The following is a 122,812-nucleotide window of genomic DNA, read 5'->3' as shown; positions in this document are numbered from 1 at the left end:
GGGGGGACCTAGTGAAAGACCTGCAGAGAGCTTGGACCAAAGTAACAAAGCCTACCATCAGTAACACACTACGCCGCCAGGGACTCAAATCCTGCAGTGCCAGACGTGTCCCCCTGCTTAAGCCAGTACATGTCCAGGCCCGTCTGAAGTTTGCTAGAGAGCATTTGGATGATCCAGAAGAAGATTGGGAGAATGTCATATGGTCAGATGAAACCAAATATAACTTTTTGGTAAAAACTCAACTCGTCGTGTTTGGAGGACAAAGAATGCTGAGTTGCATCCGAAGAACACCATAACTACTGTGAAGCATGGGGGTGGAAACATCATGCTTTGGGGCTGTTTTTCTGCAAAGGGACCAGGACGACTGATCCGTGTAAAGGAAAGAATGAATGGGGCCATGTATCGTGAGATTTTGAGTGAAAACCTCCTTCCATCAGTAAGGGCATTGAAGTTGAAACGTGGCTGGGTCTTTCAGCATGACAAATATCCCAAACACACCGCCCGGACAATGAAGGAGTGGCTTCGTAAAAAGAAGCATTTCAAGGTCCTGGAGTGGCCTAGCCAGTCTCCAGATCTCAACCCCATAGAAAATCTTTGGAGGGAGTTGAACGTCCGTGTTGCCCAGCAACAGCCCCAAAACATCACTGCTCTAGAGGAAATCTGCATGGAGGAATGGGCCAAAATACCAGCAACAATGTGTGAAAACCTTGTGAAGACTTACAGAAAACGTTTGACCTCTGTCATTGTCAACAAAGGGTATGTAACAAAGTATTGAGATAAACTTTTGTTATTGACCAAATACTTATTTTCCACCATAATTTGCAAATAAATTCATAAAAAATCCTACAATGTGATTTTCTCTGGAAAAAAAATCTAATTTTGTCTGTCATAGTTGAAGTGTACCTATGATGAAAATTACAGGCTTCTCTCATATTTTTAAGTGGGAGAACTTGCACAATTGGTGGCTGACTAAACACTTTTTTGCCCCACTGTATATGACTAAGCTATATAAATTATTAGTTTTTATTTCTTGCCCACCAGCACCCTGCCTTGTTCAGGGGACTAAACTATTATCCATTAAAAGTATTGCTTGTTTTTTGTCTCTTTTTCCATTTAGTCTTTTTTCTTATTTCTCCTCCAATCGTAGTAAGACATACAAGTGTTTAATACAATGGACAGACTTTATAAATGAAAATCCACAAGGTCAAGTGGGAGCTAAAAGTTCTGGTTCTGGTCCCCCAGATTATCCTCTACTCCTGACCCAGATCTCCCCACCCCCTTCAGCCCACAGCCCCAGTCTGATTACCACACATAAAACAAACAGGAAAAACATGAACAGCAACCCTCACAAAGTATAAAAACATATTAACAATAAGTTACATAAAGAAACAAAACTACAAGCATACATAAACTTAAAGTAGAAATTTATATGTGACTAATCAGCAACAAGTTTAATGTGCATCCCCTATGATGGTTAGATGAGATGTTATAAATCCACACTCATTGTTTTCAGACAAGAATTACATTTGGAAAATTTGTACAAAATACGTTTTTATTCACGTTTGCAATATTATTTTTTCACTGTTTTTTCAAGTAGACAGGCAATGCAGTTCAGTTCAACACATGTACAAAAGGGAAATACAAAATGTAAATTATAAAAATAAAAAACAATAATTTATTATTTAAATATAATAAATAGACTGACAGGGTCCCACATGATTGTATTCATGTTTTATAAACTGGTAAGGGCGTAGCTTCTGAAATGAGTCTGGATGATCAGTACATCTGTGCTGCAAGGATATCCAATCTTTGCAGATGACGTTTCATCTCTTTCCTGATGAGCTCCCACGCCTGTGCACTGTAGTTCTGAAAAACACAGACATTTCTAATATTAGAGGGGTGACCTATCTTGGCAAAATAATGAACATATTGTCTTGAACAACAGAGTAGGACTGGTGCCAAATGTAAAGCTTCTCAGAGTAGGAGTGCTGATTTAGGATCAGTTTTGTCTTTTGGATCACTATAAACAAGGACAGAGGAGACCTGATACTAGATCAGCACTTCCCTGAGATTCTTGATACATATGGCCCCAGAACCCACTTTTGTTTTTAAATGAACACTGCTCAAGTTTAACCTAGCCTATTTTATATTCATTTGACTACATGCATTAAACATGTTGCCATATGAAACCAAACTCACCATTTTTCTCAGAACCTTAGTATTCAACTTCTTGAAGTACCGTTTCAGTCTCCTCTCAGGTTTCATGGCAGGTGATACCTGTTGGACAAAATTAAACAAAACATTAGCGTCATACAGATGTAGGATCTTCATTTGATCAATATTTTTTTTTCTTGCACGGCAGGAAATGGAACCTTAACATGTATTCAATGTTTGAAAAGGATTCTAAAGATTGTAATTTCCACTTTAAAATATCAAACTTGATTTGCCATAATGAAATATGAATCAAAGCTTACAATTTTTTTTCATAAATAATAATCCACAATAATGTACATTTCTCATTGCTGCAGTATTATTTATGTGACGTCGCAAAATGACTCAAAATCTGTAATTACCCATACACAGTAAGTTCGGAAAGTATTCAGACCCCTTCCCTTTTTCCAAATTTTGTTAAGTTACAGCCTTATTCTAAAATGGATTAAAGAAAAAGAATCCTCATCAATCTACACACAATATCCAATAATGACAATGCAAAAACATAAATACCTTATTTACATATGAATTCAGACCCTTTGCTTTGAGATTCAAAATTCAGCTCAGGTGCATCCTGTTTTCATTGATCATCCCGGAGATGTTTCTACACTTTGATTGGAGTCCACCCGAAGTAAAATCAACTGATTGAACATGATTTGGAAAGGCACAAACCTGTATATTTAAGGTCCTACAGTTGACAGTGCATGTCAGAGCAAAAACCAGGCCATGAAGTTGAGAAAATCGTCCGCAGAGCTCCGAGACAAGATTGTGTCGAGATACAGATCTGGGAAAGGGTACTTTGTAACCACCAAGACTTACTAGAGCTGGCCGCCAGGTCAAACTGAGCAATCAGGGGTAGAAGGGCCATTGTCAGGGAGGTGACCAAGAACCCGATGGTCACACTGACAGAGCTCCAGATTTCCTCTGTGGGTATGGGAAAACCATTGAGAAAGACAACCATCTCTGCAGTACTCCACCGATCAGGCCTTTATGGTAAAGTGGCCAGACGGAAGCCACTCCTCAGTAAAAGGCACATTGCAGCCCGCTTGGAGTTTGCCAAAAGGCACCTAAAGGACTTTCAGACCATGAGAAACAAGTGTCTCTATTTGGCCTGAATGCCAATCATCACATCTGGAGGAAACCTTGCACCATCCCTACAGTTAAGTATGGTGGTGGCAGCATCATGCTGTGGGGATGTTTTTCATTGGCAGGGACTGGGAGACTAGTCAGGATCGAGGGAAAGATGAACGGAGCAAAGTACAGAGACATCCTTGACGAAAAGCTGCTCCAGAGCGCTCAGGACCTCAGACTGGGGCAAAGGATCACCTTCCAACAGGACAACGACCCTAAGCATACAGCCAAGACAACACAGGAGTGGCTTCGGGACAAGTCTCTGAATGTCCTTGAGTGGCCCAGCCAGAGCGCGGACTTGACCTGATCGAACATCACTGGAGAGACCTGAAATAGCTGTGCAGCAACGCACCCTATCCAACCTGACAGATCTTGAGAGGATCTGCAGAGAAGAATGACAGAAATTCCCCAAATACAGACGTGCCAAGCTTGTAGCATGATACCCAATAAGACTCAAGGCTGTAATCACTGCCAAAGGTTCTTCAACAAAGTACTGAGTAAAGGGTCTGAATACTTATGTAAATGTGATATTTCAGTTTTTTATTGTTAATACATTTGCAAAAATGGCTAAAACACGGTTTTGCTTTGTCATTATTGGGTATTGTGTGTGGATTGATGAGGGAGGAAATCTATTTAAGCAATTTTAGAAAAAGCTGTAACGTAACAAAAATGTGGAACAAGTCAAGGGGTTGAATACTTTATATGCACTTTATACGTAGATTTTTCCAATTGTAGAGTTAGTAGGCTACACCTAAACCAGGGCACTCCAAACCTGTTCCTGGAGAACTACCTTCCTGTAGGTTTTCACTCCAACCCTAATCTACAACACCTGATTAATTAGGTGGTTGATAAACTGAATCAGGTTAGTTACAACTGGGGTTGGCGCGAAAACCTACAGGAAGGTAACTCTCCAAGAATGGGGTTGGAGAGCCCTGACCAAAACAGGGATTATACTTTAAATAGACCCGTTACTTACACAAGAATTAAGGTTCTCCAATTGGCGTTCTAGAATGTTGAGGAAATCGTCCAGGTTTTTCTTGTCCCAGGTGACAGATTTCATATTCCCATCAAACAGTTTTGTGATTTGATAGATGGTCTCTTTCAGGAATATGACTTTGTCCTCAAACTACACAGGAAGATATAAAAAGAAGATTAGAAACAGTATAGGCTTCCGTTATGGCATCAATATAACATTGGGTCAAGATCGCCATACCAAAGCATATCAGAACATGATAAGTCAAAATTCTAGTCTTTACCTCAGCATCATCTATGTGTCTGTAAAGTGATGTTGGGAAAAGGACTGGGGCATTCTGTTTTGTGATATCTCCTCCCTGGAAAACAATCAATATAGTATGTTAAGTCACGTGTCAAATACTTCAAGAGCAATCAAGACAGACATAAAGTATAGCTTATACTGCAAGTACAGTAGGCCTAATGTAGATAGCGTCTCTTGATCTAGCTGCCATTATAGCCTTAGAGCCCTTTTACTATGTACATTCAAATATAGGCTAACAGTTTTTCAACACAGATGCTAAACATGAAACACATTACGATTTTGCTTGGTTGGTTGTTTTGCTGTCCTTAATACATGCATTCAGTCTCCTCTTACAATGTGCTAATAACTCACCATCTGGTCCAGCAGGGAAAGGTATTCTGCGCTCAAGTGGCCGTAGTGGTGTCGGATCCAGTCACAGCAATGACACACGCTCTGCATACTGCAAATAATAAGAAAAATACAACTCCAGCTCTGCATTGTATACATTGTAAATAGCAGTTTGTTTCGCTGTTAGTTATCCAGATGAGTTTGAACATCTTGGCTGTGTTAAGTAGTTTTATGTGGAATTGGGAAAGGGAAAGCTGTATAGAGAAATTCCCCTGATCAACCTACCGGAGGCGGGAACTTTCATTTTCCAGACTAGCACATGTAGCACTTGGAATTCCATGCCTGCCCGGTCTCCTGGACGAACAAATCCATGTAAATCTATTCACATTCTCCTTGAAATCAGCTTTAAATTATAGTTGAACCACAAAATAAGATTATTCAATTTAGATATCGGCTAGACTATTACTATAGCGAGAATAGGCTATTCGCGAGCTTTGCTTTCAACTGCCAATAACTTCGCTTGAACCGATAGAAAAAAGTCTGATAACAAAATCGTCGAAGTCGAAATAAAACCCACACTTTTAAAGAAATTTAGTGGGTTTCGTTCAAAGTTAGTCCGAAATGTTGTTCCGTAGTCTTCTGCTGTTGCGCTTCAAATGAAAAGTGAATGGGAGACGTCAGCGTCAATACCCACATCTCTCAACTTTCATTTTCATGTAGACGTAACCAACTTTCACCCTACTTTTGTCTGCTGGTGATGCAACGTTGAAAAGCAACGATAACATGATTTGTTGGAACTTTCTATTTGTCGTTTTTATTACAAGGGGAAATGAAAAATAATATGTGACAATATTTCCTTGGTATAGGCTTCGATGTCAGGGATATTTTCCCTACAGAGTCAATCGTTTTTACAGGGCTATTCTACTGTGTGTGTGTGTGTGTGTGTGTGTGTGTGTGTGTGTGTGTGTGTGTGTGTGTGTGTGTGCGTGCGTGCGTGCGTGTGTGTTTGAGTCATAGTGTTCGGGACGTTTTTGAATGACTATGCAAGGTACAATCTTGGCATTGGTTTATTGCTCCTTTTTCTATGAAATATTTTGATTAATTCATAAAATACAAAGCCTGTTCAAATGTACAGATCATATATTGTAGGGAAGTGGTCACCAAAACTGTTTGCACAGTCCTGGAGACAAGCAGGAGGAGGTGCAGGCTTTTGTTTCAACCCAGTACGAACACACCTGTTCCATCAGGGTCTTGATAAGATGTAATAGGTGGTTTCATATTGAAATGTCATGTTATAGGCTAAAATTTCAGATGCAGCCTAATTATTCTGCTGCATTCATTCATAAAGGGTCTCAGAGTTGGAGTGCTGATCTAGCATCAGGACCCCCTCTGTCCATTCATTATAATCTATAAGGCAAAACTGATCCTAGATCAGCAATGCTACTCTCTGAGATGCTTTATAAATACGGGACTTGGTGTTATTTGATATAGCCTTAGTTTTAGGTCTTATGTATAAAATCTTTTTTTTCTATTGGGGACCATCCATGAATCATAAGAGGGACACTTGAAACGTGATACCAAAGAGTCCGAGAGAGATATTTCCCGTCACATATATCATCAATTTATTGCCTATAGTTTTACAAACATGGCAATAACAGTAGCAGAAGGGCTGCAGCCACAACACAGAACCACTGATAGAATCTTTGCTGTGTGGCGACGTCCAATGTGCTGAAGTGGCTGACATCTTCATGCGTTTTAGTGCTAGTAGTGATACCTGTTAATGGTGCTGAAACTTCTTCTTATGTCCCATGACACGTCTGCGGTGGACTCATTTTGGGGTTTTCCCAGCTGTTTTACACAAGTTGTGTGATGTCATCAGTTTCCCCTGAGTTTTCTCCCCAGTAATATTAGACACCTTTGGCTGACATATCGAATTGGGTAGGGAATATGTAGTTTGAAGAGTATTTGTACATTAGGAAGATGTTGCCAAGATATCATAATAGAATGTTGATGTCTAGCCGACATATAAACGATGTAGAACTGTAGAATTTAGAATGTGTAAGACGTCAATGAGCAAACAATGTCTAAACGGTATCTTCCCTATGTACAGTTGAAGTCGGAAGACTACATACACCTTAGCCAAAAACAATTCATTTAAGTTTTTCACAATTCCTAACATTTAATCCAAGTAAAAATTCCCTATCTTTAGTCTTTATTTTAAGAATGTGAAATATCAGAATAATAGTAGAGAGAATGATTTAGTTCAGCTTTTATTTCGTTCATCACATTTCCCGTGGGTAAGAAGTTTACATACACTCAATTAGTATTTGGTTGCATTGCCTTGCAATTGTTTAACTTGGGCAAATGTTTCGGGTAGCCTTCCACAAGCTTCCCACAATAAGTTGGGTGATTTCTGGCACATTCCTCCTGACAGAGCTGGTGTAACTGAGTCAGGTTTGAAGGCCTCCTTGCTCACACACGCTTTTACAGTTCTGCCCACAAATTTTCAATATGATTGAAGTCAGGGCTTTGTGAAGGCCACTTCAATACCTTGAATTTGTTGTCCTTAAAAGCCCTTTTCCCACAACCTTGGAAGTATTCTTGGTGTCATTGTAAATTTGGAAGACCCATTTGCGACCAAGCTTTAACTGATGTCTTGAAATGTTGCTTCAATATATTCACATCATTTTCCTGCCTCACGATGCCATCTATTGTGTGAAGTGCACCAGTCTCCTGCAGCAAAGCACCCCCACAATATGATGCTGCCACCCCTGTGCTTCACGGTTGGGATGGTGTTCTTCGGCTTGCAAACCTCCCCCTTTTTCCTCTAAACATAACGATGGTCATGATGGACAAACAGTTCTATTTTTGATTCATCAGACCAGAGGACATTTCTCCAAAAAGTATGATCTTTGTCCCCATGTGCAGTTACAAACAAGGTCCTTTGCTGTTGTTCTGGGATTGATTTGCACTTTTTGCATCAAAGTACGTTCATCTCTAGGAGACAGAACGCGTCTCCTTCCTGAGCGGTATGACTGCTGCATGTTCCCATGGTGTTTATACTTGCGTACTATTGTTTGCACAGATGAACGAGGTTACCTTCAGGCGTTTGGAAATTGCTCCCAAGGATGAACCAGACTTGTGGAGGTCTACATTTTTTTTTTTAGGTCTTGGCTGATTTCTTTTGATTTTCCCTTGATGTCAGGCAAAGAGACACTGAGATTGAAGGTAGGCCTTGAAGTACATCCACAGGTACACCTCCAATTGACTCAAATTATGTCAATTAGCCTATCAGAAGCTTCTAAAGCCATGACATCATTTTTTGGAAGTTTCTAAGCTGTTTAAAGTCAGTCAACTTTGTAAGTAAACTTCTGACCCACTGGAATTGTGATATAGTGAATTATATGTGAAATAATCTGTCTGTAAACAATTGTTGGAAAAATGACTTGTGTCATGCACAAAGTCGATGTTCTAACCGACTTGCCAAAACTGTAGTTTGTTAACAAGAAATGTGTGGAGTGGTTGAAAAACAAATCTTAGTGACTCCAACCTCAGTGAATGTAAACTTCTGACTTCAACTGAATACAGGATACATAGTGCATACCCACCAAGCACGGTGCTGTCTGGACCGACCTTCTTTCTTTGGTCAGAATTTTGGTTTGTTTGTTAATTTCAATGTCCATGGATAAATTTGGAGAGCACAGTTCAATAGAGAACAGCAGAGTACAATTCATTACAGTGGAGTGTAGTACAGTCCAGTTAATTTCAGTAGAGTGTACAGTACAGTACAGAAGAGTACAGTAGAGTACAGTTCATTACAGTACAGTGTACAGTACAGTAAAGTAAAGGAAAGTAACGTACAGTAGAGTACAGCACAGTAGAGTGTAGCCTACTTTACACGAATTTACTAAACTGTACTGTATTCTACTGAATTAAACTACACTGTACTGTACTGAATGAATATCTACTGTACTGTACTATCCTATACGTTATTGAACTCTACTGTGCTCTATTGTATTGAACTGTGCCATTCCATACTGTGCTGTTCAAACTTATAAAACATAGCCTAAATGTCTATGATTTCTTTAAGAATCTTCTTCAATAATGACACAATACCCCATAATGACAAAGCAAGGTTTCCAGAAAAGTTAGCAAATTTATAAAAAATAATTATTCTATCCACATACTGTCCATAATGTAAATATATCCCATCACACACACACACACACACACACACACATATATATAAGTAGTGTTTTCTTTGCATCAATTCGACCATGAAGGACTGATTCTGGCAGTCTCCCCTGAACACTTGATGTTGAGATGTGTCTGTTACTTGAACTCTGTGAAGCATTTATTTGGGCTGCAATTTCTGAAGCTGGTAATTCTAATGAACGTTTCCTCTTTAGCAGATATTACTCTATGTCTTCCTTTCCTGTGGCTGTCCTCACGAGAGCCAGTTTCATCATAGCGCTTTATGGTTTTTGCAGCTGCACTTGAAGAAACAATAAAAGTTCTAGAAATGTCCTGCATTGACTGACATTTATGTCTTAAAGTAATGATGGGCTGTCATTTCTCTTTGCTTATTTGAGCTGTTCCTGACAGAAATATGGACTTGGTATTTTAGCTAATTGTGCCATGTTCAGTATACCACCCCTACCTGGTCACAACACAACTGATTGGCTAAAACACATTTATAAGAAGGAAGGAAATTCCACAAATTCATTACAGTGGAGTGTACAGTAGAGTACAATTCATTACAGTGGAGTGTACAGTAGAGTACAGTTCATTACAGTACAGTGTACAGGACAGTACAATACAGTAGAGCACAGTAGAGGATAGTTCGCTACAGTACAGTGTACAGTACAGTAAAGTAAAGAATAATTCAGTACAGTAGAGTACTGCACAGTAGAGTGTAGCCTACTTTACTCTAATGTACTAAACTGTACTGTACTCTACTGAATTAACCTCTACTGTGCTGTACTGAATTAAACTCTACTGTAATATACTCTACTGAATTAACATATACTGTACTCTACTCTACTTAAATGTACTCTGCTGTGCTCTATTCACAGCGACAAACAGTGCATTCAACTAAGGTACAGTGCATTCGGAAAGTATTCATCCCCATTGACGTTTTCCAAACTTTGTTAAGTTACAGCCTATTTCTAAAATAGCTAAAAAATATATTTGTCAATCGAGACACAAAACCCAATAATGACAAAGCAAACACAGGTTTTTAGAAATGTTTGCAAATTCATAAAAAATAATAATTCTATCCACATACTGTCCATAATGTCAATACATCCCATCACACGCACACGCACGCGCACGCACATGCATAAACACACACACACACACACACACACACACACACACACACACACACACACACACACACACACACACACACACACACACACACACACACACATAAGTAGTGTTTTCGTTGCATCAATTCGACCATGAAGGACAGATTCAGGCAGTCTCCCCTGAACATGATGTTAAGATGTGTCTGTTACAAGAACTCTGAAGCATTTTTTTGGGCTGCAATTTCTGAAGCCTGTAAAACAAATTAACTTCTCCTCTGGAGCAGATGTAACCATTGGTCTTCGTGTGGCTGTCCTCATGAGAGCCAGTTTCCTCATAGCGCTTGATGGTTTTTGCAACTGCACTTGAAGAAATGTTCAAAGTTCTAGAAATTTCCCGCATTGACTGACATTCAATTCCCTCTTAGTGCAGTGATCCCCTTACTGGGATCAAAATCGACAACATCCGGTAAAGCTGGAGTGAAAAAATTGTAATATTAAACATTCTTGAAAATCAAGAAAATCAGAAATGGCAGGATTTGTTTTTTTTACCTTTGAAGATCTTCCTCTGTTTGCAATCCCAGATACACAACAAATGTTTTTTTTTGTTCGATAAAGTCCTTCTTTAAATCCCAAAAAAGTCAGTTTAGTTGGCGCGTTTGATTCAGTAATCCACCCATTCCACTCGTTCAACATGCAGACAAAGCAATCCCAAAAGTTACCAATAAACTTCGTCCAAACAAGTCAAACAACGTTTCTAATCAATCCTCAGGTACCCTAATATGTAAATAAACAATACAATTTAAGACGGAATGTAGTATGTTCAATACCGGATATAAATAACGAAGTGAGCGCTCTCATCCACACAAGACTACAGTCAAAATGAGAGCCACCTTGAAGCATAAAACATAAAAGCATAAAGCATAAAACCCATTCTAAAGGCTGTTGACATCTAGTGGAAGCCATAGGAACTGCAATCTGGAAGGAATTCCTTTGAATATCCCATAGACAAGCATTTGAATGGACTGTGACCTCAAAAAGAGAACTCTGGAAGGATTTTCCTCTGGTTTTTGCCTGCCATATCAGTTCTGTTACACTCACAGACATACTTTTAACAGTTTTAGAAACTTCAGAGTGTTTTCTATTCAATGCAATTATATGCATATCCTAGCTTCTGGGCCTGAGTAACAGGCAGTTTACTTTGGGCACGTCATTTATTCAAACTTCCGAACACTGCCCCCTAGCTCTAAGAGAAATGATGGACTGTCATTTCTCATTGTTTATTTGAGCTGTTCCTGCCGTAATATGGACTTGGTCTTTTCGCAAATAGTGCTTCTGTATACCACCCCTACCTTGTCACAAGACAAATGATTGGCTCAAACGCATAAAGAAGGAAAGAAATTCCACAAATTAACTTTTAACAGGGTACACCTGTTAATTGAAATGCATTCCAGGTGACTACCTCCTGAAGCTGGTTCAGAGAATTCCAAAAGTGTCATCAAGGCAAAGGGTGGATACTTTGAAGAATCTCAAATATAACATATATTTTGATTTCTTTAACACTTATTTGGTTACTACATGATTCCATATGTGTTATTTCATAGTGTTGATGTCTTCACTATTATTCTACAATGTAGAAAATAGTAAAAATAAAGAAAAACCCTGAGGTGTGTTCAAACTTTTGACTGGTACATTATATATATATACTCCGGACTCAGACATTGCTCTTCCTAATATTTCTATGTTTCTTATGTTCAATCTTTTACTTTTAGATTTGTGTGTATCGTTGTGTATTGTTAGATATTACTGCAGCGGTAGAGCTAGGACAACAAGCATTTCGCTACACCCATTAAAACATCTCCTAAATATGTGTATGGGATCAATTACAATTTATTTGATTAAAAAAGATTACAGCTGTAAAAAAAAAAATGAAGTTAAGTCTGAAAAAAATGTGTAAAATAATTTATTTAATCAAAATATATGTCATTATTACAATAACAAACATTTCCATAAAGAGTTGCAGTAATAAATACAATGGCCTTCTTAAATACAAAAATAAATATGCAAAAACATTGTTACATTAGGCTATGTATAGCCTAAATCAATCACATAATTATTCAGTATAAAAAATGATTTACTCCACAGAGTTGTGAACATTACTACACAATAAATAAATATGTTTAAAAAAACAAATAAGTAAACATGTAAATAAATATATATAAATAAATAATATCTACACAACACACACAACGCTCATTGCTACTTAATATTGTGTCTAGTCTTTGTAGGTGTGCCAGCACCACTGTCCTTATGTCTTCCCAGCCGCTTGCGCTGTATTCCTGCATAAATGAAATACTCTTGTCAAGATTTGAGAATAGACACATGTTGTATCATCACATAAATACATCCAGACTTGGTGAATGTACTCTCTTTGTAAGACAAATGGATCAACCTACCTCGCGTTTCAAGTAATGCTTCAGGATCTTGAAGTGAAGGCTCATCTTTTTGTTCACTCTGTTGACAGATTTTGATAGTCTAGTTTTCATAGCCTTTACCTGTTAGAACAAAATACAAATAATTAATTGAATATTATGATTTGTTTAACATGAACTACTTATATTCTAATAGGATAGGATAATGGTTTCCTTTTTGCATTAATATTAAAAACTTATTATGGCTGGGGGCAGTATTGAGTAGCTTGGATGAAAAACGTTCCCAGAGTTAACTGTCTGCTACTCAGGCCCAGTTGCTAATATATGCATATTATTTGTAGATTTGGATAGAAAACACTCTGAAGTTTCTAAAACTATTTGAATGATGTCTGTGAATATAACATAACTCATATGGCAGGCAAAAACCTGGGAAGAAATCCAACCAGGAAGTGGGAAATCTGAGGTTTGTAGTTTTTCGAATCATTGCCTATCGAATACACAGTGTCTATGGGGTCATATTGTACTTCCTAAGGCTTCCACTAGATGTCAACAGTCTTTAGAACCTTGATTGATGCTTCTATTGTGAAATGGGGGCGAATGAAAGAGGATTAAGTCAGGTTTGCCAGAGAGGCATGAGCTGACCACGCGCGTTCATGTGAGAGTTAGCTGGCGTTCCATTGCAATTCTACAGACAAAGGAATTCTCCGGTTGGAACATTATTGAAGATTTATGTTAAAAACATCCTAAAGATTGATTCTATACATCGTTTGACATGTTTCTACGGACTGCAACGGAACTTTTTGACTTTTCGTCTGTCTTGCGCATCATGAATTTGGATTACTGGGCTAAACGCGTGAACAAAAAGGAGGTATTTGGACATAAATGATGGACTTTATCGAACAAATCAAACATTTATTGTGGAACTGGAATTCATGGGAGTGCATTCTGATGAATATCATTAAAAATAAGTAAATATTTATAATACTATTTCTGACTTCTGTTGACTCCACGACATGGCGGATATCTGTATGGCTTGAATTTTTTGTCTGAGCGCTGTACTCAGATTATTGCATGGTGTGCATTTTCGGTAAAGCTTTTTTGAAATCTGACACAGCGGTTGCATTAAGGAGAAGTTTATCTAAAGTTCCATGTATTACACTTGTATAATTTTTATCAATGTTTATTATGAGTATTTCTGTAAATTGATGTGGCTCTCTGCAATATCCCCGGATGTTTTCGAACTACTAAACATAATGCGCCAATGTAATCCCTGATTTTTTATATATATATATGAACTTTATCGAACAAAACATGTATTGTGTAACATGAACATGGACTTCATTCCTATGAGTGTCATCTGATGAAGATCATCAAAGGTTAGTGATTCATTTGATCTCTATTTCTGCTTTTTGTGAATCCTCTCTGTGGCTGGAAAAATGGCTGAATTTTTCTGTGAGTTGGTGGTGACCTAACATAATCGTTTGTGGTGCTATCGTTGTAAAGCCTTTTTGAAAACAGACAATGTTGTGGGATTAACAAGAAGATTACCTTTAAAACGGAACAAGATACATGTATGTTTGAGGAATTTTAATTATGAGATTTCTGTTGATTTGAATTTGGCGCCCTGCGTTTTCACTGGCTGTTGTCATATCAATCCCTTTAACGGAATTGCAGCCCTAAGAAGTTTTTTTTTAACATTAATCCACTTGTCCATCAGACAAGGAGGTTACTGAAAATGCTGTGTTGTTACATAAAAAATAAAATGCATTATTATTCCCATACCATTATGAGAGAGAAACAGACATATTATGCTACCATCCGCCTATTGGCTACTTAGCTTATTCAAGACAGTCTCAAAATACAACACTGCCCCTTTAAGGAATACAGAAATCTCTGTACCCTGACTGGCTTTTCAAAGATGGCTAGAAATGCACACATTTTGTGGTCTTGTAGGAAGCAACCACTCCCCCATTTTTGACTAGACATTGTCTATAACTGGACTATTCACTCAATAACTAGCAAAGAATATGAACAATTGTACACAGGTGGTTACATGCAGCTCTTACGTCGGATATCAAAGCAAGTGCATTTTCCCCAGTTCAAAGTGAACGGCTCAGATCCATGTATGGCAATGGCTATTTGCAAATAGGTCTACTGCAGCTCTGATTGATTATGGTGCACTGGTCTGCATAGAGTATGGTCCTGAGTCGTGCCTGTCAATGCAATAGATTCCTACTCCAATGCTCTCTGCCTACAAGACAATCTCTTGCACAGTTGGTTTTCCCTACTAAGTCTTTCATAGTTTATTTTGTTTCGGTATGTTACAATGAAGTGGCTAATACTCCGTTTATTCGAGCATTCCCACATTAGAGCCAAACTTTGATAGTGGTAACTAAAGGGGGAAATTCTAGAAAGTTGAGTGATGTTCAATCTACTGCTTCTCTGCACAGGCTGATATTTATTCTGCTCAGAAGCCCGAGGGGAGTAGTTTAGCAAATTAACACTGGAGTGATAGATGAGCAGATGATGATGTGCAAGTAGAAATACTGGTGTGCAAAAGAGCAGAAAAGTACATACAAACAATATGGGGATGAGGTAGGTAGATCGGGTGGGCTATGTACAGATGGGCTATGTACAGCTGCAGCGATCGGTTAGCTGCTCAGATAGCTGATGTTTAAAGTTAGTGAGGGAAATGTAAGTCTCCAGCTTCAGCGATTTTTGCAATGCGTTACAGTCATTAGCAGCAGAGAACTGGAAGGAAAGGCTGCTAAAAGAGGTGTTGGCTTTGGGGACGACCAGTGAGATATACCTGCTGGAGCACGTGCTGCTGGAGGATGTTTTTACCGTGACCAGTAAGCTGAGATAAGGCGGAGCTTTACCTAGACTTATAGACTTAGACTTAGCATAGACTTATAGATGACCTGGAGCCAGTGGGTCTGGCGATGAATATGTAGCGAGGGCCAGCCAACTAGAGCATACAGGTCGCAGTGGTGGGTGGTGTAAGAGGCTTTGGTGACAAAACGGATGGCACTGTGATAGACTGTATCCAGTTTGAAAGAGAAAAAGAGTCAGCCTGAGAATTGATCCCTGTGGTACCACCATAGACACTGCTAAAGGTCCGGAAAACAGGCCCTCCGATTAGACACACTGAACTCTGTCTGAGAAGTAGTTGGTGAACCAGGCGAGGCAGTCATTTGAGAAACCAAGGCTGTTGAGTCTGCCGATAAGGATACAGTGATTGACAGAGTCGAAAGCTTTGGCCTTGTCGATGAAGACGGCTGCACAGTACTGTCTTTTATCGATGGTGGTTGTGATATTGTTTAGTACCTTGAGCGTGGCTGAAATGCACACATGACCAGCTCCGAAACCGGATTGCACTGTGGAGAAGGTACGGTTGGATTCGAAATGGTCAGTGATCTGTTCATTAACTTGCCTTTTGAAAACTTTAGAAAGGCTTTAGAAAGGCAGGGCAGGATGGATTTAGGTCTATAACAGCTTGGGTCTAGAGTGTCACCCCCTTTGAAGAGGGGGATGACCATGGCAGCTTTCCAATCTTCATGGATCTTGGACAATACGAAAGAGAGGTTGAACAGACTGGTAATGTGGGTTGCAACAATGGCAGCGGATAATTTTAGAAAGAGAGGGTACAGATTGTCTAGCCCAGCTGATTTGTACGGGTCCAGGTTTTGCAGCTCTTTCAGAACATCTGCTATCTGGATGTGGGTGAAGGAGATGCTGGGGAAGCTTGCGAAGTAGCTGCGGGGGGTGTGGAGCTGTTGTTCGGGGTTGGGGTAGCCAGGAGGAAAGCATGGCCAACCGTAGGGAAATGTTTATTGAAATTCACGATTATTGTGGATTTATCGGTGGTGACAGTGTTACAGTGGGGTGAGCAAGTATTTGATACACTGCTGATTTTGCAGGTTTTCCTACTTACAAAGCATGTAGATGTCTGTAATTTTTATCATAGGTACACTTCAACTGTGAGAGACGGAATCTAAAACAAAAATCCAGAAAATCACATTGTATAATTTTTAAGTAATTAATTTGCATTTTATTGCATGACATAAGTATTTGATCACCTACCAACCAGTAAGAATTCCGTCTCTCACAGACCTGTTAGTTTTCATTTAAGAAGCCCACCTGTTCTCCACTCATTACCTGTATTAACTGCACCTGTTTGTACTTGTTACCTGTATAAAAGACACCTGTCCACACACTCAATCAAACAGACTCCAACCTCTTCACAATGGCCAAGACCAAAGAGCTGTGTAAGGACATCAGGGTTAAATTGTAGACCTGCACAAGGCTGGGATGGGCTACAGGACAATATGCAATCAGCTTGGTGAGAAGGCAAGAACTGTTGGCGCAATTATTCGAAAATGGAAGAAGTTCAAGATGACGGTCAATCGCCCTCGGTCTGGGGCTCTATGCAAGATCTCACCTCGTGGGGCATCAATGACCATGAGGAAGGTGAGGGATCAGACCAGAACTACACTGCAGGACCTGGTCAATGACCTGAAGAGAGCTGGGACCACAGTCTCAAAGAAAACCATTAGTAACACACCACGCCGTCATGGATTAAAATCCTGCAGCGCATGCAAGGTCCCCCTGCTCAAGCCAGTGCATGTCCAGGCCCATCTGAAGTTTGCCAATGACCATCTGGAAGATCCAGAGGAGGAATGGGAGAAGGTCATGTGGTCTGATGAGACAAAAATAGATCTTTTTGGTCTAAACTCCACTCGCCGTGTTTGGAGGAAGAAGAAGGATGAGTACAACCCCAAGAACACCATCCCAACTGTGAAGCATGGAAGTGGAAACATCATTCTTTGGGGATGCTTTTCTGCAAAGGGGACAGGATGACTGCACCGTATTGAGGGGAGGATGGATGGGGCCATGTATCGCGAGATCTTGGACAACAATCTCCTTCCCTCAGTAAGAGCATTGAAGATGGGTCGTGCCTGGGTCTTCCAGCATGACAACGACCCGAAACACACAGCCAGGGCAACTAATGAGTGGCTCCGTAAGAAGCATCTCAAGGTCCTGGAGTGGCCTAGCCAGTCTCCAGACCTGAACCCAATAGAAAATCTTTGGAGGGAGCTGAAAGTCCGTATTGCCCAGCGACAGCCCCGAAACCTGAAGGATCTGGAGAAGGTCTGTATAGAGGAGTGGGCCAAAATCCCTGCTGCAGTGTGTGCAAACCTGGTCAAGAACTACAGGAAACATATGATCTCTGTAATTGCAAACAAAGGTTTCTGTACCAAATATTAAGTTCTGCTTTTCTTTGTAAGTAGGGAAACCTGCAAAATCGGCAGTGTATCAAATACTTCTTCTCCCCACTGTACCCTATCCTCAGTGCAGTGGGCAGCTGGGATGAGGTGCTCTTATTCTCCATGGACTTTACAGTGTCCCAAAACGTTTTGAAGTTAGAGCTACAGGATGCAAATTTCTGTTTGAAAAAGCTAGCCTTTGCTTTCCTGACTGACTGCATGTATTGGTACCTGATTTCTCTGAAAAGTTGCATATCGCGGGGACTATTCAATGCTAGTGCAGTCCGCCACAGGATGTTTTTGTGCTGGTCAAGGGCAGTCAGGTCTGGAGTGAACCAAGGGCTATATCTGTTCTTAGTTCTACATTTTTTTAAAGGGGCACAATTATTTAAGATGGTGAGGAAATTGCTTTTAAAGAATGACCAGGCATCCTCGACTGACAGGATAAGGTCTATATCCTACCTGGATATCCGGGCCAAGTCGATTAGAAAGGCCTGCTCGCAGAAGGGTTTTAGGGAGCATTTGACAGTGATGAGGGGTGGTCGTTTCACCGCGGATCCATAGCGAATGCTGGCAATGAGGCAGCGATCGCTGAGATCCTGATTGAGAACAGCAGAGGTATTTGTATTTGTATTTGGAGGGCAAGTTGGTCAGGATAATATCAACGAGGGTGCCCATGTTTGCGGATTTAGGGTTGTACCTGGTGGATTCCTTGATAATTTGTGTGAGATTGAGGGCATCTAGTTTAGATTGTAGGGCTGCCGAGGTGTTAATCATATCCCAGTTTTGGTCACCTAGCAGATCAAACTCTGAAGCTAGATGTGGTGCAATCATTTCACATATGGTGTCCAGGGCACAACTGGGAGCCGAGGGGAGTCTATAACAGGTGGCAACAGTGAGAGACTTATTTCTGGAGAGAATCATTTTAAAAATTAGAAGCTCAAACTGTTTGGGCATAGACCTGGAAAGTGTGACAGAACTTTTCAGGCAATCTCTGCAGTAGATTGCAATGCCTCCCCCTTTGGCAGTTCTATCTTGATGGAAAATGTTGTAGTTGGGGATGGAAATCTCATAATTTTTGGTGGACTTCCTTAGCCAGGATTCAGACACAGAAAGGACATCAGGGTTGGTGGAGTGTGCTAAAGCAGTGAGTAAAACAAACTTAGGAAGGAGGCTTCTGATGTTAACATGTACGAAACCAAGGTTACAGAAGTCAACTAATGAGAGTGTCTGGGGATACGCAGGTCCTGGGTTAACCTCCACATCACCCGATGAACAGAGGAGGAGTAGGATGAGGGTACAGCTAAAGGCTATCAAAACTGGTCGTCTAGTGCGTTGGGGACAGAGAATAAAAGGAGCAGATTTTGGGGCGTGACAGAATAGATTCAGGGCATAATTTACCGACAGGGGTATTCATGAGTATTCATGAGTGTGATTAAAAAAGATCCTCCTTTCTTCTCTTACAACATTGTTTAAACATGTACAGTCCTCACCATATGGATTTGGGTCAACTGGGTGAAAGGTGGGTCCTCCAGAGGTGCCTGTCCTACATTGTAGATACAATCTCCTCCTCCTCCAGTCCGGTGTTGCTCCTTAGCTAGTCCAAGTATGTGTTCTCTGGCCTTCCCCTTCTGCTGACACCGTTGTTTTTTTTGTCTCTTTTTCCATTTTGTCTTTCCATGTCTTTGGTCACTCTGACAGAGCTCCAGACATACAGGTGTTTAATACAATGGACAGACTGAATAAATTAACATCCACAATGTCAAGTTGGAGCTAAAAGTTCCTGGTCCCCCAAATTATCCTCTACTCCTCACTCATATCAAATCAAATGTAGACCGCATTATCTGCCAAGAGAATTCTCTTCGATTATAATCACAGCCGTATATATCCCCCCCCAAGCAGACACATCGATGGCTCTGAACGAACTTTATTTAACTCTCTGCAAACTGGAAACAATTTATCCGGAGGCTGCATTCATTGTAGCTGGGGATTTTAACAAGGCTAATCTGAAAACAAGACTCCCTCAATTTTATCAGCATATCGATTGCACAACCAGGGGTGGAAAGACCTTGGATCATTGTTACTCTAACTTCCGCGACGCATATAAGGCCCTGCCCCGCCCCCCTTTCGGAAAAGCTGACCACGACTCCATTTTGTTGATCCCTGCCTACAGACAGAAACTAAAACAAGAGGCTCCCACGCTGAGGTCTGTCCAACGCTGGTCCGACCAAGCTGACTCCACACTCCAAGACTGCTTCCATCACGTGGACTGGGAGATGTTTCGTATTGCGTCAGATAACAACATTGACGAATACGCTGATTCGGTGTGCGAGTTCATTGGAACGTGCGTTGAAGATGTCGTTCCCATAGCAACGATTATAAAAATTCCCTACTCAGAAACCGTGGATTGATGGCAGCATTCGTGTGAAACTGAAAGCGCGAACCACTGCTTTTAATCAGGGCAAGGTGTCTGGTAACATGACCGAATACAAACAGTGCAGCTATTCCCTCCGCAAGGCTATCAAACAAGCTAAGCGCCAGTACAGAGACAAAGTAGAATCTCAATTCAACGGCTCAGACACAAGAGGCATGTGGCAGGGTCTACAGTCAATCACGGACTACAGGAAGAAATCCAGCCCAGTCACGGACCAGGATGTCTTGCTCCCAGGCAGACTAAATAACTTTTTTGCCCGCTTTGAGGACAATACTGTGCCACTGACACGGCCTGCAACGAAAACATGCGGTCTCTCCTTCACTGCAGCCGAGGTGAGTAAGACATTTAAACGTGTTAACCCTCGCAAGGCTGCAGGCCCAGACGGCATCCCCAGCCGCGCCCTCAGAGCATGCGCAGACCAGCTGGCCGGTGTGTTCACGGACATATTCAATCAATCCCTATACCAGTCTGCTGTTCCCACATGCTTCAAGAGGGCCACCATTGTTCCTGTTCCCAAGAAAGCTAAGGTAACTGAGCTAAACGACTACCGCCCCGTAGCACTCACATCCGTCATCATGAAGTGCTTTGAGAGACTAGTCAAGGACCATATCACCTCCACACTACCTGACACCCTAGACCCACTCCAATTTGCTTACCGCCCAAATAGGTCCACAGACGATGCAATCTCAACCACACTGCACACTGCCCTAACCCATCTGGACAAGAGGAATACCTATGTGAGAATGCTGTTCATCGACTACAGCTCGGCATTCAACACCATAGTACCCTCCAAGCTCGTCATCAAGCTCGAGACCCTGGGTCTCGACCCCGCCCTGTGCAACTGGGTACTGGACTTCCTGACGGGCCGCCCCCAGGTGGTGAGGGTAGGCAACAACATCTCCACCCCTCTGATCCTCAACACTGGGGCCCCACAAGGGTGCGTTCTGAGCCCTCTCCTGTACTCCCTGTTTACCCACGACTGCGTGGCCACGCACGCCTCCAACTCAATCATCAAGTTTGCGGACGACACAACAGTGGTAGGCTTGATTACCAACAACGACGAGACGGCCTACAGGGAGGAGGTGAGGGCCCTCGGAGTGTGGTGTCAGGAAAATAACCTCACACTCAACGTCAACAAAACTAAGGAGATGATTGTGGACTTCAGGAAACAGCAGAGGGAACACCCCCCTATCCACATCGATGGAACAGTAGTGGAGAGGGTAGCAAGTTTTAAGTTCCTTGGCATACACATCACAGACAAACTGAATTGGTCCACTCACACAGACAGCATCGTGAAGAAGGCGCAGCAGCGCCTCTTCAACCTCAGGAGGCTGAAGAAATTCGGCTTGTCACCAAAAGCACTCACAAACTTCTACAGATGCACAATCGAGAGCATCCTGGCGGGGTGTATCACCGCCTGGTATGGCAACTGCACCGCCCTCAACCGTAAGGCTATCCAGAGGGTAGTGAGGTCTGCACAACGCATCACCGGGGGCGAACTACCTGCCCTCCAGGACACCTACACCACCCGATGCTACAGGAAGGCCATAAAGATCATCAAGGACATCAACCACCCGAGCCACTGCCTGTTCACCCCGCTGTCATCCAGAAGGCGAGGTCAGTACAGGTGCATCAAAGCTGGGACCGAGAGACTGAAAAACAGCTTCTATCTCAAGGCCATCAGACTGTTAAACAGCCACCACTAACATTGAGTGGCTGCTGCCAACACACTGTCAATGACACTGACTCAACTCCAGCCACTTTAATAATGGGAATTGATGGGAAATTATGTAAATATATCACTAGCCACTTTAAACAATGCTACCTTATATAATGTTACTTACCCTACATTATTCATCTCATATGCATATGTATATACTGTACTCTATATCATCGACTGCATCCTTATGTAATATATGTATCACTAGCCACTTTAACTATGCCACTTTGTTTACATACTCATCTCATATGTTATACTGTACTCGATATCATCTACTGTATCTTGCCTATGCTGCTTTGTACCATCACTCATTCATATATCCTTATGTACATATTCCTTATCCCCTTACACTGTGTATAAGACAGTAGTTTTTTGGGAATTGTTAGTTAGATTACTTGTTCGTTATTACTGCATTGTCGGAACTAGAAGCACAAGCATTTCGCTACACTCGCATTAACATCTGCTAACCATGTGTATGTGACAAATAAAATTTGATTTGATTTGATATCTCCCCATACCCTTCAGCCCACTACGACAGTGTAATTACCACACAAAAACAAACAGGGAAAGTAAAAAGAACAGCAACCCTCACAAAGTACAAAAACACATTAAAAATAAATCACGAAAAGACACAGAACTGCAATCATACATGAACTTAAAGTAGAAATTATAATGTGACTGATCAGCAACAAGTTTAATGTGAATCCCCTCTGATGGTTAGATAAGATATTATAAATTCACTCATTGGTTTCAGACAAGAACGAAATTTGGACAATTTATACAAAATACGTTTTTATTCACATTTTCAATATTATTTTTAAACAGTTTTTTTAAGTAGACAGGCAATACAGTTCAGTTCAACACATGTACAAAAGGGAAATACGAAATATAAATTATAAATTATAAAAATAAAAAAACAATAATTTATTGACTTAAATATGATAAATAGACTGACAGGGTCCCACATGATTGTATTCATGTTTTATAAACTGGTAAGGGCGTAGCTTCTGAAATGAGTCTGGATGATCAGTACATCTGTCCTGCAAGGATATCCAATCTTTGCAGATGACGTTTCGTCTCTTTCCTGATGAGCTCCCACGCCTGTGCACTGTAGTTCTGAAAAACACAGAACATTTGAAATATTAGTGGGGTGAACTTTCTTGGCAAAATAATGACCATATTGTCTTGAACAACAAAGAATAGACTGGTGCCGTATGTGTTAATCTTCTCAGAGTAGGAGTGCTGATTTAGGATCAGTTTTGTCTTTTAGATCACTATAGATAAGGACTGAGGAGACCTGATACAAGATCAGCATTTCTGAGATGTTTGATACATATGTCCCCAGAACACTGCCCTTGTTTAGCCAAGCCTAGTTTATATTCATGATTACATGTATTAAACACGTTTCCATACGAAACCAAACTCACCATTTTTCTCAGAACCTTCCTATTCAACTTCTTGAAGTAGTGTTTCAGTCTCCTCTCAGGTTTCATGGCAGGTGATACCTGTTGGACAAAATTAAACAAAACATTAGCGTAATAGGATCTTCATTTTAGCTTTTTTTTCAGAGTATTGGAAACTTAATGTGTATTCAATGTTTGAAAAGGATTCTAAAGATTGTAATTTACACTTTAAAATATCAAACTTGCTTTGCCATAATGAAAAATGCATCAAAGCATACAAAAAATGTCTACTAATTATAATCCACAATAATTTACATTTCTCATTGCTGCAATATTATTTATGTGATGTCGCAAACTGGCTCAAAATCTGTAATAACCCATATCCAGTGCGTTTGGAAAGTATTCAGACCAATTCCCTTTTTCCAAATGTTGTTAAGTTACAGCCTTATTCTAAAATGGATTTAAGAAAAAAATCCTCATCAATCTACACACAATATCCAATAATGATGATTCAAAAACAGAAACACCTTATTTACAAATTAATTTAGACCCTTTGCTATGAGACTCAAAAGTCAGCTCAGGTGCATCCTGTTTTCATTGATCATCCTTGAGATGTTTCTACACTTATATTGGACTCCACCTGAAGTAAAATCAACTGATTGGACATAATTTGGAAAGGCACAAACATGTATATTTAAGGTCCTACAGTTGACAGTGCATGTCAGAGCAAAAACCAGGTCATGAAGTTGAGGAAATTGTCCGTAGAGCTCCGAGACAAGATTGTGTCGAGGCAGAGATCTGGGAAAGGGTACAAAAATATTTCTGCAGCATTGAAGGTCCTCAAGAAAACAGTGGCCTCCATCATTCTTAAATGGAAAAACTTTGTAACCTCCAAGACTCTTCCTAGAGCTAGCCACCCGGTCAAACTGAGCAATTGGGGGAGAAAGGCCTTGGTCAGGGAGGTGATGGTCACTCTGACAGAGCTCCAGATTTCCTCTGTGGGGATGGGAGAGCCTTCCAGAAAGACAACCATCTCTGCAGTACTCCATCAATCAGGCCTTTAAGATAAAGTGCCCAGACGGAAACTACTCCTCAGTAAAAGGCACATTGCAGCCCACTTGGAGTTTGCCAAAAGGCACCTAAAGGACTCTCAGACCATGAGAAACAAGTGTCTCTGGTCTTATGAAACCTATTTGGCCTGAATGCCAAGCATCACATCTGGAGGAAACCTTGCACCATCACTACGGTTAAGCATAGTGGTGGCAGCATCATGCTGTGGATGTTTTTCATTGGCAGGGACTGTGAGACTCGTCAAGATCGAGGGAAAGATGAACAGAGCAAAGTACAGAGTCAACCGAGATGAAAAACTGCAAGAGCGCTCAGGACCTCAGACTGGGGCGAAGGTTCACCTTCCAACAGGACAAAGCCTAGGAGTGGCTTCGGGCCAAGTCTCTGAATGTCCTTGAGTGGCCCAGCCAGAGCCCGGACTTGACCTGATCGAACACCACTGGAGAGACCTGAAAATTGCTGTGCAGCGACGCTCCTTATCCAACCTGACAGATCTTGAGAGGATCTGCAAAGAAGAATTGCAGAAACTCCCCAAATACAGATGTGCCAAGCTTGTAGCATGATATCCAATAAGACTCAAGGCTGTAATCACTGCCAACGGTGCTTCAACAAAGTACTGAGTAAATGGTCTGAATACTTATGTAAATATGATACTTCAGTTTTTTATTGTTAATACAGTTGCAAAAATTTCTAAAACACGGTTTTTGCTTTATCATTATGGAATATTGTGTGTAGATTGATGAGGGGGAACATCTATTTAATCAATTTTAGAAAAAGGCTGTAACGTAACAAAATGTGGGAAAAGTCAAGGGGTTGAATACTTTATACGTAGACTTTTCCACTTGTAGAGTTAGTAGGCTACACCTAAACCAGGGCACTCCAAACCTGTTCCTGGAGAACTACCTTCCTGTAGGTTTTCACTCCAACCCTAATCTATCACACCTATTTAATTAGGTGGTCATAAACTGAATCAGGTTAGTTACAACTCGGGTTGGAGCGAAAACATACAGGAAGGTAACTCTCCGTGAAATGGTTTGGAGAGCCCTGACCAAAACAGGGATTATACTTTAAATAGACCCGTTACTTACACAGGAATTAAGGTTCTCCAATTGGCGTTCTAGAATGTTGAGGAAATCGTCCAGGTTTTTCTTGTCCCAGGTGACAGATTTCATATTCCCATCAAACAGTTTTGTGATTTGATAGATGGTCTCTTTCAGGAATCTGACTTTGTCCTCAAACTACCCAGGAAGATATAAAAAGAAGATTAGAAACAGTATAGGCTTCTGTTATGCCATCAATATAACATTGGGGCAAGACCACCATTCCAAAGCATATCAGAACATGATAAGTCAAAATTCTAGCCTTTACCTCGGCATCATCTATGTGTCTGTAAAGTGATGTTGGGAAAAGGACAGGGGCATTCTGCTTTGTGATATCTCCTCCCTGGAAAACAATCAATATAGTATGTTAAGTCATGAGTCAAATACTTCAAGAGCAATCAAGACAGACATCAAGTATAGCTTATACTGCAAGTACAGTAGGCCTAATGTAGCTGTCATTATAGCATTAGAGACCTTTTACTATGTATATTCAAATATAAGCTAACAGTTTTCTAACATAGATGCTAAACATGAAACGTATGACTATTTTACTTGGTTGGTTGTTTTTGCTGTCCTTAATACATGCATTCATTCTCCTCTTACAATGTGCTGATAACTCACCATCTGGTCCAGCAGGGAAAGGTATTCTGCGCTCAAGTGACCGTAGTGGTGTCGGATCCAGTCACAGCAATGACACACGCTCTGCATACTGCAAATAATAAGAAAAATGCACGTCCAACTCTGTATTGTATACATTGTAAATAGCAGTTTGTTTCGCTGTTAGTTATCCAGATGAGTTTGAACATCTTGGCTGTGTTAAGTAGTTTTATGTGGAATTGGGAAAGGGAAAGCTGTATAGAGAATTTCCCCTGATCAACCTACCGGAGGCGGGAACTTTCATTTTCCAGACTAGCACATGTAGCACTTGGAATTCCATGCCTGCTCCGTCTCCTGGACGAACAAATCCAAGTAAATCTATACACATTCTCCTTGAAAGCAGCTTTAAATTATAGTTGAACCACAAGAAAATATTATTCCATTTAGATACCGGCTAGGCTATTACTATAGCGAGTAAAGGCTATTCGCGAGCTTTGCTTTCAACTGCTAATAACTTCGCGTGAACCGAGGAAAAAAGTCTGATAACAAATCGTCGGAGTCGAAATAAAACCCACACTTCTTAAGAAATGTAGCATTATAATACATTCATTTTGTGGGTTTCGTTAAAAGTTAGTCCGACATATTGTTCCGTTGTCTTCTGCTGTTGCGCTACAAATGAAAAGTGAATGGGGACGTCAGCGTCAATACCCCCATCTCTCAACTTTCATTTTCACAACGACGTCACCAACTTTCACCCTACTGTTGACTGCTGGTGATGCAACGTTGACAAGCAACGACAACATGATTTGTTGGAACTTTCTATTTGTCGTTTTTTTTACAAGGGTAAAATGAAAAAAAAAAAATGTGCCAATAGTTCCCTGGTATAGGCTACGATAACAAGGATATTTTCCCTGCAGAGTCACTCGTTTTGACAGGGCTGTGTGTGTGTGTGTGTGTGTGTGTGTGTGTGTGTGTGTGTGTGTGTGTGTGTGTGTGTGTGTGTGTGTGTGTGTGTGTGTGTGTGTGTGTGTGTGTGTGTGTGTGTGTGTGTGTCATTGTGTGTGTCATTGTGTTGTGTACGTTTTTGAATGACTATACAAGGTCAGATCTTGGCAATGGTTTATTGGTCATTTTTATATATAATATTGGGATTAATTCATAAAATACAAAGCCTGTTCAACTGGAAAGATCATATATTGTAGGGAAGTGGTCACCAAAACTGTTTGCACAGTCCTGGAGACAAGCAGGAGGAGGTGCAGGCTTTTTGTTCCAACCCAGTACAAACACACCTGTTCCTTCAGGGTCTTGATACAATTTCATAGGTGGTTTCACATTTAAATGTCATGTTATAGGCTAAAATGTCAGATGTAGAGTAATTATTCTGCTGAATTTATTCATAAAGCGTCTCAGAGTAGGACTGCTGATCTAGGATCTGGACCCCTTCTGTCCATTCATTATAATCTATAAGGCGAAACTGATCCTAGATCAGCAATGCTACTCTCTGAGACGTTTTATAAATACGGGCCTTGGTGTTATTTGATATAGCCTTAGTGTGGACCTTATGTATAAAATATTTTTTTTCTATTGGGGACCAGCCATGAGGATGAATCATAAGAGTGACACTTGAAATGTAATACCAAAGAGTCAGAGAGCTATATTTCCCATCATATATATAATCAATTTATTGCCTATAGTTTTACAAGCATGGCAATAACAGTAGCAAAAGGGCTGCAGCCACAACACAGAACCACTGATAGAATCTTTGCTGTGTGGCGACGTCCAATGTGCTGAAGTGGCTGATGTCTTCATGCGTTTTAGTGCTAGTAGTGATACCTGTTAATGGTGCTGAAACTTCTTCTTATGTCCCATGACACATCTGCGGTGGACGCATTTTGGGGTTTTCCCAGCTGTTTTACACTAGTTGTGTGATGTAATCAGTTTCCCCTGAGTTTTCTCCCCAGTAATAATAGACACCTGTGGCTGACATATCGAATTGGGTAGGCAATATGTAGTTTGAAGAGTGTTTGCACATTGGGAAGATGTTGCCAAGATAACATAATAGAATGTTGATGTCTAGCCCACATATAAACGATGTAGAACTGTGGAATTTAGAATGTGTAAGACGTCAATGAGCAAAAAATGTCTAAACTGCATCATCCCAATGTACAGTTGAAGTCGGAAGATTACATACACTTTAACCAACAACATTTAAATTCAGTATTCAAAGTTCCTAACATTTAATCCACGTAAGAATTCCCTGTCTTAGGTCAGTTAGGATCACCACTTTATTTTAAGAAAGTGAAATGTCAGAATAATAGTAGAGAGAATGATTTATTTCACTTTTATTTCTTTCATCACATTCCCAGTTGGCCAGAAGTTTACATACACTCAATTAGTATGTGGTAGAATTGCCATTAAATTGCTTAACTTGGGTCAAATGTTTCGGGTACCTTCCACAAGCTTTCCACAATAAGTTTGGTGAATTCTGGCCCATTCCTCCTGACAGAGCTGGTGTAACTGAGTCAGGTTTATAGGCCTCCTGGCTCGCACATACTTTTACAGTACTGCCCACAAATTTTCTAAAGGATTGAGGTCAGGGCTGTTGTCCTTAAAAGCCATTTTGCCACAACTTTGGAAGTATGCTTGGGGTCATTGTCCATTTGGAAGACCCATTTGCGACCAAGCTTTAACTTCCTGACTGATGTCTGGAGATGTTGCTTCAATATGTCCACATAATTTTCCTTTCCTCATGGTTCAATCTATTTTGTGAAGTGCACCAGTCCCTCCTGCTGCAAAGCACCCTCACAACATTATTTTTTTTATTTTTTATTTAACTTTATTTAACCAGGTAAGCTGGTTGAGAACAAGTTCTCATTTGCAACTGCGACCTGGCCAAGATAAAGCATAGCAGTTTGCCACATACAACAACAGAGTACCACTTGGAATGAACAAAACACACAGTCAATAATACAGTAGAAAAAAAGAAAACAAAGTCTATATACAGTGAGTGCAAATATGGTCAAATAAGGGAGTTAAGGCAATAAATAGGCCATGGTGGCGAAGTAATTACAATATGGCAATTAAACACAGGAATGGTAGATGTGCAAAAGATGGATGTGGAAGTAGAGATACTGTGGTGCAAAAGGAGCAAAATAAAAAAATACAGCATGGGGATGAGGTAGATAGATGGGCTGTATACAGATGGGCTATGAACAGGTGCAGTGAACTGTGAGCTGCTCTGACAGCTGGTTCTTAACAACACTGTCATCTCAGATTTTCAAAATATGCTTCTCAACCATAGCAAAACAAGCATTTGTGTAACAGCTAGCGTAGCTAGCGTAGCATTTAGCGTTAGCATCAGCAGGCAACATTTTCACAAAAACCAGAAAAGCATTCAAATAAATCATTTACCTTTGAAGAACTTCGGATGTTTTCAATGAGGAGACTCTCAGTTAGATAGCAAATGCTCAGTTTTTCCTGAAAGATTATTTGTTTAGGAGAAATCGCTCCGTTTGGTGCGTCACGTTTGGCTACCAAAAAAAACAAAAATTCAGTCATCAAAACGCAGAACTTTTTTCCAAATTAACTCCATAATATCGACTGAAATATGGTAAACGTTGTTTAGAATCAATCCTCAAGGTGTTTTTCACATATCTCTTCATGATATATTGTTCGTGGAAGCCTCCTCTCTCCTCTCAATCACTGGATGACTGCGTGCAGCTTGTAGATTACGCACCAATTTAGACAAAGGACACCGGGCGGACCCCTGGTAAATGTAGTCTCTTATGGCCAATCTTCCAATGATATGCCTACAAATACGTCACAATACTGCAGACACCTTGGAGAAACTACAGAAAGGGCAAGCTCAGTCCTGGCGCATTCACAGCCATATAAGGAGACAATGGAAAACAGAGCCTCAAAAATTCTGCTCATTTCCTGTTTGAAATTTCATTTTGGTTTCGCCTGTAGCATGACTTCTGTGGCACTCACAGATAATATCTTTGCAGTTTTGGAAACGTCAGTGTGTTTTCTTTCCAAAGCTGTCAATTATATGCATAGTCGAGCATCTTTTCGTGACAAAATATTGTGCTTAAAACGGGCACGTTTTTTAATCCATAAATTAAAAGAGTGCCCCCTATATCCAAGAAGTTAAAGCTAGTGAGGGAGATGGGACTCTCCAGCTTCAGTGATTTTTGCAGTTCATTCCAATCAGTGGCAGCAGAGAACTGGAAGGAAAGGCGACCAAAGGAGGAATTGGCTTTGGGGGTGACCAGTGAGATATACCTGCTGAAGCGTGTGCTACGAGTGGGTTCTGCTATGGTGACCAGCGAGCGGAGATAGGGCGGGGCTTTACCTAGAAGAGACTTGTAGATAACCTGTAGCCAGTGGGTTTGGCGACAAGAATGAAGCGAGGGCCAGCCAACGAGAGCGTACAGGTCACAGTGGTGGGTAGTATATTGGGCTTTGGTGACAAAACGGATGGCGCTGTGATAGACTACATCCAGTTTGCTGAGTAGAGTGTTGAAGGCTATTTTATAGATGACATCGCCGAAGTCGAGGATCGGTAGGATGGCCAGTTTTACGAGGGTATGTTTGGCAGCATGAGTGAAGAAAGCTTTGTTGCGAAATAGGAAGCCGATTCTAGATTTAATTTTTGATTGGAGATGCTTAATGTGAGTCTGGAAGGAGAGTTTACAGTCTAGCCAGACACCTAGGTATTTGTAGTTATCCATGTATTCTAAGTCAGCGCTGTCCAGAGTAGTGATGCTGGATGGGCGGGTAGGTGCGGGCAATGATCGGTTGAATAGCATGCATTTAGTTTTATTTGCGTTTAAGAGCAGTTAGAGGCCACGGAAGGAGTTGTATGGCATTGAAGCTCGTCTGGAGGTTAGTTAACACATTGTCCAAAGAAGGGCCAGAAGTATACAAAATGGTGTCGTCTGCGTAGAGGTGGATTAGAGAATCACCAGCAGCAAGAGCGACATCATTGATGTATACAGAGAAGAGAGTCGGCCCGAGAATTTAACCCTGTAGCACCCTCATAGAGACTGCCAGAGGTCCGGACAACAGGCCCTCCGATTTGACACACTGCGCTCTATCAGAGAAGTAGTTGGTGAACCAGGCGAGGCAATCATTTGAGAAACCAAGGCTGTTGAGTCTGCCAATAAGAATGTGGTGATTGACAGAGTCGAAAGCCTTGGCCAGGTCGATGGCGGTTATGAAGGTCTCTTATCGATGGCGGTTATGATATCGTTAAGGAACTTGAGCGTGGCTTAGGTGCACCCATGACCAGCTCCGAAACCAGATTGCATAGCGAAGAAGGTACGATGTGATTCAAAATGGTCAGTAATCTGTTTGTTAACTTGGCTTTCAAAGACCTTAGAGATGCAGGGTAGGATAGATATAGGTCTGTAGCAGTTTGGGTCTAGAGTGTCTCCCCCTTTGAAGAGGGGGAAGACCGCGGCAGCTTTCCAATCTTTCCAATCAGCTTTCCAAACATGATGCTGCCACCCCCGTGTTTCACTGTTGGGGTGGTGTTCTTTGTCTCGCAAGCATCCCCCTTTTTTCCTTCAAACATAACGATGGTCATTATGGCCAAACAGTTCTATTTTTGTTTCATCAGACCAGAGGACATTTCTCAAAAAAGTACGATCTTTATCCCCATGTGCAGTTGCAAACTGTAGTCTGACTTTTTTATGGTGGTTTTGGAGCAGTGGTTTCTTACTTGCTGAGTGGCCTTTCATGTTATGTCGATATAGGCCTTGTTTTACTGTGGATATAGATACTTTTGTACCTTTTCCCTCCATCATCTTCACAAGGTCCTTTGCTGTTGTTCTGGGATTGATTTGCACTTTTCCCACCAAAGTACGTTGATCTCTAGGAGCCAGAACGCGTCTCCTTCCTGAGCGGTATGACGGCTGTGTGGTCCCATGGTGTTTATACTTGCGTACTATTCTTTGTACAGATGAACGGGGTACCTTCAGGCATTTGGAATGTGCTCCCAAGGATGAACCAGACTTGTGGAGGTCTACGATGTTTTTTCTGAGGTCTTGGCTGATTTCTTTTGATTTTCCCATGATGTCAAGCAAAGAGGCATTGAGTTTGAAGGTAGGCCTTGAAATACACCTCCAATTGACTCAAATTATGTCAATTAGCCGATCAGAAGCTTTTAAAGCAATGACATAATTTTCTGGAATTTTCCAAGCTGTTTAAAGGCACTGTCAACTTAGTGTATGTAAATTCTGACCCACTGGAATTGTGATACAGTGAATTATATGTGAAATAATCTGTCTGTAAACAATTGTTGGAAATATTACTTGTGTCATGCAAAACAATAGTTTATTAAACTTCTTACGGATCATTGGGATGCTAGCGTCCCACCTCAAAAACATCCAGTGAAATTGCAGTGCTAAATTCAAATTGCATAAATCTTAATATTAAACATTCATGAAAATTCAAGTGTCATACATCATTTAAAAGCTGATTTGCAGAGCACCAAATTCTAATTAAATTACTATAAATATTTAACTTTCATGAAATCACAATTGTAATACATCGTAATAAAGCTTAACTTGTTGTTAATCCAGCCGCTTTGTCAGATTTAAAAAAGGCATTACCGCAAAAGCACACCATGCGATTATCTGAGGACAGCGCCCCGCATACAAAAGCGTTGCATATATTTTCCAACCAAGCAGAAGCATCACGAAAGTCAGAAATAGCGATAAAATAAATATCTTACCTTTGAAGATCTTCATCTGGTTGCATCTGGTTGCAATCACAAGGGTCCCAGCTACATAACAAATAGTAATTTTGTTTGATAAAGTACTTCTTTATATCCCCAAAAAGTTAGTTTCATTGGCGAGCTTGACTCAGTAATCCACCGGTTTCCCTCGTTAAAAATGCATACAAATGAATCCCGTAAATTACCAATAAACTTCTTCCAAACATATCAAACAACATTCCTAATCAATCCTCAGGTACCCAAATATGTAAATAAACTATACAATTTAAGACGGAGAATACCGGAGACCATTACCGGAGATAAATAACTAAGTGTACGCCCTCACCGGAATGCGCAACAAGCACTACAGCCAAAATGGGAGCCACTTAGGAAAACTACAAATTCTAGCTCATTTTTTATAAACAAGCCTGAAACTCTTTCTAAAGACTGTTGACATCTAGTGGAAGCCCTGGGAACTGCAATCTGGGAGGTCTCCCTTTTATATTCCCATTCCCAGCCATTGTAATCAGTGGTGAGCTGGAAAAAAAAGAATTCTGGATGGATTGTCCTCGGGTTTTCTCCTGCCATAACCGTTCTGTTATACTCACAGACATTAATTTAACAGTTTTGGAAACTTTAGAGTGTTTTCTATCCAATACTACCAATTATATGCATATCCTAGCTTCTGCGCCTGAGTAACAAGCAGTTTACTTTGAGCACCTCATTCATCCAAACTTCCGAATACTGCCCCATAGCCCGAAGAAGTTATCAAGAAATTTGTGGAGTGGTTGAAAAAATGGGATTTAATGACTCCAACATAAGTCTATGTAAACTTCCGACTTCAACTGTAGATTAACAAGATGTTAACTTCTCTGGGACTGTGAGCGTCCCACCTCTCAACAGGCAGTGAAACTGCAGGGCGACAAATTAAAAACAACAGAAATCTCATTATTACAATTTTATAGATAAACTTCTCGTTAATCCAACCACAGTGTCCAATTTCAAAAATGCTTTTTGGCGAAAGCACAACATATTAACAACATGTTAGGTCAGCATTTAGTCACAGAAAGCATTCAGCCATTTTCCAAACATAGAGAGGAGTCACAAAAAGCAGAAATATAGATACAATTAATCACTAACCTTTGATGATCTTCATCAGATGACACTCATAGGACTTCATGTTACACAATACATGTATGTTTTGTTCGGTAAAGTTCACATTCATATCCAAAAATCGGAGTTTACATTGGCGCGTTACGTTCAGTAGTTCCAAAACATCCGGTGATTATGCAGAGAGCCACCAATTTTACAGAAATACCCATAATAAACATGCGCATCCTGTTCAATAGGTAAGATATAAATTACGAAGAGTGCGCACCTCATTCACGCGCCAACATGACCACTTTTCTAATGAGAGACACCTTGTAGTTCTTCCAACTACTTGTTCATAAAAAAAACAAGCCTGAAACCCATTCTAAAGACTGTTGACATCTAGTGGAAGCCATAGGTACTGCAATCTGGGTCCTATCTATTTGTATTTCCTATAGGCAAGCACTGAAATGGCCTGAGACTTCAACAACATAAAATTCTGGATGGATTTTCCTTTGGTTTTCACCTACCATATCAAATCAAATCAAATCAAATTTATTTATATAGCCCTTCGTACATCAGCTGATATCTCAAAGTGCTGTACAGAAACCCAGCCTAAAACCCCAAACAGCAAGCAATGCAGGTGTAGAAGCACGGTGGCTAGGAAAAACTCCCTAGAAAGGCCAATACCTAGGAAGAAACCTAGAGAGGAACCAGGCTATGTGGGGTGGCCAGTCCTCTTCTGGCTGTGCCGGGTGGAGATTATAACAGAACATGGCCAAGATGTTCAAATGTTCATAAATGACCAGCATGGTCGAATAATAATAAGGCAGAACAGTTGAAACTGGAGCAGCAGCACAGTCAGGTGGAAGTTGAAACTGGAGCAGCAGCATGGCCAGGTGGACTGGGGACAGCAAGGAGTCATCATGTCAGGTAGTCCTGGGGCATGGTCCTAGGGCTCAGGTCAGTTGAAACTGGAACAGCAGCATGGCCAGGTGGACTGGGGACAGCAAGGAGTCATCATGTCAGGTAGTCCTGGGGCATGGTCCTAGGGCTCAGGTCCTCCGAGAGAGAGAAAGAAAGAGAGAGAAGGAGAGAATTAGAGAACGCACACTTAGATTCACACAGGACACCGAATAGGACAGGAGAAGTACTCCAGATATAACAAACTGACCCCAGCCCCCCGACACATAAACTACTGCAGCATAAAAACTGGAGGCTGAGACAGTATTGTTGTTCAGAACTATTGACAGTTCTGTTATACTCACAGACATTATTTTAACAGTTTCAGAAACTTCAGAGTGTTTTCTATCCAATCGAAGTATATGCATATCCTAGCTTCTGGGACTAAGTAACAGGCAGTTTACTTTGGGCATGTCAGTCATCCAAAATTCCGAACAAAAAACAATCTCCCAAACAGGTTAATAACTTCAGCGCTGCACTGTCGGTATGGATGGAACATTTCAGATTGTCAGTGATGTGTACTCCGGTGAAGCTTTTTACCTTCTCCACTGAGGGCCTGTCGATGTGGATGTGGGCGTGCTCCCTCTGCTGTCTCCTGAAGTCCAAGATCAGCTCCTTTGTTTTGTTGACCATGAGGGAGACGTTATTTTCCTGGGACCACTCCGCCAGTGAAATTGGAGCAGATAGCCAGGGCAAATTTACGAAGCACCCATTTTTACACTGTCCGATGAGAATGCAAAATGACTATACCATTTAGCTAAGCTAAGAATGATGTGAATAATCAAGTCACTAACTGAAGGGTAGTTAGATAGCATATAGTTAATATACTAGCTAGATTGATATGTTAGTAGCCAACTAACCTTAGGTAGCTAGCTAACATATTTTAACAGTACATACTGCTGTAATGATATGCTTTATGGTTCATAAGGATAGTGTAACTAACAAATTGTCAGCCAAAATAATGTATAACGTAATTTATTTACTTTACAACTATCATCAACATTTTCTGAACATTTGTCATAATTAATTAAATCAATGAATCTGTATCTTAAAACCAATAAGCATATTAAATACTCAATTTACTTCACATATAGTATGGTTAGTGCTGAGTACATCTAATAATCTTGGTTTTATCGGTTTTTCGCTAACATCAAAACTGTAATGTATTGAGCTTTAGATTAGTCTTTTATGTCATTGTGCCAACTCACAATAGCATCTCTGAATTCTTGATTAGATTGGAATTTTACGTTATCCATGATTAGATTTTTTCCCATGTTCGAGCGGAATTGGTAGAATGCACTGCGCTTCATTTAGTGCCTCTATGGCTTTGCTATAGTTTACTTCTTCTATGATGGTTATTTCTGCGCCTCTCTCAACGGTGTCCAGAGTTTAGATGTCCTCACTCACGGTTTAAATATATGGCTTTTTTTATCCAAGGTAATGATACACAGTTCCCTTGAGAGTAGTTATGGTATTTGTGCCTTTTAATTGGTCACGGCACCTGATACCTTAGAAGAAACATTGAAGCGTCTGCCAATTAACTACTGGAGAATATGGGAGATCCAATGTCTTATACCAGTGGCATGCTTGAAATCTTACTGTTGTTGATAACACATATTACCAAATTACGGTCATTCGTCTGTCCATAATATAAATCTAGTATCAATACACACACGCATGAAATAAAAACAAACACACAAAACAAACAGTATTTGGTCAGGAACATCTTCCTTTCTTAGAATTTTAAGAGTAATTTCTTCTCAATTAAAATATATGTAGGTATTTTAATGCAAATTTCCCATTATTTTTTAATATATATTTTCTATTTTTATACATTTTTTTAGAGCCTGCAGAAATATTTTATTTTTCTATCTCAGGATTGTGCCCTGGGATCACATAACTCATAACTGTGTTATATCATCCGATGGCCACTTCTCTGCTTCAACAGAGGCACAACACCTGTCTCTAACCAGGATACTTCTGCTTCAACAAAAATATCCTAATTGGAGATGTCCCTGCTCCTACAGGGTTACCCTGCTTCAACAGGGTGTTTGCCCTGGAATTACTCCTTTAATAAATAAAGATATCTCTGTTTTATCAGAGTTCCTAATAAAAAAGTAAAGTGCTTTCACTATTCAGAAATAACTCTGCTACAACAAAGTTGCTGTCTTTGCTACAACAAAGACAAAATGTGCACAACCTGTCCCAGAACAGGATTTTCTATGATGTTCAAAAGAAAATCAGTCTCACCCTTAATTTATTTTGTCTGTTCGGAATGGCATATTCACTCACTGACGCTCCCTGCTGGTCTGAGCGGGTCACTTTTCTGCTCTGCTTAGTCGAAGTGTGGGGCTCCCTGAGCCACATCTAATGCAGCCAATGTGCACAGTTTAACCTCGGTTTCCCCAGGAGCAATCAGCAAGCGGAGTTAGCCATCCCATCCTTGTCGCAAAATCTTTAGAGAAATTCTACAGGAAGAGAGACTGCAGATTCTTTCAAAAAACTATTTTATAAGATTTGCAAAAATGAAGCAATCAATAACAACCACTCAATCAGTGCATCATTAGGAAAGCCCAACGAACAGAGTTGTCTCTTATTTTAAAAAAGCACAACCTAATTTGTCTAAGTTGCAGTTTAGCAGATTGGTGGAAAGAGGGACCGAACATGGTGTGTAAAAGCTGATTTAGCTTTTCTGTTCAGATTAACCTCTCTTGGTTAGGGGTGTGTGCCAAAGTAAACTACCTGTTACTCAGGTCCAGAAGATAGGATATGCATATAGAATAGAATACACTCTAAAGTTTCTAAAACTGTTAACATTATGTCTGTGAGTATAACAGAACTGATATGGCAGGCGAGACCCCGAGTACAAACTATCCCCCCAAAAAAGAAATTCAGCCTCCCACTGTGTTCAATGGCTGTCACTTTTATTATAAGGCTAAATTCACCCTGATTGCAGTTCCTAGGGCTTCCACTAGACGTCAACATTCTTCAGAAAGAGTTTCATGCTTGTTTTTTGAAAAATGAGCCAGAAATTGTAGTTTTTCTATGTGGCTCCCATTTTGGCTGTAGTGTTTCCAAGCGTGTGGAAGAGAGCGCATTCTTTGGTATTTTTCTCCGGTGAAGACAATAATGATTCCCCATCTTAAATGTTATCGTTTATTTACGTATTAGGGTACCTAAGGTTTGATTATAAATGTTGTTTAACTTGTTTGGAAAAGTTTATTAGTAACGTTTGGGATTAGTTTTGTATGCTTTTTGATGGAGGGAAACTGGGTGGATTATTGACTGAAGCGTGCCAGCTAAACTGAGTTTTTATGGATATAAAGAAGGACATTATCGAAAAGAAAGAACCATTTGTGATGTATCTGGCACCTTTTGGAGTGCCAACAGAAGATCATCAAAGGTAAGGCATTTATTATATCGCTATTTCTGACATTCGTGGCGCACCTGCCTGGTTGAAATATGTTTTTCATGCTTTTGTATGTGGGGTGCTGTCCTCAGATAATCGCATGGTGTGCTTTCGCCGTAAAGCCTTTTTGAAATCTAACACAGCAGATGGATTAACAAGAAGTTAAGGTTTCTTTTGATGTATTACACTGGTGATTTTATGAAAGTTAAATATTTATAAATCTGTAGTTTGAATTTCGCACTCTGCAATTTCACCGGATGTTGGCCAGGTGGGACGCTACCATCCCACCTGCCCATAAGAAGTTTAACCCTTTCATGCGTGAGTTCCAAATATCTCTAACGGTCACCCCAGCGTGAGTTTTTTTATGCACGTGATGTTAGAACGTTCTCTCCATTCCAGAATGTGATTGTTCGGTAACAGTACATTTAATCGGCGCTGCCCTCAAACCAAAGCACACAGCCTGTTTTTATTTGTCAATTTTTTATTATTTTCTAATAAGTTTTTTATTTCTAATAACAGTTTGAAATGAGGTGTGTTCCGCCTCATTCATTCACATACAAGTAGTCATTTTTACTTTTGCGGACCAATTAATTTTTTTGACATTTCTGACCCGGACAAAATTCCCCAAACACTTCTCAATTGTTTGTGCAGTTCAAGTCTGCAGACATTTGCTGATCTGCCGTCCTGCACACACGTGTTCATGTTTTCCACCTGTCGCCTGCATCGCAATCAAAGTTGTTTTCGTTACCAAAAATAACTTTGGAAATGTGTGCGTTTCTATCAAAGTGCCTTATTACGTTATAATAGTTTCTGCATGTCGTTTCTACTGTAGCATAATATTTTGGGTATATTCCTTATAACCGTGGACACGCAATGTAACGTTACTCATTTCATAACATTTATGGTGTTATACTCAATGATTAGGTAGCTAGCTACATTCTTCTATTAGCTCTGGAAAACAATGCTAATTGCGTCAGGGAAGTATTAGCATGTGTTGTATTTTGAAGCTACCCTGGCTTTATGACTCCCAAGTGGCACAGCCGTGCTAGAGGCGTCACTACAGACACCCATCTTCAAATCCAAACTGCATTTCTATCAAAGTAAGTGCCTTATTACGTTATAGTTTCTGTGTGTCGTGTTATACTGTGTCTACTGTAGCTCACTGTGTGTATGGAGCGTAATATATTTGTGTATATTCCTTATAACCGCGGACACGCTAGGTAACGTTACTCACCTTTTATGGTGTTATATTAAATTGTTCTTATGTAGCTAGTTACATTCTTCTATTAGCTCTGTAAAACAATGGTAAATGCATCAGAAGAAGATGTTGTATTTTGACGCTAACCTGGAAAATTTGAGAAATATCTTATACCACTTGGTCGTTTTCTGAGTGCATTCCACAAAGCTGTTTATCATGTCAGCCTTATCCACTGCCCCCATTTTGAGGTTATAGTCAAGCACGCAGTCTGGTTTGATGTTTCTCTGTCTGGTTTGTTTCTCTCTCCCGTCAGGTGGTCCAACTTCCCTGTGGCTGACATGGTTGCTGTATGGACAGAGGAGAGGACATGGACGTCTCGTTTGTCATGGAACTTTACTGCCAGCTGTTAACATTTTTTATTTTGTATAATGGGTCATTTAGGATGGCAGTAGCGTTGTTGATGAAATGCAGTCATAGCAGCAGAACTAGAAAGCAGTCTTGGGAAAAGAGGGTGGCAAAGAAGGGAGTTGCAAACATAGGATCTCTGCCCCAGTATTCTCTTATGGAGTTCCTCTTTACGGTCACCAGAAATGTATACATTTCACTAATTGTGGCTGCCCTCCCCACTCCAGACTGGGACTCATCAACACAAACAGCAGGGCCAGGAGGGGTGAAATGGCTGGCAGCCTTCCAGCTACCACAGAACTCCTGTACTATCGGTCTGCCTCCGTCACTACCAACTATTAGCAAAGGAACTGGGACTTTGTCAGTCGACAAGGGGTCCTCTGTCACTGTCAGAACCTGATTCCTGACATTCAGACTCATTGTCAGAATTTTTAAAAAATCTCAATTTCTGCATTTCCTTTTGAAAGACATTGCTAATGCTACAGCTTAGCTCATTAGCTACGCACATAACAACACTGAATGGCTCAGAGCGGGAGTGAGAGGTTACGTGATTGACTGCCTGCACGCGTCCTATGTATCAATAAATCACTATCAAATGTTTTGTGTAGTGTTCCTATATTTACTATTTTATTCACGTTTTTCAATTACCGGTGATAAATCATGCATTCCGATTTTTGCATAGATTGTAAAGGGCACATAGTATGTGTGTAAAATAATGTTTTGAAGGTTGTACTGATTATGAGCTAAGCTAATTCCAGCTATGTGTGTGGAGCCATGTTGTTGACATACAATGCATTCTGGGTTTCACTTGATCGTCTGTCGGACCAAAGATGCTATAGCAAAATGAGGTAAGAGTTCACAAATTTTTTGAGGACTTCCGGAAATTAATGGTGGGATGTGAACGACGGTAGATGACACACCCCTTCAACATGCATACTATAAACAGACCAAACACATCTCCTCTTCTCTTACTATCTTCGGTTTCTGTGAGGTCGGATTACTTTCGATTTCTATAAAGTGTTTTACATAGTTATTTCGATCAATGGTGAGCTCACCCGTGATGTGATTAATTATACATAGTAATTGCTATTAGCAAATTCATAATGTAGTTTATGTCAGCCTAGAGCTAGAAAATATGACAGCTTGTGTGGGGTCAATCTTTCCTCAGTTAGCGCTAGGACAACTGTAGCCTACATTTTTCCGGTTAGGATGATTGTGTTATGCTATATATACTGTACTTCTGTGAATATCTGAACATTGCATCCCAAAATAAACTGCTCACATTCTGGACATAACTTTGTAAGGACTGTGTTTGTGTAAATAGTTTCTGAAAAAAGTGTGGCTAGCTCAATCGCTGATTGTTGCGTCATTCGAAACTGGCCGTTCTAAACGAGCATTCTAAATGAGTGTTCTAATCACACAGGTGTGATCCGTACGCTTCAGGGACCACTGTAGAACGATCACACCCGTGTGATGGTACGTGTGAAAGGGTTAAGATAGCTGATGTTGCCACCGATGTCTGTTACTTTCTGCATCTTTCCAAACATCTAAGTTCCTGTAGATTGTGAAAACAGGATGTCACAAACTGCGGTCACACCCAAACGACTCTTATCTGTACACTCTGACTTATCACTAAGTCAGATATGACAAGCCTGTATGAGCAAAATCCGAACATATAACAATGGACAATTCTCTAAGTAAAAACAGCATAGTAAGTCTAATTAAACAGTATAGGGGCCTAGTGGTTAGAGCATTGGACTAGTAACCGAAAGGTTGCAAGTTCAAATCCCCGAGCTGACAAGGTACAAATCTGTCGTTCTGCCCCTGAACAGGCAGTTAACCAACTGTTCCTAGGCCGTCATTGAAAATAAGAATTTGTTCTTAACTGACTTGCCTAGTAAAATAAAGGTAAAATAGTATGTAATGAATTTTACATTTCCACCACATAATGATAATTTCCACCAGTGTAACAGTGGCGTGCAGAACGGCATATCAGAAATAACCATTTGTGGCTCCTTGTCATGGATGGTCTATTGCAACAGACGACCAAAATGAGTTCTACTCCTACCAGCTGTAAACAAGAAGAAGCGGCTCCACTAGGAAAGCAAGCACCAAAACTGGACAATTGAGAAGTGGAAAAAGGTTGCTTGGTCCGATGAATCCCGGTTTCTTTTGCATCATGCTGGTGGCAGTCAGAATTGGTGTACCTAATAAACTGAGCGCTTAGTGTATATTACATGTTGATTACTGTGAGGGTGGGGGCATCTCTAAATATAATGAATGATGTAGGACATTGCAACAAATGAGTCACGCACCCATCTTTTAACTCCCCTGTGACAACGATTATGAGGCATATGACTAACAAACCAATGGTTTAGCAGTGGAGAGATGCAGAAATAGGTAATATTACATAAAAATGTATAGATGGAATCTACTGTAAGTCAGACAAGGCACAGCGGTGGGCTGAATTCCATTAGGGGGAAAAGGGCAGGTAGAAATGGCGGTCCTGTCCAGAAACAACCCGTACCCACTACACACATACAGATCTGAAAGGCTTGGATAGGTAATTAACGTCAGGATTGGATAGGTACAAGCAATGTTCCCTCAAAGCTGAGCACAGCTCCCCTCGGGCTGCCGAGCAGAAGAAATATCAGCCTGCGCAGAGAAGCACTAGATTGAACATCACTCAACTTTCTAGAATTTCCCCCTTTAGTTACCACTATCAAAGTTTCACTCTACTGTGGGAATGCTCGAATCAACGGAGTATTAGCCACTTCAATGTAACATACCGAAACAAAATGAACTGTGCAAGAGATTTTCTTGTAAGCAGAGCGCATTGGAGTAGGAATCTATTGCATTGACAGGCACGACTCAGGACTACCCTCAACGCAGACCAGTGCGCCATAAACAATCAGAGGTGCAGTAGACCTATATGCAAATAGCCATTGCCATACATGGATCTGAGCCGTTCACTTTGAACTGGGGTAAATGCGCTTGCTTTGATATCAAACGTGAGAGATGCATTTAGCCACCTGTGTACATTTTTTCATAATCTTTGCTAGTTATTGATTGATTAGCCCAGTTATAGACAATGTCTAGTCAACAATAGGGGAGTGGTTGCTTCCCACAAGACCACAAAATGTGTGCATATCTAGCCATCTTTGATAAGCCAGTCAGGTACAGAGATTTTTGTATTCCTTAAAGGGGCAGTGTTGTATTTTGAGACTGTCTTGAATAAGCTAAGTAGCCAATAGGCGGGGGTAGCAAAATGTGTCTGTTTCTCTCTAATAATGGTATGGGAATAATAATGCACTTTATTTTTTATGTAAAAACACAGAATTTTCAGTCACCTCGTTGTCTGATGGACAAGTGGATTAATGTTAAAGTCAAGCCTTGTATGCTTTTTTCAAAAGTCTCATGGAATGTAGGCCTACATTGAACACCACCCATTGGCTGCTACTAACAGAACATGTTAATACATGCAATAAACATGGACTCTTTTCCTAAATTTACCCTAATAATCCTAACCTGCTACGTTAGTTATCCTAACCTGCTACGAAAAGTCAAATCTGACGTTAATTTGGCCAAAGATGGATCCCTTCTAGCCATGACCCTGTCCAAAGTGCAGTCATACAAAATAACAAAAGGCCTTTAATCTGCATAGTATCTCGTTGACAGTGAGTACTGAACAGTCATTGTTCATGTTATTTTATTTGGCCATTAGAAACTGTAATGAAACACCTTCATGACATTGTATCTAGCCCTTAATAATACATCAGGTCCACAAGAAATAGTTTGAATGACCTTTTTAAATTCCAATGTCAATTTGTTTACCAACAAATAATGAAATGGCATAGGCTACATGTAGTACATTAGGATAACTGTAGTGGAGCAGCTGTGTGGAGTCACACTATTATCATCATGTTCTTCTTTCTGTAACAGAGTAGCTGTGCAATTAGTTACACGTTCCATCCCTTGGGAGAGGGGATATAAAATGTATGCCTTTAAACGCTTATACTGTAGGCTATCAAGCCTACTCAATAAATATAAAATTGAACTTCAAAAAAAGACAGGCTACTGTGTTGAAAATACATTGCGTGAAGGGCACTGTGTATCTGCACACAGAAGACAAGAACGCAAAATGTCAACAGCTCTGAAAGGTGAAGGAATGGAATTTCCCATTCTCTTTCACTTTCCCCACTTGAACTTTCCTTTGTTTTACATATTACCTCATCCATGGCATATCAATGAGGGAGACTATAAAGGTAGGGCAGGTAGCCCAACGTTTAGAAGTAGTGTTCAGGGATTTATCAACTCACCGGACACATGGCCACTCTTAATGTCTCCTTTGTGGTACATCTTCTGTGTGTAATTGTTCTTTACCCGGTTGTGTATGCTAAATGCAGTAACCAAAAGGAGCAAATGTATAATCTTTCTCAAACTCGCCAGACACTCAATGATCTTGCCATGGTTGGTCAATTTCTTTAACCTGTTACAATATAGGCAGAGACATATTTAGAAATATGGCTCTGAATATAGGCTGTAGCATGCATGTGATATCACAAGTTATTTATTCTAGTTGAAAATTGATTATTTGAGCTTAAGTTATTCAAATATTTAGTTGTTTATTTGAGATGTTGTGTATTTTGTGTGTGGCATAGGAGAGGAGACCAAGAGGCTGTATCCCAGAGGCGGAAATGATAATGGTCCAACGTCCAACGCTTTCAAAAGAGGTGATGCTCAGGAGATTATGAGTGTCTACAATTTCTGTGTTAGTCTAGTTCAGCCGAATGGTTACACGAAGTGTTATTCTGATTACAGGAGGGGGAAAAGGTTTGGACACTGAAACTTGCGTTTCAACTAGCCAGCGAGCTCTTCCAACAAAACCTAACTCTTGTGAAATGGAATTCCATCAAACTCAGGGACCTTCAAGAACTTCTTGCTCGACAATATATGACCTATTCGGAATGTGTACGTTCTTGTTTATGTTTAATTTGTTAACTGTAACTTGTTACACAATTATGATGATGTATATTATTATTATTATTAATGTAATCACATGTATATTTATATTAATGTTGTTGTTTACTATTTCAGGTCAGAGACATGCGTCTGCGTCGAAACCTTCCAATTGGTGATATGGTTAAGAACTACTTCAAACAGCTGGACGACTTTCTTTCACGTGAGGTAAAGCATCTCATAGGCTGCATTTTATTGAGAGGGGTGGAGTGGGCCTAGCCTATACCTATGGTGTATAATGTATTATTTTCACCTAATACATATTTGTTTGTCGTTTTTGTATTTTAGAGTTTCAGCTTGTGCTCATGGGAGGTCGTGAGAGCTGAAATGGGGAGCATCCTGAGGGATTTTTACAAGAAATCAAAAATGCCAAGAAAACACGTGTGAGAGTAGCATTACTTTTAGTTCATTTCTGCAAAACGTGTAATTTTCTTGTATGTTATTTCTCCGTGTTGCAAATAATTTCAATGTAGGTTATAGTATTTAAATGAAGATACAAACAGACTTACATTGGTTGAAATTGCGCTCGCAATTTTGTAAAATTCTGTGGTGTGATGCAACCTTGAAATACGAGTTTTTCGTTGAAATGTTATACTAAATGAGATGTTATTCCTACTAACAATTGCATATCAACATCATCTTCAATGAAAAACAGTAAACTCCTTTACAATACTCTGAATTCCAGCCAAACTTTCCCGCCCTTTCAGACATCATCATATCACTGTAGAACATTGTTGATTCGGATAGTTGTTAATTCTATCAAGTACACATTTACTGGATATCATGCAACATAATTATAACTCCACATTCTGAATGTTAGTTCAATGGAGTATAGCATTCGCTAACCGTGCTGTTACTCTTCAGTCTCTACAATGGAAAGATAATAGATGCAGAGGTAACATCAACTCACATATCTGGATAAAAGTCCAATAAAAACACACGAATGTGGAATACTTGACAAATGATCTACGTGATAGACCTATATTTTACTCACAAGTGCGTGTAGGCCCAGATTCAAAAGCACCCGAAATATAGACTAAAATTTAAGCACTAATGCCAAGGTAAGGGGTATGGCCAAGGTCTATACTGCCTGTGCACTGCATAGGCTACCAGTGTTTTATTCTGAAAACAGGGTGCATAATGGTGCGGGTCTACCAAAATGATTCAGACCACTTAAACCCGTTTTTAAAACGAAATACATTAATGTTGAGTGTGTAATTGATAGAACCCATACAAGGTTGATCTGTATCTTTACATAGACAGTTGGGGTCCACAAACCACAATTACCCTTTAAGCAGGTTGTTACAACGTAGTTGCATAGTTTCTGTGCGCAAATGAAAAGGTGTTGCGTTTTCAAACATTAAATGCTGTTGTTTTCTAAGTGAAAGGCCAAACTAAATTTTGTTCCATATGGTGATATTTATTTCGGCCATAGTCTGACTAAAATGGATTCACATGTTTATTTCTTCTATTAAAAGCAATCCTGGATGAAAGGACAATATTTCATGATAAAATAGCAAAATAATCAAGATGTAACAATTATTCGAGAGATGCAGCTGTCCTTTCCCTGCATTTTCTCCAAACGAAGAACAACACTCAGGTATGAAAGTGTAAGGGAACTTCCACCTTTCACTTTTGGAACACCTTGCAGACTCGTTGTATGAAGAATCGACACAGGTTGGAGCATGGCAGAACTCTGTTTTGTCGGAAATATACGAAGTCGGGTATATTTCGGTTTGGAATGGAATCAACGTTGATTGCGAACAGACCAAGAACGACAGTAGACCTAAGCTAAAATGGGTTCAATCAGCTTTTGGATGTTTTGCACCTGGAATAAAACCATCGGATGCAGTTGGATGAGGACACTGCCTCGGTCTCCGAGCATGTTCCAAGTGTTCAGCAACAACACCATAACGATGCTTCAGAAAATGGTAGGATATAGGGTAATGTTTATTCACTTGTTCCTGGTTATTGAGCTCTTGTCGTGTTTTCAACATTTCATGAGGTGCTACGTTTAATTTAAATTACCTGACTCCTTTTTGTACAGTAATAATAATGCAATATTTAGTTTATATTTTTTGGGCATCTCAGGGTCATGATGTCTCTCGAAAACCTCAGATCACTTTCCTGATAAACAATACAGACAAGTCAATAATTTGAAGGTGAGAAATACGCATTAAAAATGTTTTGTTCTATCCATAAACCTTTTTTCTAAGAGTGGATTAAACACTGAATTCGGAAAATATTCAGACCCCTTCACCTTTCCCACATATTGTTACGTTACAGATCATTTCTAAAATTGATTACAAATAAATAAATCATCAATCTACACACAATATCTAATAATGAGAAAGCAAGAACAGTTTTTCGTTTTGAATAAAATTAGCAAAAATGTCTAAAAACATGTTTTGGCTTGGTCATTATGGGTTATTGTGTTTAGATTGATAAAACAAATATTGAATCAATTTTACAATAGTTCTGTAACATAACAAAATGTGCAGATGGTGAAGGGTTCTCAACACTTTCCGAAAGCACTGTATATAAATATGTTATAAGGAATATGAAGTTTGCTATAATTTTCTGATATTTGCCATCAATTCATAAGGCATATACTAATACAAATCAGTCTTCTTCTAGGCTGACGAACAGATGGCCTTCATTTCGCATACTCTGAAATTGTACAGCAGGGGTAAATATGAGTCCACCGCCTGGGACCAGAAAGGAGTTGACAAGTTTATGAATTACCTCTATCGCCAGACCTCGAATTGTTCACGGGAGCCTCGGTCTGACTCTGATGCCAAGGAGCTAGACCCGGCTGATACCCTAATATACATTGAAAGGGAGAAAGGTTAGTGGAGGAGTGGCGTAGCGAGTTCTGGGCACGAACTTCGCCCACTCCTCCGGCCGGTCCTGGCAATAAGACCGCAGAAACCTACCCACATCCTGGTTAAATCTCTCCACCGGCCTCCGCAGTCTGTAGGGCCGTAGGGAGATGACAGGACTTAGAAAAACGATCCACAACGACCAGGATCGTGGTGTTACCCTGTGAAGGTGGAAGATCAGTTAAAACAAATCCACCGACAGGTGCGACCACGGCCGTTGTGGAACGGGTAAGGGTTGTAACTTAGTTCATTTTTGTTTAAAAAAAAAGTGTATATGCTCTAAATTTGCCTTGACGATGATGTGTGAATTTGACCGAATGTGGATGCTAATGATGGTTATAGCTATATTTTTCTTAACGTTTATTTAACCATGAAAATTCCATTCAGATATAGAAAAATTGGATGATGATGACGTTCTTTGGAGGTGTAGGTTTCTGATTATGCAGTTTTTATATTAGATTACCTTGTAACAATTAACTGATCATGGCGTTGATTGTTTTAAATTAATGATTGTTTTCAAACTTGAGATGAATTACACTGTACTTGTGCAGTCAGTTAATTACAAATGTTGTTAAATGGGTCAACAGGTTTATTTCGGCAGCCTACAGTCGTGGTATGAAATAAATATATTACATCTGCTCATTTGTAGCGCATAGACTGTCAGGCATATGTGTATAGGTGGCAGGGAAGTCAGGCACAGGAGAGTCAAACGGAGTGTAAAATGGAGTCTTTTAATAATGTCATAGTAACATGCTCCATAACACTAAACAGGAAAAAAGAACAAACAAATATGGGTACGAAGACCCGTCGCGCACCTATACAACAAAAACACTACACTGACAATAAACAATCTCTGACAAAGACAGGAGGGGAAACAGAGGGTTAAATACACAACAGGTAATGAATGGGATTGAAAACAGGTGTGTGGGAAGACAAGACAAAACCAATGGAAGATGAAAAATGGATCAATGATGGCTAGAAGACCGGTGACGTCGAATGCCGAGCACCGCCCGAACAAGGAGAGGCAACGACTTCGGCAGGCAATTATAAAAAAGAATATTTTACCTTTATTTAACTAGACAGGTCAGTTAAAGAACAAACCCTTTTTTACAATGACGGCCTAGGAACAGTGGGTTAACTGCCTTGTTCAGGGGCAGAACGACAGATTTGTAACCTTGGCAGCTCGGGGTTTCGATCTGGCAAGCTTTCGGTTACTGGCCCAACATTCTAACCACTAGGCTACCTGCCAATTCTAACCACTAGGCTACCTGCCGATTTCGAGAGTATAGTGCGGTGACATTGGCTTAACTTTTCCTTTTCTCTCATGGTGTTCATTCTTACTACCTTGATTCGGTAAATTCCAAGGGGATCTTTTTACAGTTTGTTCATTTCTGGTTAATATAAGAGTATTTGCCCCAGATTAACCTTTTATTAGGCGCTTACCAAGACGACGAAAAATGATGAGGAAGATGCGTGAGTTTGGCCTAATGTGAATGAGCAGAAAAGTCACATTGATGTATAGTCTCATATAATGACGGTGATGTGATGATGACGACGTTAACCCTCCTGTTGTGTTCGTTTCATGTTAATTAATTTGTGTTCCCGGTCCAAAATGACTTCCCCATTATAGCTGATTATAAATCCATAATAATACATATATTATCACCTAATGTTGTGTTAGATCTTTTTTATCAACTTAAGTTATTTTGAACATTACACGTTTTGAACTTCTCTTTGCTATTTATGGTCTGTACTCCTTCCTCATTGACCTGAGCTCATACAACTCGTTTTTTAGTTTAAAAAAGAAGAAGCATAATGTATGGATTATTTTGACTATAACAAATACTCCGATTAAACCTATTGTGCTATTTATCACATCCTTGTCAAAGTTTAACAAGGACTCTCTCCTCATTACCAGTGTCATGATCAAAGATATGATCAAGAGCCTTACATACTGTATATCGTTTGGTCATTGTGCTGCCACAGAACGAATTGTGAGCAAGGCATCGAAAAAGCTTTTATATACCAGAGCTGCGAGAAAATTGCTATATATTATTGAAACAATGTTGCGATTGTTTGTGAGAATGCCGAAAGGTGTGGTTCCCGTGGGGGAATGATTCTATCCGGGAAAGGTTCCGGTGGGGGTTGCCATGGAAGCGAAGAAGGGGAGTGAGGTGTGTCTGTGTGTGCTCAAACACACATGCATGTGGAGGTCTGGGAGAGGAAGTTTGTCCATCTGATGAATGGGCATGTGCCTGAACTCAATTTTATACACTAATTGTAGTCTCACCCATTAATTTCTAATGATCGGTCAATTTTGACCGGGAACATCACAAGTGTACAAAAGTTCAACAAAACACCCAAAATGTTATGAAAATCATCCAAATGTATTTTGTGTGTTCAGATGCCCTGTGTGGACAAAGTCACGGAACCGTATGACAATTATATTAAATGAACTACATTTTTCCCAGCGAGAACTTGTAAATCGGTCCAATTCGACCGTAACACAGCAGGGGGGGTAATTGGAGATGTAGGTTAGTGACATATCGTTTAAATGGATCAACAAGTTTATTTGGTAGCCTAGTCGTGTTATTAAATAAACATATTGCATCTGCACATTTGTGGTGCGTAGACTCGAGTAGAATCTGTGGGTCAATCAACTTCATCACGATTTCATTTCGAACATCCTCACAAGTACAAAAGCTGCTGTCCTGAAACGAGAGAACCACACAGTAAAATAATCTATTCAAATAAAACCCTTCAATATAGACTACTGTGTTATTTGAACATTTTGCTTTAGAAGTTGCTTCATTTTGCTGAATTAACGTTTTGTCGAAAAACGTAGTGTCTCCATGAAAAGGTATCAAATTGTAGAATTCTCATCTGCATTTATCTGTGTAAAAAGATTCAATGTAATAAATGGTATTGTCATATCAGGGAAGACATTTCAATTTGCATTCCAAAAAAATCATACTCAGGCATTCAGATACACTTATTGTCTGTCGGGAAATTATATTTCTAAAGTAATCCAGGTTACTTTTGTTACACGACAGAGACATAAGAGGTTCAGCAAATATCTTTATCACGTGACCTAAAATGATATATGCAGTTCAAACCATCTCTCTCTGTTGGGAAAAAGAAATGGATGTAAATTAATGTGCTATACAATCATTCCCATTGAATAAATTATTAATTTTTTTGGGGGGGGGTATCTGTACTTTATTTTACTATTTATATTTTTGACTACTTTGACTTTTACTTCATTACATTCCTTAAGAAAATGTTATTATTTTTACTCCATACATTTTCCTTGACACCCAAAAGAACTCGTTAGGAAAATTGTCAAATTCACGCACTTATCAACAGAACATCCCTGGTCGTCCCTACGGCCTCTGATCTAGCGGACTCACTAAACACACGTTTTGTTTGTGAATTATATCTGAATGTTGGAGTGTGCCCCTGGCTATCCGTAAATTTAGAAAACAAGAAAATGGTGACGTCTGGATTGCTTAATATAAGGAATTGGAAATACTTTTACTTTTGATACTTTAAGTATATTTTAGCAATACCATTTACTTTTGATACTTAAGTATATTTTAAACCAAATACTTTTACTCAAGTAGAATTTTACTGGTTTAATTGTACTTTTACTTGAGTCATTTTCTATTAAGGTATCTTTACTTCTACTCAAGTATGACAATTGGGTACTTTTTCCACCACTGAGAATAAGTGTGAGACACTGAAAAAGCAACACACATTTTCAATATGCAATTTTGTTCACAGGTTATTCAAGCAGAAAGGTAATACAGTTCAGTTCAACATAGGCACAAAAGGGACATACAAAATATAAATATTAATTTATAATAATAAAAAACAATAAATTATGCATTTAAATCTAATAAATAGACTAACAGGGTCCCACGTGATTGTTTGCATTCTTTATAAACTGTTAAGGGCGTAGCTTCTGAGATGAGTCCGGATGATCAGTGCATCTTTGCCTTAAAAATATCCAATCTTTGCAGATTATGTTTCGTCTCTTTCCTGATGAGCTCCCACGCCTGCGCACTGTAGTTCTGAAATACAAAGGAACATGTAAATATCAGTGGTGTGGACTTTCTGGTCATATAATTATCATATTGTCTTGAACAACAAAGGGCTGGTGCCATATGTAATAATAATAATAATAATAATGTATGAAGCTTCTCAGAGTAGGAGTGCTGATTAAGGATGAGTTTTGAATTTCAGATCACTATGAATAAGGACAGAGGCCTGACACTAGATCAGCACTTCTCTGAGATGCTGAGATGAGAATACATATGGCCCTAAAACCCAAAAAGTGTTACAAAACTGCTCCTGCTTAGCCTAGTTTATATTCATTTGATTAGATGTATTAAACACGTTGCCACCCGAAAACAAACTCACCATTTTTCTCAGAACCTTCCTATTCAACTTCTTGAAGTAGCGTTTCAGTCTCCTCTCAGGTTTCTTGGCAGGTGATACCTGTTGGACAAAATGAAAACATTAGCCCCCCACTGAACATAATAGCCATAGATTCTCACTTCTACAGTTAATAGTCTACACCTAAAACAGGGCCCTCCAACCCTGTTCCTGAAGAGATACGGTCCTTTAGGTTTTCACTACAATCCTCATCTAGCACTTTAAGTCACTCGTCTAAAAGTATAGCTTATACTGCAAGGACAGTAATGTATATAGCCTCTCGTGATCGCTCTGTCATTATAGACTAGCGCCCTTTTACTATGGCTACTCACATATAGATTACAGTCTTCTAACACAAAGGCTAAACATGAAACACAATACTATTTTGATAGGTTGGTTGTTTTGCTGTCCTTCATACATGCATTCAGTCTCCTTTTGCAGTGTGCTGATAACTCACCATCTGGTCCAGCAGGGAAAGGTATTCTGCGCTCAACAGGCCGTAGTGGTGTCGGATCCAGTCACAACAATGACACACGCTCTGCATACTGCAAATAATAAGAAAAATACACGTCCAGCTCTCTTTTGTGTACATTGTAAATAGACGTTTGCTTCGCTCTTAGTTTTCCAGTTGAGTTTGAACATTTTGGCTCTGTTAAGGAGTTTTATTTGGAGATGGGAAAGTGAAAATTGTACGGAGAATTTCCCTGATGAACCTACAGGAGGCGGGGACTTTAACTTTCCAGACTCTAGCACATGCAGGCAAAGGAATTCCATGCCTTGTCCGACTTCTGAACGACCCAATGCCAGCGTTGAATGATAGTTTAATCACAACAATATCGGTTATTTTATTTAGATATAGACTATTCGCGAGAATGAGCTGTACGCGAGCTTTTAACTGCCATTAACTTCGCCTGAACCGCAAAAAAAAATACAAAATAGAAAAAAGGCTGATACAATATCGTCGAAGTCGACATTAACCCCACAATCATGACATTTACCCAGATAATAAGTAAATTTAGTGTGTTTCGTTCCCAAGTTAGTCCGAAATATTGTTTCGCTGCAGTCTGGCAAGTCCTCAATGTTGCGTTTCAAATGAAAAGTGGAAGGGAGACATCTGCGTCTCTCAACTTTTAATTTCAACAATGATGTAACCAACTTTTACCTGCTGGTGATGCAATTTTGACGAGCAATGACAACATGATTTGTTGGCACTTTGTCCTTTTCTTTTCAAATGAATAATTATATTTGACCATACACTGAGTGCACAAATCATTAGGAACACCTTCCTAATATTGAGTTGCACCCCATTTTGCCCCCAGAACACCATCAATTCGTCGGGGCATGGACTCTACAAGGTGCCGAAAGCGTTCCACAGGGATGCTGGCCCACGTTGACTCCAATGCGTCCCACAAATGTGTCCATTTGGCTGGATGTTCATTGGGTGGTGGACCATTCTTGTTTTTTTTTAACCTTTATTTAACTAGGTAAGTCAGTTAACTGCTGGAAAAGCATAGGCCCTATGTCTATTTCGGATGTTGATAGACAATATAAATTGTTGATGTTATGGAGCCGCCAATAAGGCTAGGTTTCACTGCTGGTCTCAGATCCCTTCATCACTTTCTCTTAGCCTAGACTTTCTCCGTGCTATGTCTGTCTGTCTGTCTGTCTGTCTGTCTGTCTGTCTGTCTGTCTGTCTGTCTGTCTGTCTGTCTGTCTGTCTGTCTGTCTGTCTGTCTGTCTGTCTGTCTGTCTGTCTGTCTGTCTGTCTGTCTGTCTGTCTGTCTGTCTGTCTGTCTGTCTGTCTGTCTGTCTGTCTGTCTGTCTGTCTGTCTGTCTGTCCGTCCGTCCGTCCGTCCGTCCGTCCGTCCGTCCGTCCGTCCGTCCGTCCGTCCGTCCGTCCGTCTGTCCGTCCGTCCGTCTGTCTGTCTGTCCGTCTGTCTGTCTGTCTGTCTGTCTGTCTGTCTGTCTGTCTGTCTGTCGGTCGGTCGGTCTGTCGGTCTTACCCAATGCTCTTTCGCCCGGGAAGCGTAACATGAGCCTGATACAACATTGTAGCCACAATTCACCGTTTTTCCAAATAATAATTAGACAAAACAGAAATTATTTATAATATGTCTTGGTGATTCAATAGTTAATCATTACATTACTTTTAAGTTAAAACACCATTTGTTTTGCTCATAGTCTGTCAGTAACTCTATTAGAGGCAGATGTTCTACTCTTTTGGCTGCTTCTGATGACGGTTGTATAAAATGACAATAGAATCTCGAAACTATGCTGGTATTCTTTTGTCCTTTATTAAATATATGTATTATTATATCCTTATCTATGAATATGTTTTATTAGTAGCAGTAATAATGAGTAAATGGTACCATACAAAGTTATTCTTGGACCCAATTTTGGTTCAGTGAGGAAGAACACCTTGGGTTCTATATTTAGTTCAGTGAAAGAGTGTAGGCATATTAATGGAATCATTCTGTAAAAAAAAAAAATTTGAAATAACAAGTGGCAATGCAAACAAATGACTTTGGTAAACACAGGAGACAAATGCTTATTGTTGTTTTTACTTTTCCATTTCATATCCATTGTTTTGACATTTTACTCAGTGAAAAGCATAACCAAGCATTCATTGTTGACACATGCATTTGATAAATGTTATTCACAATTACAGTGTAAAGACCTTGAAATCCAGAAAACCAGGTCCACCACTTGTGTCCCTCCTCCTGAAGTTTCAAGTTGTGTTCTAGAGGTAATGAACAAACCAATATTGATCCTACAGTGACAGCTTAAAGTGAATTAATTTCATCAAAGTGTTAGTGTTGGTTAGTTATGATTTTACTGGTGAGATTATTGAAAGAATGATGTGAATTAAAGACAGGCAATTGAAAAAAACGGATCTTTCCTCCCAACAGCTAAAGGTCCTGAAGCTTCTGCACATGTGCAGGACCCCAACTCCACACAGTCTCCTCTCTATTCATAGACAACATGCTAGCCTACTGTGGCGAACGGTGCTCATTTAATAAAGTTAGATCAAAGATGAATCTATTTCTGCAAGATCACATAATGATAGTTTTCTACATAACAAAACCAAATATAATCGCGTAGTATGACGTTACAGTAAGACAACAACAACAACAACAACAACAACAACAACAACAACAAAACTAATTTCTCATGAAATTTGAGGGCGATTGTGCTGCTAGGCAACATATGTGCTTTGATTGAAACTAAACAGGTAGGCTATGCTACAGTTTGTTAACGCCATCTGCTCTACAATTCACTCATTGTACGTCATTTAAAACAACACTATAGGCTACTACGAAACTGTAGCCAACAACTCAAGAAAATCTAAATGCATATCATCATGAAACTGATTGAGATCAAATGCATATTCTGCATGACGTTTCACTGGAACCATTTGAAGACTTGTTATTCACAATTGACTGTGAGAAATGTGAAGGGAGGTTCACCATGAGTAGAGCTGGGACTGTGCGCAAAGTTGAGAATACTGCACCTGCGCAGAAGCCCCGGGTCCCCCAGCCACCTGGAAGCAGTGTCCAAAAAAGTACGTATCTGCAGCCTGGGCCGATGCAAAAAATATTTGCCAACAGAAACTTCAGGTTTTCTAAATGGGTTTCTTCCCAAATTGACAAATTATTGTCTTTAGTTGATTTTAAATGACAACATTCCAAACTCGTTTATTATGATCTATTAAATTAAGGCATAATTCTACTATTGTATTACTTTGCATCATTGTCAGTGACAATTTTATTTTGAAGGCTAACCGCAAAGTCTACTGTTGTGGCTAATCCTTATTGTGTCTATCTTCACATAGATGGGTCAGACCACCATAAATAAAAAGAACTGTCTTATAAATTAGGATTATTTTAGATGATGACACCTAGCTATATAGTTAACTATCTAACTATAGCTACTGAAAAAGATTATGTCGTTTGGCTATTTTTTGGGGGGGGAAGAACAGTATTTGCATCCATCAGCTAGCTAGCTTTTTTTATGACCAGCACTGTAGGTGCGCGAGACTACTTTAGCAGCATCAGAGCATAGCTATCGAAGAATCGTTGTGACATATGTAATACGAGTGATAGTGTAATCAGTGTGTAATAACTACGTAAAAATGTATGAACGCGTTAAATTATTATGTGACAAGGAGTCATATTCAGGTCCTGATTGGTGAACAAGCTTATTTGACACGGCAAATAGTGTTATTTGACACGTTATTATGCGCATAAATTTGAGCACACCAAATAGTGGACTGGAGCAATTGAAATTACTCACCATTTCTAAGAGCAGATCTATGCTCAGATCGTTCCATCTGCCCAACCGCGTCCACCTGCACGGATGGGATGCTGCAGTGTCTAGGCAGAACAGAGTCAGACAGATGCACATTCATTTCAAGCCATGTTTCTTTTGATAGAACTTGATAGCAACAGACATTATAAATGTTTAACAACCTATTATCTTTATTCGATATGATACCTACATTGTTGAAGTATAAAACCAAGTATCGCTCCATGAAGATATAAAACAATTATTTGTGTTGAAGAAGGTTGCATTGTTCAGGCTTTTGCTTCACTTTATAAGCCCACATTTTCAGTGAGTGATTCTTAATTATGCTATTGTGAAATTAATCAGGTGAATATAATGCAAGTGAACAGTTTTCATACATGTCTATGTAAATAATTGCATTGGAGCCATGCATTTCATGATTAAACAGTAAGCAGATATTTAGAGGGCAATAACTGAATATGAAATACGAATAACTGTAACACAATGGTGCAGGTCTCTGTCTTATTAAATGAGGGCCATGTTCAATATAAATATGCTGAAATTGTGCATATTGCACACCACACTTTTCAGATTCTGTGTAGGGTTAGCTAGATCCGTTGTTTCAAAGGACATTTCACAGAGACCACATTTTGCTCACACATTATATCTGTTAACTCTCTTTTAATCAGATTGCAGTGCAATCTAAACATATGGCTGTTTAGTGTTTGTAAAACACACATTTGAAATGTAAATGCATGTTATTAATAGAGAGACTGATAGTGTTGAATGAAGGCTAAAGATCGACCATTTTACCTCACTGCTTGTGGGTTGGAACCATAGAATTAGGATTTCGAATCATTTAATAGGATCTCTAGAGTAGGAACTGAATTCGTATAGGAACTCTTAAGTACAACGTTCAAAACAGGTCCGCCATGTCCAATGCTAAAACACACTTAATTGAAAAAAGGATTTTCAATATAACCACATTTTGAGAAGATACATTTGACTTGATTTTAGGGCTTTCCTTAATGGATTCGTAGGCTAAAGCACTAAATGTATTGCCATCCATATGTTCTGAGCATGTTTAACACAAATATGAATGTTCACACATCGACAGACTTGGCTACAGAATGAGCACTCCGATTAACAATATTTAAAAGTATAGAAGTGTTTATTAACTTAACATTTGATGAAGAGCAACATATTTTCAAATAGATAAATCAATAAATTCATGAATAGGCATAAAAAAATACCCTTGTTAAATAAATAAATAAATAAACACATGAATAATATTGCTGTTTGACGTTGCACATTACATGATTGTAGAATAGTAGGCTTTTAAAATCAAACAGAACTGTAAAAAAGTTCTGCAAGTTCAAATTCATGTTCTTTTGGCCCACAGAAGGCTATCAGAGTTGTGTTCCAGAATGAACTGTAGGCTGTACAGGACCTCTTTTCGAACCACTTCCCAGGCGCAGTAACTGAAATTCTGTGAAAATACAAATAAACTGTTAGGACAATGTAGGGTAATATTGTCCAATGTAGAGATATTAACCAAAAAAGTGTCTATTTGTGTTTAGTCTATAGTCTACCTTTTCTTTTAGGACTGCTGCAATGTTCCCAAAGTACGTCTTCAGTCCTTCTGTCCTGATGAGATAATCACTGGTATCCACACTGCCCATCATCTGCCAGAAAGAAAAAGGCAGGCGATGAATAATAATAAAAATGTCACAATACCACAATTAAACAGTTGAGCGATGTGTGTTGGCATAGTAACTCACACATTTACTCTCTTCAATCTGGCGGTATACAATATTCTGAAAATTCTCCAACTTCTGTTGGTCCCACTTAGTAGGCAGGTCGTCAGCTCCAAACAATGTGTCGATGTTCTTCAATGTCTCATAAATAGCCATAGCACCACTGCTGCTCAACTGAAACGGACAACAACAATAATTTCAAATAACATAAATGGCAGTTCAAAGTTTTCTACTTTCTTATCCTAACGGCTGCAAATACTCTTTCATGCTGTAAAGAACACTTGGGTGGACACGCTTGCCCTTACCTGTGGCGCACCGGAGGTTGCGAATGCGGTGGCTGGGAATGCCACGAAGACATTCTCCTGCAGGCACTCCAGAGGAAAATTACCCCCCTGAAAGTTAGAGAAAACACCGCAATCACGTTGTGCTATTCAGTTAAACATAGTTGGATAATACGTCTCAAGACAAAAGTCATTTAATAAATGTACCATGTCTCTCAGTAGGTTGTGGGTTATTCGCACCAGCTGTCCTTGTAGCTGGCAAGGCATAGGCATGGAGCAAACCTGCGCGAGGCAGAGGAAGGCGCTCATCCAAGTGACAGTCTGAAGTGTCATTCTTATTGTAGTTAGATGATCTGTAGCAGATGATCATTGTTAGTCGAATATAATCCTGAAAATAATTCATTATTTGTATCCTGAATCAATTATCAAATAATAGCATCTTTTTGACTCACCTGTTGCCAGTAAATTTTAATTTTCCTCCAGTGAGAATGTGGTTTGTGTTCTGATCCCATATCTGCGGGTGAATTTAAATAGTGAGGATTGAAAGGATGTACAAAAAGTGAAAGGGTGTTTCGCTAAATTAGGAGTTAAAATGAATGAATTTGGGAAAGTTTTGCCTAGTGAACCGCAAGACCGGATTTCTCTTTTCGTGTGCTCCACTTCTCTCTCATCGTGTTTCGAGTGTTCCTTCATGGGAGGCAGGCTGAAAGAAAGTAACTCATAGCTGGTCTTGTGAGAGCTCAAACGTTTCTAAGAACGACCCCTTAACTTCACAATGAATGCAATAGACCTCTTCATGTCTTTATTTTACTAGGAAAGTCAGTTAAGAACATATTGAACAAATAAACTAAAGTAAAAAATTATAAAAAGTAACACAATAAAATAACGTTGCTATAGACAGGGTGTACCAAATCAATGTCTGGGGGTAATTTGTTCATGTAGGTAGGGGTAAAGTTACTATGCACAGATAATAAAGAGCGAGTGACAGGGGGGGGGGGGGGGTTGTCACCACGCGGACATTTTATTAATTGTTCAGCAGTCTTATGGCTTGGGGGTAGACGCTGTTAAGGAGCCTTTTGGTCAAGTACAGTACCGCTTTCAGTGCAGTAGCAGAGATAACAGTCTATGACTTGGGTGTCTGAAGTCTTTGACAATTTTTGGGGCAGGAAGCTTGGCCCCGGCGATGTACTGGACCGTACGTACTGCCCCCTTACCGCCAGATGCAGAGCAGTTGCCATACCAGGAAGTGATGCAAGCGGTCAGGATGATCTCTGCTGTATAACTTTTTGAGGATCTGGGGACCCATGCCAAATATTTTCATTCTCCCGATGGGGATAATGACCACTCTATGGAAAGGAGAGACTTACACGATATGATAATGCTTTCCCTTTTGCTCTACGACCCCCACAATTGTCAAAGGACTTGTCTGATGTCGGTTCCATCAATATGCCAACTTCTGTTTGTAGGTCAAAACGGTTTGGACTACAAACTAATGTGACCCCACTGTGGAAATTGGAGATTCTCGTTTTGCTCTAAACTCCCCATTAATTTCACAGGACTCATCTGAAGGTAACCAGTGCTGGTAAAAAAAATTGAAGTATGGAGGGAGTTCTGTGCCTACCCCCCAAAAAATATTTCCGCAGCGTTGTTTTTTTTAACAAACCTAAAAAAAGAAAAGAGGCTAAAACTGGTTTTGAGAAATGTTTGAAAATGATTTACAAATTTATAACTGAAATAACACATTTACATAAGTATTAAGACCCTTTACTCAGGACGTTGTTGAAGCACATTTGGCACCGATTACAGCCTTGAGTCGTCATGGGTATGACGCTACAGGCTTGGCACACCTGTATTTGGGGAGTTTCTCCCATTTTTCTCTGCAGATCCTCTCAAGATCTGTCAAGTTGGATGGGTAGCGTCGCTGCACAGCTATTTTCAGGTCTCTCCAGAGATGTTCAATCTGTTCAAGTCCAGGCTCTGGCTGGGCAATTCAAGGATATTCAGAGACTTGTCCTGAAGCCACTCCTGCGTTGTCTTGGCTGTGTGGTTAGGGTCATTGTCCTGCTGGAAGGTGAACCTTCTCCCAAGTCTGAGGTCCTGAGCTCTCTGGAGCAGGTTTTCATCAAGGATCTCTCTGTACTTTGCTCTGTTCATCATTCCCTCGATCTAGACTGGTCTCCTAGTCCCACCATGTGATGCTGTCACCACCATGCTTCACCGTAGGGATGGTGCCAGGTTTCCTCCAGAAGTGATGCTTGGCATTCAGGCCAAGAGTTCAAACTTGGTTTCATCAGATCAGATCATCTTGTTTCTCATGTTCCTACTCCAATAGGTGCCTTTTGGCAAACTCCAAGCGGATTGTCGTGTGCCTTTTACTGGGGAGTGGCTTCTGTCTGGCCACTCTACCATAAATGCCTGATTGGTGGAGTGCTGCAGAGATGGTTGTCCTTCTGGAAAGTTCTTCCATCTCCAAAGAGGAACTCTGGAGCTCTGTCAGAGTGTCAGAGTGACATTTAAGTTCTTGGTCACCTTCATAACCAAGGGCTTTCTCTCCCGATTGCTCAGTTTGGCCGGGCGGACAGCTCTAGGAAATGTCTTGATATTTCTGTTTTTACTTTTAATACATTTGCAAAAATGCCTAAAAACTTGTTTTCACTTTGTCATTGTGGGGTGTTATTTGTAGATCAATGATGATTGATTTTTAGAATAAGGTGTAATGTAACAATATATGGAAAAAGTCAAGGGGTCTGAATACTTTCCGAATGCACTGTATCAAACAACCTGACAATGATCCACATGGGTAGAATCGAGGCCTTTCCCTGTCATGAAATCCAAAGCAGTGTCCCTCTTGGTTCTCATTGGCGAAAACTGAACTCAAGTTAGGGGTCATGTCAGACTCTCCTATACCACTTTGCCCAACATGTTATACCCCAGAGGTTGTAAATACACCCTTTTTAAGTTGATATAACTTGCATTATTACTATAGGGCTGTGAAAACCATAGCCTAAAGGCGTCAGACTGAGCATTTGTCACTGGAAATTGCTGATGACATTGAACATAGTTTAGGATTAGGGTATTTCATTCATTTCAGTCTCTCTATTCTGCCCTGGAATTGCGTTCCCATGCAAAACTAGACAGATAGTTAACAACTAAGTCTTCAATAAAACTCCAAAGGCGTGACTTTTCTGGATTTAATATGTTGAAAACGTTTAAATACAACGCACATGCCAAGGTACCATGTATCTGGCATGATGCCAAACTAGACAGCCAATTACCATATGAGTTGCAACTAGCCAACTCGTTCATTACTCTAATAATGTGCAAACACCTCTGTACAATAACAAAGCATATTACACTAGAAACAGTAAGAAAACTACAGTATTGTATTTTTACAATTCGTTTAATGACGCACGAGCAAACTAATACAGCTGACGGCATACATGAAAGGCAAGGCAATTTGTGTGAGTAAATGCAACCAACTAACATTGCAAGCAATTCTTCAATAATAATATTATCATCACTAGCAATAATCTTGAATCTAATTTACAAAGAAATATTTTCCGGTGCTGAAGCTAACAAGAAATAACTGCACTGAAAGAACAGCAGCGTCGCGTTGCTTTTAGCTGCCTACCTGCGTGCAGAACGACGACTCTATTCTACTTTCTGTTTGCGTACAGTCTAAGTACCAGAAAGCTCCAATAGGGGGAGACAAACACCATGGAACACAATGAAAATCAGTTTTAACCACCGTAATAAAATAATCTGTTACCTTCTAACAGGATGGCAGCACACTCCCAGCCTGGTATAAAGAAATTGTGCCATTATGAAATAAAACATGTATCAAGAAACAAATAATATCATTTTATAAAAATGTATACTGTGTCTCTAGGAGGCTTCAGAAAGAAGAACAACAATCTCTGAGATTGGTCTCAGAAACATGTTAGCAACCTCTTGCTTGACCATTTTTTTCTACTTTCCTAACCTTTTTGTCAGTCATTTCTGTGCGCCGGACTGTCTTTCAATTAAACAACATCTCCCACGTTTACATTTGTCTTTTCTGCGTCTCTGCAGCATTGTCAGGTACTCCTGTCTCCATCTTTTCCAAAAGGTGTCAGCGATACACTGGACTTGTTCCACTGTTTTCCATTAAGGTCGTTCATGCTGAAGTATCCAGAAGGGGCTCAGGAAGTGCTGGTCTCTTGTGTCAGTTACATTGAGGGTATGAGAATGGCAGGCATGTCAGGGTCGGTTAACATTGATGTGAGGGGTCTCGCATTGATTATTTCCATAAGAGTGCTCAAGACCTCATGTGTGAGATGAGTGGAGCCTGTCTGAAACAGCATAGCATTTGGCAACTCCAATGAGTCTCTCCCAAGAACAACCCATTTGAGACGAGTGTGGGGGATTAAATATTTAAGTACATCCCTTGTCTGAGAGGAATTTAGTCAGTTCTGAGTCATTTGTTTCGATACCCAGTTCCTTACAGGCACCTATGAAGTTTGAACCTCAATCAGAGCATAGCACTTTTGCTGGACAACGGGATAGAGAAAAAACGCCTTAGCGCACTGATGAATCTGGATGTGGACATGGATTCGATGAGCTCAATATGGACAGCTCTAGTAGAGTACCACCCAGCGCTCTAGTAGAGTACCACCCAGCGCTTGGAGTCTGCACTACCACCTCTTTTATTTTTTTAATTTCCCCTTTATTTAACCAGGTAGGCCAGTTGAGAAACAAGTTCTCCTTTCCAACTGCGACCTGGCCTAACCTCTAGTGTTATGAGTTATGACATTCCATGGTCCAAACACATCAAGTCCAACGCTGGTGAATGGTGGTTCAGATGTGAGTCTGTCTGCAAGTCAGCCTTGTTTTGGTAAAGTATCCTCCCTCTAACTTTGCGGCAGGTGACACACTTGTGAATGATACCAGAGACCAGACGTTTGCTCCCAATAATCCAGAAGCCTGCTGCTCGAATAGCTCCATCTGAAAAATTACGGCCCTGGTGAGCCACTTGCTTGTGATAATGTCTTACCAGCAGAGTGGCAACATGATGTGATGATGAGAGGATGTTTTCCGTCTTGTGACATGTAAGCAGAGAATAAGCAGCCTCCCACCCTCAGCAATCCATCCTCATCATTCACTGGGTTCAGCTATTTGAGTGTACATTATTTTAGGAACTCTTTTCCCTTTTCAAGGCATTTGAATTCCTTTTTGTAGGATTCATGTTGCACACAGTGAATGATTGCTGTTTTGGCTTGTGACAACTCACTTGTACTGCATGGTTTATTGCAGTCATGCCAGCCTCTGCAGTTGGTGTCGTCCGCACCTTCATGGAAGGATCTGGCAACATGAATGAGTCGTGCTGTGGCTCGATTGAGAGCTTTCCAGCTTGAGAACCTCTCAAAGCGATGAGAGCCGAGTTGAGCTTCAAAAATCTTAGTGGCAAAGGCCGTGACGTCTGCTTGAATCTTTGCATCTGTTTGAGGCTCTACAAGGTCAGAATTGATTGTCTCAGACTCACTTGAGTTTGCTTGGGTCAGGAAAGGTGGACATGAGAACCAACTGGTGTGCTTTAAGAGCGCAGCTAGTATGGGCCTGGTTGCATGGCATTGACCTTTCAGAGTCAATAACTCTCAGGTAGGCTACCACTCCAATGGCTACTTTAGAAGCATATGAGAAGATGTGCAGCTCTCTTCTTTGAGTTGTAGACAAGGAGACTGGGGTGTTCATCCTGTACTCAGTTATGTTTTCTATCTGGGTTGTTGTCGTCATACCAGAGAAACCTTAAGTAATCTCTGTGATCCTCACGTACACCAAAACAGTAAATCATTTGTTACACATCTGCCGTTAGTGCAATACAATCCTTGCGGAAGCGCATTAGGACTCCCAAGAGTGTGTTGTTTAATTCTGGACAACTGAGCAGAACGTTGTTAAGTGACACTCGTTGACGCTTAGCACTGGAGTCAAACACTACTCTTGTATGTTCAGGCTTTTGTGGATAGTGAACACCAAATATGGACAGATACCAGAGTTCTTTGTCTCCCTCTAGTGGTGGAGAAGGTTTGACTTGGTCATTATCAGCATCTTTTGCATGAAGAATAAAATGACATTTCGTGTCAGACTTTTTGTCAAAAGTCCTTCGAAGTGATGTGAGACAGTTCATGACCTGCATGGCCTATCGTCTGGCATCATGTCGCAGTCTATCAGAGTAGGGAGAGTGAGCTGCATATGTCCGTCTATAGACTCCACCATGAAGTTGACGGCTCTCCTGCCTGAAGTCTCTGTTACCCCAGAACAGGTCTTCATGGTATATGGAGCAGAGTTGTCATTGATGTTGAAGAGATTCAAAAACGCTCTCTTGGCCAGAGATTTGTTGCTCTGTTCATCAAGCACTACATAAATGTTGACGACTCTCTCTATTGTCCCAGTTGGATAAGATTTGACTAGACATATTTTTGACAAAAATACATTTTGATTTGTTTAACACTTTTTTGGTTACTACATGATTCTATATGTGTTATTTCAAAGTTGTGATGTCTTCACTATTATTTCACAATGTAGAATATAGTAAAAATAAAGAAAACCCCTTAAAGAATATATAAAGAAAGAGAATTGTAGCCCTAGGAAGAATAAATAAAGACAATTGTGTAATGTACTGTAGTCTCCACGAACTATGAAATGCGTTATGTAGACAATAGTAAAGGCCTCATGTTGGCTACATGAAAAGGGTCTTTCTGACTCCAAATACACCAGTATCCTAAAGAATTAAGAGAAAACAAGCCTAGGAAAGGGTTTTGGCGTTAATAAAAAATAAAAAAACAATGTAAGACTTCTATTATAATATAATTATTTTGGTGACAACCTGGTTGATGAGCAATATTTGGTGTTATCATGTTTTTTTTTATTATTGGGACAACAAAAAGGCAGTTGCTCATCAAGCATTACTCAAATAACTTTGAAAAGATTGTTACAAAGTTTGACACCTGAAAAAGTTAGTTCCAATGAATGAAGTTGCACAATAATGTGTCTTTTCTTACGTATTAACTAGCACAAAATGTGTATATTTCCACAAAAATTAAGCCACATTAAAACCCACAAAAATACTTGAAATATGCTCAATTATTTTTGTACATATTTGCACGAAATGGGTGTGAGAATGTGTTGCAACACAACAAACCAATGTACAAACGTGTTTTACACCATTGGTTGAAACAATGTGATTATTAAAAACCACTTTACATCTTCAAAATGTAGGAAAAACTAGAATTGTGATTTCATGGATCATCCTTCCTTGCATCTATAGTTCTCAGCTATTTACAAAAAGAGTGTTTGAGTGAGTGCTTTGGTTTAGTTTGAACTGCAGAGTTCCCCTTTAGAAAGTCGGTCTATAAAAAAATGAATGCATAAAAGAAATGAATGGATGAATGCAGGCATGCGTGAATAAATTATTTAAGTGAATGAAAACAATATGAGAATAGTTGTATGTATTTTTTATTTAATTGTATTATAAATAAAACACGAATAAATAAATACATTGTGTATACATAAATATCCATCTTCCAATATATATTAAATAAATAAATCAGTCATTCAGTCAATCGAGCAGCCGGCCAGTCAGTCAGTCAGTATATATATCAGCCATCAATCTGTTAACCAGCCTGAGGAATATGTCACGTCTCCAATGATGATTATGTGGTTCTCCTCACGGCTTGACTCTGCTGTCAATGAATTTCTTCAACTGCACCAAGTTTTCGCGAATCTCCTTTCGCACAATCTCCCATGCGCATGCGCTGTGTTCCTGGAGAGCGTACAAGATTTACATTTTATTTCAGTCAACTCAACCACTACAGGTGTTGTTGATCCAGCGCATCCATCGACATAAAAACGGCACTTGGCAATTCCAAGTTTCAAATGTGAGTTGTGGCATTGAATTGCGTCCTATTTGTGGTGATCAAAAACTTTTGCTGGGATTATTTTAGCCTCTATTCGAGGACATTTGATATTGGACCCACCTTCTCTTTCAAGACGGTGTTCAGCTTGTTGAAATATGTTTTCAGAGTAACCGACCCTCCATCTCCAGAGGATTCCCAAACACCGCCTACGACCTGGAGACAATATAAAATGCTGGTGAGGGCATGCATTTTGTCTTATGAGACGGTTATGAAAAGCTGGTTATGAAAATATATAGATTTTTTATTGTAGTGTAGAAATGATGTATATACCAATGCCCACGATTATCTGCCCCAAAATCTGTACACCACATTAGTAACACGTTCATAACATTGAGTTTCACCCCGTTTTACCCTCAAAATAGCCTAAATTCGTCAGGGAATGTGTTCCACGGCGGTACTGGCCCATGTTGACTCCAAAACTTCCCACAGTTGTGTCATGTTGGCTTGATGTCCATTGGGTGGTGGACCATTGTTCATACACAAGGGAAACGGTTGAGCATGAGAAAGCCAGCGGTGTTGCAGTTCTTGACACATTCAAACTGGTGCGCCTGGCACCTACATCCATACTCCTACATCCAGACATATTTGTTCTTGCACATTCACCCTCTGAATGGCACACGTACACAATCCATGTCTCAATTGTCTCAAGGCTTAAAAATCCTTCTTTAACCTGTCTCCGCCCCTTCCTATACACCAATAGGAGTGGATCTAACAAGTGAGGGATCATTGCTTTCACCTGGATTCAGCTGAAAAGTCTCTGTCATGGAAAGAGCCGGTATTCCTAATGTTTTGTACAATCTGCGTCTAATTTACAGACTACACAAGAGGGATCATACTTACACATAACTCTAAGTTTTGAACTTGACGATATATGACGTTTTGGAACATATTAAGTTTTGTTTTGTTCCAAGTGACAGACGTCAGACTGTTGTTATATACTTGTTCCACATATCGCATAGCCTCCAATGCAACCACAGAGACGTCCTCACCCTAGATAAAATAAAACAGGGTTTTAGGTTTTAGGCAATGGTTAAACTACCAATTTACCATACTGTACTTTAGTTACACAGTACTTTAGTTTATCAATATCCTGAAGTGTATCCTACCTCTGTGTTCTTGTAAAGATCCTCTGGAAACATTTGTTCGACGTTTTCTTCTGCACACATAAGTGGAAAGAGTCCACCCTGAAATAGAATTCATATCAATATCAAGAAGTAAACTATATTGTGATAGTAACCTTAAATTAAACATTGTGGTACAGAAAGTGAAAGTATTGCTTAAAAATACAATGTGCTAAAATGCTAAATAGAAATATAAATATTATTGCGAATTTTCGTCATAAATTTGTGCACATCAAATAGCGGACTGGTGCAGTTTAAATTCCTCACCATATCTGAGAGCAGGTTTATGCTCACATCGTTCAGCTTCCCCAACCTAGACTGCGTCCACCTGCAAGGTTTTGATGCTGCTGTGCCTTGGCAGAACAGAGTCAGGCAAATGCTCAACCATTTCAATACAGCCATGTTTCTTTAATACGAACTTGAATGGAACAGCTATTAAAAATGATTAACGACGGATTATCTTAATCTTGATTGATATGATACCTAGACTGTTGAAGTTGCCCATTTTATATAACCCAAGTATCGCTACGTAAAGGTATCAAAATCCCTTTGTGGTGAAGAAGGGTTTCATGGTTCAGACTTTCGCTTCCCTTTATAAGCACCAATTTTAGGGGGTAATTTTTAATTATGCTTTTGTAAAACTAATCAGAAAATGTTTTCCTATCAAGTTAACAGTTTTCATATGTAGAGAATTGCATTGGAGCAATGCATTTCATGCTAACATATTCAGCAGGTGTTAAAATGTAGGCCATATTGAATATTAAAAACTAAGAAAACCATGGTTATTTTTTATTTCTATAATACAATGGTACAGGGCTCTCTCCTATGAAATGAGGGCCATGTTTAGTTAATATGCTGTAGTTTTGGACATTGCACACCACATTTCTCAGATTCTGTGTAGAAAGGTATTTTTGATAGGAGTAGCATGGAGATCAATTTTTGCTCACACTCGTTTAATCTGTTGTCGACACTCTTTTCATCCGGTAGTGTAGTCGGAATCATTACTGCAAATCTTTTAAATAACACAACGTTTTATTAATAGAGTGACTGGTAATGTTGAATGAAGACTAAAGCCGCCGCCTCTAAAATCGAGAGTAGAGTGCGGTGGTCTTGCGGTGGTGTTGCCAGCACGCAGGGGAATTCCTTTTCCTTTTCTCTTATCCGCTTCATTCTTATTAAATTGATTCGGTAAATTCCAAGAGGTCCTTTTAAAGTTGGTTCATTTTTGTTTAAAAAAAGAGTTATATGCCCTAAATTTGCCTTGACGATAATGTGCGAATTTTACCGAATGCTAATGATGGTTATAGCTATATTTTTCCAAACTTTTTTAACCATGAAAATCCCATTCAGATATAGAATCATATGACAATGATGACTACGACGTTAATTGGAGGTGTAGGTTTCTGATTATGCCGTTTTTATGATAAGCCTTTATATTAGGTTGCCTTGTAACCTAATGTCATTGATTGTTCTAGATTTTTGGCCAATCAGCAAATTAATGATTGTTTTCAAACTTGAGATGAATTTCACTGTATTTGTGCTGGTAGTTAATTACACATGTTGTTAAATGGGTCAACAGGTTTATTTCGGCAGTCGACAGTCGTGGTAGGAAATAAATATATTACATCTGCTCATTTGTAGTCCATAGACTCCACTACGCTGTTGTTTTGAACTGCATATTGCATATAAACAAATTAATGCATGAAAGACTGAATGGATGAATGCATGGATGACTGAATATGTAAATGAATACAAAACATTATGATAATAGATGCATGTTTTTTCATTTAATTTAAATATAAATAAATGACAGAATAAATAAATACATAGCCTTCACATGTATAGAAATCAGTCAGTCAGTAAATATATCATCCATCGATCTATTAGCCAGCCTCAGGTACATGTCACATGTCTCTGATGATGATTATATGGTTTGTCCAACAGACCGCTTCTTCCTCACTGCTTGACTCTCCAGTGGATTTCGTCACCGCTTGACTCTGCTGTCGAGGAATTTTTTTAACTGCACCTGTTTGTAGCGAACCTAAGCCCCCAAGATCTTACATGCGCATGCGCAGTGTTCCTGGAGCTCAGACAATACATTTATTTTTAAGGCAACTCAACCACAGCAGGTGCCGCGCTAACGCATCCTTCGACTAAAACGGCGTTTGGAAGTTCCATGTTTCACATGTGAGTTGTGGCAGGAAAATTCATCCGATTTGTGGTGATCTTTTCCTGTGATTAATGTATCCTCTTTTCGAGGACATTTGTTATTGGACCCACCTTCTGTTTCAAGACGGTGTTCAGCTCGTCGACATATGTTTTCATGACGCGTTACCAGATGTAACCGAACCTCCATCTTCAGAGGATGCCCCAACACCACACCCGACCTGGAGACAATATAAAATGGTGGATAGTGAAATAGTTCTGTATTAAGTCAAGTTCTGACAATATTATGCAAAAAATAATTTAGATTAAATTACAAATTAAAGACCTGTGACAAGTATTGTCTGCCCCCCAAATATAGCTTAGGCTACCACGAGGGATCATACTTACGCATTTCCCTAGTTTCTTAACTTAACTAGGTCATCTGTTTTTGAACAGGTTCAGTGTTTCCTTGTTCCACGTGACAGGAGTCAGGCCATTAAATAATTGGGCCATATGTCCCAAAGCCTCTAATGCAACCACAGAGAGGTCCTCGCCCTGCATGATAGAAAACAGGGTTTTAGGCGTTAGGGTGTCTCATAAATTCCATGGTTAAACTTCCAATTTATCATTTGAAATGGTAAAAAAGCATATGCTATATTTTAGGCTATCAAACTCTTGCTATATGATACTGAAGTGTATCCTGCCTGTGTGTTCTTGTAAACATGCTGTGGAAACATGCGCTCGACTTTTCCTTTAGACACAGAGCTGGAACGTGTCCACTCTGAAACAAAGTCATATCAATGTCAAAAATTGAACTGTATTGGAATAGTAACCTTACATTAAACGTTGTGGTACAGATAGTGAAATAATTGGTTACATTAAATGTGTTATAATGAAATAAAATAAATGTAGGCCTAATAATGAGATGTATTGAGCATCAAATTGTGTTCACCAAAGAGCGGACTGATGCAACATTTAGCGGATTGGTGCATAAAACTGTGTCCACTTGCACCGGTCGGAGTCAGCTGTGCCTCGGCAGAACAAAGTCAGGCAAATACTCAACTATTTCAATAGAACCATGTTTCTTTTGATATCATTTAAGTGTAACAGACTTTCGAAATGATTAATAACCAATTATCTTTATCTTGATTCGATATGATACCTACATTGCTGAAATTGTCCATCATATAATTATCCCTGGTACTGCTGTACTTTGAGGTATAAAACATTCCTTTGTGTTGAAAAAGGCTACATTGTTCAGGCTTTCGCCTCGTTTTATAAGCCTATTTTTTTAGTGTGTGATTCTTAATTATGCTATTGTGAAATTAATAAGAATGATTTTTTTGTCCAGCAAGTTAACAGTTTTCATACATGTCTTTGTGGAGAATGTATTGGAGCAATGCATTTCATGAGGTCAGACAGCAGTAAATCAGCAGGCAAAATGTTACATGAAAAACGAATAAAACAGTTGCCTATTTCTACAATGTTGCAGAGCTTAATCTTAGCAAATGAGGGCCATGGTCAACATTGTGGACATTGCACACCACATTTTTCAGATTCTGTGTAGGGTTAACCAGACAGTTGTTTCAATAGGCGTAGCACATCAATCACATTTTGCTCACAAGTTATGTCTGTTGTGACTTTCTTTTAATCTGGCAGTTCAATCTGAAGCATGACTGTTCCGTGTTAATATTGCACATCTTTGAAAAGTAGACACATTTTATTGACAGAGTGACTGATAGTGTTGAATGAAAGTTGATGCCGACCCGCCTCTAAAATCGAGAGTAATATGCTGTGGTATTGGCTTTACTTTTCATTTTCTCTCACGCGGTTCATTCTTAATACATTGATTCGGTAAATTCCAACTTTATACAGTTTGTTCATTTCTGGTTAAAAAAAAATAGTATTTGCCCTAGATTAGCCTTTATTGGGCGCTTACCAAGACGACGAAAATGATGACGATGATGTTTGAGTTTGGCCTAATGTGAATGAGCATGAAAGTCACATTGATATGTCGTCTCATATAATGATGCTGATGATGATGCTGATGTGATGATGACGACGACGTTCATTGGAGATGTAGGTTTATGATTATGAAGCTTTTATATTAAGTAGTTATCTTATGTAACTGTTAAAATGAACTGATAATGGCATTGATAGAACAACATTGTATGCCTATCAAAAAATTAATTCGTATAGGAGCTCAAAGTACAACGTTCAAAACAGGCCCGCCCTGTCCAGTGTTAAAACACACTTCATTGAAAAATGGCTTTTGAATATAACTAAATTTTGAGAAGATACATTTGACTTGTTTTTAGGGCTTTCCTTAATGGATTCGTATGCTATAGGACTAATAGTTCTAACATCCATATGACCTGAGGATGTTTAATACAAATCTGAATGTTCACACATCGACAGACTGGGCTACAGAATGAGCACTCAGATTAATAATATTTAAAAGTATACAAATGTTTATTAACTTAACATTTGATCATTTTCAAATAGATACATCAATAAATTCATAAATAGGCATACATAAATAATTAACCATGATAAATAAATAAATACATTAATATTATTTTTTTTTGACGTTGCACATTACATGATTGTAGAATAGTAGGCTTTTAAAATCAAGCACAATTGTAAAACAAAACTGTAAAAAAGTTCTCCAAGTTCATGTTCATGTTCTGTTGGCCCACAGAAGGCTATCAGAGTTGTGTTACAGAATGAACTGCAGGGTGTATGGGAGGTAATATTGGTAATGAAGGGTAAAATTGTCCAAATTGTCTATTTGTGTTTAACCTATGGTCTACCTTTTCTTTTAGGACTGCTGCAATGTGCCCAAAGTACGTATTCAGTCCTTCTAGAATTACATGGATATATCTTATGTAAAATTTTGAAGTTGTCACGGGGAACATAGTGTGTTTTTTATTTATTTGACCTTTTTTTAAATAAGGAAGCCCATCAAACACACACAAATAGACACAGGCGCAACTAATAAGACAAAACAAACAGACAACGAAAAAGGGATCGGTGGCGGCTAGTAGGCTGGTGACGACAACCGCCGAGCACCGCCCGAACAGGCAGGGGAGCCAACTTCGGCGGAAGTCGTGACAGAAGTGCACTTCCATTACTTTGTTGGTATACAGTATTTGTAAGGCCTTAACCATGCATTTTTTCAGACAATGTCAGGAATAAGCATGTTCCATAAAAACTTTCTTCTCAGTGTAAGTTGGTTTTGTGAATTAAGCATTTGTCTTATATATTTATTACAACAAGTTTTCTCAAGTAAGCCCACGCCTTCCATTCTGAGTTCTGGATAAACTTTGTGATCATTCCCAAAACTCAGATGAGTTTTCATTAGTGTAGTTAGACCACTGGGAATGGCTTTGGTCACAGAAATAAACTCTCTGAAAGGTATTGGAAACTCGTTCAATGTTATAAATTGTTCATGATGACTCCTTGCTGTCCCCAGTCCACCTGGCCATGCTGCTGCTCCGGGAGCCGGGAGAGGACTGGCCACCCCACATAGCCTGGTTCCTCTCTAGGTTTCTTCCTAGGTATTGGCCTTTCTAGGGAGTTTTTCCTAGCCACCGTGCTTCTACACCTGCATTGCTTGCTGTTTGGGGTTTTAGGCTGGGTTTCTGTACAGCACTTTGAGATATCAGCTGATGTACGAAGGGCTATATAAATAAATTTGATTTGATTTGATTTGATTCATATGTGAGAATATTACCCTTGTTGTCGAAAATATCAAGGACAAAGTCAATATTCCTCTCATGCAAGCTGGGGTAGAAGAATGACTTATTCCTTATAGTTATGTCTGAATTATTCCACAAAAGAGCTTTATGTGGGGAAAAATTGTTCAGGAAACATATTTTCCAGGCCATTAAAGCTTGTTGGTGAAATCTAGCCAATTTAGCAGGTAATCTTTCAGGAATAAAATTAAATTGCAGTTAAAATTGAAGACCTCCCAATTTATTAAATACATTATTTGGAATGAAATACCATATTTAATCAGTATTGATCAAACATTCTTTCAACCAGTTTATCTTGAAAGTGTTATTTATGAGGGGTTCACAAAACGAGACAGTACCTCTGCCTTGGACAGTAGTACTCTCCCAAGTATATAAATATCTCTTTGTAGCCAATTATTACATATATTTTTAGTTCTCTTAATTTTAGAAGATAAATGAAAATGTTGTCTGACTAAGTGTTTTTGACAGATGTATTCCTAAATATTTAACACAGTCCTCTACATGAATATTTTCTATTTATTTATCATCAGAGTCAAATAAACATACGATTTCCCATTTAGAAACATTCAGCATTAATCCTGATATTGAATATATCTGCGTTTTCTGTGAAAAATAAGGTGAGAATCTGTCTCACTTGTTCTTTGAATGTAAATTTGTGTCAGAATTTTGGGAAAACCTTGCAAAAATAATTATTTACCATTATGAACACTGCCTATGTTTTTGACATGAAATATATCATATGTTACTTTTGCAATGATAACAAGACCACTGAAATGATTGTTATTTTTTAAATTCTGGTTGCCCAATACTTCATACGCAAACAAAAATTCTATACCAAAATTACACATTTTTCTGATTGAATTCAACTATCTTATTAAAACATTAACCCTGGTGAATAACAACAAGAATAACATCTCCCTGAATCATTATAATAAGATTCTTTCAGAGTAAATACAATTGCACAATTTTTGGTATTTTTAAAATGATTTTATTGATATTTTTTGTATGTTTGAGTATTTTCTTGTTAATACCTGTGTTTTGTTTTTTGGATTTTTGTATAAAAATAATAATAATAACAATAATCACTTGTATCCACACTGCCCATCATCTGCCAGAAAGAAAAAGGCAGGCGATGAATAATAATAAAAATGCCACAATACCACAATTAAACAGTTAACCTATCCGTGTTGGCATAGTAACTCACACATTTGCTCTTTTCAATCTGGTGGTATACAATATTCTGAAAATTCTCCAACTTCTGTTGGTCCCACGTAGTAGGCAGGTCGTCAGCTCTAAACAATGTGTCGATGTTCTTCAATGTCTCATAAATAGCCATAGGACCACTGCTGCTCAACTGAAACGGACAAGAACAATGATAAAACTAAAACAAATGTTTAAAGTCTACTTCTACTTTCTAATCCTAACGGTTGCAAATACTCTCATGTACCTCCTGTATATAGCCTCGTTATTGTTATTTTATTGTGATAGTTTATTTTATTATATTTTTAGCAACGATTTTCTTACTTAATAAAAAAAACTGCATTGTTGGTTAAGGGCTTGTAAGCATTTCACCGTACGGTCTGGTCTACACACCTGTTGTATTCAGCGTACGTGACAAATACAATTTTATTCTACATTAAAATTCCTTCAAATAGAGGCAAAATTAATCATAAGAAAATTTCTAGATCACCACAAATCGGATGCACTTCACTGCCCCAACTCACATATGAAACTTGGAACTTCCAAGCGCCGTTATGGTGTATTCGGATGCCTTGGCGCAGCACCTGCTGTGGTTGAGTTGACTGAAAAAAAATGTATATTGTATGTTTTCTCTCAGGAAAACAGTGCATGCTGCGAATGCTGAGATCGTGTGAGATGAGGTTCGCTACAAACCGGTGCAGTTCAATAAAAGCCGCGAGGAAGACAGCAGAGTCAAGCCGTGAGGAAGAACCATACATAGAATCATAATTGGAGACGTGCCATATTCCTGAGAATGGCTAATAATGTAGATTGATGCCTGACATATTTACTGAATGACTGACAGGCTGCTAGATAGACTGAATGACTTATTTATAAATATTGGTTGACTGATGCGTATGCCATGTATTTGTTTATTTAGAACAAATTAAATATTATTTTCATTCATTCATTCATGCAATCATTTGTTTACTGACTTTTTAAAGGGGCCATCAGCAAACAACACCAAAGTAGTCGCTCAACCACTATTTTGGTAAATACAGTGCCTTCGGAAAGTATTCAGACCCCTTGACTTTTCCTACAGTTTGTTAGGTTACAGCCTCATACTAAAAACCTGTTTTCACATTGCTATTATGGGGTATTGTGTGTAGATTGCTGAGGATGCTTTTTGTGTTCAATCAATTTTAGAGTACAGCTGTAATGTAACAAAATGTGGAAAAAGTCAAAGGGTCTGAATACTTTCCAAAGGCACTGTAGCTGACAGTGCCTTTGGAGAAAAATAACTACTGTCACAGAGCTATTAGGTCCAAGGAATGATCACCCATGAGACAAAACTGACATAAACTGACATGGAATTGTTTTAAGATGGTCATATCATGGATCATTCGTCTATTTCATTTAGAATTTTAGAACCCCTTCGGGTATCTTTTTTTTTCTTCAGAATATTGAATTTGGCCAGCCCCATAGAAACACAATGAAAAACATATTCATAAATGGCAAACAAGACGGTCAAAAAATGTATAATTAGGAATAAGGTTTTGAAGTGTCTGCCCTATATCTAGGAGATATAAGAAAGCTCAGGAAATATATAAAACAATTATGACACATATTTAACCCCTTTTTTTTGGTAGGCACAAAACTACCTGGAAGTGCGTGTTGCACGGAAGTGCGACATCGGCGGATGCCGAAGATATCTCCAGCTTAAACTGATGGGTTTTGATGGGGATTTTTTCATTACATTACTTAATAACTTCTTCGCCACACTATGTATGGATGGAACATTTGAGATTGTCAGTGATGTGTACGCCGAGGAACTTGGAGCTTTTCACCAGGTCCTGTCGATGTGGATGGGGGCTCCTTTGTTTTGTTGATGTTGTGAGAGAGGTAATTTTCCTGGCACCACTCCACCAGGGCTTTCACCTCCTCCCTGTACGCTATCTCATCATTTTCGAGAATCAGGCCCATCACTGTTGTGTTGTGTGCAAACTTAATGATTGAGTCAGACCCAGGGCCCCTAGCTTGGAAAGCACTATGGTGTTGAAGGCTGAGCTGTAGTCAATTAATAGCATTCTTACATAGGCATTCCTCTTGTCCAGATGGGAAAGGGCAGTGTGCAGTGTGATGGCGATTGGATCATAATTGGATCTATTGGGGCGGTATGCAAAATGCGGGGATGCAGGGTTTCGAGTAAGGTGAAGGTGATATGATCCTTAACTAGCCTTTCATAACTAGAAGTTGACCGATTATGATTTTTCAACCCGATACTGATTATTGGAGGACCAAAAAAAGCCGATACCGATTAATAGGCCAATTTATATATATATATATATATATATATGTAATAATGACAATTACAACAAAGACAATTACAACAATACTGAATAAACAATTAACACATATTTTAACTTAATATAATACATAAATAAAATCTATTTAGTCTCAAATAAATAATGAAACATGCTCAATTTGGTTTAAATAATGCAAAAACAGTGTTGGAGAAGAAAGTAAAAGTACAATATGTGCCATGTGAAAAAGCTAACTTTTAAGTTGCTTGCACAGAACATGAGATCATATGACAGCTGCTGGTTCAATATTCCCAGTTAATACATTTTAGGTTGTAGTTATTATTAGGAATTATGACGCATTAACTATTTCTCTCTATACCATTTGTAATTCATGTACATTTGACTATTGGATGATCGAATAGGCACTTTACTATGGCCAGGCTAATCTCAGGAGTTGTCACGATCATCGTAATGATGTGACCAAGGCGCAGCGTGAATAGAGTTCCACATATTTTTAATCAACTGAAACTCACTGAAACAAAACAGCAAACAACCAAACTAAATGTGAAGCTACTAGTGTGCACACAGGCACCTAACTGTAGACCAGATCCCACACCAGCAAGTGGGAAACAGGGCTGCCTAAATATGATCCCCAATCAGAGACAATGATAAACAGCTGTCTCTGATTGGGAACCATATCAGGCCAACATAGAAATACAAAAACCCCTAGACCTACAACAACGCTAGACATACAAAACCCTACACATACAAAACCCCAGACATACAACACTAGAGTACCCACCCTAGTCACACCCTGACCTAACCAAAATATATAGAAAACAGAGATATCTAAGGTCAGGGCATGACAGGAGTTGATAGGCTTGAAGTCATAAACAGCTCTGTGAAGGAAGCATTACTAAGAGCTGCTGGCAAATGCAGTAAAATTTGAATGAATGCTTACGAGCCTGTTGGCTCAGTCAGACTGCCCTATCAAATCATAGACCTAATTATAATATAATAAACACAGAAATACGAGCCATTGGCCATTAATATTGTCAAATCTGGAAACTATCATTTCGAAAACAAAACGTTTATTCTTTCAGTGAAAAACGGAACAGTTCAGTATTTTATCGAATGGGTGGCAACACTAAGTCTAAATATTTCTGTTACATTGCACAACCTATGTCATAATTATGTAAAATTCTGGCAAATTAGTTCGCAACGAGTCAGGCGGCCCAAACTGTTGCATATACCCTGACTCTACGTGCAATGAATGCAAGAGAAGTGACACAATTTCCCTAGTTAATATTGGCTGCTAAGATTAATTTCTTTTAACTAAATATATAGGTTTAAATGTAACACAGGACAAGCTAGTTAACCTAGTAATATCATCAACCATGTGTAGTTAACTAATGATTATGTGAAGATTGATCATTTTTATAAGATAAGTTTAATGCTAGCTAGCAACTTACTTTGGCTCCTTGCTGCACTCGTGTAACAGGTGGCCTGCCATGCAGTTTCCTCGTGGAATGCAATGTAATCGGCCATAATTGGTGTCCAAAAATGCTGATTACTGATTGTTATGAAAACTTGAATTCGGCCCTAATTAACCAGCCATGCCTGGTTGATGTTACTATAGCTAGCCAGCAAACGGCAACTAACCGCTAGTTAACATAAAGAGTGACCTGTAATTCAGCCAAAATTAAGACTGGTGATGGTCATAAATGTGTTTTATTGTATTGAGTGGTAGAAATGTCTAACATATCCTTTGTTTGAACTACTTACTGGAGGTCAGCCACCAATGACAGACTGTCAGATTCCCACATATGCGCTGTAACTGCATCATGTGCCACTGCTGAGGGCTGGGGGGATGGGAGGCAGTGGACCAAACCATTGTGAGGCAAAGGGCAGGGGTTCGCAATCTTTTGAAACTTAAAAACCTACTAATAAGTGTCTATAATCAGCACAAGTGCTTTCATTGCATATTATTAATATTATTGAAATTACATAGCAATCCTCCTCTATTTCATGTTGATGAAACAGTCTATCACTCTGTCATACAGTACACGCTTTTATTTAAAAAAATTCTACCTGGATATAATGCTTTCTCACTAGCCTATCTTTGATTCATAGGAAACGTTAGCTAGTTAACATTAACCTTCCACATCTAGATACATGTTAAACGTCCATCCTCTCAGGCCAGGGGCACGACAATATATACATTTTTGGTTTGATCAGAAACGCAGTTATAGTCACTGGCCAGTACAGAGAGTTAAGCAAAACATCAAATCCAAATCACAATCTCCATCCGTGGCTAATTTAGGAAAGGGACAAAGCTAGCTAGCCACCGGATGACAACTGGAGGTGAAACAATTCAAGTTGTTTCTGTCAATGACCTATGTTCTCAATGCGATTTGATAGGAGTGACACCAAAATCCAAGCTGGCTTCCCATGACACTTTTTTTTGGTGCTCCAGGAATTCCTTTGGCTGCATGCACTAGAGTCGGGAAAGTCCCCGCCTCGGGTAGGTTGATCGGGGAAATTCTACATACAGTTTTCCCTTTCCATCCACATATAACTACTTAACAGAGCCAAAATGTTGAAAATCAACTGGAAAACTAACAGCGAAGCAAACTACTATTTACAATGTCTACAATAAAGGATTTGTATTTTTCTTATTCATTGCAGTATGCAGAACGTCTGTCATTGCTGTGACTGGATACGACACCACTACGGCCACTTGAACGCAGAATTCCTTTCCCTGCTGGACCTGATAGTGAGTTATCAACACACTGTATTGCAGACTGAATGAATGCATCAACCAAGCCCTGTCTTTTTTCCAAAGTCACTTCAGAAGCATAGGTGATGCCGAGGTAAAAACTACAATTTTGACTGCTCGTTTTCTGATATGCTTCAGTATAGCAGTCTTGACCCAATGTTACATTGATGCCATAATTGTTATTTTATTTATTCTTATTGAACCTTTATTTATAATTTAAGCCTATACTGTTTATAATCTTCTTTTTACATGTTCATGTGGAGTTTGAGGTCAAAGTCAGATTCCTGAACGAGACCATCTATCAAATCACAAAACTGTTTGATGGGAATATGTCAAGAGAATTTTCAATCCCAATGATAATAACTGACAATCAATAGCTCTGACCAATCCCCGAGATCTGTAATTATTAACAATAATTAGTCAAAGACTCAGCTTATGCAAAAAGATAGTGCAGTTTATTCACGAGAACGTTCTAAAGTCCATTATACAAAGACATCCATTTTATAGCTGCGCACATACTTCCACACAAACAGTAGGTATCCTACGCACATACTTCCACACAAACAGTAGGTGAGTTTTATCCTTTTCTATGGTTCTCACCACTGTGTATCACTGCCCAGCCGACAATTCCATTCCCCGAGATTAGGGAAACCTTGAGAAGTACTCCCTATGCTATCATAGGTTCCTCAGAAGCCTAGCCAGGTCTGTCCAAACACAGTTTAACTGTTCTCGTTTTTTTTCTTCGGCACCCGCATACAAGTTCAAATCCTAAACTACGCCTTGCTCAGACAGTCTGTGTTTTTCCACTATACAGACACATGGTTTAACCGAATTCTGACTAAAACTACACACATCATCAGATTATAATTTTATGATTCTAATCAATTTCATACAGTTGTAAGGTTTCAGAGTGGAATTATTTTATCATTATCTTTCAACATATACATTATTTTACCATAATATTAAGGGTGGCACCCGGGACAAGAAAAATCTGGACGATTTCCTGAACATTCTAGAACGCCAATTTGAGAACCTTAATTTCTGTGTAAGCAATGAGTCTATTTAAAGTATAGTCCCTGTTTCGGTCAGGGCTATCCAACCCTGTTCATGGAGAGCTACCCTCCTGTAGGTTTTCGTTCCAACCCAAGTTGTAACTAACCTGATTCAGTTTATCAACCAACTAATTAATTGGCTGTGCTAGATTAGGATTGTAGTGAAAACCTAAAGGACCGTATCTCTCCAGGAACAGGTTTGGAGAGCCCTGTTTTAGGTTGATGGGGTTCACCTTGGGGTCATGATAGGGGCTGCACCAAATGTTTGATGTATAATGATAATTTATTATGCTTATGTTGTATTAATAGAAGGGGAAAGGCTATAAGACACCTCCCCCACTACATTTATTGGGTCCTAGACTACAGATTAGCAATATATATATTCATTATAAGGTTTAATATTGTTCCACTATTCCTTTCTAGTCTCTGCCTCCTATAAAGACACGATCTGAGAGATGTGTGTTATTGCAGTCAAAACAGGGTGTCTGTGAGAAAGCGCCACAAGGCTAAAAGAGATTCATAGACATTGAACCCTGCAGGGGAGTGAAAGAGATAAGAGACTAGTCAGACATACCACTATAAATCAACTTGGGGAGTGGACATTTACTGCTGAGCCTTTAGATAACACTGAAACTATTGTGTGTATAGTTGTGTATGCATGGACTGGTCTCATGAGTAGAAGGTAATGACATAGGCAGTGACATCACTAGGGGTTGACTGCAGGCATAATAGAATAACTTGGACCCTTTACTATTTTGCAGATCTTACTCTGAAACATGCGTGCTATGTTCCCATTGTCAACTTCTGTCTGCAATTGCATTAATAAAGTTTTTGATTGATTTACTTAAAGATATCAAATCAAATCAAATGTATTTATATAGCCCTTCGTACATCAGCTGATATCTCAAAGTGCTGTACAGAAACCCAGCCTAAAACCCCAAACAGCAAGCAATGCAGCACGGTGGCTAGGAAAAACTCCCTAGAAAGGCCAAAACCTAGGAAGAAACCTAAAGAGGAACCAGGCTATGTGGGGTGGCCAGTCCTCTTCTGGCTGTGCCGGGTGGAGATTATAACAGAACATGGCCAAGATGTTCAAATGTTCATAAATGACCAGCATGGTCGAATAATAATAAGGCAGAACAGTTGAAACTGGAGCAGCAGCACGGCCAGGTGAACTGGGGACAGCAAGGAGTCATCATGTCAGGTAGTCCTGAGGCATGGTCCTAGGGCTCAGATCCTCCGAGAGAGAAAAAAAGATAGAATTAGAAAGAGCACACTTAAATTCACAGAGGACACTGAATAGGACAGGAGAGGTACTCCAGATATAACAAACTGACCCTAGCCCCCTGACACATAAACTACTGCAGCATAAATACTGGAGGCTGCTATTGTCTGAATGCTAATTTCACAAATGAGCCAATGATTGACAAGGAACAAGGAACAAACCCCAACAATGTGTAGACTACTAACTGAACAAGTGAGAAAATCTATGTGGGCTATTATGTTCAATTGGAGGCTAATGTTTTAATCTTGTCCAACAGGTATCACCTGCCAAGAAACCTGAGAGGAGACTGAAACACTACTTCAAGAAGTTGATTTTTTTTTTTGTGAGTTCGGTTTCGAATGGCAATGTGTTTAATACATGGAATTAAATTAATATAAACTTGGCTAAACAGGAGCAGTTTTGAAACACTTTTGTGTTCTGGGGCCATACAGTATGTGTCAAGCGTCTCAGAGAAGTGCTGATCTAGCATCAAGCCTCCTCTGTCCTTATTTATAGTGACCTAAAATGCACAACTGATCAAAAATAAGCACTCCTACTCTGAGAATCTTAATTTATTATTATTATTATTATTATTATTATTATTATATACTGCACCAGGCCTTTCTTTGTTGTTCAAGACAATATGATCATTATAATGGCCAGAAAGTCCAAACCACTAATATTGACATTTTCTTTTGTTTTTCAGAACTACAGTCCACAGTCTTGGGAGCTCATTAGGAAAGAGACGAAACGTCATCTGCAACGATTGGTACGCCCTTACCAGTTTATATACAATCATGTGGGACCCTGTTAGTCTCTTTACTATATTTAGATCCATAAATGGTTGTTTTTTATTATTATAAATTCATATTTATGTTTTTCATTTCCTTTTTGTACATGTGTTGAATAGAACTGTATTGCCTGTCTACTTGTAAAACCTGTGGAAAAATGAATATTGAAAATGTGAATAAAAATGTATTTTGTATGAAATCTCCAAATTTCATTCTTGTCTAAAACCAATGAGAGTGGATTTATCTAACCATCTGATGGGATGCAGATTAAACTTGTTGCTGATCGTCAGTCACGTGATAATTCTACTTTAAGTTTATACACCAGATGACCAAAAGGATGTGGACACCTGCTAAACAAACATCTTATTCCCCCCTGTGCTGCTATAACAGCCTCCACTCTTATGGGAAGGTTTTCCACTAGATGAAACTTGGAACATTGCTGTGGGGACTTGTTTCCATTCAGCCACAAACATTAGTGAGGCTGGGCACAGATGTTGGACATTTAGGCCTGGCTCGCAGTCGGCATTCCAAATCATCTCAAATGTTTTCAATAGGGTTGAGATCAGGGCTCTGTGCAGGCCAGTCAGGTTCTTACACGCCGATCTTGACAAACCATTTCTGTATGGACCTTGCTTTATGCACGGAGTCATTGTCATGCTGAAACAGGAAAGGGTCTTCCCCAAACTGTTGCCAAAGTTGTGTGGTGGATATTATAAAATAACAATTTGCTGGAGCCCAAGTCAAGCTAAGATTTTTTATTTCTCTGAGCTCAGAGGGAATAACAGATTTACACTGCACAATGTAGGCAGTCTGAATTCCGAAGCAATGAGTGATGAGCACATCTTTTTTTATAGTTTCCTGTTCTTGGGTGGGACTTTATCTATGCAAGGACACAGGTTCAAGCTGGTTTGCAACACAGGATGATACTCCCAAGAATAGGACATGATAATTGGACAGTTTCGCACAGTTTTACGAGGTTAGTCACATACTCAGGTGGATGGACACATACAATTAAAATTTGCCATTTCAGTTGGAAGCACAGAATCGTCTAGCATGTCATTGTATGCTGTAGTGTTAAGATTTCCCTTCATTGGAAGCTTACTAGCCCAAACCATGAAAAATAGCCCGCGACCATTATTCTTCCTCCACCAAACTTTTCAGTTGGTACTATGCATTCGGACAGGTAGCATTCTCCTAGCATCCGCTAAACCCAGATTCATCTGTCAGACTGCCAGATGGTGAAGCATGATTCATCACTCCATAGAACGCTTTTCGTCTGCTCCAGAGTCCAATGGTAGCAAGCTTTACACCACTCAAGCCATTGCTTGGCATTGCGCATGGTGATATTAGGCTTGTGTGTGGCTGCTGGGCCATGGAAACCCATTTCATGAAGCTTCCGACAAACAGTTATTGAGTGGACGTTGCCTCCAGAGGCAGTTTGGAACTTGGTAGTGAGTGTTGCAACCGAGGACAGACAATTTTTACATACTACGCCCTTCATCACTCGGCGGTCCTGTTCTGTGAGCTTGTAAGGCCTATCACTTCGCGGCTGAGCAGTTGTTGCTCTTAGATGTTTCCACTTCACAATAACAGCACTTACAGTTGACCGTTGCCGACCTAGCAGGTGCAGAAATTTGACGAACTTACTTGTTGCAAAGGTTGCATCCTATGACGGTGCCACGTTGACAGTCACTGAGCTCTTCAATAAGGCCATTATATTGCCAGTGTTTGTCTACAGAGATTGCATTGCTGTGTGCTTGATTTTATACACCTGTCCGTAACTGGTGTGGCTGAAATAGCCAAATTCACTCAATTGATGGCGTGTCCACATACTTTTGAATATATAGTGTATATTCTATTTGTTTTGTTTCTTTTTAATGTGTTTTTGTACTTTGTGGGGGGTTACTGTTTTTCTTGTTGGTGTTCATGTGTCAATCACACTGGGGCAGTGGGCAGAAGGGGAGATCTGGGTGAGGAGTAGAGGATCATTTGGGGGACCAGGAACTTTTAGCTCCCACTTGCCATTGTGGGATGTTTATTTATAAAGACTTTCCATTGTATTAAACACCGTACTGTATGTTTTACTATAATTGCTGTGAAAATAAGAAAAAACACATGGAAAGGAAACATTTTGAAAAAAACTATACATTCAAAAGATAATACTTTAGTCCCCGGATCGAGATGGTAGGCAAAATATAAATAAACAATTGATTTAGCTGAGTGATATATTAAAAAGAAATATACATTTTAAGTGGCATCCTAATACAGTATCTCTCAATGAATACATTAGGTCAATTCGTTTATGACTTTAGAAAAAAATATGTATTACATAGGCCTACGAGGCAGCCCACAGTCCTTTCATAAAACATGGAATTACTGGATATTATAGATACTCATGGAGACACTACGTCTTCCTACAAAACGCTACTTTGGCAAAATGAAGCAACTTCAATAGCAAAAGGTTAAAATAGCACAGAAGCCTATGTTGAATGGTTTTATTTGAATCCCTTTATCGCTGCTACATTTACTCATTTCAATTTATTGTGGGGTTTTATCGTTTCGGGAAAACAGTATCTTGGAGGTTGTTCGAAATGAAATCCTGTGGATATTCAATAAATTAATCAATCAAATGTATTTATAAAGCTCTTTAGACAGCAGCACGTCACAAAGTGCTACACATAAACCCAGCAAAAAAACAAACAGCAAGCATATTGAAGAACTTACAGATTCTACTCGAGTCTATGCACTACAAATTAGCAATGTAATATATTTATTTCTTACCACGACTGTAGGCTGCCGAAATAAACCTGTTGACCCATTTAGCAACATTTGTAATTAACTGACTGCACAAATACAGTGAAATTCATCTCAAGTTTGAAAATAATCATTCATTTGTTGATTGGCCAACAATCTTGAACAAGCAATGCCATGATCAGATAGTTAATTGTTACACGGTCACCTAATATAAAGGCTTAACATAAAAACGGCATAATCAGACACCTACACCTCCAATTAACATCATCATCATCCTATGAGTCTACATCTGAATGGGACTTTCATGGTTAAAAAAAAGTGTAGAAAAATACAGCCATAAGTATCATTAGCATCATCGTTATTCACATTAGGTCAAATTCACACATCATCGTCAAGGCTAATTTAGGGCATATAACTCTTTTATTTAAACAAAAATAAACAAACTTTAAAAAGACCCCTTGGAATTTACCGAATCAATTGAATAAGAATGAAGCGGATAAGAGAAAAGGAAAAGTAATTCCCCAGCGTGCTGGCAACACCACCGCAATACCACCGCACTCTACTCTCGATTTTAGAGGCGGCGGCTTTAGTCTTCATTCAACATTACCAGTCACTCTATTAATAAAACGTTGTGTTATTTCAAACATTTGCAGTAATGATTCCGACTGCACTACCGGATGAAAAGAGTGTCGACAACAGATTAAACGTGTGTGAACAAAAATCTCAGTGCTACTCCTATATTTAAAAAAAAACGTTTCTACACAGAATCTGAAAAATGTGGTGTGCAATGTCCAAAACTACAGCATATTTACTAAACATGGTCTTCATTTCATATGAGAGAGCCCTGTACCATTGTATTATAGAAATAAAAAATAACCATGGTTTTCTTCGTTTTTAATATTCAATATGGCCTACATTTTGACACCTGCTGAATATGTTGGCATGAAATGCATTGCTACAGTGCAATTCTATACATATGAAAACTGTTAACTTGATAGGCAAACATTTTCTGATTAGTTTTACAAAAACATAATTAAGAATTACCCCCTAAAATTGGGGCTTATAAAGGGAAGCGAAAGTCTGAACCATGAAACCCTTCTTCACCACAAAGGGATTTTGATACCTTTACGTAGCGATACTTGGGTTATATAAAATGGGCAACTTCAACAGTCTAGGTATCATATCAATCAAGATTAAGATAATCCGTCGTTAATCATTTTTAATAGCTGTTCCATTCAAGTTCGTATTAAAGAAACATGGCTGTATTGAAATGGTTGAGCATTTGCCTGACTCTGTTCTGCCAAGGCACAGCAGCATCAAAACCTTGCAGGTGGACGCAGTTTAGGTTGGGGAAGCTGAACGATGTGAGCATAAACCTGCTCTCGGAAATGGTGAGGAATTTAAACTGCACCAGTCCGCTATTTGATGTGCACAAATTGATGAGCAAAATTCGCAATGATATTCACATTTCTATTTTTTTTATTATAGCAAATTTTATTTTTAAGCAATACTTTCACTTTCTGTACCACAATGTTTAATTTAAGGTTACTAGCACAATATAGTTTACTTCTTGATATTGATATGAATTCTATTTCAGGGTGGACTCTTTCCACTTATGTGTGCAGAAGAAAACGTCGAACAAATGTTTCCAGAGGATCTTTACAAGAACACAGAGGTAGGATACACTTCAGGATATTGATAAACTAAAGTACTGTATAACTAAAGTACAGTATGGTAAATTGGTAGTTTAACCATTTATTTAGACACCCAATGCCTAAAACCCTGTTTTATTTTATCTAGGGTGAGGACGTCTCTGTGGTTGCATTGGAGGCTATGCGATATGTGGAACAAGTATATAACAACAGCCTGACGTCTGTCACGTGGAACAAAATAAAACTTAACATGTTCCAAAACGTCATATATCGTCAAGTTCAAAACTTAGAGTTATGTGTAAGTATGATCCCTCTTGTGTAGTCTGTAAATTAGACGCAGATTGTACAAAACATTAACAAGCCCTGCAATGATCCCTCACTTGTTAGACCCACTCCTATTGGTGTGGAGGAGGGGCGGAGACAGGTTAAAGAAGGATTTTTAAGCCTTGAGACAATTGAGACATGGATTGTGTACGTGTGCCATTCAGAGGGTGAATGTGCAAGAACAAATATGTCTGGATGTAGGAGTATGGATGTAGGTGCCAGGCGCACCAGTTTGAATGTGTCAAGAACTGCAACACCGCTGGCTTTCTCATGCTCAACCGTTTCCCTTGTGTATGAACAATGGTCCACCACCCAATGGACATCAAGCCAACATGACACAACTGTGGGAAGTATTGGAGTCAACATGGGCCAGTATCGCCGTGGAACACATGCCCCTGACGAATTTAGGCTGTTTTGAGGTTAAACGGGGTGAAACGCAATGTTATGAACGTGTTACTAATATGGTGTACACTCAGTGTATTTTGTGGCAGACAATCGTGGGCATTGGTATTTAAATAATTTAAACATTTCAAACACACCAAATATTTTCTAATCTTTTCATAACCGTCTCATAAGACAAAATGCATGCCCTCACCAGCATTTTATATTGTCTCCAGGTCGTAGGCGGTGTTTGGGAATCCTCTGGAGATGGAGGGTCGGTTACTCTGAAAACATATTTCAACAAGCTGAACACCGTCTTGAAAGAGAAGGTGGGTCCAATATCAAATGTCCTCGAATAGAGGCTAAATTAATCCCAGCAAAAGTTTTTGATCACCACAAATAGGATGCATTTCAATGCCACAACTCACATTTGAAACTTGGAATTGCCAAGTGCCGTTTTTATGTCGATGGATGTGCTGGATCAACAACACCTGCAGTGGTTGAGTTGACTGAAACTAAATGTATATCTTGTACGCTCTCCAGGAACACAGCGCATGCGCATGGGAGATTGTGCGAAAGGAGATTCGCGAAAACTTGGTGCAGTTGAAGAAATTCATTGACAGCAGAGTCAAGCCGTGAGGAGAACCACATAATCATCACTGGAGACGTTACATATTCCTCAGGCTGGCTAACAGATTGATGGCTGATATATATATACTGACTGACTGACCGGCTGCTCGATTGACTGAGTTATTTATTTATTTATTTATATATATTGGTAGACTGATATTTATGTGTACACAATGTATTTATTTATTTGTGTTTTATTTATAATACAAGGAAATAAAAGAATATATACAACTATTCTCATATTGTTTTTTGCATTATCTTATATAATAATTCATTCATGCATTCATGCATTCTTCCATTCATTCTTTCATGCATTCATTTTTGTACAGAAAGACTTTCTCAAGGGGAACTCTGCAGTTCGGACAAAACCAAAGCACACACTCAAACAATATTTTTGTAAATAGCTGAGAGATGGGGTTGAAACAAATAACCACTGTCACAGAACTATAGATGCAAGGAAGGATAATCCATGAAAACACAATTCTAGTTTTATCTACATGTTTGAAGATATACAGTGGTTGTAAAATGTCTAAATCTGGACACAATTGACATCTTGCCTGACCATACCATTTTTATTTTAATACCTAGAGCGGTCGTTGCGGGTGCAGTGCTTGCAAGAGAATTTGTACATCAACATTCAACACATTCATTTGTTATTTGAAGACACTCATTATCAACAGGTCGGTAAAGGCTGTAACTTTTAAAGTAGCCAAAGAATTATGTAGCACATTCATTTACTTACATTTATTTTTTCCCAAAAGAGAGAGATGGTTTTGACAGCATATGTCATTTAATATCAAGTGAGAAGGGTACTGTATTTGCTCATTCTAGTCAAACTCTGTCATGGAACAAAAGGCAACAGGATTACCTAAGAAATTAAATTTTCAGACAGTCAACGAATGTATCTGAATGTATGAGTATGATTTTTTGCTCGCAACTTAAAATGTCTTCTTTGATATGACAATACCACTTACTACATTGAATCGTTTCAAGCAGTTGCAGACGAGAATTATACCATTCTATACGTTTTCATGGAGACACTTCATCGTTCTGCAAAACCCTACTTTAGCAAAATGAATCTACTTCTAATAGCAAAGGCTTAAAAGAACACAGAAGCCTATATTGAATGGTTGTATTTGAATCACTTTTTCGTTGTTACATTTACTCAATTCAATTTACTGTTGGGTTTCCTGGTTTCAGGACAACAGTATCTGGGAGGTTGGTCGAAATGAAATCGTGTGGAAATGGAAGAATTTACAGATTATACTCTATTCTATAAACCAAAATATAATGAAATATACATTAAATAACACGACTGTAGGCTACCGAAATAACCCTGTTGACCAATCTAACCCAACGTATTCTGACCCTGCACTCAGTACTTTGTTGAAGCTCCTTTGGCAGCGATTACAGCCTCGAGTCCTCTTGGGTGTGACGCTACAAGCTGGGCACACCTGTATTTAGGGAGTTTCTCTCATTCTTCTCTGTAGATCCTCTCGAGCTCTGTCAGGTTGGGAGCGTCGCTGCACAGCTATTTACAGGTCTACAGATATCCTTCCCCAGATCTGTGCCACGACACAATCCTGTCTCGGGGGTCTACGGACAATTGCTTCGACCTCATGACTTGGTTTTTGCTCTGACATGCACTGTCAACTGTGGGACATTATATAGACAGGTGTGTTCCTTTCCAAATCATGTCAGATCAATTAAATTTACAACAGGTATTTCATGTCGTCATCATCACCATCAGCATCATCACCAGCATCATTATACGTGTCTATATATCAAAGTGACTTTCCTATTCATTCACATTAGGCCAAACTCAAACATCATTGTCATAATTTCCGTCGTCTTGGTAAGCGCCTTAGAAAGGCTGATCTAGGGCACATACTTTTTTATTAACCAGAAATTAACAAACTGTAAAAAGTTGGAATTTACCGAATCAATGTAATAAGAATGAACCGCATGAGAGAAAAGGATAAGTGAAGACAATACCACCGCCCTCTACTCTCCATTTTAGAGGCGTGTCGGCTTCAGCCTTCATTCAACACTACCAGTCACTACCAGTTAACTACCAGTTAATAAAATGTGTTTTTATCTCAAAGATGTGCGATTTTAACACTGAATAGTCATCCTTCAGATTGATCTACCCGATTAAAAGAAAGTCACAACAGACTTAACTTGGACATGTATGAAAACTGTTAACTTGCTGGACAAAAAAACATTCTTATTAATTTCACAATAGTATAATTAAGAATCACCCACTGAAAAAGGGGCTTTTTCACCACAAAGGAATGTTTTATACCTTCAAGTTCATCGATAATTCGGTTAATTATATAAAATGGACAACTTTAGCAATGTAGGTATCATATCGAATCAAGATTAAGATAATCGGTTGTTAATAATTTCGAAAATCTGATACTCTTAAATGATATCAATAGAAACATGGTTGTTATGAAATAGTTGAGTATCTGCCTGACTCTGTTCTGCCGAGGCACAGCTGACTCCGACCGGTGCAAGTGGACACAGTTTATGCACCAATCCGCTAAATGTTGCACCAGTCCGCTCTTTGGTGAACACAATTTGATGCTCAATACATCTCATTATTAGGCCTACATTTATTTTATTTCATTATAACACATTTTAAGTAACCAATGCTTTCCCTATATGTACCACAACGTTTAATGTAAGGTTACTATTCCAATAGAGTTCACTTTTTGACATTGATATGACTTTATTTCAGAGTGGAGACGTTCCAGCTCTGTGTCTAAAGGAAAAGTCGAGCGCATGTTTCCACAGCATGTTTACAAGAACACATAGGTAGAATACACTTCAGTATCATATAGCAAGATTTTGATAGCCTAAACTATAGTATATGCTTTTTTACCATTTCAAAATTACAAATTGGAAGTTTTACCATGGAATTTGTGAGACACCCTAATGCCTAAAACCCGGTTACATTAGAGGCTTTGGGATATATGGTCCAATTATTTAAAGACCTGACTCCTGTCACCTGGAACAAGGAAACACTGAACCTGTTAAAAAACAGATGACCTAGTTAAGTTAATAAGAAATTAGAAATGAGTTAGTATGATCCCTCGTGGTGTAGCCTAAGCTATATTTGGGGGGCAGACATTAATTGGCACATGTATTTAATTTGTGATTCAATTCAAATTATTTTTGTATAATATTTTCAGAACTTTACCTAATACGGAACTAATTCACTGACCACCATTTTATATTGTCTCCAGGTCGGGTGTGGTGTTGGGGCATCCTCTGGAGATGGAGGGTCGGTTACTTCTGGTAACGCGTCATGAAAACATATGTCGACAAGCTGAACACCGTCTTGAAACAAAAGGTGGGTACAATATCAAATGTCCTCGAAAATAGGCTAAATTAATCACAGGAAAAGATCACCACAAATCGGATGATTTTTGCTGCCACAACTCACATGTGAAACATGGAACTTCCAAACGCCATTTAAGTCGACGGATGCATTAGCGCTGCACCTGCTGTGGTTGAGTTGACTTAAGAATGATTGTATTGTATGCGCTCAAGGAACACTGCGCATGCGCATGTGAGATCGTGGGGCTTAGGTTTGCTACAAACTGGGGTAGTTAAAAAAATTGCTGAGTGAGGAAAAAGCGGTCTGTTGGACAAACCACATAATCATCATCAGAGACATGTGATATGTACCTGAGGCTGGCTAATAGATCGATGGATGATATATTTACTGACTGACTGATTTCTATACATGTGAAGGCTATGTATTTATTTATTCTGTCATTTATTTATATTTAAATTAAATGGAAAAAAACATGCATCTATTATCATAATGTTTGTATTCATTTACATATTCAGTCATCCATGCATTCATCCATTCAGTCTTTCATGCATTCATTTGTTTAGGCAATATGCAGTTCAAAACAACAGCGTAGTGGAGTCTATGCACTACAAATGAGCAGATGTAACATATGTATTTCCTACCACGACTGTCGACTGCCGAAATAAAGCTGTTGACACATTTAACAACATGTTTAATTAACTGACTGCATAAGTACAGTGAAATTCATCTCAAGTTTGAAAACAATCATTAATTAGTTGATTGGCCAAAAATCTAGAACAATCAATGCCATTATCAGATAGTTCATTGTTACAAGGTAACCTGATATAAAGACTTAACATGAAAACTGCATCATCAGAAACCTACATCTCCGATTAACGTTGTAGTCATCATCGTCATCCTATGATTCTATATCTGAAGGGGACTTTCATGGTTAAATAAAAGTATAGAAAAATATAGCTACAACCATCATTAGCATCATCGTCATTCACATTAGGTCAAATTCATACACCATCGTCAAGGCTAATTTAGGGCATATACTCTTTTTTTAAACACAAAGGAACAAACTTTAAAAAGAACCCTTGGAATTTACCGAATCAATTTAATAAGAATGAAGCGCATAAGAGAAAAATAAGAGAAAAGGAAAAGTAATTCCCCAGCATGCTGGCAACACCACCGCAATACCACCGCACTCTACTCTCGATTTTCGAGGCGGCGGCTTTAGTCTTCATGCAACACTACCAGTCACTCTTTTAATAAAACGTGTCTTTTTTCAAAGATTTTCAATATTAAAAATGAACAATAATGCGTCATATTGAACTACCGGATGAAAAGAGTGTCGACAACAGATTAAACGTGTGTGAGCAAAAATTGATCTCCATGCTACTCCTATCAAAATACCTTTCTACACAGAATCTGAAAAATGTGGTGTGCAATGTCCAAAACTACAGCATATTTATATTGAACATGGCCCTCATTTCATAGGAGAGAGCCCTGTACCATTGTATTATAGAAATAACAAATCAGCCACGGTTTATAATATTCAAAATGGCCTACATTTGAACACTTACTGAATATGTTAGCATGCAATGCATTGCTACAGTGCAATTCTCTACATATGAAAAATGTTAACTTGATAGGCAAACATTTTCTTGATTAGTTTTACAAAAGCATAATTAAAAATTACCCCCTAAAATTGGTGCTTATAAAGGGAAGCGAAAGTCTGAACCATGAAACCCTTCTTCACCACAAAGGGATTTTGATACCTTTACGTAGCGATACTAGGGTTATATAAAATGGGCAACTTCAACAGTCTAGGTATCATATCAATCAAGATTAAGATAATCCGTCGTTAATCATTTTTAATAGCTGTTCCATTCAAGTTCGTATTAAAGAAACATGGCTGTATTGAAATGGTTGAGCATTTGCCTGACCCTGTTCTGCCAAGGCACAGCAGCATCAAAACCTTGCAGGTGGACGCAGTTTAGGTTGGGGAAGCTGAACGATGTGAGCATAAACCTGCTCTCAGATATGGTGAGGAATTTAAACTGCACCAGTCCGCTATTTGATGTGCACAAATTGATGAGCAAAATTCGCAATGATATTCAAATATCTATTTTTTTTTATTATAGCACATTTTATTTTTAAGCAATACTTTCACTTTCTGTACCACAATGTTTAATTTAAGGTTATTAGCACAATATAGTTTACTTCGTGATATTGATATGAATTCTATTTCAGGGTGGACTCTTTCCACTTATGTGTGCAGAAGAAAACGTCGAACAAATGTTTCCAGAGGATCTTTACAAGAACACAGAGGTAGGATACACTTCAGTATATTGATACACTAAAGTACTGTATAACTAAAGTACAGTATGGTAAATTGGTAGTTTAACCATTGCCTAAAACCCTGTTTTATTTTATCTAGGGTGAGGACGTCTCTGTGGTTGCATTAGAGGCTATGCGATATGTGGACCAATTATATAACAACAGTCTGACGCCAGTCACGTGGAACAGAACAAAACTTAATATGTTCCAAAACGTCATATATCGTCAAGTTCAAAACTTAGAGTTATGTGTAAGTATGATCCCTCTTGTGTAGTCTGTAAATTAGACGCAGATTGTACAAAACATTAGGAATACCGGCTCTTTCCATGACAGAGACTTTCCAGCTGAATCCAGGTGAAAGCAATGATCCCTCACTTGTTAGATCCACTCCTATTGGTGTATAGGAAGGGGCGGAGACAGGTTAAAGCAGGATTTTTAAACCTTGAGACAATTGAGACATGGATTGTGTATGTTTGCAATTCAGAGGGTGAATGGGCAAGACAAAAGATGTAAGTGTCTTTCACGGGAGAATGGATGTTGGTGCCAGGCGCACCAGTTCGAATGTATCAAGAACTGCAACGCTGCTGGCTTTCTCAAGGTCAGCAGTTTCCTTTGTGTATGAAGAATGGTCCACCACCCAAAGGACATCCAGCCAACATGACACAACTGTGGGAAGTATTGGAGTCAACATGGGCCAGTCTCGCCGTGGAACACATGCCCTGACGTATTTAGGCTGTTTTGAGGGTAAAACGGGGTGAAACTCAATGTTAGGAATGTGTTACTAATATGGTGTACACTCAGTGTATTTTGGGGCAGACAATCGTGGGCATTGGTATTTAAATAATTTAAACACTTCAAACACACCAAATATTTTCTAATCTTTTCATAACCGTCTCATAAGACAAAATGCATGCCCTCACCAGCATTTTTATATTGTCTCCAGGTCGTGGGTGGTGTTTGGGAATCGTCTGGAGATGGAGGGTCGGTTACTCTGAAAACATATTTCAACAAGCTGAACACGGTCTTGAAAGAGAAGGTGGGTCCAATTTCAAATGTCCTCGAATAGAGGCAAAATTAATCTGAGCAAAAGTTCTAGATCACCACAAATAGCACTCATTTCAATGCCAAAACTCACATTTGAAACTTGGAATTGCCAAGTGCCGTTTTTATGTCAATGGATGCGCTGGATCAACAACACCTGCAGTGGTTGAGTTGACTGACATAAAATGTTTATCTTGTCCGCTCTCCAGGAACACAGCGCATGCGCATGGGAGATTGTGCGAAAGGAGATTCGCGAAAACTTGGTGCAGTTCAAGAAATTCATTGACAGCAGAGTCAAGCCGTGAGGAGAACCACATAATCATCATTGGAGACGTAACATATTCCTCAGGCTGCTAACAGATTGATGGCTGATATTTATACTGACTGACAGACTGGCCGACTGCTCGATTGACTGAATGACTGATTTATTTATTTTATATATATTGGAAGATGGATATTTATGTATACACAATGTATTTATTTATTTGTGTTTTATTTATAATATAATTAAATAAAAAAATATGTACAACTATTCTCATATTGTTTTCATTCACTTAAATAATTTATTCACGCATGCCTGCATTCATCCATTCATTTCTTTTATGCATTCATTTTTTTATAGACCAACTTTCTAAAGGGGAACTCTGCAGTTCAAACTAAACCAAAGCACACACTCAAACACTCTTTTTGTAAATAGCTGAGAGATGGGGTTGAAAAAAAAACCCCGCTGTCACAGAACTATAGATGCAAGGAAGGATAATCCATGAAATCACAATTCTAGTTTTACCTACATTTTGAAGATGTAAAGTGGATTTTAATAATCACATTTTTTTTAAACCAATGGTGTAAAACACGTTTGTACATTGGTTTGTTGTGTTGCAACACAATCTCACACTCATTTCATGCAAATATGTACGAAAATAATTTAGCATATTTCAAGTATTTTTGTGGGTTTTTCTGTGGCTTAATTTGTGTGAAAAATACGCATTTTTGTGCTAGTTAATACGTAGGAAAATACACATTATTGTGCAACTTCATTCATTGGAACAAACTTTTTCGGGTGTCAAACTTTGTAACAATCTTTTCAAAGTTATTTGAGCAATGCTTGATGAGCAACTGCCTTTTTGTTGTCCCATATATACTTATATAAAAAAACAAACGTGATAACACCAACTATTGTTCATCAACCAGGTTGTCACCCAATTAATTATATTATAATAGAAGCCTTACATTGTTTTTTATTTTTTATTAATGCCAAAACCCTTTCCTAGGCTTGTTTTCTCTTAATTCTTTAGGATACTGGTGTATTTGGAGTCAGAAAGACCCTTTTCTCATGTAGCCAACAATAGGCCTTTACTATTGTCTACATAACGCATTTCATAGTTCGTGGAGACTACAGTACATTACACAATTGTCTTTATTTATTCTTCCTAGGGCTACAATTCTCTTTCTTTATATATTCTTTAAGGGGTTTTCTTTATTTTTACTATATTCTACATTGTGAAATAATAGTGAAGACATCACAACTTTGAAATAACACATATGGAATCATGTAGTAACCAAAAAAGTGTTAAACAAATCAAAATGTATTTTAGTCAATAATATGCCTAGTCAAATCTTATCCAGCTGGGACAATAGAGAGAGTCGTCAATATTTATGTAGTGCTTGATAAAACAGAGCAACAAATCTCTGGCCAAGAGAGCGTTTTTGAATCTCTTCAACATCAATGACAACTCTGCTCCATATACCATGAAGACATGTTCTGGGGTAACAGAGACTTCAGGCAGGAGAGCCGTCAACTTCATGGTGGAGTCTATAGACGGACACATGCAGCTCACTCTCCCTACTCTGATAGACTGTGACATGATGCCAGACGATAGGCCACCGTCTCACATCACTTCGCAGGACTTTTGACAAAAAGCCGGACATGAAACGTAATTTTATTCTTCATGCAAAAGATGCTGATAACGACCAAGTCAAACCTTCTCCACCACTAGGGGGAGACAAAGAACACTGGTATCTGCCCATATTTGGTGTTCACTATCCATAAGAGTCAGAACAAATTAGACTGGTGTTTGACTCCAGTGCTAAGCGTCAAGGAGTGTCACTTAACAACGTTCTGCTCAGTGGTCCAGACTTAAACAACACACTCTTGGGCGTCCTAATGCACTTCCGCAAGGATTGTATTGCACTAACGGCAGATGTGTAACAAATGATTTAATGTTTAGGTGTACGTGAGGATCACAGAGATTACTGAAGGTTTCTCTGGTATGAAGACAACAACCCAGATAGAAACATACCTGAGTACAGGATGAACACCCCAGTCTCCTTGTCTACCACTCAAAGAAGAGAACTGCACATCTTCTCAGATGCCTCTACAGTAGCCATAGAAGTGGTAGCCTACCTGATAGTTATTGACTCTGAAAGGTCAATGCCATGTTGGATTTATCTTGGGGAAATCAAAATTGGCCCCTCAGCCGGCCAACACTATCCCACGCCTAGAACTGTGTGAGGCTGTGCTAGCTGTTGAGATGTATGAACTGATCAGAGTTTTACACAAACAGTAAGATAGTTATTGGTTACATCCACAATGTCACCAAAAGATTCTATGTGTATGTTGCCAATAGGGTAACTCACATCAGGAATTCTACCCATCCAGTGGTGTTATGTAAACACCAACAGCAGTCCAGCAGACCATGCAACCAGGCCCATACTAGCTGCGCTCTTAAAGCACACCAGTTGGTTCTCATGTCCACCTTTCCTGACCCAAGCAAACTCAAGTGAGTCAGAGACAATACATTTTGACCTTGTAGAGCCTCAAACAGATGCAAAGATTCAAGCAGACGTCACTGTCTTTGCCACTAATATTTCTGAAGCTCAACTCGGCTCTCATCGCTTTGAGAGGTTCTCAAGCTGGAAAGCTCTCAATCGAGCCACAGCACGACTCATTCATGTTGCCAGATCCTTCCATGAAGGTGCGGACGACACCAACTGCAGAGGCTGGCATGACTGCAATAAACCATGCAGTACAAGTGAGTTGTCACAAGCCAAAACAGCAATCATTCACTGTGTGCAACATGAATCCTTCAAAATGCCTTGAAAAAGGAAAAGAGTTCCTAAAATAATGTACACTCAAAAAGCTGAACCCAGTAAATGATGAGGATGGATTGCTGAGGGTGGGAGGCTGCTTATTCTCTGCTTACATGTCACAAGACAGAAAACATCCTCTCATCATCACATCATGTTGCCACTCTGCTGGTAAGACATTATCACAAGCAAGTGGCTCACCACTGCCGTCATTTTTCAGATGGAGCTATTCGAGCAGCAGGCTTCTGGATTATTGGGAGCAAACGTCTGGTCTCCGGTATCATTCACAAGTGTGTCACCTGCTGTAAAGTTAGATGGAGGATACTTGACCAAAACAAGGCTGACTTGCAGACAGACTCACATCTGAACCACCATTCACCAGCGTTGGACTTGATGTGTTTGGACCATGGAATGTCATAACTCGTAGCACTAGAGGTCATACCAGGTCGCATTTGGAAAGGAGAACTTGTTCTCAACTGGCCTACCTGGTTAAATAAAGGTGAAATTTAAAAAATAAAAGAGGTGGTAGTGCAGACTCCAAGCGCTGGGCGGTACTCTTTCCATGTATGTCTACTAGAGCTGTCCATATTGAGCTCATCGAATCCATGTCCACATCCAGATTCATCAGTGCGCTAAGGCGTTTTTTCTCTATCCCGTGGTCCAGCAAAAGTGCTATGCTCTGATTGAGGTTCAAACTTCATAGGTGCCTGCAAGGAACTGGGTATCGAAACAAATTACTCAGAACTGACTAAATACCTCTCAGACAAGGGATGTACTTAAATATTTAATCCCCCACACTCGTCTCAAATGGGTTGTTCTTGGGAGAGACTCATTGGAGTTGCCAAATGCTATGCTGTTTCAGACGGGCTCCACTCATCTCACACATGAGGTCTTGAGCAATCAATGCGAGACCCCTCACATCAATGTTAACCGACCCTGACATGCCTGCCATTCTCACACCCTCAATGTAACTGGCACAAGAGACCAGCACTTCCTGAGCCCCTTCTGGATACTTCAGCATGAACGACCTTAATGGAAAACAGTGGAACAAGTCCAGTGTATCGCTGACACCTTTTGAAAAAGATGGAGACAGGAGTACCTGACAACGCTGCAGAGACGCAGAAAAGACAAATGTAAAAGTGGGAGATGTTGTCTTATTGAAAGGCGCACAGAAATGAGGCGCACAGGCACACAGAAATGACTGACAAAAAGGTTAGGAAAGTAGAACTAAAAATTGTCAAGCAAGGGCTGCTAACATGTTTCTGAGACCAATCTCAGAGATTGCTGTTCTTCTTTCTGAAGCCTCCTAGAGACAAAATATCAATTTTAAAAAAGGACATGATTTGTTTCTTGATACATGTTTTATTTCATAATGGCACAATTTCTTTATACCAGGCTGGGAGTGTGCTGCCATCCTGTTAGAAGGTAACAGATTATTTTATTAAGGTGGTTAAAACTGATTTTCATTGTGTTCCATGGTGTTGTCGCCCCCTATTGGAGCTTTCTGGTACTTACACTGTACGGAAACAGGAAGTACAATAGAGTAGTCGTTCTGCACGCAGAGAAGCAGTAAAAAGCAACGCTACGGTGCTGTTCTTTCAGTGCAGTTATTTCTTGTTAGCTTCAGCACCGGAAAATATTTATTTGTATAATTAGATTCAAGCATATTGCTAGTGATGATAATATTATTATTGATAGAATTGCTTGCAATGTTAGTTGGTTGCATTCACTCACACAAATTGCCTTGCCTTTCATGTATGCCGTCAGCTGTATTAGTTTGCTCGTGCGTCATTAAACGAATTGTAAAAATATGATACTGTAGTTTTATTACTGTTTCTAGTGTAATATGCTTTGTTATTGTACAGAGGTGTTAGCACATTATTAGAGTAATGAACGAGTTGACTAGTTGCAACTCATATGGTAATTGCTGTCTGATGTGGCATCATGCCAGATACATGGTACCTTGGCATGTGCGTTGTATTTAAACGTTTCAACATATTAAATCCAGAAAAGTCACGCGTTTGGAGTTTTATTGAAGACTTAGTTGTTAACTATCTGTCTAGTTTTGCATGGGAATGCAATTCCAGGGCAGAATAGAGAGACTGAAATTAATGAAATACCCTAATGACAAATGCTCAGTCTGAAGCCTTTAGGCTATGGCTTTCACAGCCCTATAGTAATAATGCAAGTTATATCAACTTAAAAAGGGTGTATTTACAACCTCTGGGGTATAACATGTTGGGCAAAGTGGTATAGGAGAGTCTGACATGAACCCTAACTTGAGTTCAGTCTTCGCCAATGAGAACCAAGAGGGACACTGCTTTGTATTTCATGACAGGGAAAGGCCTCGATTCTACCCATGTGGATCATTGTCAGGTTGTTTGATACAGTGCATTCGGAAAGTATTCAGACCCCTTGACTTTTTCCATATATTGTTACATTACACCTTATTCTAAAAATCAATCATCATTGATCTACAAATAACACCCCACAATGACAAAGTGAAAACAAGTTTTTAGGCATTTTTGCAAATGTATTAAAAATTAAAACAGAAATATCAAGACATTTCCTAGAGCTGTCCGCCCGGCCAAACTGAGCAATCGGGAGAGAAAGCCCTTGTTTATGAAGGTGACCAAGAACTTAAATGTCACTCTGACACTCTGACAGAGCTCCAGAGTTCCTCTTTGGAGATGGAAGAACCTCCCAGAAGGACAACCATCTCTGCAGCACTCCACCAATCAGGCCTTTATGGTAGAGTGGCCAGACAGAAGCCACTCCCCAGTAAAAGGCACATGACAATCCACTTCGAGTTTGCCAAAAGGCACCTATTGGAGTAAGAACATGAGAAACAAGATGATCTGATCTGATGAAACCAAGTTTGAACTCTTGGCCTGAATGCCAAGCATCACTTCTGGAGGAAACCTGGCACCATCCCTACGGTGAAGCATGGTGGTGGCAGCATCACATGGTGGGGTTGTTTTTCAGCAGCAGGGACTAGGAGACTAGTCAGGATCGAGGGAATGATGAGCAGAGCAAAGTACAGAGAGGTCCTTGATGAAAACCTGCTCCAGAGAGCCCAGGACCTCGGACTGGGGCGAAGGTTCACCTTCCAGCAGGACAATGACCCTAACCACACAGCCAAGACAACGCAGGAGTGGCTTCAGGACAAGTCTCTGAATATCCTTGAATTGCCCAGCCAGAGCCTGGACTTGAACAGATTGAACATCTCTGGAGAGACCTGAAAATAGCTGTGCAGTGACGCTACCCATCCAACTTGACAGATCTTGAGAGGATCTGCAGAGAAAAATGGGAGAAACTCCCCAAATACAGGTGTGCCAAGCCTGTAGCGTCATACCCATGAAGACTCGAGGCTGTAATCGGTGCCAAAGGTGTTTCAACAACGTACTGAGTAAAGGGTCTTAATACTTATGTAAATGTGTTATTTCAGTTTTAAATTTGTAATTCATTTTCAAACATTTCTCAAAACCAGTTTTATCTTTCTTGTTTAAAAAAACAACACTCAGGAAATATTTTTGGGGGGTAGGCACAAAACTCCCTCCATACTTCAATTTTTTTTACCAGCACTGGTTACCTTCAGATGAGTCCTGTGACATTAATGGGGAGTTTAGAGCAAAACGAGAATCTTTCCACGGTGGGGCCACATTAGTTTGTAGTCCAAACGGTTTTGACCTACGAACAGAAGTTGGCACATTGATGGTACCGACATCAGACAAGTCCTTTGACACTTGTGGGGGTCGTAGAGCAAAAGGGAGAGCATTATCATATCGTGTAAGTCTCTCCTTTCCATAGAGTAGTCATTATCCCCATCGGGAGAATGAAAATATTTGGCATTCCCCAGATCCTCAAAACATTCTACAGCAGAGATCATCCTGACCGCTTGCATCACTTCCTGGTATGGCAACTGCTCTGCATCTGGCCGTAAGGCGCTACAGAGGGTAGTACGTACGGTCCAGTACATCGCCTCGTTATTTTATTGTATTACTTTTTATATTTTTTTACTTTAGTTTATTTGTTCAATATGTTCTTAACTGAATTTCCTAGTAAAATAAAGACATGAAGAGGTCTATTGCAATCATTGTGAAGTTAAGGAGTCGTTCTTAGAAACGTTTGAGCGCTCACAAGACCAGCTATGAGTTACTTTCTTTCAGCCTGCCTCCCATGAAGGAACACTCGAAACACGATGAGAGGGAAGTGGAGCACACGGAAAGAGAAATCCGGTCTTGCGGTTCACTAGGCAAAACTTTCCCAAATTCATTCATTTTAACTCCTAATTTAGCGAAACACCCTTTCACTTTTTGTACATCCTTTCAATCCTCACTATTTAAATTCACCCGCAGATATGGGATCAGAACACAAACCACATTCTCACTGGAGGAAAATTGAAATTTACTGGCAACAGGTGAGTCAACAATATGCAATCATTTGATAATTGCTTCAGGATACAAATAGTGAATTATTTTCAGGATTATATTCTACTAACAATGATCATCTGCTACAGATCATCTAACTACAATAAGAATGGCACTTCAGACTGTCACTTGGATGAGCGCATTCCTCTGCCTCGCGCAAGTTTGCTCCATGCCCATGCCTTGCCAGCTACAAGGACAGCTGGTGCGAATAACCCACAACCTACTGAGAGACATGGTACATTTATTAAATTACTTTTGTCTTGAGAAGTATTATCCAACTATGTTTAACTGAATAGCACAACGTGATTGCGGGGTTTTCTATAACTTTCAGGGGGGTAATTTTCCTCTGGAGTGCCTGCAGGAGAATGTCTTCGTGGCATTCCCAGCCACCGCATTTGCAACCTCCGGTGCGCCACAGGTAAGGGCAAGCGAGTACATCCAAGTGTTCTTTACAGCATGAAAGAGTATTTGCAGCCGTTAGGATAAGAAAGTTGAAAACTTTAAACTGCCATTTGTTATTTGAAATTATTGTTGTTGTCCGTTTCAGTTGAGCAGCAGTGGTGCTATGGCTATTTATGAGACATTGAAGAACATCGACACATTGTTTGGAGCTGACGACCTGCCTACTAAGTGGGACCAACAGAAGTTGGATAATTTTCAGAATATTGTATACCGCCAGATTGAAGAGAGTAAATGTGTGAGTTACTATGCCAACACGGATAGGTTAACTGTTTAATTGTGGTATTGTGGCATTTTTATTATTATTCATCGCCTGCCTTTTTCTTTCTGGCAGATGATGGGCAGTGTGGATACCAGTGATTATCTCATCAGGACAGAAGGACTGAAGACGTACTTTGGGAACATTGCAGCAGTCCTAAAAGAAAAGGTAGACTATAGATTAAACACAAATAGACACATTGTTTTGATAATATCTCTACATTGGACAATATTACCCTACATTGTCCTAACAGTTTATTTGTATTTTCACAGAATTTCAGTTACTGCGCCTGGGAAGTGGTTCGAAAAGAGCTCCTGTACAGCCTACAGTTCATTCTGGAACACAACTCTGATAGCCTTCTGTGGGCCAACAGAACATGAATTTGAACTTGCAGAACTTTTATACAATTGTGTTTTACGATTGTGCTTAATTTGAAAAGCCTACTCTTCTACAATCATCTAATGTGGAACGTCAAATAGCTATATTAAATATGTATTTATTTATTTAACAAGGTTATTTATTTATGTATGCCTATTTATTCATTTATTGATTCATCTATTTGAAAATCTGTTGCGCTTCTTCAATTGTTAAGTTAATAAACATTTCTATAGTTTTAAATATTGTTAATCTGAGTGCTCATTCTGTAGCCAAGTCTGTCGATGTGTGAACATTCCGATTTGTGTTAAACATGCTCAGAACATATGGATGACAGTACAACATTTAGTTATACTCAAAAGCTTTTTGTCAATGACGTGTGTTTTAACACTAGACAGGGCGGGCCTGTTTTGAACGTTGTACTTTGAGCTCCTATACGACTTAATTTGTTGATAGGCATACAATGTTGTTCTATCAATGCCATGATCAGTTCGTTGTTGTAAAGTTTCAGAAGATAAATACTTAATATTAACATAAAAGCTGCATAATCAGAAACCTACATCTCCAATTAACGTCTTCGTCATCATCACATCACCATCAGCATCATCAGCAACAGCATCATTATATGAGTCTATATATCAGACTTTCTTACTCATTCACATTAGGCCAAACTCAAACATCATCGTCATCATTTTCGTCGTCTTGGTAAGCGCCCAATAAAGGCTAATCTAGGGCACATACTCTTTTATCAACTAGAAATGTCCAAATTGTAAAAAGTTGGAATTTACCGAATCAATGTAATAAGAATGAACCGCATGAGAGAAAAGGATAAGTGAAGACAATACCACCGCCCTCTACTCTCCATTTTAGAGGCGGGTCGGCTTCAGCCTTCATTCAACACTACCAGTCACTACCAGTTAACTACCAGTTAATACAATGTGTTTTTATTTCAAAGATGTGCGATATTAACACTGAACAGTCATTCTTCAGATTGATCTACCCGATTAAAAGAAAGTCACCACAGACTTAACGTGTGAGCAAAATATGATCGCTGTTCATCGCCTATTGAAACAAGTTTCTGGTTAACCCTACACAGAATCTAAAAAATGTGGTGTGCAATGTCCACAATATTGACCATGGCCCTCATTTGCTAAGATGAAGCCCTGCAACATTGTATAAATAGGCTACTGTTTTTTTTTCGTGTTTCATATTCAATATTGCTTGCTGAATAACTGCTGTCTGACCTCATGAAATGCATTGCTCCAATGCAATTCTCTGCAAATACATGTATGGAAACTGTTATCTTGCTGGGCAAAAAAACATTCTTATTAATTTTACAATAGCATAATTATGAATCACCCACTGAAAAGTTGGATTTATAAAGGGAAGCGAAAGCCTGAACCATGCAGCCTGCTTCACCACAAAAGGTACAGCGGTGCTAGGGTTAATTGTATAAGATGGGCTACTTCATCATTATTATAGAAGATGGACAACTTTAGCAATGTAGGTATCGTATCGAATCAAGATTAAAATAATAGGTTGTTAATCATTTCGAAAGTCTGCTACACTTTAAATGATATCAAAAGAAATATGGTTCTATTGAGTATCTCCTGACTCTGTTCGGCCGAGGCACAGCAGACTCCGATTGGTGCAGGTGGACGCAGTTCACGCACCAATCCGCTAAATGTTGCACCAGTCCGCTCTTTGGTGAACACAATTTGATGCTCAATACATCTCAATTTTAGGCCTACATTTATTTTAATTCATTATAACACATTTTATTTAACCAATGCTTTCACTATCTGTACCACAACGTTTAATGTAAGGTTACTATTCCAATACAGTTCAATTTTTGACATTGATATGACTTTATTTCAGAGTGGAGACGTTCCAGTTCGGTGTCTAAAGGAAAAGTCGAGCGCATGTTTCCAGAGCATGTTTCCAAGAACACATAGGCAGGATACACTTCGGTATCATATAGTACGATTTTGATAGCCTAAACTATAGTATATGTTTTTTTACCATTTCAAAATGATAAATTGGAAGTTTTACCATGGAATTTAGGAGACACCCTAATGCCTAAAACCCTATTTTCTATCATGCAGGGCGAGGACATCTCTGTGGTTGCATTAGAGGCTTCGGGATACATTGCCCAATTATGTAATGACCGTAGTCCTGTCGCGTGGAACAAGGAAACGCTGAACCTGTTCATTAACGGATTACCTAGTTAAATTGAAATTAGAGGGATGCGTAAGTATGATCACTCATGGTGTAAACTTAGCTATAGTTTGGGGGCAGATAATAATTGGCACGGGTCTTTAAATTGTGATTTAATCTAAATAATTTTAGCATAATATTTTCAGAACATATCTTAAGACAGAACTAATTCACTGACCACCATTTTATATTGTCTCCAGGTCGGGTGTGGTGTTGGGGCATCCTCTGGAGATGGAGGGTCGGTTACTTCAGGCAACGCGTCATGAAAACATATTTCGACAAGCTGAGCGCCGTCTTGAAACAAAAGGTGGGTCCAGTATCAAATGTCCTCGAAAAGAGGCTAAATTAATCATATGAAAGTTCTACATAACCGCAAATCGGATGAATTTTGCTGCCACAACTCACATGTGAAACATGGAACTTCCAAATGACGTTTTTACCGTCGGATGCGTTGGCGCAGCACCTGCTGTGGTTGAGTTAACTTAAAAAATACATGTCTTGTTTGCATACCAGGAACACAGCGCATGCGCATGTGAGATGGTGGGGTTGAGGTTCGCTTCAAACTTGTGCAGTTTTAAAAATTCCTCGACAGCAGACTCAAGCGGTGAGGAAGAAGCGGTCTGTTGGACAAACCACATAATCATCATCAGATACATGTCACAAGTACCTGAGGCTTTCTAATAGATTACTGGATGATATATTTATTGACTGACTGATTTATTTATATGTGAAGGCTATGTATTTATTTATTCCTTTATCATTTTATACAAAAATTAAAATGAAAAAACATGCATCTATTATCATATTGTTTGTATTAATTTACATATTCAGCCATCCATGCATTCATCCATTCAGACTTTCATGGATTAATTTGTTTATAGGCAATATGCAGTTCAAAACAACAGCATAGTGGTCACTCAACCCCTATTTTGGTAAATAGCTGAGTGATACGTTTCGATAAAAGTAACCACTGTCAGAGACATATTCATTCAAGTAATGACCATCCACTACATTTTGAAGCTATACAATGTTTGTTTAGATGTACGTTGTTTCAAACAATGTCATAAAAAAGTACATTTTGGGTTCTGTTGAGGTAAGACAGGTGAACGAAGCTCATGAGGCATTTAAAAGTTATATATTCTTTAAGAGTCAATAAGCCTGTGTAATTTAAACGTCTAAATGGAATGTAGCCATCGCAGAAATGTCCCCTTTTGCTAAGCATATCCCAGACGATGAAAAGTAGTATTATTAGGAACTAGGATTTAGGTATTTTTCTAATAAGCCTACGATAACGTCATCACAACACATTGGCACATTGGTTTATTTATAGGAATATCCTTGCTTGTCTCTCGTAAGGAATAAATAGTCAAATGTTAATGTTAGCCTGATTATTCATCAGTTATTGAATGTTGGTGTTAAGAAAGACTTAAAGAGGTCTACTGCATTCATTGTATAGTTAAGGGGTCGAATTTCTCTCTCTCTCTCTCTCTCTCTCTCTCTCTCTCTCTCTCTCTCTTTCTCTTTTTCTCTCTTTCTCTCTTTCTCTCTCTCCTTCGCCCTGTCTGTCTTAGAAACGTTTGAGCTTTCACAAGGCCAGCTTGTGAGTTACATTTTTTAAAACTACTTAGGACAATGTGCCTCCCATGAAGGAACACTCGAAACACGATGAGAGGGTAGTGAAGCACAAGGAAAGAGAAATCCGGTCTTGCGGTTCACAAGGCAAAAGTTTCCCAAATGTATTCATTTTAACTCTTAATTTAGCGAGACACCCTTTCACTTTTTGTACATCCTTTCAATCCTCACTATTTAAGTTCATCCACAGACATGGGATCAGAACACAAACCACATTCTCACTGGAGGAAATTTTCAATTTACTGGCAACAGGTGAGTCAACAATATGCTATCATTTGATAATTGCTTCAGGATACAAATAATGAATTATTTTCAGGATTATATTCTACTAACAATGATCATCTGCTACAGATCATCTAACTACAGTAAGAATGACACTTCAGACTGTCACTTGGATGAGCGCCTTCCTCTGCCTCGCGCAAGTTTGCTCCATGCCCATGCCTTGCCAGCTACAAGGACAGCTGGTGCGAATAACCCACAACCTACTGAGAGACATGGTACATTTATTAAATGACTTTTGTCTTGAGAGGTATTATCCAACTATGTTTAACTGAATAGCACAACGTGATTGCGGTGTTTTCTCTAACTTTCAGGGGGGTAATTTTCCTCTGGAGTGCCTGCAGGAGAATGTCTTCGTGGCATTCCCAGCCACCGCATTCGCAACCTCCGGTGCGCCACAGGTAAGGGCAAGCGAGTACATCCAAGTGTTCTTTACAGCATGAAAGAGTATTTGCAGCCGTTAGGATAAGAAAGTAGAAAACTTTGAACTGCCATTTATGTTATTTGAAATTATTGTTGTTGTCCGTTTCAGTTGAGCAGCAGTGGTGCTATGGCTATTTATGAGACATTGAAGAACATCGACACATTGTTTGGAGCTGACGACCTGCCTACTAAGTGGGACCAACAGAAGTTGGAGAATTTTCAGAATATTGTATACCGCCAGATTGAAGAGAGCAAATGTGTGAGTTACTATGCCAACACGGATAGGTTAACTGTTTAATTGTGGCATTTTTATTATTATTCATCGCCTGCCTTTTTCTTTCTGGCAGATGATGGGCAGTGTGGATACCAGTGATTATCTCATCAGGACAGAAGGACTGAAGACGTACTTTGGGAACATTGCAGCAGTCCTAAAAGAAAAGGTAGACTATAGATTAAACACAAATAGACACTTTTTTTTTATCATATCTCTACATTGGACAATATTACCCTACATTGTCCTAACAGTTTATTTGTATTTTCACAGAATTTCAGTTACTGCGCCTGGGAAGTGGTTCGAAAAGAGCTCCTGTACAGCCTACAGTTCATTCTGGAACACAACTCTGATAGCCTTCTGTGGGCCAACAGAACATGAATTTGAACTTGCAGATCTTTAAACAGTTGTGTTTGATTTTAAAAGCCTACTATTCTACAATCATGTAATGTGCAACGTCAAACAGCAATATTATTCATGTATTTATTTATTTATTTATTTAACAAGGGTATTTTTTTATGCCTATTCATGAATTTATTGATTTATCTATTTGAAAATATGTTGCTCTTCATCAAATGTTAAGTTAATAAACACTTCTCTACTTTTAAATATTGTTAATCGGAGTGCTCATTCTGTAGCCAAGTCTGTCGATGTGTGAACATTCATATTTGTGTTAAACATGCTCAGAACATATGGATGGCAATACATTTAGTGCTTTAGCCTACGAATCAATTAAGGAAAGCCCTAAAATCAAGTCAAATGTATCTTCTCAAAATGTAGTTATATTGAAAATCCTTTTTTCAGTTAAGTGTGTTTTAGCATTGGACATGGCGGACCTGTTTTGAACGTTGTACTTAGAGTTCCTATACGAATTCAGTTCCTACTCTAGAGATCCTATTAAATGATTCGAAATCCTAATTCTGTGGTTCCAACCCACTCTGTGGAATTGCGATCCACTATCAATACCGTAATCGGAACAATTTTAGCCGAATAGGCTGAACAGGTGCACAGTGATTTCACAAGCAGTGAGGTAAAACGGTCGATCTTTAGCCTTCATTCAACACTATCAGTCTCTCTATTAATAACATGCATTTACATTTCAAATGTGTGTTTTACAAACACTGAACAGCCATATGTTTAGATTGCACTGCAATCTGATTAAAAGAGAGTCAACAGACATAATGTGCGAGCAAAATGTGGTCTCTGTGAAATGTCATTTGAAACAACGGATCTAGCTAACCCTACACAGAATCTGAAAAGTGTGGTGTGCAATATGCAAAATTTCAGCATATTTATATTGAACATGGACCTCATTTAATAAGACAGAGACCTGCACCATTGTGTTACAGTTATTCGTTTTTCATATTCAGTTATTGCCCTCTAAATATCTGCTTACTGTTCTCATGAAATGCATGGCTCCAATGCAATTCTTTGCATAGACATGTATGAAAACTGTTCACTTGCATTATATTCCTCTGATTAATTTCACAATAGCATAATTAAGAATCACTCACTGAAAATGTGGGTTTATAAAGTGAAGCGAAAGCCTGAACAATGCAACCTTCTTCAACACAAATAATTGTTTTATATCTTCATGGAGCGATACTTGGTTTTATACTTCAACAATGTAGGTATCATATCGAATCAAGATAATAGGTTGATCTGAGCATAGATCTGAGCATAGATCTGCTCTTAGATATGGTGAGTAATTTCAATTGCTCCAGTCCACTATTCTGTGTGCCCAATTTGATGCGCGTAATAACGTGTCAAATAACACTATTTGCCGTGTCAAAAAAGCTTGTTCACCAATCAGGACCTGAATATGACTACTTGTCACATAATAATTTAACGCGTTCATACATTTGTACGTAGTTATTACACACTGATTACACTATCACTCGTATTACATATGTCACAACGATTCTTCGATAGGTATGCTCTGATGCTGCGAAAGTTGTCTCGCGCACCTACAGTGCTGGTCATAAAAAAGGATAGCTATCTGGTGGATGCAAACAATGTTCTTCCTCAAAAACATAGCAAAATAACATAATCTGTTTCACTATCTATAGTTAGGTAGCTAACTATATAGCTTGTTGTCATCGTCTAAAATAACCCTAATTTATATGACACTTCTTATTTAATTAATGGTGATCTGACCCATCTACGTGAAACTAGACACAATAAGGATTAAGCCACAACAGTAGACTTTACGGTTAGCCTTCAAAATAAATATATGTCACTGACAGTGATGCAAAGTAATAGAATAGTAGAATTATGCCATCATTTAATAGATCAAAGTAAACGAGTTTGGAATGTTGTTATTACCTATGTAGAAAACCTGAAGTTTCAGTTGGCTAATATCTTTTTCATCGGCCTTGGCTGCAGATACGTATTTTTTTGGACACTGCTTCCAGGTGGCTGGGGGTCCCGGGGCTTCTGCGCAGGTGCAGGATTCTCTACTTTGCGCACAGTCCCTGCTCTACTCATAGAGAACCTCCCTTCACATTTCTCACAGTCACTTGTGAATAACAACTCTTCAAATGTTTCCAGTGAAACGTCATGCAGAATCTGCATTTGATCTCAATCAGTTTGATGAGGATATGCATTTACATTTTCTTGAGTTTCGTAGTCGCCTATAGTGTTGTTTTAAATTATGTACAATGAGTGAATTGTAGAGCAGATGGCGTAAACAAATTGTAGCATAGCCTACCTGTTTAGTTTCAATCAAAGCACATATGTTGCCTAGCAGCACAATCGCCCTCAAATTTCATGAGAAATTAGTTTTGTTGTTGTTGTTGTTGTTGTTGTTGTTGTTGTTGTTGTTGTTGTTGTTGTCTTACTGTAACGTCATACTACGCGATTATATTTGGTTTTGTTATGTAGAAAACTATCATTATGTGATCTTGCAGAAATAGATTCAGCTTTGATCTAACTTTATTAAATGAGCACCGTTCGCCACAGTAGGCTAGCATGTTGTCTATGAATAGAGAGGAGACTGTGTGGAGTTGGGGTCCTGCACATGTGCAGAAGCTTCAGGACCTTTAGCTGTTGGGAGGAAAGATCCGTTTTTTTCAATTGCCTGTCTTTAATTCACATCATTCTTTCAATAATCTCACCAGTAAAATCATAACTAACCAACACTAACACTTTGATGAAATTAATTCACTTTAAGCTGTCACTGTAGGATCAATATTGGTTTGTTCATTACCTCTAGAACACAACTTGAAACTTCAGGAGGAGGGACACAAGTGGTGGACCTGGTTTTCTGGATTTCAAGGTCTTTACACTGTAATTGTGAATAACATTTATCAAATGCATGTGTCAACAATGAATGCTTGGTTATGCTTTTCACTGAGTAAAATGTCAAAACAATGGATATGAAATGGAAAAGTAAAAACAACAATAAGCATTTGTCTCCTGTGTTTACCAAAGTCATTTGTTTGCATTGCCACTTTTTATTTCAAATTTTTTTTTTTTACAGAATGATTCCATTAATATGCCTACACTCTTTCACTGAACTAAATATAGAACCCAAGGTGTTCTTCCTCACTGAACCAAAATTGGGTCCAAGAATAACTTTGTATGGTACCATTTATAAATTATTACTGCAACTAAGAAATAATATGTATAGATAACAATATAATAATACATATATTTAATAAAGGACAAAAGAATACCAGCATAGTTTCGAGATTCTATTGTCATTTTATGCTAACGTCATCTGAAGCAGCCAAAAGAGTAGAACATCTGTCTCTAATAGAGTTACTGACAGACTATGAGCAAAACAAATGGTGTTTTAACTTAAAAGTGATGTAATGATTAACTATTGAATCACCATGACATATTATACATAATTTATCTATTTGGTCTAATTATTCATTTTGGGGGAAAAAATGTGAATTGTGGCGGCTGCTACAATGTTGTACCAGGCTCATGTTACGCTTCCCAGGTGAAAGAGCATTGGGTAAGACAGACAGACAAGCACGGAGAAAGTCTTGGCTAAGTGAAAGTGATGAAGGGATCTGAGACCAGCAGTGAAGCCTAGCCGTATCAGTGGCTCCATAACAGCAACAATTTAGATTGTCTATGAATATCCGAAATAGACATAAGGCCTATGCTCGTGAGCCACGACGTGAGGGAGCACCAGAGCAGTTCGTCGCTGCTAGCTGTGCTCCCTCTGATTTATTAAACCAGTTAGTTATATGTTAAAGAACCAAGGCGCTGTCTTCGGTGTTATCCAGCCACAAATGTTGAACAGCAGGATCGCTACTTCAATCGTAGATGGTATGAGGATTACAAATGGCTGGAATATTCTATTTCAAAGGACCGTGCTTTCTGCTTTGCATGACGCCACTTTCAACGTCCAGGAAACCATGGTGGAGAGAAGGCGACATTTACCCACGATGGCTACTAGAACTGGAAGAAAGCGACAAGTTCTTTCAAGACACTCAATGCTAGTGTTAAGCATAGATATGCAATGATAGCGTGGAATGAGTGGACTATTCAGAAAGAGTATGGCTCAACAATATGCAATGCTCTAAGTGATGGACATTCGAAAATAGTCCGAGAGAACGGAGAGTATATAAGAGCAGTTGGAAAGTTCCTGTCCATGCTTAAACGTTACAAAGACTACTTGGTGGACGCATGCTGCGTGTAAAAACCTACCCGAGAAACAGAATGGCAAACACTCGACTCAGCAACCTTGACTGCATGTCCATACACGCAGAAAGAACTAATTTGCAACGAACCACAACAACAGACGCATGTCCTTCTATAAAACAACACTTGATGAGTAACTGATTCATTTAATATGAATATGCCATAGGATATTATTATGTGGTATTACGTTGGGTCATTTTGTATATTGTGCGCCTGTCGTAGCCTCATCTATTATTATGAATGTTCAACTGAAAGGCCTTTTATGTATTGACAGAGCGCGACTGTCGGGTGGTCTGGACCTGGATGGAACAAGAAGACGGATGCATATTGTCGGCCAGTTGGCCTACAAGTATTTTTTCAATAGAAATGTAATCACTAAGATTGTGATGATAGCCAGTTCGTTTTACAAGTGTGTGACACAGTTAACAGGCACAGGCTAAATTCATTGCACTTCTCGTTGAGGCAGCACTTTGGATATTATTAATTGCATTTCTGACCTTGTGATAGCCATTTCATCCGAAACATTATTACCAATGTACAGTTGTCTGATTATGCATATGAAATAAATGCACTTCTTGTTGTTGTCGCATTTTGGATGTATTGTGTTGTTATTGCTGAAAGACTTCAGTGCAAGGGCGCTGTCCGGTGCTGAAGTCTGTCACCTTTGCACGTGAAAGGCGTTTTTGTCATTGCCTTGTGGTCACTTGTAGCTATCACTTGGGCTTATAGCTATTTTGTTGAATATTCTTTGGCTAAATTCAATTAAAAACTACATTTATATCAATGTGCTGTGTGTCATATCTGCTTTTATTGAAAAAACGAGAACTTCCTTATAACTCTGAAGTCATGAAAATCTACTATTTTCTTAGCAGCCCCAGGTATTGGGCAAGCCCCCCTTAAGCCTCCGGAGAGAAAAAAATCCTGGCGCTGTGCCTGCTTGCAAGAACCCGGTGAAAAAATATTTCGGACTAACTTAGAACGAAACCCACTAAATGTATTTATTATGTGGGTAAATGTCTTAAGTTTAGGATTTATTTCGACTTCGACGATTTTGTTATCAGACTTTTTTATAACGTTTTTTTGTTGTTGCTGTTAAATGCCTAGCTTATTCTCGCGAATAGCCTATATCTCAATATAATAACCTACATTATCGTGGTTAAACTACCATTCAACGCTGGGATTTGGTCGTCCAGAAGAAGGGCTAGGCATGGAATTCCTTTGCCGGCATGTGCTAGAGTGGAAAGTTAAAGTCCCCGCCTCCGATAGGTTAATCGGGGAAATTCTCCATACAGCTTTCCCTTTCCCAACTCCACATAAAACTCCTTAACAGAGCCAAAATGTTCAAACTCAACAGGAAAACTAAGAACGAAGCAAACGACTATTTACAATGTATACAAAGGAGAGCTGGACGTGTATTTTTCTTATTATTTGAAGAATGCAGAGCGTGTGTCATTGTTGTGACTGTATCCGACACCGCTACGGTCACTTGAGCGCAGAATACCTTTCCCTGCTGGACCAGATGGTGAGTTATCAGCACACTGTAAAAGGATAATGAATGCATGTATTAAGGACAGCAAAACAACCAACCAAGCAAAATAGTAATGTGTTTTAGCCTTTGTGTTAGAAGACTGTAATCTATATGTGAATAGCCACAGTAAAAGGGCGCTAGGCTATAATGACAGAGCGATCACGAGAGGATATATACATTAGGCCTATACTGTCCTTGCAGTATAAGCTATACTTTTAGACACGTGACTTAAAATACTGTATTGGTGGTTTTCCAGGGAGGAGATATAACAGAGCAGGAGGCCCCTGTCTTTTTCCCCGAATCACTTTACAGACGCATTGAGCTTGCCGAGGTAAAAACTAGAATTTTGACTTTTCATGTTCTGATATGCTTTAGTATAGCGGTCTTGACCCAATGTTATATTGATGGCATAGTTTAACCCTATACTGTTTCTCGTCTTGTTTTTATAACTGCATGTGCAGTTTGAGGGCAAAGTCAGATTCCGGAATGAGACCATCTATCAAATCACAAAACTGTTTGATGGGAATATGAAGGCTGTCACCTGGGACAAGAAAAAGCTGGACAATTTCCTCAACATTCTCGAAGGCCAATTTGAGAACCTTAAATCGTGTGTAAGTAACGGTTATATTTAAAGTATAATAAATCCCTGTTTCGGTCAGGGCTCTCCAACCCTGTTCATGGAGAGTTACCCTCGTGTAGGTTTTCGCTCCAACCCCAGTTGTAACCAAGCTGATTCAGTTTATCAACCAGCTAATTAATCGGTTGTGCTAGATGAGGATTGTAGTGAAAACCTAAAGGACCGTATCTCTTCAGGAACAGGGTTGGAGGGCTCTGTTTTAGGTGTAGACTATTAACTGTAGAAGTGAGAATCTATGGCTATTATGTTCAGTGGGGGGCTAATGTTTTAATTTTGTCCAACAGGTATCACCTGCCGAGAAACCTGAGAGGAGACTGAAACGCTACTTCAAGAAGTTGAATAGGAAGGTTCTGAGAAAAATGTGAGTTTGTTTTCGGATGGCAACGTGTTTAATACATCTGATCAAATTAATATAAACTAGGCTAAACAAGAGCAGTTTTGGTGCACTTTTTCGGTTCTGGGGACATATGTATCAAGCGTCGAAGAGAAGTGCTGATCTAGTATCAGGTCTCCTCTGTCCTTATTCATAGTGATCTAAAATACAAAACTGATCCTTAATCAGCACTCCTACTCTGAGAAGCTTCATACATTACTATTATTACATACGGCCCCAGCCCTTTGTTGTTCAAGACAAAATTATCATGATATGACCAGAAAGTCCATACCACGAATATGTACATTTTCCTTTGTTTTTCAGAACTACAGTGCGCAGGCGTGGGAGCTCATCAGGAAAGAGACGAAACATAATCTGCAAAGATTGGATATTTTTTAGGCAAAGATGCACTGATCATCCGGACTCATCTCAGAAGCTACACACTTACCAGTTTATAAAGAATGCAAACAATCACGTGGGACCCTGTTAGTCTATTTATTAGATTTAAAATCATAATAAATTAATCATAGTTTGTAATTATTATACATTTCCCTTTTGTACCTGTGTTGAACAAAACTGTATTACCTGTCTACTTAAAAACCTGTGAAAAAAATAACATTGAAAATGTGTCTATTTGAATTTTACTGCGTCTCTTTCTGCTTTTTCAGTGTCTCACACTTATTCTCAGTGGTGGAACAAGTACTCTTTTGTAATTATGCGTAAAAGTAAAGAAACCTTAATAGAAAGTGACTCAAGTAAAAGTAAAAGTCACCCAGTAAAATTCTACTTGAGTAAAAATATTTGGTTATACTTAAGTATCAAAAGTAAATGTTATTGCAAAAAATATACTAAAGTATCAACGTAAAAGTATAAACTATTTCCAATTCCTTATATTAAGCAATCCAGACGTCACCATTTTCTTATTTTCTTAATTGAAAACCAGAGACAGTAGGGATGACCAGGGATGTACTGTTGATAAGTGCATGAATTGGACAATTTTCCTGTCCTAATTAGCATTCAAAATGTTACGAGTACTTTTGGGTGTCAAGGAAAATGTATGGAGTAAAACGTACAATATTTTCTTAAATGTAATGAAGTAAAAGTAAATGTAGTCAAAAATATAAATAGTAAAGTAAAGTACAGATACCGCAGACATGTCTTAACTAGTTCTTTAATGTATTTTTACTTAAGTACTTACACCACTACTTATTCTACATATTTGACCTGTTTAATACTTAGAAATGCGCCTGTTGTAGACAGACAGGGTGTCTGAGGATTGCTCTCACAAGGTCGGCTCAGCGGGAGTGAAAATATTGGCTGAACACCCAGACTGTGGTTGCCAGGTGTTGTCCTCCTCCGCATCCGGTCTCTGAGAGCGAATGCTTTGCTGAGAAAGGAGACACTTGGTTATCTTTGTGTAACCCGTCGCGATAGTATCAATATGCCGAGGGGGAAATACCTCGTCAGAGCCTCTGACTAACTTCCACATGAAGCGCTGTTTGTCTGTAATCTCTCCGCTGGCGTGAATACATATACATTCATTTAAGCTTGACTTTGGGGTCCTTAGTGGTAATTCCACGACTTGTGAATGAAATGTATTTTGTATAAATTGTCAAAATTTCGTTCTTGTCTAAAACCAATGAGAGTGGTTTTATCTAACCATATGAGGGGATGCAGATTAAACTCGTTGCTGATCGTCAGTCACATGATAATTCTACTTTATACACCACATGTATGTGGACACCTGCTCATCGAACATCTCATTCCCCCCTTTGCTGCTATAGTAGCCTCCACTCTATGGGAATGCTTTCCATTAGATGTTACTTGGAACATTGATGCGGGGAGTTGCTTCTAATTCAGCCACAAGAGCATTGGTGAGGTCGGGCACTGGTGTTGGGCGATTAGGCTTGGATCGCAGTCGGCGTTCCATTTCATCCCGAAGGTGTTCAATGGGGTTGATGTCAGGGCTCGGTGCAAGCCAGTCAAGTTCTTCCACACCAATCTCAACAAACCATTTCGGTATGGACCTTGCTTGGTGCATTGGGGCATTGTCAGGCTGAAACAGGAAAGGGCCTTCCCCAAACTGTCGCCACAAAGTTGGAAGCACAGAATTGTCTAGAATGTCATTGTATGCTGTAATGTTAACATTTCCCTTCATTGGAGCTAAGGGGCCTACCCCGAAACATGAAAAGCAGCCCCAGACCACTATTACAGTTGGCACTATCCATTCGGGCAGGTAGTGTTCTTTTGGCATCCGCCAAACTCAGATTTGTCCGTCGGACTGCCAGATGGTGAAGCACGATTCATCACTACAGAAAACGTGTTTCCACTGCTCCAATTGCAGCAAGCTTGACACCACTCCAGACGACGCGTGGCATTGCGCATGGTGAGGGGGGGGGGGGGGGGGGATGTCTGGGTGAGGAGTAGAGGATAATCAGGGGGACCAGGAACTTTTAGCTCCCACTTGACATTATGGGATGTTTATTTATAAAGTCTGTCCATTGTCCATCTGTCCAAAGGAAAACATGGAAAACAGTTTAATTCAAATGTATAGACATGAATGGGATTAAAGACAGAAGATCCAAACAGAACGAGATCATATTAAATCATCATCTCTCACTCCCTCTCTCGCACAGACACGCGCACGCAGGCACGCAGACAGACACAGAGAGAGAGAGAGAAACAAACAAACAAGCAAATAAAGAGGTCAACAGAATTCATTGTAAAGTTAAGGGGTCGATATTCTCTCTCTGTCACACTCTCTCTCTCTCCTTCTCCCTGACTTAGAAACATTTGAGCGTTCACAAGGCCAGTTATGAGTTACATTTTCGAAACCTACCTGGACCAAGTGCCTCCTATGTAGGACCACTCGAAACATGATGAGAGGGAAGTGGAGCAAACGAAAAGAGAGATCCGGTCTTGCGGTTCACTAGGCAAAACTTTCCCAAATTCATTCATTTTAACTCCTAATTTAGCGAGACACCCTTTCACTTTTTGTACATCCTTTCAACCCTCGCTATTTAAATTCATCCGCAGAAATGGGATCAGAACACAAACCACATTCTCACTGGAGGAAATTTGCAATTTACTGGCAACAGGTGAGACAACAATATGCTATCATTTTATAATTGATTCAGGATTCAATTAATTCATTATTTACACGATTCTTTTCAAATAACAATGATCTTCTGCTGCAGATCATCTAACTACAATAAGAATGGTACTTCAGACTGTCACTTGGATGAGCGCCTTCCTCTGCGTCGCGCAAGTTTGCTCCATGCCCATGCCTTGCCAGCTACAAGGACAGCTGGTGCGAATAACCCACAACCTACTGAGAGACATGGTACATTTTTTAAATGACTTTTGTTTTGAGATGTATTCTCCAACGATGTTTAACTGAATTCCTCAACGTGAATGCTGTATTTTCTATAACTTTCAGGGGGGTAATTTTCCTCTGGAGTGCCTGCAGGAGAATGTCTTCGTGGCATTCCCAGCCACCGCATTTTCAACCTCCGGCGCGCCACAGGTAAGGGCAAGCGTGTCCACCCAAGTGTTCTTTACAGCAGGAAAGAGTATTTGCAACTGTTAGGATTAGAAAGTAGAACCCTTTATACTACAATTTATGTTATTTACAATTATTGTTGTTGTCCGTTTCAGTTGAGCAGCAGTGGTGCTAAAGCTATTTATGAGACATTAAAGAACATCGACACATTGTTTGGAGCTGACGACCTGCCTACTAAGTGGGACCAACAGAAGTTGGATAATTTTCAGAATATTGTATACCGCCAGATTGAAGAGAGTAAATGTGTGAGTTACTATGCCAACACAGATCGCTTAACAGTTTAATTGTGGTATTGTGACATTTTTTATTATTATTAATCGCCTGCCTTTTTCTTTCTGGCAGATGATGGGCAGTGTGGATACCAGTGATTATCTCATCAGGACAGAAGGACTGAAGACGTACTTTGGGAACATTGCAGCAGTCCTAAAAGAAAAGGTAGACTATAGATTAAACACAAATAGACACATTGTTTTGATAATATCTCTACATTTGACAATATTACCCTACATTGTCCTAACAGTTTATTTGTATTTTCACAGAATTTCAGTTACTGCGCCTGGGAAGTGGTTCGAAAAGAGCTCCTGTACAGCCTACAGTTCATTCTGGAACACAACTCTGATAGCCTTCTGTGGGCCAACAGAACATGAACATGAACTTGGAGAACTTTTTTACAGTTTTGTTTTACAATTGTGCTTGATTTTAAAAGCCTACTATTCTACAATCATGTAATGTGCAACGTCAAAAAGCAATATTGTTAATGTATTTATTTATTTATCATGGTTAATTATTTATGTATGCCTACATATGAATTTATTGATGTATCTATTTGAAAATCATCAAATGTTAAGTTAATAAACATTTGTATACTTTTAAATATTATTAATCTGAGTGCTCATTCTGTAGCCCAGTCTGTCGATGTGTGAACATTCAGATTTGTATTAAACATGCTCAGGTCATATGGATGTTAGAACTATTAGTCCTATAGCCTACGAATCCATTAAGGAAAGCCCTAAAAACAAGTCAAATGTATCTTCTCAAAATGTAGTTATATTCCAAATCCTTTTTTTCAGTGAGGTGTGTTTTAGCACTGGACAATGCGGGCCTGTTTTGAGCGTTGTACTCTGAGCTCCTATGCGATTTCCGTTCCGACCATGGAGATCCTATTACATTTTATAATTCCCAATTCTGTGGTTCCAATACTTATTTTCCACCATAATTTGCAAATAAATTCATAAAAGATCCTACAATGTGATTTTCTGGATTTGTTTTTCTAATTTTGTCTGTCATAGTTGAAGTGTACCTATGATGAAAATTACAGGCCTCTCTCATCTTTTTAAGTGGGAGAACTTGCACAATTGGTGGCTGCCTAAATACTTTTTTTGCCCCACTGTATATATATATATAAATTATAATATATTTCACCTTTATTTAACTAGGCAAGTCAATTTATAACAAATTCTTATTTACAGCTCTGTATTTTTCGCTGACTGCCCCACCACCACAGAAAGCACTGAGCTAGTCTGAAACACCTGCATTTTGGAACTGCCTGACTCAAGAAAGCAAAAAAAGAGACCATGTTTGTATGCAGCTTTATTAACTCAATAATTACTTATTTTTTATATCGTTTACAAACTTATATGTGACACGTATTAATGCCAAAATAACATGCAAAACAGGCAACAATAAAAAAACATTACATCTTTAAAAACGTTTTTTTGTTGTTGTAGTTAAACAGGTGGGGCTCAAAACAGATGGAGTTCTGCCCCACCTGCCCTGAAAACCGGCCGCCACTGGGTGGGTCCAATATCAAATGCTCTCGAATAGAGGCTAAATTAGACTGAGTAAAAGTTCTACATCACCACAAATGGGAGGCATTTCGCTGCCACAAATCACATATGAAACTGGGAACTTCCAAGCGCCGTTGTGGTGTCGTAGGATGCGTTGGCACAGCACCTGCTGTGGTTGAGGTGACTGGAAAAAAAAATATATATATTTCTACATTGTTTGCTATCCAGGAACACAGCGCGTGCGTATGGGAGATCACGCGAGTGGAGGTTCCCGAAAACCTGGTGCAGTCCAAGAAATATCTCGACAGCAGAGTCAAGCCGTGAGGAAGAAGCGGTCTTTTGGAGAACCACATAATCATCATTGGAGACATGTGACATGTTTCTGAGACTGGCTAATAGATTGACAGCTGATGTATTTACCAAGTGAATTATTTGTTTATAAACATTGGTTGACTGATATTTATATGTGAAGGCTATGTATTTATTCCTTTATAATACATTTAAATAATTATCATATATTTTTAATTAATTAATTAATATATTCAGTCATTCACGCATTCATCCTGCCATTCTTTCTTGCATTCATTTGTTTATAGACTGACTTTTGTAAAGGAGTAATCTGCAGTTCAAACAACACGAAAGCGGCCACTGAACCACTATTTTTTCATAATAGCTGAGAAATGGGGTTGGAGAAAAGTAACCACTGTCACAGAGCTATGGATGAAAGGAAGGTCCACCTATGAGATTAAAAGTTGTAGTCTAGTTTTAAGTACAGTTGGAAGCTATATCCTGTGTTTTTCTACATTTACATGGTTTCAAACAATGTCAACATTTTTTTATTTTGGGTTCTGATGAGGTAAAACAGTAGTTGAACTAAGCTCACGAGGATTATAAAATGTATATATATTCTTCAGGAATCAATGGGTAGCTTGTGTATCAATTGTTTTAAAATGGATGTGGTAATCGCAGAAATTTCCCCTTCAGCGTAGTATGTCGGGGATGATGAAACGTTATAGTATTAGGAATTATGATTTAGGTAATTTTCTAATAAACCTACGATTAAGTTATCACAACACATCGGCAAATTGGTTCATTCATATAGCCCTGCTTGCCTCTCCCAACGACGAACTATTCAAATGTTAATGATAGCAGGATTATTCAGACACAGATGTCATAACATGATGGTTCATTTCTATTTAATCATCAGTTATTACCAACAATTTAATTCAACTGTACAGGCATGAATTGGACGCAGAAGATGCAAACATAAAGCGATCATATTAAGTTTTGTGTGGCTCAGCTTGGTAGAGCGTGGTG

The 122,812-nt window shown here is 39.2% G+C and overlaps 10 protein-coding genes and 1 long non-coding RNA gene across 15 annotated transcripts; 7 read left to right on the top strand and 4 right to left on the bottom strand.

The window, feature by feature from the left end:
* Window positions 1-1,539: 1,539 nt before the first annotated feature.
* LOC109893218 (interferon a3) lies at window positions 1,540-26,978 on the bottom strand. Of its 5 annotated transcripts, none has more exons than XM_020486333.2 (6): window positions 5,231-5,589; window positions 4,970-5,057; window positions 4,599-4,673; window positions 4,319-4,468; window positions 2,200-2,277; window positions 1,540-1,866 (listed from the first exon to the last, which is right to left on the bottom strand). In XM_020486333.2, exons 2-6 carry the CDS (start codon window positions 5,054-5,056, stop codon window positions 1,777-1,779), a joined length of 480 nt encoding a protein of 159 aa, XP_020341922.2. In that variant the 5' UTR covers window position 5,057; window positions 5,231-5,589; the 3' UTR covers window positions 1,540-1,776. The 5 variants fall into 5 exon arrangements, with proteins under 5 accessions (XP_020341922.2, XP_020341921.2, XP_031683057.1 ...); XM_031827197.1 differs by lacking the exons at window positions 2,200-2,277; window positions 4,319-4,468; window positions 4,599-4,673; window positions 4,970-5,057; window positions 5,231-5,589 and adding exons at window positions 23,535-23,612; window positions 25,667-25,816; window positions 25,947-26,021; window positions 26,300-26,387; window positions 26,561-26,978 and having other exon boundaries at window positions 1,589-1,866; XM_031827196.1 differs by lacking the exons at window positions 1,540-1,866; window positions 2,200-2,277; window positions 4,319-4,468; ... (1 more) ...; window positions 4,970-5,057; window positions 5,231-5,589 and adding exons at window positions 22,887-23,223; window positions 23,535-23,612; window positions 25,667-25,816; ... (1 more) ...; window positions 26,300-26,387; window positions 26,561-26,978.
* Window positions 26,979-44,386: 17,408 nt separating this feature from the next.
* LOC109893217 (interferon tau-6-like) lies at window positions 44,387-45,702 on the top strand. Its single transcript, XM_020486331.2, has 5 exons — window positions 44,387-44,530; window positions 44,722-44,793; window positions 44,882-45,031; window positions 45,158-45,247; window positions 45,368-45,702. Exons 1-5 carry the CDS (start codon window positions 44,387-44,389, stop codon window positions 45,464-45,466), a joined length of 555 nt encoding a protein of 184 aa, XP_020341920.1. The 3' UTR covers window positions 45,467-45,702.
* A 12,361-nt stretch (window positions 45,703-58,063) lies between these two features.
* On the bottom strand, window positions 58,064-59,053 carry LOC116374301 (interferon beta-like). Its single transcript, XM_031825925.1, has 5 exons — window positions 58,928-59,053; window positions 58,745-58,831; window positions 58,464-58,613; window positions 58,275-58,367; window positions 58,064-58,171 (listed from the first exon to the last, which is right to left on the bottom strand). Exons 1-5 carry the CDS (start codon window positions 59,051-59,053, stop codon window positions 58,064-58,066), a joined length of 564 nt encoding a protein of 187 aa, XP_031681785.1.
* A 7,142-nt stretch (window positions 59,054-66,195) lies between these two features.
* LOC109893215 (interferon a3-like) lies at window positions 66,196-68,227 on the bottom strand. Its single transcript, XM_020486330.2, has 5 exons — window positions 68,061-68,227; window positions 67,779-67,856; window positions 67,513-67,662; window positions 66,733-66,825; window positions 66,196-66,518 (listed from the first exon to the last, which is right to left on the bottom strand). The coding sequence occupies exons 1-5, from the start codon at window positions 68,193-68,195 to the stop codon at window positions 66,423-66,425; spliced, it is 552 nt and encodes a 183-aa protein (XP_020341919.2). The 5' UTR covers window positions 68,196-68,227; the 3' UTR covers window positions 66,196-66,422.
* Window positions 68,228-70,641: 2,414 nt separating this feature from the next.
* On the bottom strand, window positions 70,642-79,077 carry LOC116374300 (uncharacterized). The gene is made up of 3 exons (XR_004210155.1): window positions 78,964-79,077; window positions 74,901-75,050; window positions 70,642-70,719 (listed from the first exon to the last, which is right to left on the bottom strand). It is a non-coding gene; the product is annotated as an uncharacterized LOC116374300 (long non-coding RNA).
* A 277-nt stretch (window positions 79,078-79,354) lies between these two features.
* Window positions 79,355-84,045, top strand: LOC116374324 (interferon a3-like). Its single transcript, XM_031825962.1, has 7 exons — window positions 79,355-79,702; window positions 79,867-79,972; window positions 80,179-80,286; window positions 80,913-81,002; window positions 82,551-82,616; window positions 82,980-83,042; window positions 84,004-84,045. Exons 2-7 carry the CDS (start codon window positions 79,868-79,870, stop codon window positions 84,043-84,045), a joined length of 474 nt encoding a protein of 157 aa, XP_031681822.1. The 5' UTR covers window positions 79,355-79,702; window position 79,867.
* A 3,029-nt stretch (window positions 84,046-87,074) lies between these two features.
* Window positions 87,075-88,814, top strand: LOC109893223 (interferon a3-like). Its single transcript, XM_031825924.1, has 5 exons — window positions 87,075-87,209; window positions 87,416-87,493; window positions 87,619-87,768; window positions 88,412-88,504; window positions 88,719-88,814. Exons 1-5 carry the CDS (start codon window positions 87,075-87,077, stop codon window positions 88,812-88,814), a joined length of 552 nt encoding a protein of 183 aa, XP_031681784.1.
* A 5,202-nt stretch (window positions 88,815-94,016) lies between these two features.
* Window positions 94,017-96,047, top strand: LOC116374299 (interferon a3-like). Its single transcript, XM_031825923.1, has 5 exons — window positions 94,017-94,182; window positions 94,390-94,467; window positions 94,577-94,726; window positions 95,420-95,512; window positions 95,727-96,047. The coding sequence occupies exons 1-5, from the start codon at window positions 94,048-94,050 to the stop codon at window positions 95,820-95,822; spliced, it is 552 nt and encodes a 183-aa protein (XP_031681783.1). The 5' UTR covers window positions 94,017-94,047; the 3' UTR covers window positions 95,823-96,047.
* Window positions 96,048-103,143: 7,096 nt separating this feature from the next.
* On the top strand, window positions 103,144-109,330 carry LOC109893221 (uncharacterized). Its single transcript, XM_020486336.2, has 11 exons — window positions 103,144-103,269; window positions 103,366-103,452; window positions 103,582-103,731; window positions 103,828-103,920; window positions 104,025-104,113; window positions 106,545-106,651; window positions 108,328-108,473; window positions 108,570-108,656; window positions 108,788-108,937; window positions 109,026-109,118; window positions 109,223-109,330. The coding sequence occupies exons 1-11, from the start codon at window positions 103,144-103,146 to the stop codon at window positions 109,328-109,330; spliced, it is 1,236 nt and encodes a 411-aa protein (XP_020341925.2).
* Window positions 109,331-115,043: 5,713 nt separating this feature from the next.
* LOC109893224 (interferon a3-like) lies at window positions 115,044-116,138 on the top strand. The gene is made up of 4 exons (XM_020486337.1): window positions 115,044-115,130; window positions 115,393-115,467; window positions 115,598-115,747; window positions 116,058-116,138. The coding sequence occupies exons 1-4, from the start codon at window positions 115,044-115,046 to the stop codon at window positions 116,136-116,138; spliced, it is 393 nt and encodes a 130-aa protein (XP_020341926.1).
* A 3,225-nt stretch (window positions 116,139-119,363) lies between these two features.
* Window positions 119,364-120,355, top strand: LOC109888295 (interferon alpha-6-like). Its single transcript, XM_020479472.2, has 5 exons — window positions 119,364-119,489; window positions 119,586-119,672; window positions 119,804-119,953; window positions 120,051-120,143; window positions 120,248-120,355. The coding sequence occupies exons 1-5, from the start codon at window positions 119,364-119,366 to the stop codon at window positions 120,353-120,355; spliced, it is 564 nt and encodes a 187-aa protein (XP_020335061.2).
* Window positions 120,356-122,812: the final 2,457 nt, after the last annotated feature.

This window comes from Oncorhynchus kisutch, linkage group LG6 (genome assembly GCF_002021735.2).
Source record: "Oncorhynchus kisutch isolate 150728-3 linkage group LG6, Okis_V2, whole genome shotgun sequence".
NCBI classification, from domain to species: Eukaryota; Metazoa; Chordata; class Actinopteri; order Salmoniformes; family Salmonidae; genus Oncorhynchus; species Oncorhynchus kisutch.
Note: the sequence above shows the minus strand (reverse complement) of the source record. Positions and strands in the feature narration are given on the sequence as shown.

Coding starts and splice junctions, on each gene's coding strand:
- LOC109893218 (XM_031827195.1), bottom strand. CDS start 26,434: ATGTATACAATACAGAGTTGGACGTGCATTTTTCTTATTATTTGCAGT. Junction 25,817..25,946: donor GACACATAGATGATGCCGAG/GTAAAGGCTAGA, acceptor CTTCCTGGGTAG/TTTGAGGACAAAGTCAGATT. Junction 23,224..23,534: donor GGAAGGTTCTGAGAAAAATG/GTGAGTTTGGTT, acceptor TGTGTTTTTCAG/AACTACAGTGCACAGGCGTG.
- LOC109893217 (XM_020486331.2), top strand. CDS start 44,387: ATGGCCACTCTTAATGTCTCCTTTGTGGTACATCTTCTGTGTGTAATT. Junction 44,531..44,721: donor CACTCAATGATCTTGCCATG/GTTGGTCAATTT, acceptor TGTGTGGCATAG/GAGAGGAGACCAAGAGGCTG. Junction 45,248..45,367: donor ACGACTTTCTTTCACGTGAG/GTAAAGCATCTC, acceptor TTTGTATTTTAG/AGTTTCAGCTTGTGCTCATG.
- LOC116374301 (XM_031825925.1), bottom strand. CDS start 59,053: ATGACACTTCAGACTGTCACTTGGATGAGCGCCTTCCTCTGCCTCGCG. Junction 58,832..58,927: donor ACAACCTACTGAGAGACATG/GTACATTTATTA, acceptor TCTAACTTTCAG/GGGGGTAATTTTCCTCTGGA. Junction 58,172..58,274: donor CAGCAGTCCTAAAAGAAAAG/GTAGACTATAGA, acceptor GTATTTTCACAG/AATTTCAGTTACTGCGCCTG.
- LOC109893223 (XM_031825924.1), top strand. CDS start 87,075: ATGGCTGTATTGAAATGGTTGAGCATTTGCCTGACTCTGTTCTGCCAA. Junction 87,494..87,618: donor ATCTTTACAAGAACACAGAG/GTAGGATACACT, acceptor TATTTTATCTAG/GGTGAGGACGTCTCTGTGGT. Junction 87,769..88,411: donor TTCAAAACTTAGAGTTATGT/GTAAGTATGATC, acceptor TATTGTCTCCAG/GTCGTAGGCGGTGTTTGGGA.
- LOC109893215 (XM_020486330.2), bottom strand. CDS start 68,195: ATGGCTGTATTGAAATGGTTGAGCATTTGCCTGACTCTGTTCTGCCAA. Junction 67,857..68,060: donor TAAACCTGCTCTCAGATATG/GTGAGGAATTTA, acceptor ATTCTATTTCAG/GGTGGACTCTTTCCACTTAT. Junction 66,519..66,732: donor ACACCGTCTTGAAAGAGAAG/GTGGGTCCAATA, acceptor TACGCTCTCCAG/GAACACAGCGCATGCGCATG.
- LOC116374299 (XM_031825923.1), top strand. CDS start 94,048: ATGGCTGTATTGAAATGGTTGAGCATTTGCCTGACCCTGTTCTGCCAA. Junction 94,183..94,389: donor TAAACCTGCTCTCAGATATG/GTGAGGAATTTA, acceptor ATTCTATTTCAG/GGTGGACTCTTTCCACTTAT. Junction 94,468..94,576: donor ATCTTTACAAGAACACAGAG/GTAGGATACACT, acceptor TATTTTATCTAG/GGTGAGGACGTCTCTGTGGT.
- LOC109888295 (XM_020479472.2), top strand. CDS start 119,364: ATGGTACTTCAGACTGTCACTTGGATGAGCGCCTTCCTCTGCGTCGCG. Junction 119,490..119,585: donor ACAACCTACTGAGAGACATG/GTACATTTTTTA, acceptor TATAACTTTCAG/GGGGGTAATTTTCCTCTGGA. Junction 120,144..120,247: donor CAGCAGTCCTAAAAGAAAAG/GTAGACTATAGA, acceptor GTATTTTCACAG/AATTTCAGTTACTGCGCCTG.
- LOC116374324 (XM_031825962.1), top strand. CDS start 79,868: ATGCAGAACGTCTGTCATTGCTGTGACTGGATACGACACCACTACGGC. Junction 80,287..80,912: donor CAAAACTGTTTGATGGGAAT/ATGTCAAGAGAA, acceptor ACATTATTTTAC/CATAATATTAAGGGTGGCAC. Junction 81,003..82,550: donor TTGAGAACCTTAATTTCTGT/GTAAGCAATGAG, acceptor CTTGTCCAACAG/GTATCACCTGCCAAGAAACC.
- LOC109893221 (XM_020486336.2), top strand. CDS start 103,144: ATGGCACTTCAGACTGTCACTTGGATGAGCGCATTCCTCTGCCTCGCG. Junction 103,732..103,827: donor AGATTGAAGAGAGTAAATGT/GTGAGTTACTAT, acceptor TCTTTCTGGCAG/ATGATGGGCAGTGTGGATAC. Junction 106,652..108,327: donor GCGCCGTCTTGAAACAAAAG/GTGGGTCCAGTA, acceptor CATCTGCTACAG/ATCATCTAACTACAGTAAGA.
- LOC109893224 (XM_020486337.1), top strand. CDS start 115,044: ATGCAGAGCGTGTGTCATTGTTGTGACTGTATCCGACACCGCTACGGT. Junction 115,131..115,392: donor TTTCCCTGCTGGACCAGATG/GTGAGTTATCAG, acceptor GTGGTTTTCCAG/GGAGGAGATATAACAGAGCA. Junction 115,748..116,057: donor TTGAGAACCTTAAATCGTGT/GTAAGTAACGGT, acceptor TTTGTCCAACAG/GTATCACCTGCCGAGAAACC.